At 35.3% G+C, this 132,358-nt stretch overlaps 8 protein-coding genes and 1 long non-coding RNA gene across 12 annotated transcripts in view; 6 read left to right on the top strand and 3 right to left on the bottom strand.

The window, feature by feature from the left end:
* The first annotated feature begins 9,850 nt into the window (after positions 1–9,850).
* On the top strand, positions 9,851–18,415 carry LOC139687262 (uncharacterized). The gene is made up of 3 exons (XR_011700628.1): positions 9,851–10,001; positions 10,855–10,989; positions 18,354–18,415. It is a non-coding gene; the product is annotated as an uncharacterized lncRNA (long non-coding RNA).
* Positions 18,416–18,493: 78 nt separating this feature from the next.
* On the top strand, positions 18,494–26,349 carry LOC139687261 (uncharacterized). The gene is made up of 3 exons (XM_071584398.1): positions 18,494–18,742; positions 23,880–24,110; positions 24,759–26,349. Exons 1-3 carry the CDS (start codon positions 18,523–18,525, stop codon positions 24,887–24,889), a joined length of 582 nt encoding a protein of 193 aa, XP_071440499.1. The 5' UTR covers positions 18,494–18,522; the 3' UTR covers positions 24,890–26,349.
* Positions 26,350–38,159: 11,810 nt separating this feature from the next.
* Positions 38,160–52,144, top strand: LOC139687303 (beta-catenin-like protein 1). The gene is made up of 11 exons (XM_071584444.1): positions 38,160–38,208; positions 38,334–38,558; positions 38,654–38,760; positions 41,779–41,950; positions 43,229–43,388; positions 47,707–47,930; positions 49,041–49,189; positions 50,103–50,284; positions 51,148–51,326; positions 51,411–51,624; positions 52,007–52,144. Exons 1-11 carry the CDS (start codon positions 38,179–38,181, stop codon positions 52,093–52,095), a joined length of 1,731 nt encoding a protein of 576 aa, XP_071440545.1. The 5' UTR covers positions 38,160–38,178; the 3' UTR covers positions 52,096–52,144.
* A 1,800-nt stretch (positions 52,145–53,944) lies between these two features.
* On the top strand, positions 53,945–71,868 carry LOC139687304 (mitochondrial potassium channel ATP-binding subunit). Of its 2 annotated transcripts, XM_071584445.1 has the most exons (14): positions 53,946–54,088; positions 54,185–54,530; positions 54,675–54,836; positions 58,292–58,437; positions 60,463–60,538; positions 63,892–64,032; positions 66,353–66,511; positions 66,612–66,815; positions 67,729–67,848; positions 68,185–68,288; positions 69,158–69,332; positions 69,763–69,941; positions 70,140–70,287; positions 71,721–71,868. In XM_071584445.1, exons 1-14 carry the CDS (start codon positions 54,039–54,041, stop codon positions 71,820–71,822), a joined length of 2,112 nt encoding a protein of 703 aa, XP_071440546.1. In that variant the 5' UTR covers positions 53,946–54,038; the 3' UTR covers positions 71,823–71,868. The 2 variants fall into 2 exon arrangements, with proteins under 2 accessions (XP_071440548.1, XP_071440546.1); XM_071584447.1 differs by lacking the exon at positions 54,675–54,836 and having other exon boundaries at positions 53,945–54,088.
* Positions 71,869–74,524: 2,656 nt separating this feature from the next.
* Ns2 (nucleostemin 2) lies at positions 74,525–85,125 on the bottom strand. Of its 2 annotated transcripts, none has more exons than XM_071584449.1 (6): positions 85,013–85,125; positions 84,556–84,907; positions 83,611–83,922; positions 80,385–80,516; positions 77,868–78,230; positions 74,525–75,921 (listed from the first exon to the last, which is right to left on the bottom strand). In XM_071584449.1, exons 2-6 carry the CDS (start codon positions 84,898–84,900, stop codon positions 74,575–74,577), a joined length of 2,499 nt encoding a protein of 832 aa, XP_071440550.1. In that variant the 5' UTR covers positions 84,901–84,907; positions 85,013–85,125; the 3' UTR covers positions 74,525–74,574. The 2 variants fall into 2 exon arrangements, with proteins under 2 accessions (XP_071440550.1, XP_071440549.1); XM_071584448.1 differs by having other exon boundaries at positions 85,009–85,125.
* Positions 85,126–85,203: 78 nt separating this feature from the next.
* On the top strand, positions 85,204–108,047 carry LOC139687306 (uncharacterized). The gene is made up of 13 exons (XM_071584450.1): positions 85,204–85,447; positions 85,527–85,574; positions 85,658–85,845; positions 89,465–89,582; positions 90,603–90,856; positions 93,398–93,511; positions 93,611–93,771; positions 94,098–94,303; positions 94,452–94,568; positions 95,881–96,001; positions 97,882–98,159; positions 99,637–99,772; positions 102,638–108,047. Exons 1-13 carry the CDS (start codon positions 85,299–85,301, stop codon positions 102,752–102,754), a joined length of 2,007 nt encoding a protein of 668 aa, XP_071440551.1. The 5' UTR covers positions 85,204–85,298; the 3' UTR covers positions 102,755–108,047.
* Positions 108,048–115,134: 7,087 nt separating this feature from the next.
* LOC139687263 (tRNA-uridine aminocarboxypropyltransferase 1) lies at positions 115,135–121,403 on the bottom strand. 2 transcript variants are annotated; one of them, XM_071584401.1, is made up of 5 exons: positions 121,073–121,403; positions 119,375–119,515; positions 119,234–119,295; positions 116,753–116,859; positions 115,135–116,346 (listed from the first exon to the last, which is right to left on the bottom strand). In XM_071584401.1, exons 1-5 carry the CDS (start codon positions 121,247–121,249, stop codon positions 116,030–116,032), a joined length of 804 nt encoding a protein of 267 aa, XP_071440502.1. In that variant the 5' UTR covers positions 121,250–121,403; the 3' UTR covers positions 115,135–116,029. The 2 variants fall into 2 exon arrangements, with proteins under 2 accessions (XP_071440502.1, XP_071440501.1); XM_071584400.1 differs by having other exon boundaries at positions 116,726–116,859.
* A 4,449-nt stretch (positions 121,404–125,852) lies between these two features.
* Positions 125,853–130,296, bottom strand: LOC139687264 (H/ACA ribonucleoprotein complex subunit 1-like). The gene is made up of 4 exons (XM_071584402.1): positions 130,187–130,296; positions 129,880–130,044; positions 129,560–129,775; positions 125,853–126,294 (listed from the first exon to the last, which is right to left on the bottom strand). The coding sequence occupies exons 2-4, from the start codon at positions 130,039–130,041 to the stop codon at positions 126,019–126,021; spliced, it is 654 nt and encodes a 217-aa protein (XP_071440503.1). The 5' UTR covers positions 130,042–130,044; positions 130,187–130,296; the 3' UTR covers positions 125,853–126,018.
* Positions 130,297–130,407: 111 nt separating this feature from the next.
* Positions 130,408–132,358, top strand: part of LOC139687265 (uncharacterized) — a 3,438-nt gene continuing 1,487 nt past the window's right edge. Inside the window, exons 1-2 of the mRNA XM_071584403.1 lie at positions 130,408–130,638; positions 130,818–130,893. Of these exons, the coding sequence (XP_071440504.1) occupies positions 130,821–130,893 (73 nt within the window). The 5' untranslated portion in view covers positions 130,408–130,638; positions 130,818–130,820. The remainder of the gene's footprint in view (positions 130,639–130,817; positions 130,894–132,358) is intronic.

Below are 132,358 nucleotides of genomic sequence, written 5' to 3' on the forward strand. Positions count from 1 at the left end.
ATCGAAGAAAAATGGGAAAGTATCAAGAAAGGGTTGTCTAAAGCCGCAAAAGACACAATTGGAACCGTTAACACTAAGAGGACTAGGAAACCATGGATCACGGATGAGATGATTACAAAGATGGATGAGCAGAGAAAATGGAAGAATCTAAATACAGAATTATGCAAAATGAAGTACAAAGCATTAAACAATAAATTGAGGTGGGCAACAAATAAAGCAAAAGAAGCATGGTGGAAGACCCAGAGTGAGGATTTGGAAAGTTTGCAGAGGAAGGGTGAAATTGGTGTGCTGTACAGCAAGGTTGAATCTTTATCGGGAAGTAAGAAAGGGAGATCCATGCTAACAGTTAGAGATCAGGCGGGTAAGATAATAGTTGACACAGGAAAAATTCAAGAGAGATGGCGGGAATATATAGAAGAACTGACGAGTAAAGAACTTCGACCAACAAAATTAGACATTAAAAAGGAATATGACGTAGAGGAAGATAGCTTAGGTCCAGGCATACTAGACGATGAGATAGAAAGGGCATTAGGGGGGATGAAACTAAATAAGACCTTGGGGTGGATATTATTCCCGCGGAACTATTGAAATGTTTAGGAAAATGCGGGAGGAAGAGTCTATATGGGCTGATTTGTAGTATCTATGAGGAAGGAATCTGGCTGGAAGACTTAGTGAGATCATTGTTAGTTCCTATTCTGAAAAAGGTAAAGGCTATATCATGTGAGGAGTACAAGGCAATAAGTTTGATATCCCATGCAGCTAAAATTGTTCTCAGGATCATCAACAAAAGCATAGAGAGTAGGGCAAATGATTACTTAGGGGATGATCAGTTTGGGTTTAGGAAGGGGAGAGGTACGCGTGATGCCATTGCAGTAATGAGATTATTAATCGAGAGGAATATAGAATACAACCAGGAGGTATTTGCCTGTTTCGTTGATTACGAAAAATCGTTCGATAGAGTGAATTGGGAAAAACTAATGAGTATATTGCAGAAAATAGGAATAGATTAGATGGATAGGAGGCTAATCCGCAACCTGTACATGTCTCCGAGGTGTGAGTGGGGAACGAGGAGTCCGGTTGGGCAGTGTGAGGAAGAGGTGTAAGGCAGGGTTGCCCATTATCACCGTTGCTGTTCAACCTGTATGCAGAGGAAATGATTGAAGAGGCATGGGAAGAACTGGAGGTAGGAATGAACGTGGGCGGGGAATTCGTAAAATCAGTTAGGTTTGCTGATGACCAAGCTTTAGTATGTCATTCAACCAAGGGGTTGCAAGCATTGCTGAGTTAATTGGAAATTCAGTGCCACAGATATGGGATGAAAATCAATATTAATAAAAAAAAGGTAATGCGATTTTCTAGAAAGAAAAAGTCTAAGCTAAACATTAAAATAGGAGGACAAAAACTAGAGCAGGTAGAAAAGTTTACGTATCTCGGAAGCGTTTTGGACCAACACGGTCCAAGGAGTAGGGATGTAAGGAGAAGAATCGCACTAGGCAAAGAGGCTTTCACAAGGAGGAGGGAGTTGATGACAGGGAAAGTGTGTTGTCTATTTCTCCTTTGGTGAGTGAAATAGCCTCCTGACACCATCTCTTTGCCAAAGAATCCGGGCACTTGGCAAAATATTAGACCCACGGATCTCAGGGTGAATTACGTTTCCTTAATAGCTCAAGCGGTAAGAGTATCCGCCTGGAAAATGGAAATATTCAGTATTTGAGTCCAAGGAAATATTTTTACTTATGTGATCTGTTCGATTCTGCCTTCCCCACCCCACCTCTTCTGTGTTCATCCTTTATGTGTGTTCCTATCCGTTTTCCTTACATATATGTATAAATATATAAATAAATGTATACATATATATATATATATATATATATATATATATATATATATATATATATATATATATATATATATATATATATATATACATACATATATATATATATACATTCAAACACGAAATCCCGCCAAACGGCGAATAAATACTCATATATACAGAAACAGATATAAGGAAAAGGGATAGGAACACACATAAAGGACGAACACAATAGAGGTGGGGAAGGCGGAATCGAACGGATCACAAGAGTAAAAATATTTCCTTGACCGGGATTCGAACACCGGATCTTTCCACTTGCCGGGCGGATGCTCTTCAAGTGGTTAAGAGCATCCGCCCGGCAAGTGGAAAGATCCGGTGTTCGAATCCCGGTCAAGGAAATATTTTTACTCTTGTGATCCGTTCGATTCCGCCTTCCCCACCTCTATTGTGTTCGTCCTTTATGTGTGTTCCTATCCCTTTTCCTTATATCTGTTTCTGTATATATGAGTATATATATATATATATATATATATATATATATATATATATATATATATATATATATATATATATCTTGATGATATTGAAGCATTCACGAGAGCAATACAGTGGTGCAATAGAACACATAATAAAACAGGTAACACATAGAGTACACTCACATTGTAGATTTTTTGAGCTTTCGACCTTCTCAGAGGCCTTCTTCAGTCTTACTTCAATATAAAGTTGAAATTTGTGAGAGAAATGTATAATACCATGGACTCTCTAGAACCATGTACTCATGTTGTTTTCAAGAACATTACTTTCTAGGTTCTTCCATAGCCCACAATAAAATGTGGAAAATTATTGAACTGATACTGAAAACCAATAAAAAGGGCAGGAATGATTCAGACTGTGACACATAATGAAGGGGGAATCTTTAATGTTTGTATAGCTTTAAAATTATTCATTCCCTGAACCATAAAGCCTTGAGGATCTTTTATTATACATTCATTCATAGTATACCTACGAATGCTGCATATAATTCATAGAATTTGAAGTGGGGTTTATGTTCTCTTACTCAACTAGATTCTTTCCATTACACTTGTACAGGCCACTTTCTTGTCTTGATCCCTGTCTTAGCTTACTCCTAATTGTGCAGTAATAGATATTGTAGTTGTACATTAAGGTTTTGAAATCAAATGTTGAACCATTATGGTATTTGCATGATACTTAATAAAACCCCCATTTTTCTGAGATCTATAGCCATTGAAAACAGATTTCATTACTCCCATCTTTTAGGTCCAGCGGTTTATGACTGAATTGACAACAGACTTTGTTGCACTTTCCGGCCTTAATCTATTTAACATTACAAGGAACTTCCTTCTTGGGGTAAGCATTAACTTGATACATTTTTTTATTAACTACAAAGTCGCAGAGGTATAAATGCTGGCCAGATTTGTTATAAGGGTAACATGATTGCCTGCAAATCTAAAAGTCAGGGGTTCAAGTCTCACCTCGGGCACTTAAGTTGAGGTTACTTAGGTAATTCAGCCCAGTGAAACCTGATGTGAGGCAAAACTTCATCAGGAGACCAAAGGGAAAACAGACCCCACGAGAGACGCCCAGAAATAAAGAAAAACACCATGTTGAAACACCACAATAGATAAAACCATTCATAGAAAATATCAGGGATACAGGAGGATATCAGATTATATTGTATTTGGTTTAGACGTAGGAATAGAGTGATCAACTCACGCAGTTCTCTGGGAGTTAAATTGGATTCAAATTGAAATTACTGCTCATGAACGGAACAAGGAGGGGAAGGAGTACAAGAAAAGGGAAGGTAGGAGACTGAAATGGGGTGAAAAGGATGGAGTTGATAAAATTCTGAGGGAGGATAAAGAATGAGTCCAGCAGAATATATATTGTAATATTTCAATCAAAACATAAATAAAGTGGCAAAAAAATAATCGGAAGGTTAAATATAAAAAGAAATAGGAAGCCATTGATTACAGAAGATATGATTCGGTAGATGGTTGAAAGAAGAAAATGAAGCATATTAACACAGAATGCGGGCGAAGAAAATACAAAGAGATAAACAATGTGCCAAGGCAAGAACTAATATAGCAAGGGAAATATGGTGGGAATACCAGTTCAAGAATAAGTAAAGTTTACACAGACAAGGCAAAATTGCCACTATACAGAAAGATGAAGGTAATGACAGGTTTTAAGAAAGGCAAATCAATGAACACTATTAGAGATTTAAATGGTAAAATATTAAAAGAAGCGGAAGAGGTTCTGACAAAGTGGAAGGAATACATAGATGAATTAATGATACAGATAACAGGCCTGTGAGTTATGATTGGATAAAGAAAGGTAATATGATGTCAATAAGGAAACCTAAGGACCAGGAATACTTGACTGCGAGATTAAAAAAGCAATGAAGGAAATGAAATTGAGGATTTCATTTCCGTCAATGCTTTTTCATGTGGGAATAGATAAATTCTTTGTATGTTCACTCAAGGTGAGCTTAAAAGCCCGGGATTGGAATTATGTGGTGGCTAATGTATAGGCTTACCACAGAGAGTGCCCAGAAAACCCAGGAGGCAGATTTTTTTCAGTGGTATCCCAATCCTTACGTGAGGTGCTTTGTGGTGATCACTTTGAGTGAGTACGGCATCAATTGGATGGGACGTTCAACTGCAGACCCCTTGGCACCTTTCGACGAGAGTAGGCTAATGCCAATGCCAAGTTTATCTCCATCCTTCCTTTCATATCCATCCCTAATGGTGCAAATGACCTTAGCTGTTGGTCGCCTTCCCTTAAACTACTACTACTCAAAAGTCAGAGAGGCCAGATTCATAACATTTCAGGGGTAGAGCAATAGGTGACAGGTGAAAATGTCTTGGAGACAATTTATAAAATGAGACAATTTATACAATGAGACAATTTATACAATGAGACAATTTACAAAATGAGACAATTTATAGTTCAGGATATACCATTCAGTTGATTATTTCAAGCATGCCAGTTTCAAAATTAAAAAATAGCCTATTTTCCTTCCGGAATTCATCATTTGCTGGTCTCACATGGTATAGCTGGAAGGATAGCAGCATCCATTCCTTCTTCCTCCGGTTAAAGTCAATAACACATGTACCTTTTAAAAGCAGCCTAATGGGGAGCAACAAAAAGAATTCTTAAAATCTTAACTGTCTCAAAATTCACCATGTGGAAATTCTCCATCAAGGAGAACTGATACAAAATCCATACATTCCTCTCAACAATTTTATTACCACGGTCCAGAATTGATACCTTGCATCGTGATAACTATATCTCCAAGTATAACTTACAAAGTTTGCATCATCTCTTCCTTTATTTCTTATAATCTTAATTATGCTGTCCACCAACTGTATAAGTTTAAACCAAAGAAATGTCAAAACAATTATGAAGGAGAAGGGGGAGTTATGATAGAATAGGGAAAATAAATCTCATGCTAGGGTTCAAAATGCAAGGGGTCACAACACCCATATTTTCCCTGGCTTTTCACGAAAATTTTTTTTTTCCAGAAACAGGTATGGGATGTAGTAAGCATAACTAAATATTAGTTTTCTCTAATCAGTAAATTTTTAGTGACCTGGTAAAGCCTTTGGCCCTCATAGGTCCCTGGGAAACATAGAAGTTTGAGAAATAATTAATCCCATAATATTTACTCAAATAAAACACCATGACCAAAATTCAAGAATATATCATTCACACATCACAAAGTGAAGGAATCGTGATGGTAAGAGAATGTGTAAAGAAAATAAGAAATCACAGTGATAGACATTGGCACTTATACAGTCAGGTGGAAGAACAGTCAGGAACTAAGAAAGGGAAATCCGTAAATACTTCCAGAGATGCATCAGGAAAATTAATGAAACCAGAAGATGATGAGAAAGGATGATGAAAAAGTACAAAAACTTTATATTTATCTTTATGTTAGGTCCGGGAATGTCAGATAGAGAGATGAAAAAAGCACCAGCAGTAAGGGAAATCAATGGGAGTATTAAAGATACAACAGGTAGCACCCATACATAATCACTCACGGGTGAAGGGAATTTGTAAGAAAAATGTACTCAAAATGGTTTTGATGGGCTCTTTTTGGGCATCAGAGGGAGGAGTTTAGCTAGTAGATAGTCAGATTGGTATTGATTCCCATCCTAAAAAGCAAAAGTCAGCAGATGGTGAGCTAGAAAATGCATTGATGGAAATGAAATCAAAGATTATAGGAATAGAAAATCTCTGCAAAACTGTTCAAGAATTAAGGAAACTGAAAATGAAAGAGTTTTAACGGAAAAATTTGCATGATTTGTGAGGATGGTATTTTGTTGTAAAACTTAAGGCCTTAGATCAGTAGTACTACCACCCCAAAAAATGGAAAAGCAGCAGTAAGAGAGGATTGCAGATCTATAAGCTTGATATTATATGCAGCAAAGGTATTAATTAGGATCATAAACTAAAGGATTAAGAAGAAAGCAAATGATTTCACAAGGGTAGATCAGTTTGGGTTTAGAAAGTAGATGGGTATGCATGATGCTATAGGTTACTAGTAGAAAGATTCATAGAATATAACCAGGATGCAATTTGTATACTCCATGGATTTTGATAAGGTTTTCAATAAAGTAAGCAGGACACATTTAAGGAACTTTTTGCAGAAGATAGGAGTAGACATGAGGGATGAACAACTTGTCTGGAACCTGAAAATATTTCAAGAAAGAGAGGGACATAAACTAGAACAAATAGAACATTTCACCAATTTAGGAAGTGTTTTGGGGGACAGTGGGCAGAATAGTTGAGGCATTAAAAGATGAATTGTGTGGGTAATGAAGCTTTTATGAAGATGTAGGTGTTGATGGCAAGTACCATAAGTAAAAATGTAAAAAAAGACTGGTGAAAACTTTTAAATGGGGTGTATTTTTGTATGTCAGGGAAACTTGGTCATTGAGGCAAGAGCAAATTGAGGCAAGCAAACTTAAATTGGAGGCTTTTGAGATGTGGCTTTGGAGTAGAATAGAAAAAATGAAGTGGATGGAAAGGAAAAAACAATGCAATTTTGGGCATGGTGGGAGTAGAGAGATGGCTGTTAGGAGAAATTTGAAGGAAGGAGAATGGATGCAGAACATACTGAGCAGAAATAGGAAGCTTAAAATGATCATTGAGAGGTGAATGCTGGTAACAAGTCACTATATTCACAGTTGAAAGTGAATTTGCTATTAAAGTGGTATGTAATTCCCTTCTCTTATTACAGGTTGCAGGGGCAGTTGTCACTTATGAATTTGTTCTCCTGCAGCTAGACACTGGCAGCACTGGATAACCCTTTTGTTTCCAAGCATGAGCTTTTGTAAATTATAGAAAAGAGATGGTTGTTGAAATAATTTGGTGCATTGATAATTGTGGAACCACTTGGGACTCAGAGAGATAAATTCTATGGTATATTAGTGGTGACAATAACGTATGGTATATTAGTGGTGGAAGATGAAGCATTAATTTCCAGGAATATTTAAAACATATTGAGAATTATATAGGGCGTCATACGTATGAAATATCTTGAGAAATATTTAATCAAATATGTGGTGTGGTTCTTAAGTTTCCATTTCAACATACGCATTCTCCTTCAACTTCACAACTATAAAGTGTGGCAAGACTGTCAAATAAGTCACCTGTACTGAAATTATCTCGTAAAAGTGCTTAACATCTTACATAGTCTATAGAATAGCAAAGCAAAAGTTTAGAGCTTGTTTAAGAATTATAAAGTGGCTACCTACGAATAGATACACACTGATGTACAAACTGTGTTAATTGCATGATGTTTTTTATAATGACTGCATGGTTTCCTGAATTCTGAGTTTTAAATAATATAAAGATGATGGTACTATGTGATACTTATTTATTTGAAAAAAACCTAAATAATATGGTGGACACAAAGGCAAATAAAATTCTCTATTCTCAGGTGGCTCAACAGAATATGGGAAAATAAAGTTTATATTATACCAGTTTCATAGACAGGGCCACAGAAAACTAGACAATAATAATATCAATAGCAGAGGGCATTGAGTGTGTTATCTGAGAATCCCTTTCTTAGACTTGTTACTCTTGGCTAAAAAATTGACATGGTTAACTATTAGACCTGGGTAGAATTTAAGTCTATTGACTGAGAGATCTCAGATTCAATTCCTGGTCAATGTATTTGGAAAACCCTATCTAAAACCCAATCATTACAATTTTCTGGACATCAGGAATTCATGGAAACATGAGTCTGAAGTAGCATATATTCTGATATGAGGCAACTTGGTTAATTACCAGTACAAGATTACTGCAGGCCTTCAGATATGCTTGATAGATCCTCAACATAAAAGTTAATCACTAAGTAATGTGGGCTTAAAAGCCAAAAATTAGAAGAACGAGACATTATTGAACAATAAAACTTGTAGGACTTTATTTTTGTCATAAATAAAAACAGGTTGCCAATAAATAAATGATTAAAAATGGTGACATTAAGTAATGAGCCCAGATGATTGATAGACTGAGGAAGAAAAATAAAAAAAATGATTCAAGGCAGCACAAGGAGAATACTATAAAAAAATGGCAAGAGTCTGCTAATGCATTGAATGAAGATGGTGATGGCATACCAACGTACTCCAAGAGTAGTGCTTAAAGGGGTGAACCCTTCTTCAACCTTCATGGTAAACTGGAGGCATTACCACACAATAATAAGACTCTTAATAGATATTTTGGGAGACTATGGATGCATAAGATGTACCTATAATAGGCAGTAACTTTTAGCTAACATTAAGTCAGACCGGTAAGACAATAAAAACGACAGAAAATTGTTCCACGACTTATCTATCATAGTGGCAAACCAATAAGTGATTCACAGTGAAGGACAACATGAGGTTGAGGCTCCTAGGCTGGTAACATGAAGGTTGCTTTGATACGATTACATAGAGCTTACCTTGTGGCAAGTCATACATTGTGTGAAATGAACTTTTGGTGGAGGGAGTTCCTTTCACAGTACTAGCTGAGCTTTCCAAAATTTTCTTGCTTTAAAAAATTAGAGACATTGTAACTTAGCTGCCATTCTTAAGGTATGAATTAAAAATCATATTGACAGTGGCACCAATGTCAAAACACTCAATGTGATATCTCATCACTGGAAGCTACAGAGGAGACAATATTGAATGGGAAATTCCAATGCCAAAGTCCCCTTAGAGGCTTCCACAACTGGGAAACAGTAGCTAATACAGGCCTAATGCTCTCAGCTAAGTTAGAACCCAACAACCTCTGGTAAATTTTGAACTATTGCACATTATATTACCATATACCATCTACCCTTGAGGTTTAATGCCATAATTAAGCAACCTAACAGTGTGATAAAGGTTTGGAATAAGTCTGACAAATTATAAAACAACATTATAAAGCATTTCGAGACAACAAAAGTATGTTTTATCTCTGAGAAATTGATTTTTCTACTCCTTCACACAACCTATGTCCACTGGACAAAAATTTGTAGATTACCTATTTTTATCCATTATATAGTGTGAATAATTTCCCTCTAATGCCCAATATTACCACCACAGTAGTAGTTTCTTCATTTGCATAATACAAGTACTTCTCAAATTGATAACTTTACATCAGCTAATATTGAACTAACTTGATAGTACCTCTTCGGCATCTCAGAAACATCTTCTAAAGATTGTCCAAGAACATCACTAGAATCTAGGAACTGATGAAACTGTGCTACTGAAAAAAAGAGTTCTACGGAAAAATATCTTTCATTTATTTTTTAAATGGCAGCGGTGGCAGACCTTAAAGAGCTCCGCACTTGACCTAAATAGTCCGGCAATCTCTTTCATAATTATTTTTACTTCAACAAAGGGCCTAATAAATTTAATACCAGGTATATGATGAGCACCATCCGCCTTTTGTCTATGTAATACAAATAATCTGCTTACATAACTGGCGCCTTAATTTAACACGCTAGTTTGACTTCCGTTATTTCGCTGTTATATGGGAAGGTGATGGGGTTTTGTCAGACGTCTGTCCGAGGACTGTTCCTCTAAGCAGCCGACGAAGTTCGTGTTGATGTGTTTTTACTACTAGGCACCAATAGAGGTCAAATTATTATCAAGAGAGGGAAAATTTCGATCAAGTAAAACTCCTATGCGTGGTAAGTAAATTACAACTTTGCGTAACCTGTAATGAACGATCATATTTCATGACAATATTGTAATAATTGATACTCATGCTTTTTAATAGCCAATTGTCAGTGTATACATTTACCAGCATATGCGGAATTTTGACAATAGGAAAAATAATTTTTACGCGTATTCTCAGCTTTCGTATGTGCTGAGCATAACACACAGCCAATGCCATTTGTCGTGTACCTGTAAGTATAATATTATAGTTTTGTGTTGGCATGACATAACGTAAACAATTTTTTTATTGACAGCATAGAAATGAGATCTTAAATTGAAACGTGAATTTATTCAATTACCATTGGTACTTAATCTCTCCACATAAGCCGTACTATAGGCATTATAGGTAATATATAAGAGGCTAATGCAAAACATTGCTGAACATCTGCTATTATTACCAAATGTAAAATATAGACTTTTTTCTTATGAAGTCCATTTTGTTCAGACTGCCTATGCCATGGCTACTTAAAAATATGCAGCCATAGTAATGTTATCTCTTCAAATTAGACTAGGCAGCTGGGGAGTGTTTTGCCATGACCCAATGTAGGTACCAGAGTAGCTCACTACGAGATACATCATGTATCTGTGGTAGAAATGATGGTATTGAATAACAGCTGGTCGTCGAATATTCTATTCGTATTTGTCTTCTGCACTTTAAATTTGATAGACTATGTCGAGAATGTTGAAATTTAAGTTGATTATAATTGGTGACAAAAATTGATATTAATTCTTTGGTGCTTTAGCGTTCGTCTAAAGTGATGAGTGAATGTCACGTTGAATATAACAAATATTATTTAATTTGAATGTATATATATATACTTATAGGTTCATCAAGATTTCATCTTAGTAGACGGCTTAGGTGTTACAGGACTCAAATAACAAAAATGAAATCACTTTTGTGACTGGATCATGATGGCAAAAGTTATTTTGGAAATATATGGCCTATCACTGTGCTAGCTCGTAAGTAAATAATTATATCACCTTTCCGGTCATGGAAACAAATGTTTCAGTTTATGACATTTTTGCACCTAAATATTAATTAATATCCCTCAGGGATATTGTCATCTTTTCTTGTTTGGCCGAAAATTACCTTTTTTTATTTTTAAAGCTTAATTTTGCATTAACTAATTAATACAGTAGTATTGGTAAATGTCTTTTTTCCACTTAGCTCTGAATTCAAACAACAGATGTTCTTGATCATGTTAAATATCTTATATTTTTAGTTCATATGAGTGTTAAATGTTATCTGTATTTTATGAAGAGTAGTATAAAGGGGGAGAGTGATATTTTTTGTTGTCAGTATTTAGGCATAGATACATCAATAGTCTTAGATTATAGAAATAACATTTTTGTAAGGTGTTAGAAGTTGATTTCATCCTTGCTTGCAGTAGCTATTGTTTTTATCATATTTTTATTTTGAAACATTGATGATTTAATTATTTTTGTGTAACCACCCATTCATTACCTTTTTTTATTTAACGAAGTAGGTAAATGGAATTCATTGAGTAATGCTTAAAATATTGATATAATTTTAATGTAGACACACTTTATGTAGTTAAATGTTATTCTTCAGCGATGGAATTTCAACAGCTTTGTTATTTTTGGGGGTGGTTACCTCAATTGATTCAATAAGCTTGGTTTCAAATCAAGGATGTGGGAGAATTTTTCCATAGTATCCTGATCCCTACTTGAAGTACTAAGAGCAAAGCACTTGAAGCAGAGTATGCCATCCGGTTTCTCTCCACCCTTCCTCCATTCCTCGAAGATCCTATCCCAACCAAATTACCCACCCCTTCCTGTTGGTGCACATGGCCTTTGCTGTTGGCCACCTCTTTACACTCTGAAATTGTTGCATTGAACTGCGCATTAGCGGATGACTCCGTTAAAAGTTTCTGTTGCAGCATCTCCCACAGTTTCTTTGGAACCTCCCCTAATGACAACTGCTACTTCAATAAGAATTTTTTTGATACTACAACTGGAAACATTGTATTACATGGCAGCACTGAACATACTCATTAACTTGTGTTCCGAGTTAGAATAACAAGGAAAGGAAATAATATTCTATTTCTCATGGTGACAAACCACCCAAAAATGATGTTCCCGACATTCAAGAATGACGTCCAAGACCTTAAAATGATACACAAAGAAATTCAAAATGAGGGTTTAAGATATAAATACAGTGAAAGGAATTCATAGGAATCAGAACAATACCTTTAGAGTGATATTTATGTCAAAATATTTCATGTCCCTTCTGTTTCCTTGTCAAAAACTGAAAGTAGTTATTGATACATATGGAAGTTATGAAACCATCGAAAATCATATGTGAGCATGTGGCCACACAAAGTAATGAACCATGGTAAAGTCAGAAGAACCTAGGACTGGATAGGTGATACAAAATTGAAAGTCTGCTTAAGGTACAAGGTAAAGGTGAAATACGGAAAAAACATTTCAAACATATGTAATCAATGAAAATCAATGAAAAGAATAGGGCAAATACTTTGGTAAACATAAATTTTGAATATTTCAAAGACCGCAGTTGCATTATAGTCAGGACAGCATGCAAAAAGTGAATGCTTTATGCATATTCCTATACCATGTGTAATACTTACCTAGTTAACCAAGTAAAAAGTTGTACAGAATGTATGAATTAATGACGGTTATATCTTTATTTATTTATTTATCCTTAGTCCAAAACCAGCAATTTTTGGCCTTTACATCAGACTATTAACATCAAAAACAATGGAGACGATTACAAACACCCAAATCCTAGGTGAAGGAAAATCAATTCAGGCAGGAATCGAACCCGCGACCCTTGGATTGGCTGATGAGGATGTTACCTAGCCACCACAGAGGCCAGCTCTCTTCTTAATTTAATTGTTTATTAGAGCAAGTGCTGCTATTTACCCCTTAAATTTACGAATATACATTAACCAAAATTACTATGCTAAAATATTGGCAATGAAGATTAAATGTCTTCTTGGATGTTCTATTATGTCAGGTATTTCCCTAGGTCAGAGGCAGTCTTTATCGTTGGACTTCACCTCTAATTTTGTGTACTGCAGTGATGGTTATTTCATTATGATTTATAAAAAAGAAACATTCTTAGCTTTAACAATGAGATCATGCCAAGAAAAATAAATAATCAAGTTATCAAAGTTTGATTTGAGGATTTCCCTGTCAGCCACAGCTAGAGAATGATCATTTGATTATGTTTTGATATTTTATCTGCAATTATCAGAATATATATTTAGTTAAAGACAGTGCTTGCATAATTACTAAAAATTAGGAACAGATGGGGCCCATTAGGAACATACTTGGCCCTTGGGTGTGTTATAAATTCCTCAGGCAAGAAATAAGTTCACCTTTGTGCAAAGTATCCTACTATTAAGGTAATTGGATATCATTATTTCACATTTCCAGATTAATAAGGTCAATGTGAAGTCTGAATTCAAAAAATTACCATATTGGCACTTAAGTAAAAAGCAATGAAATTTAAAATAAGTACGATATATTGAATTTTCTTTTGTCAGTACTTATAAAAGTACTAATTTTATATATATATATATATATATACATACACATATATACATATACATGTATATATATATATAATATATATACATATATATATATATATATATATATATATATATATACATATATATATATATATATATATATATATATATATATATATATACATATATATATATATACATATATATATATATATATATATATATATATATATATATATATATATATATATATATATATATATATATATATATATATATGCATAGTATCTCAGTGATTTAAATTCACTTTCATAATATTTGAACGGAACCTGGCATAAAAAACTGTTAAAAATGCATGCCCAGATTGATCAACATAGTCCTACCTCCTAGTTTTTAGTCGGATCTTTGAACAATGAATTTCCTCTAATTATTCGTCAGTATTTTATGATGTACAAGGAACTTAGTTTTTTAAGCTCTTTCAATATGTTTTTGAATGATTCTGCCTTAGGACATTTATTATATGAAATTTTTTTAAGCATATGTAATGTGCCTTTTAAATTCCTTAATTTCAGTATTTAGGTACAGTATTGCCAATGTTTACTTATGCAAGATGATGATTGGGAAACATTCGCTGGTAGGGAAACATATAGTATTGCTAGTCTAGGGACTAGAAATCTAGAACTAACTTTTGATTTTGAAGCTTGAATGATTGTATGAATAACATTCCAGTTGTTGCATTTGTTGATAGTGTTTGAAGTTAAAAATAAGTATCACATTTGAAAGTGTCCTTAAGAAAGGATAGAAAGGGTCCTTATTTCAAATAAGAATCACATCCCATATCTCTAAGATTGTTTTTAAATTCAGGTGTTCTGGATGCAAATCAAGTAGAGTTGATATCATTCACATTCACCCATCTAAATAATTTCTAATTGATTAACGTGTACAATTCTGAAGCATTACATCATTATTTATTAGTTTCACTAAGGTAGGTTTTGGATGAACTCAAACGTAACTCCCCTACATTTCTTTGCCCAGCTTCACAAGATGACCTGACATACTTCTGCGAAGCCTTCTCCATTTCCTCCTACACATCACCTTTCATTCCTTCTAACCTACCAATTCTTTGCCTCCCTCTACCTTGCCTGCCTGATGTCGTTCCCTCTGTCCCAGTCTTTAATATTCCATCACCGATCAAAATTATATTCAACCACTTTTCATTATTCCTTTGGATTTCTCCAAAAAAAAAACCCTCTCTACTCCCCCACCATGATATGCCTATTTCTTTGTTTATTTTGTCTCTGTCCATTTTACTTTTTCTATCTTTCTCCACACCCACATTTCAATAACCTCCACAAAATGTCTATTATCTTTCTTAAATAACCAAAATGCCCCACCATAGAAACTATAGATCAAGGTTTTTTATAGTCTGTTCATTAGATCTTTGATTAAGAAGCTTTTCATCAATGTAGCTCTTCTTTTTGTGTCTGTACTGCTTTGACCATCTAAAATACTAGCAAGATAAGTCAAATGTTATACATGCCTAGTTTTTGCTCTGATGCGATAAGGCTTTCGATATACAATATTAGTTAGTTCAATAGTTTCAGCCTCAACTTTGTGGAAGTTCATTTTAATAAATGAAAAAGAAACACTTTGTTCCAATCCACCACTTTATTACAGGTACGACTAGTTTCGACGCTACGGCGTCATCCTCAGGTACCTGAGGATGACGCCATAGCGTCGAAACTAGTCTTACCTGTAATAAAGTGGTGGATTGGAACAAAGTGTTTCTTTTTCATTTATTACAATATTAGTCTTTTATTGAGGGAGTTTATTTGTCTAAAATTGCAAAGAATTGTTTATACTCCCTTTCAAAAACTTTTTTGTCTTAAAGTTAGTGACTTCTAGGGAATTGGTCGATGAAAAAGGCTACACTTGTTGATATTGCACTGGGCAAGGTCATGCCATTCAGACAAGAGGCTAGTCTCTTGATTCATTCTTTAACATCTTTGGTGGAAGTATGACCTCTTAAAAGTGAAATTACACCTCCTTCATTTTATATTGCTATATGTTTTTTAAAATATCAACATTGCTAGCTTACAAATTTTCAATTACCTAGTCCAACAACATCAACATTACAAGCCTCATCTTGAATTGATGGTTCACTATTTGGTATTTAATAACTAAAATATCACTTTCTATTAAGGATAGTGTTCATTTGCATCCTTCATTATTTAAACAATTTTCAATATTATTGCTGTAATTAGCTGAACTTTTACTCTTCAGAATTATATTTCTTCCATCCTCTGTACTTGGTACCACTTTTGATCTTGGCTGTAGTTACTTAACACTCCCAGTAAGATAAGCCTCACATGTATCTGTTTCACAGTCCATGAAGGTAGGTCAGATATGGTTTAAATTAATTGTTAATAATAATATTTTTACAAGTACCAACGCTCCTCATCACTTCAAAAAAACATTCGTATAGCTTTATTTTTCCATGAAAATTGCCAGAGACTTGCCATATGGGCTAAACTTTTAGACATGAATGCATAAATTCTCTTAAATATAAGATAGATTCAGTGAGAATGATGTGCATCACCTTCACCTCTCATTAAAACCCCTTTTGTTAATGAATTATTTCTCATAATTAATTTTAGGGGAAGACAGGTTGGGATCAACATACAGAAATTCTTAGTTTGCTTTATTGCTAGTCATCTCAATTTTACAAAGTTTAATATGCCTGAGAATTGAGGATTTGTATAGTAACTGGTTCAAGGTTACTTCTGAAATAGTTGTAGTCTTTTTTTGTATTTTCTTCATATTAAATATATATTGTTTATATATGTTGGTTAGTATCATTCAGTGGAAATGATCAATAAAGGTATAAACAGAAGGAATACAAGGTAGTTTAAGGCCATAGAGGGAATAAAATCTATGACATTATGCATTAAGAAAATAAGTTCATGTAAAAACAGCAATGGTAGTGTCCTCTCTGCTTGGCTATTTATTAAGTTGCAATTGAATTAGGAGGTTAACTGAAGGGCTTCATACAATAGTAAGAGTAGCCTAACTAATATATATATATATGTATATATGTATATATATACATATATATACATATATTTTATATATATATATATATATATATATATATATATATACACATTCAAACACGAAATCCCACCAAACGGCGAATAAATACTCATATATACAGAAACATATATAAGGAAAAGGGATAGGAACACGTATAAAGGACGAACACAATAGAGGTGGGGAAGGCGGAATCGAACGGATCACAAGAGTAAAAATATTTCCTCAACCGGGACTCGAACACCGGATCTTTCCACTTGCCGGGCGGATGCTCTTTACCTCTTGAGCTATCGAGGATATGTAATTTACCCTGAGAGGGAAATATTTTTACTCTTGTGATCCGTTCGATTCCGCCTTCCCCACCTCTATTGTGTTCGTCCTTTATACGTGTTCCTATCCCTTTTCCTTATATATGTTTCTGTATATATGAGTATATATATATATATATATATATATATATATATATATATATATATATATACACACACACACATATATAATATATATATATATATATATGTAATAACTAATACACAGTACTTAATCTTCCATGTAGTCCTTCAGTTACTTTCAAGATACATTGTTCACTAGGTACATATGTTCTTATGAGAAAATAATTTTCTGTGGTTCAGTACATCACCAAAAATTTATGTAAAGAGCCTCACTCCAACCTCAATGATTAAATGAAATGATGTCTCCCAAATTAGTTCCCTTAAAAAATAGAAAGTATGTTACCAGGTTTTTACATAAAAATATAAATTTACCTGAGGTAACAAGAGTAAATGTTACTACAAGAGAAAAATAAAACATCACTAAACCCTAATGAAGTTTTGCACAACCACAAGAGTGTACTTATGTTGCTACATGGTGAACTTATAATGTTAATATAGATCATCAGTGATTCTTTGTTACATCTTCTGCATATGTTACTGTAGAAAAAGTAACCCATACTCATGGTATACTTCTGATTGGTATTAATTCGAGTATTATTTAGAATTAGATTTTCATGGTTAAAAGAAGCCATAAAAACTGTCTATGCTTTTTTTTGTTAAATTTTATGAACCTACTCTACTTCTAATGGTACCTTAAAATCATCTCCACATGGTGTCATACATTCAGATCATTTTTTCCTTGCGCTCACTCTGTTAATGAAGAGTAGCCATTTTGATTTGCAGATAAATAATAATTGCAGTAATTTCAAGAACTGAACTAATTTTTTGAAAGAATTGACCTTGCCTATTTTGTGAATGCTGACATCACTGGAGTCTATGTTTATGTTGAGAATTTCTTCCAGCCAGTGTCTCTATCTTTCACTCATTGACTTTCTACCACATACAGCCTTAACACTAAGTACTGTCTTGTATGTTAATACGGTGCTACACTGTCGTAAAATTGATGTAATTTTTATATTTTCAAAAAATTCAAATGAGCTACCTAACTGGGTGTATTTTCATCAGTAACTCATTCTTGGGGAAAAATATACTATGCCTATTCATATAGCATTTTTTTCTTTAAAAATGTCCTCAAAATCATTGTTACTCATCCTCCATTACTTTCAGCCACATAAACTTTCCTAGAAGTAGGAGTACCTCTAATTTCCCTTTTTTAGTTAAAATTATTTCTCTTCCATTCAAACTCATGTTCATACATTCAGCTTACTTCATGTTGTGTTGTGCCTCATGTTTATGTTTGTGTTTATGTGTTTCTATTTACAAGCTGCAGATGCAGGGCAGGGTGCTCTCTAGAGAGAGGGGTTATTTGTAAGAGAGAGGAGGGAGCATTGGGGAGGGATTATTGTGTGTGTGCGCGGGGGTCAGGGGAAGGGGGGAAGAGAACAAGAGGGTGGAAGGCCCGAGTGTGAGAGAGGAAGAGGGGTACAGTCACGATGAACAAGCACAAGGGGTCAGTCATCACTGGTCGGATCAGCCGACCCACCCGTGAATATCGAGCTCCTTCCTCGGCCATCTTCTCACGCCGTTCCTCCTCTCTGACCCACCCTCCTCACCCCCGGCACCGCCCTTCCTCCGCCTCTCCTCATGCTCCTCCGATGGTCTTGGCTTGTCGCTCCCCCTCTTCTTCAGTCTCCACCCTCAGTCGCAGAGCAGGTATTGTGCAATCTTTTGAGAAATCTTTCTTACTTGCTTCTCCACTCATTGCTCCTATTTAACAAATTGTTTGTATTGTAACTCCTGTGGTTCCATGCCTCATTAAGCTGCTTAATTATGTTGTTTTGTTTGGCTTTTACACTTGTTATTAACCTAATGGTGTAGGAATAATGCATAATTATTTCATCTGATAATTCCTTGTGTTAATCAATTGTGGCAGTATGTGGCGTGTGAGTTAGTTTGCTAGTGCAATTTTCCCACAGCAGAAAAGGGCATACTTTCTCAATATTTCAGTTTTCAATGGAAGATTGCAATTATTAATCGAAAGTAGCTAATAACATGACCATGATACGCTGGTTGAGTCAGGTGAAAGTGATTAATAGTCAGAATTGTGTGAAGGCTAATTCAACTTGCCTCCTTGGGTATATTTATATTCATTTAATTTAAATATATTTTTACATTCAAAATACAAAGTATATGATCTTTCTTTGGTTTTTTAAAACATTTTCACTTAAAAGTAAGCTTAAGAATTATTCCTTTCCCCCAAATGATTGTCGATGATGTTGAAATTTGAGCTGTAATATTACACAGTGTTATCATTTTTGTACAAATCCGTGTAATACATTCAACAATGTTGTCTTATAGGAAAATATTGAAATAGCATAAAAAGATAATGCATCTTAATGTGTAAATTGTCAGTTTTCAATTTAGACTGTAAATATCCCATATGTTTTGTAATTATTCCTTAAAATTGGAAAGAACCATATAATCACTCTGAAGATTAGAGCTTATTGTAAGCTTGTAATGTAGTTGATTTCATTGAAAGAGTGTAGTTGATTGTTAAAAAAGTGAGTGTTCAAATGTTTCATATGAGGGCTGTTCAATAAAGAGGGATCATACATTTTGGTTTGCATTGTTTATTGTGCAAAAATTCAGTTGTGTGTTTTTGTTAGCTTAATGTGCAATGCATATGTGGCACAATTTCCATTGATTTGACTCCAGTATTACATCAGTGGCAGCTGTTGCTAGTTGAAAATGTTCAGGTTGCATATGGAAACAAAAGAGGTAACATGCAACACAATTTTTGAAATTTTGCTTTCATCAGAACAAATAACGAACTGAGACTTATCTTATGCTATGCAAGGCTTATGGGGAGTCTGTTCTTCCATAGGGCACAGCTATAGGATGGTAAAAACTGTATAAAGAGGTGAGAAAATCAATTTTAAAGGAAGGTGGACCTGGAGCTCTAGTCGCTATTCTTATAGAGGTAAACAATAGCATTGCTGCTGCTGTTGGGAGAGAAGATTGTTGAGTGAACCTAAGAGAAATATTAGTTTCTAATATCCACTATCAGAAATAGTACTAGTTTCCACTATCAGAAATATTGAAAATTTCATTGTGTCATGCTTATGTTGGTTACAGAAAAATCACATGGAAAGCATCGTTGTTCAGAGTGGGTCCATCGCCACAAAATTGTGATTATCTCATAAAAGTTAATATGAATTGTGTTCCTTATCTCATCAATAGTCCTATCTTAACTTCATGTCATATTTCCCAATGTGAAGGAACACCTTTTTGGAATAAGTTTTTCATAATCAGAAGTAGGCATAGGTGAACTAAATATGCTTCAACTTAACACAACTGCCACCAATACAATCCTGAAGACAAATCAATGAAACCTGGACCCCATATACATTACACAAATATAACATAAAATTAAATTTTATGTTATGTTAATTGCTATGTAAATTGTGTGATTAAAAATGTATGATCGCTATTTACTGAATATCCCTAATAAATCTTCATTATATTTCCTCAGCACTGCTTCTAAAATATTTTAAAAAATATCCAGAGTTAATCGTAATTGTCATATCATTGAAGCAAAGTTTATTGGTGAAACTTTTTTTATTTTTTATTTTCTCCCTTCTTCAAATTTGGCACCCCTCTTTGCCACATTTTTTTGCACAATTTTTCAATAGCTACATTCTTGCACTTTTTTAAAGTCTTTTGGTTGCCAAGCATGTATCTGATGAATTTACTATCCCTAATAGGCATCATTGGTTTATATGAGAGGAAAATTTCAGCTTATCTCATTGTGCATAACTATCCCAGGTGAAAGAATTTATGCATGCTCAGTTTCATGTTGGGGGGAGCTGCTATAAGCTTTTATGCTCTTGGTTTTCTACTTTTTAGTCTTTCTAGCCTTGGCTAGTAAGCATCCTTATGCCACGAGAAACTCTGATTAATTAGTTAGAGCTCAGCTGTGGAATTCCTATAGTTTGAAGAAGTCTTAATCAACTCTGAATAAAAAAATGAAATTACTAAATTTTCATTGAATTGAAATTGTTATTCATTTGTATTTTTATGTGCGTGCCTTTATTTTTGCATATATAATTAATTGTCGCTTGTTTATATTAATACAGCAGTACCGAAATGGAAATTTTGTTTGCTTTTATATCAGAATATTTTAGAAAGTGCGGTAATGGAGCCACAAACTGATTTTAATTACTGAAGTTGCTTGCATTATAATTTTTTCGAACACTTAACAATATCTGGCCTGCACAAGGGTTGTTGTCTCAAGGACTAGTTTTTTGATTGCTTTAGAAGCAAAGTTATTTATATTGATAGTGTGCTCTTATTTAATTTGAAAGATGTTGAATGAAATAATCTTTCCCTCTATCTGTATCATGTAAAACATTAAAACTAAGAATGATATTTTACATTTGATAATTGTGATGAGCAGCTTAATGGCTCTTTTTTAATGTAAAATATTTAAAAATTCTATGGGAGTACTTCATATTTTTTAAGAGAGTTGTTGTTGATCAGTAGGGAAATTGGAAAGAGTGATCATTGATACTAATAGTGATTTCATTATTTATGAGGATGTAGTGAAAAAGTGATTTGTATATTTGGGCTTATGTACATACTTATAAATATCAATTATTGAATAATTAATTAATTAGAAACCCAATAAGGCTTTTGTACTGTCTATCATTTCATTTTGGTAGAATTCATTTTTTTCCATTTTCATGTAGTGAAATCCTTAATGTTAATATTATTTGTTTCACCTGTGTACTTGGTACACTTTTCAAAAAAAACTTTTGCTGCTGAAGTTCAGTTGAAATGTGAAACAATTTTTGGATTTGAATGAAATGACCAATTTATGTTCTTTGACCCCAATTTTTTCATCTTTATGCTGTATAAATCACCATTTTGTATATTTCACATAGAGTTCCGGCATAAATCAACTTGTGGTACTTATACTTGAGGATTGAATCTTAAATTGAGGAAATAGTATCAGTACATGTATTAATGATTTCAATAGAGTTTGCAATTAATGCCCAGATGAATATGGAAAATACGTATATTTACATTTATAGATCATATCTCTAAAATATTCAAAGGAAAAATTACTTAGTTTCCAATCCTTGAGACATTTTAACAGGTGGTTGCATGAAGCATGTTCAAAACTAACCATGTCAGTTTGGGCATTTTCTTTCCAGGTTTTGATACTAAAAAGAATTAGTAATGTCTCTTTTGTAATGACTAATCAGTTTTAATAACTCAAGTATGACTGTGAGGTACCTAACATCAGTTTTGTTGAGTTGTAGTTATTCTTTTTCTAAATAAGCAATTTGTTGATTCTCTATAATTCTTAATGTAAATGGATTTCATGCACATTACTATTTTACTTTCCATAAGCTTTATTCAGGTGATACACACTTTTATACTTAGAGATATGCTTCTAAGTTCCTAGCACAGGTAAAACAAAGTTGTGTTCAGTGAGCCCTTTCTAATTGGGATGACATGGGAGTAAGATAATCCAAATTATCTGTGTTCAGACAGTCAAATTTGTTGAGTTCAATGTGATCAATATGAAGTGGCCAAGTATTATGGTGATACTGAATGTATTATCAATGCTTACCTTGTTGGGATATGACATCCAATGTACATTGTGTTCTAATTGAAATAATGGTTTTTCTGTGTAAATGGGAAAATGTTGTCTATTTATGTTCTCTTCCCTACTACATATTTAATAGGGCTTACTTAAATGTCACTCCTTGAAACATGTAAATAGGTGGTTGCATATTAAAAATTTAAAAGTTCAAATGTTGTGCTATTAGGACATAAGCAAAACTATGGAAACAAGATTTAAAATATGATTGCCATTAGAACCATTGATATTTATGAGTCAGTTGAGGTTTTTTTGGCTCCAGTTCCACTAGTTCTCGGGACTAAGCCTGGAATCCCAACAAAAACATAAATTCCATGCTTTATAATTATAATTAGGTTGTTTTCACACTTACCTAATACCTTATATAAGATTGAAATATCCACCATAAAGAAATGAAGATTCCATAAAACGTTTTAAGATATATTTAACCATGGTGGCCCCTAATGGTGTCTACTCCTGAAAAACATGATTTCTTTGTAGTTGACAGCAGACACCGTGAAATAGTTCTTTTTGTCATTTTATTTGTTCCAAATAGTAAGTTGATCCTTATCATGGAATTTCATTCATTGATAAAATTACAGTGTTTAGGGAAAGCATCAAAAAGAGAGAATCAGTATTTTGTTACAGAATATGAAATTTTTTATTTTGAAAAAATCCAAAAGCTGCATAAAAGGATTAAGACTCAACAAATGTTTATTATGAAATAGCCACTATGTTGGTTCAGATGAAAATATGCACTGTTACTAAGAAAAACTTTGTAGTGCAAGAGTGGTGTTCCAGTATAAAATTTACGGATATCTCATTTGGTTAACAAAGTCACATAAACTGCCGAGTATGAAAAAAAACTATCTCAGAATAATAGAGTTTGGATTTGGCATTTCAGTATTATTTGAATTACACAGATATATGGATTACTGAAACCAGATTAGCTAGAGTCCATTTTTTAAGTTCTGCCATAAATAGATGAAGTATTGTAAACATTCAATGTTTTTAAATTTATTGAATTTGTAAAAAATAGCATCTCTTAACTGAACAAAGAAGGTTTTATATTAATTTCATTCCTTCTCCAAAATTATTGTTGAAAAAATATTTGTTAATGTTTTCAACGGAGAATATTTAGATACTCTTGACTTACTGACATAAATTTTATTCCTGCAATGGCATAACGTATCTCTCTCTCAGTGATGAAGATGCTAGCAGTGATGGAGTCTTCCTCTCGAGGCAGCTGTCAGAGTGGGACTAATGATAATGATGACTTAGCACAAGACTTCTTGACTTCTGGTCGTGCAGGACGTCGAAATGCCTTGCCTGACATTCTTGGTGAGACTGCAACAGTAACTGTCTCATCAGCATCTCCCATTGGTTCTGCTGCGGCTGATCTTCCTTCACAACTTCAGAAACTAACTTTTCAAGGTGAGATTGTTAGATGATATCATCTTTAATTTCATCAAGAGGTTATACACATCATATTCACCCAGTAACCCATATAGCTTGATCAGCGGGCAGTAATTCACGAGATTTTAATTTGGTTCCCTCTTAACAAATTAAATGGCACGCTTACTTATCCCATATTGTTTCCTCATGATTATTTTAAGACTTCAATATTCTTGCTTTTCTTAGAAAAAGGAAGCAAGACATTCGTGCGTAATTATTGATAAGGTTTTGCCAATTTTTCCCAGCAGCAAAATTCAGGTAATGAAGCTGCGGTGGCAAAAAAAATCATAGTTGCAACATAAACAGCATAAAAATTTCCAAAAACCTCATTCAATCTGGAAATTTCAGCTCTTTATTCAACAGAGTACTTGAACTTAGAAGTTTGAAAACAATCAGCTGATAACCAATGGTAAAGTTAGTATGAAATCTAATTTCAGTTTATTTCAGCTCAAAGTTGTTAATATTTATAAAATTTAAAAACTTTCTCATCTTGTTGTGAAATTTAATTTTTTGTTGGGGTGACATGAGTCTTGTTTTGGTGGTTTTTTTTTGTTGCAATCTCATGTTGAGGCATTTGCTGAGTTAGTACATGGGCATAAATTATTAACAGTGCTGTTTTTTCTTTAGATTCATCTAAAAAAGATGATGAATCAGAAGCAGGCAGTAAAACCATGCAAGAAACCAGTCTTAAGAGTGAAGAGGATCCAAAGAGGCCTGATGGGGTTAAAGCTGAAGATAGTGGTGGTGGCCGAAGTTAGTAGTACTCAGGGGTCTAAAACATTTTGTGCTTGTGATTTTAGTATCAGTGAGACTTCCATTGGGCTTGCTGATTAATATCCTCTGGCTATCTTAGGCCATAGGATCTATTTCCATGCTGTGACAAAATTTGTGAAAGTTTACAAATGCGCCATTTAATAAAACTTCATTTGGTGAGAAATGGACACCTGTAATAGTGGTCAGCTGTGGACAGTTAGTTTCTTTTAGGCGAAGGAGTCAGCTGAAGTGAATACGTTTCCACGTGAAGCATGTTTTATAGTATTTCGGTCTATATATGTGGAAGGTAAAATTTTGAACCTTTTTCTGGGAAACTTGAACAGCAGCTACTGTTTTGAGTGAAATGGCTATTTTATTATTCTAGTCTCTGGCAACTCGTGTGAGTTGCTTGAAATTGTTGATCGCGAGTCTCTACTAATGCTTTGGGGGAAAAAAACCATGACAATTTTATGTTATATTGAGTGATGTTTTTTCCATGAAATTTTTACTGTGTGTTTTTCATTTTGTGTAATCATTGTCTTCATTTAATCATTCACTCATCTGTCTTGCATTATCATTCAAAAGAGTTTCATTTCGTTAAAGACATACTTTAATGGGTGCACACGCTTCATTTTTATCACTATTTATTTTTTTGGCGCTTACGTATTCCGTTATCAGTATATTTTTCTTGGTATTCAATTGAATGTTGTAACATTCTGAAGATGGATTATCTCTTCCGTACATTAGATGACAGTAAGATTACTCCATGTTGCCTTTGTGTAGTCTGTTTACAAGGTAAAACATTTTTTTAAGGTTTTCTTAATGCTTTAAGGTAGATTTTTATTTGAATTTTTACAACTCAATTTTTTGTAGAAAAAATATATTTGAGGATAGTTGTTGGCATTGCATGATTTCATAATTATAATAACACATGCATTTGGTAAGGTCTTCATATTTTTTTAATTGTCTACCTCTATTCAGATGAATTATATATTTATTTGACTGTTATGATTTATAACTTATCAGTCTGCACATGACCACACTTAAGAGGTCATCTGTAATGCATTTTAGTGAAGGATAATACTAATAAAAAGCTAGTGGCATGGCATATGTGGTGTGAGTCATAGTATTGCCAGCCATATTTTTGTGTGTCACAGTTTGGAAAAAAATTTAAGAAGCTAATGATTTCATACTGCATAAAATGAAATTTTTATGTGAATTTTTTAAGAACCTATCTGAATTCAGTGTTTATAATATCCAACAGAATAGTATTTCTACTAGGTATGATATATAAATAATAGCCCTGCTGTTAATTAGCCTCCGAAATTAATGGACAGTTATATACTGTGACTCATCTCATATTCAGTATTACATACTTCTGTATTATTATGATCATTGACCTCTTTTCATTCTTTTGTTGAGTAAATAATCTCAGTGAATGAAAATCATGATTATTATAGTTCTCCATTACATCCTTTTTTGTCTTAGCTTTAATAACACTAAGCTGCTGCTTTAATTTTTTTATCTTATATATATATATATATATATATATATATATATATATATACATATATATATATATATACACATATATATATATATATATATATATATATATGTATTTATAATTTTGAGAAAATCAAAATACTGCTTTTTTGCAGTATATTTATTTTTGGTGCTCAAATGTAATTATATAATGGCATAATTGCCATTAAACTATAATTCAATGTAATTAACATATTGCTGTTAAATTGCAACTATGAAATAAGCAGGTGTTGACAACTTGAATATTTTGAAAATATGTCCTGTGTGATTTTTTTTTATTTCTGCACCGTTAATGATACATACATAATTTTTACACATGTATTACCATAGATGAATTATGCTAGATCTATATATTTTGTACAGCTAGGTTTCAATATTAATCAAAATTGGAATACTATCAATGGGACCTCTGTGTGCAAATCTGTGAGGTCATTATTTCGTACATTTTGCCATTCTGTGCCATTCACAGAGGGACTCTTTTCAAAGGATCTTACAAATGAGTTAATCATGCATTAAGTGATTATTTTTAATGTAGAATGACTTTCTGTTCAAAATATCAATGGTATTACCTTCATTCCTCTTTATAGGTGCTATACAGATATTGTTATAGCACATAATTGAGTGAAATGATGAACGTCAATTGTTGGGCAAATTCTTAAATGTATTTTAGAGACTTTTCATGACTACCTTAGAATTTTGCATTTCACCACCACCTTTTCTTATGGCAGTAGTTTCATGCATACCAAAAGCAGGCCAATGCAGTTGAACAAACAAAAAACTGACATCAAATGGCATACATGTGAATGAAAAATAAGAAAATAAAATATCATTGAGATTAAAAAAGTTACCTAAGTGCATATATCTCTTTAACACTCATCAATCATTCATGAATGCTAAAGTATGATCTTATCTCTCTGCCTCAAATAATGAGCAATTTTGTCATACTAGCTTGTGAATGCTGATAAGGTTATAAAATTTAAGTTACTAGGTAGAACAACAATTATACCATTTTGCCCTTGTGGTCTCCCCTTCTGTTCCTTAAAATATAGTGCTTTTTTTACATTTTCATAATCTGCCATTCAGTCCTCAGGTTGGTTTACTGTGGAAATTCCATAGTGAATTGAAATTTTCACACAGACTGCACTCCTGCTTTCTTGTCTAGTCCATACCAGTCCTCCCATGCTTCTTCTGTTTTACATTCTTCTGTTTGGGTTACATATATGTGCCTTGAGCTTCCTTGTCGGTCCTTTCATGATATTTTCCTTACTGCCTTTTCCAACTAATCAGTATTACCTCAAGGTATGACACTCTTATACTTACTCAAGCTGTAGTTCTAAGTCAGAATATTCCCCGGTAATCTCGGTATTATTATTAACAATATGCTCATGGGGACTGGTCATGTTGCAACCAGTGCTGTTGAGATAAATAAGGTTGTCAGTTTTTTCCAGCTCTATTTTAACGTGGTGAAAGTAATGTTTAAGCTTGTGATTTACCTTAAACAACACATGAATTTTGCCATTTGCTTTGCATATCTAAATCTCCAACCACTTGAAGATTGCTAGAACGACAAAAAAATAGTACATCCCGGGTTCTTTATTTCTGTTTATGATTTTGCATTTTCTCAATAAATTAAGTTCATATTCTGACACCATATCAATCCAGAAGTGGTATCTTGGAACAGACATGGTATCGTAAGTCCTCATTACTAAACAATGTCACGTCATCTTTTTTGTCTTCAGAATAAATTTCCACAATGGCTGTGTTGAATCCAAAACCAGGAAATTAACTCCTTTAAATCGCATTAAACCCCAATTTGTAACTAATCCAATAAGATTTTTTCCCATCACTTGAAAATGATTTATATTTATTTTACCCAATTGAGGTGATAAAGTTTCATTGCTTTTCAATTTTCACTTGAGTGCATGGCTCAGAAACTGACTTTTTGAGGTCACGTATTAGAAAGACAGTATCTGTTTTGGTGAGTACTTCAGTGAACCAATTCCCTGCAAAGACATTGGTTATTAATCTCTCTGTATTTTCCCATTTTTTTAAAGTTACGGACCAGAGTATGCGACAGTCTTAACTACTGCCATTTCCTTCTCTGACGAATCTACAATACACTTGTTGATCAATCTTGATTTCATTTTTCAGTCTTGTCTCCCAGTTCTCAAACTAATTCTCTGTTTTATGGCCACAAGTCTATTATCCAGCAGCATATAATGAGCACCATCTTTTTACTTTTATGCAAATTGACCGCAGTATGAAAATGTCTGAAACGAAAGTATTCACTACAACATTATCTGAGGAACTGTAAAATAAGAAGAGTTTATATAATACATCAGTCATAACTCATTTTGTTCAGTATTTTTCCATATCTTACTTTTTTGCTACAGTAAGCCAAGCCATTGTTCATTTTTTTATTGTTGTTACCTTTGCAGATGCTGATTTGCCTAATACATGTTATCATTACTTTTAGTTCCTCGTGTATTAGGACTATGGATGCTTTCCATTGCCACATATTCAGGTCTAATTCTGGAGAACTTATAAATATCCCAGTCATGAAATAATGAACAATTGGAGGAAAATAATCTTCTTATTGTACCCTTTAAACCCACAAACAGTGCCACTAGTTGAGAATTCTACCTTGTACATTTGGTAAACAACTTTTTTAAACTAAGGCCCATTTTATTTTTCCTCTGGTCTGTATCTGCATTTTTTGCATCAATGTATCATATTCTTCTTCAAAAGCTCTCTGTCTATCTTTTTGCTACTCTTTATTCATTGTCTCATAAAATGTTAAGAGGATATTTTATTTACTATTCTTTGTTGGAGCAAATATTGGAGGTGGATTTAAGGGACTCTACTCAAATCTTTTTTCTCCTCTCTTTTGGTCTCAGGTTATTCCTCTACTATTAATAATCATCTGTATTTGTTTGTAATATTTCTGTATACTTCATTTTCCCAATTTTTTTAGATCGCTGTAGTACATACTTGAGATTATCTTCCAAATCTCAAATGATTATCTTTGTTTACTGTTCCAGGTAAACTACATCAAATGATTTGGTGATCTTTTAGGATTCTCTGAATCAAAAATTCTGTATTAAACATCTGGGGTCAGGCTCAACGTTTAGGGAATGTCATGTTAGGAAGAATTAAGTGCAAATCGTTGTCAGTTCTGCCGAGATTTTATTTAAGTATAGCCACTTTTGTGGTATAGTGAACACCATTAGGTCAACTCATAATATTCATGTTGCATCTTTTGTTTTTGCTGGTTACTCTGAGCATCCATCTTCTATATTGTTATTCAAGGTTCATTCATATGCTTTACAACGGATCACTTTCAAATGAAGAAGTTTCCTCTGTCTGTGACCAAATTGCTTTGTGTTTAATTGCCTTAACTTCTCAATTAGATGCTCTTGTAAATTGTTTTAGATATATTAGTACATATTATATTCTCTCCTTGGTTCCATGTCTTTTCAATGCTGGCATTCTCCTACATGCTTCTGATTTTCTTAATGACATTGCTGTTTGCTCTTCTTTCCTGGGCCCCATTTTGTGTTTAAGAGGTGTGAAAATCTAATCAAAGCATGCTTGAAACTGGTGTGCTTTGAGATTCCACTGTATGTTGAGTGTCTAGCTGCTTAATCTAGAGAGTATTAGGCAGGCAGGTGTAAGAGTAAAACTGGTCTGCCAATTGGTGAGTTAATCAACTGAAAATGAGCAATCACACCATGGCTCACTCTTTTAGGCTCTGAATTGTTACACCCCTCTGATCTTTACACTGGATTGATCTACAGTCCATGAACTTTATGAACTCCAACATATTTTTGGGTAATTCTGTTGCAGATTAACATAATTTTTCTCCATGTAATAGCCAAGGCATTTCTCCTTTTTAAAATACATTTAAAAATTTTGAATTCCTCCATTATCTATTCTTCTCCTGTGCTGTCTGATGGGCCATATTATTAATATTGTCTGTTACGTCATCCAGTCTGAGACAATTCGTGAATTACTTGATTGAGTAAAGATATTTCAATAATTTGATAAAGAAGTGAAAATAATTTAATGTTAAGATTGCATCAAAAAGTCTTAATGGAAGTTTAGCCTTCCATTGGTTGAGAATCTGCATTGAATGCCTTATGATTCATTTTTCTTGGTGGCATTCAATTCTCATTTCCAGTGAATAGAGAAGCCCCTATATTTGGTGTAGTCTGGTAAATAATAGTCTTCATTTGAATGAACATTTTCATCTGATCTGTGCAATTTTTATGATGCACAATACCTGAAGAGCTTTTGTTTTTGAAGAGTATACTTTCTCCCTCTTCTCCACTCCCTATTATTCTTCGACTACCTTTATTACTCCTTTTGCGGCATGTAAATGTGTAAGGAACTACGAACTAGAAAAATGATCCAAAACACAAGAGCTTCCTCCCATATTGTCTATAGCACAGATTCTTATCAAATTCAAGCAGCTTGTGGTTTAAACGCTACAGACATCTTGAATGCTATCCTCAATTGACTGTCTTTGGTTTGTCAGCGTTTGTATCCAAAAAATCAAACGCATTAGGCTTTGCCATATTGTAAGCTCTTTGCTAAAGGAATTCTCCTTTACTACCGCCCTATAGTTTTTTTTCTGCTACCTGGCCAAGCATGAAAATTCCAATATTTTTCAGTCCTGTGAATAGAACACTGCCCTTGACATAACTAAAGTAAATTTTTTATACTTTGTGATAATAACATGACTTATGCAATATATATTAACTAACAAAACTGTGCATTTAAAAATAGGGCATATATGACCTTAACTGTCCTACGTGACCCACTCATTATTTTTTTTCATCAACACATTCCTACTACCACACTATCTATATCTTAAGTGTTTACATTTGGAACTTTCTCTGCAGCATATTCTCAATAGTCTGAAAACCATCATATTTCATCCAGACATTCACTCTGTGACCTCAAGAGTTGATGAACTAGCCAAGACAGATACTACTGGGAAAATTAAAAAATATTAATTTTGCAAAGATTCTCTTCAAAATTTGTCTCTTAATTGGCACTCCTCATAATTATCTGAAACCTCTCCTTGGTATTCTAGATTGCTCTTCAGACTTATATCCTCTAGAAATCACCATTAGCCATCTTCTTGATGTCAATCAGTTTCTGTCACACATTATGATAATTATCTTTATTGGTTCCTATAAGACATGTTTATATCACGTATGGAACACGCTCATATTCTTTGCAGACATCACAGTGTGGATAATACAGAATCAGCGTATTCTCAAAATAAAAACGTAAATTTACATAGTAAAAACCCAAACAAGAACCTGAAGCTGTAACAGGAGTATCTTCAGAGCTGTAACATCACTGCATATGATTCCATTGATAGTTATTGTTCTAATGGTTCTGACATGTTTGTTATCCTTATTTAATGGGATGACCCTTGTTTTCATAGGAGAGCATATCTTTGGCTTGTTCTTTGGCATCTATCTCTTCATCACCTGGTTTGTGATGATCATGTCATGTATATCTTCATTGTGAATTCCAGAGTACATGTAATAATTTTCCCTTTTTATATGTTCACTAATATAAGGCCTGCTCCCAACGAATAATGTAATTTTAATGGGATGTCACCAAATGCAATTTCATTTCCAATTTCTTAGGACCATGAGATTGTGTGATATATTGTTTTTATTGCATCAACAAAATATTCTGGGTCCATAATCATGTGTAGAGATCACATCAGTAGTAATTTGAGATTTAAATGTAGCTCCACTAACTACTTTGATGGTGATTGTGAAGTATGTTTTCTTTAAGAATACTTCATGCATAACTGTAATTCCCTTGTCAATTGAATTAGTCCTGCCATTAGTCTTTCAGTGTTAATGTGATATAGTAATGGATGTGATCGTTAAATTTTAATTGAGACTATGCACATTTGACCTTTTTTTTACTGTTTTATCAAGACAGCGACAAAATATGGGTTCAATGGAACTGTTGCAACAGGTACAAAATTCTAAGAGAGGCCAAGATTTTTGCAGTGACATCCATCATATGTGCAGTTACGATATAGTAAACCACTCATTAGGAATTCAAATCACATGAATCACTGTGTCCAAACTTAGGGATACATTCCTTTGGCACTAATTGTTCAAAATGCCATTGTTGCATATACTTTTTAAGCACAGTAGTGTGAAAGGGAAGAAATAAATTGAATTGGAGTGTTAGCTGAAGATTATATGTAAATGAAAAATAGCATATGAAAGTATTCTCTTGATGCATATTTGGTTCCTATTATGTGAACATTCAGATGTTTTTAATGGATCAACATTTATTGAAAAAATTCTATCCATCACTGACGCATGCCAAAATTGAACCTTCCCTCAACTGCAATGCCTCGAAGGAATTGAGTTGGTGCCCATTTGCTTTTTTGTTAATTTATTCACTAGTATTTGAGAACTAACCTTTTTTGACACTTATAATTGTTAATGATGATGGAGGCCATCATTTAATCCATGTAGAACCAAGTGTTGTGACTTATGTAAATGGCTATATATTTACTTTTGAAAAAACATGCATATGGGGAATACTTTTCTGCAATGAATTGTTCTTATATTAATCAAAGTAAAAATTTAATGGAATTTTTATTATTAAAACAAGACTCATTATTTGCATGTTTTTTACTGTGTAGTAGTCACCGAAGTGAAAAATTGGTTCAATATGGTTGCTATTAAATTCTCAGATGGTTACAAAAGAAATTTGTATCTATATGTGATTACTGTTGCCCGTGGAAATTGGGGCTTTACCATTGAAAATCCCCTGGAGTCCAAATGCTCATTTATTGAAGATGTACGAGCATTTGGAAGCAAGTTTTCGTGAATATAAATTTTTTATAATAAGCCATTGTGGCTTTATGTGATAGCTTTTTTGAATCTTGATGATTTTTTTATCTTGTATTGGAAAGTTAATTTAATCATGAAGCCCCTTAATCATTCTGTAGTCTAACATGATTGTAGGCCAAAAAGGCCTTTCTAGAATGAAAAATATTTAAAATTCCTTTATGGTTGCAGGTACTCCTATTTTATATATTTATATTGCAGATTTTCATTTGAATATTTATATTTTCAAGTACATTCATACAAAATTAAAATCAATATTCTTGGATGTGTGATGAAGAGTAGTATTTCAGTTCTTTGTAGCACAAATGATCTTGCCATATTTATGTATATATTTAACGTAATCAATGTGATGGGAATGTGTTGCATTCCTTTACTAACTCAACCCATTCAGTGTCTTTCTTTTCTGAGACTATATTACCTAATGATGGAATGTAACATCCTAAGTCTTCCTGTATTATTGAATGAATGTCAAGTGAATATAGTTTTGGCCTCTACGCCATGTATTTATGGAGGTCAATGTTCTCTATGAAACAAACTACTCACACCTTCCGCATTGTTGGGTGGCTAAGAAGCATGTTCTAACAGTACCAAGTCAGTAAATCCTCGTGCTATCCTGAGTAAAATGTTTTGTGTGCTTTTTTAGAATAGGCTGATGCTGGCATCAGGTTTTACCTTTCGTTATCTATTCTTCTCTTATCCTAATATTTAGGCACTAACCTTGCAAGCTGTCAATAAATGAACCATACAATGAAAGTATTTCAATGAAGCTGTAATTGTGACATTTTCGAGGAAGTTAATTCAATCAGAAAGCCAAAGTGATGGACTGTCTTTCATTGTATCTGTTCTCATTATGTACTGTGGCACTGAAGAGAAGTAATGTGTTAGCATATGAATATATTCAGCTGAAAATATAGGAACCTGAATTTTCATTGTGTTTCATTTGTTGACCCTACCAAAAGAAGGTCAGTGGATGTGGTATAATCTAGTCTATAATCTTCTTTTGCTGAATTTTGTGTAATGGATACTCGTGTACCTATTATTTTTGAAAGATTAATTTCTTGCTTCAGTGAATATTTTAGTTTAAAAATACATGTATATTAATATGTATTGGAAACTAAAATAATTATTACAGTGCAAATTTCAATAAATAAAAAGTTATTTTAAGTATTTGTATGCTGAAAGATATGAAACTTAATAGGTTTACTTTTATACTGTTATTTTTATGGGTTTAAAATACTACAATTTCATTCAGGAGCCAATATTCTTAATCTTTTTAATTATTAAAGAATCAAATCTCAAAACCTTAGCTTGAAAAAATATATGGTATGCTTATAAATTTTAAGCAGTACCTGAAGTATAATAGTTCAGGGGTTCTGTCTAGGAAAATCATGATAGGTATAGTGCAGTGAAAAAGAGGTACGGTAGCCATGGCTGATAAAATATTTGAGAGAAGTTGGAGAAAGAGGGCAATTAATGTGAGAGAGTAAGCCATTTTAAAACAAGAAACCAAGCAAAATCATGGAAGAGTATACTAAAGCAATTGAAAAGAAGGCAATGAAAAATAAAAGAAAACTGCATACAATTTAATGAAGAAGTGTTAAGAAGGAAAAAAGAGGAAGAAGAACCACATATACTGTTAGGTGATGATGTTAGAATCAAGGGATGGATACTTGATGAAGTCTCTAAGATGGCTAAATGATGAGGAGGGGAAAACATTCTCAACAGGGGTGGGCCCAGGGCTTACTTTTGGCTTGGGGTTACTTTCCCTGAGGACAATGTAGAATAGGTGATGGAGAGAAGACTAAACTCAATTAGAATCAAATCTATTTGAGTTCTTGGTAATTTTTAATGATAGGCACCAAACAAAAAATATTCTTCTGTCATGGAAAGCGTCTTCTCAGGGGGAGGCCATGTCACCCAATTGATCCACCACTGTAATCTAGATGCATGCATATAAATCTGGGCTCTTGAAATAAAGATACTTGGAAGATGAAATTTCATGAAATATTGCCAAAGTAGGTGGTATACCAGCATATAGAATTAAAGTTAAACACAGGATTCTTGAAATTGAAAGAATATATTCCTTCCTATAGGCAATGGTGTAAGTTAATGCCTAAAAACTCAAGAGAAAGATTATTATTGAGAGACTACATAAAACTAGGACAGAGTTTTTTCAAATCCTCAATATTTATTAATCGCACTACTTATTGATTTAGGCCAGTTTTGGATTGACACACTAGACTAGCCACAGTTTAATTTTTAAATCTACCCAGTGCCACAATAAAACATTCCATTCCACATGCATCATGCCTCCTTTCATACTTCTCAACATGCGTATTCTTTTCCTTCTCCACCACTTCCTTATTTGTCCAATGATTTCCCCATATTCATGGTCTTGAATATTCTGTAGCTATATGCAATGCTTCGCATCGAGCCTTTTTCTCATCTTTAGATTTATCCAAACCATCCCTCCTCCCATGCTATTCCTAGTACTTTTTTTTGTTTTCCTTTCCATCCATTTCGATTCTTCTACACACCCATATCTCATCGGCCTCCTCATTATATCTATCATCTTGCCTCAATCACTAAATTTCTGTTACATAAAACTACCGTCAGTATCAAAGTTTTCACTAATCTTTTCTTAGCATCCGTACTCAAATTGCCAGTCATCAACTCCTCTTTGCATGAGTTTCTTTACCTAATATAGTTTTTCTTCTCATTTCCCAAACACTGATGTCTCAACACTTTCAATGTAGGTAAAATGATTCTCTAGTTTATGCCCTCCAATTTTAATGGCTAACTTATCCTTCCTATTTCACTAAAACCTCATTACTATATTATTACTATAGTATTATTTACATTGATTCTCCTCTCTGATATACCTATCATGCTGATTTTCTAATGTGATCCACAATGTGTTGTGATCTTCTTGCTGACTGACTAATTAAAGTTTGATCTTCTGGAAATCTCATTTGAAGAATTCCCTATCTACTTTCATTCCTACCTACACCTCTTCTCATGCCTCGTTTACCATTTTTTCTACATATTCATGGAGAAGCATGGATGATACTGGACTGACCTCTTGCCTAATGCTGCTGCTTAATCGCCATTCATCACATGCACCAGTGCAGTGTATTACACATAGAGATTTTGAATAATCAGCTGAATGAGAGAAGGAAAATTTGAGGACAATTCAATCAAAAAGTATTAGGGGTTCAAAGCAAGAAACAAGGCAGTTCATTTTAGGCCTCAAAACACTGACAGAAATGCACTCACAAACCAGTTCTTGTATTGATAAATTTAGTGAATTATGACAATTTGCTGACTATATTTGGAACGGTTTTTTAGAAAATAAGACAATTAGATCTAGTAAAGATGTTCTTGGTTCCTAAAATATATGTTGGGAGCATGCGTGGGACATGGCACATTGATTGCAGACAAACACAATACATGTATTGCAGTTTGAGTTTGAATACTAATTACAAATAAAAAAAACAGTAAACCAGAGAAGTAATGGTAAATATGAAAATAAAGTTATTTACATACAGTGAGAGACATGAATTCCTTCAATGTATAGGATTGATGTTTGCACAGTAACTGATAAAGTTTGGCATAAATGATAACAAAATGTCTATTTCCCATAGTTTTATAGGTTATGATTTTAGAAATTTCACTCGAGCATAACAAGGGTTCTGAGCAGACAAAGCTGAGTTATGGGCTGTTATCCTTAAGTCATTACAACCTCTTGTGCTTTGCCTATGTACATCAGCATTGGTTATCAAATGATAATGATGTTTATTGGTTCCTAAAAGACATGTATTGAATGCATCACATTGATTACTAATTAAATATGATTTTTTTGCTATATACATATATATATATATATATATATATTTTCCATGCTATTATGAATGAATGATAAATGGAGAGCCATAACATCATCAATCAGGGTCAATTTTTCTCTGGAGGTAATGCCCCATGGAAATTGTAGATATTTTTTTATCAGCATGAGTTTCCCTAGGTTTCTCTTAAATATGCATCCCTTAGAATTTTGTCAAAAGTAGAAAACTAATAAACCAAGCATATGTTACAGTAGATACAAGTGTACTCATGAACTCGGCATATCCGAGTTGGAAGAAAAATCGAAAAGGAAAGAGAAAAATTGAAGTAACCTCTCACTAGTATTGTTCCATTCTTAGAAGAGAGAAAAAACAAGCACGAGATAAATATGTAGAATTTGCCGAAGGATTAACAAACAAGTTGACAATAAATAAATCATTCAATGAGTGAAAATATACGAAAGAGAATAAAACCTGTTTCATTAGTTGTGAATTAATCTATTTTCTATTCCTTCCTTCAGCTCTTTAAGCAAATAACAGGTGGATAATTTTTGGTAAAGGTTTCTTTTTCACCAGGCCTGGATGTTCTACTTTCTCACCTGCATTATAGTGATTTCGCGTAATATTAATCTCTAAGAAAAATCTGATGTTCTAGGTGATTGTAATCGATAATCCCTAATAACCATTCCTTCAATGGTAACTTTGTGAATTAATTGCAAGTATCAGCATCTCATTAAATTGTGTATTATAAAATTTCCCGAATAATTTAATCATTGCAATTTTTAATTACTTATTTAGACGATAATAACTACAACACGAGTAAATATTTTGGGTTTCATTCCACTTTGAAACGTCTTTTGGCGTTATCCGAATTACGCAACTCACCGCCAAGCACTTCGAAGTGTAAGAAGTATTTTTATGTTGGCACTATTGTATGCCTGAGCAGATCTGTATTTTGAAAGTTTTTGTATTGGGCTAGTCTCACGTTGGATTTCGAGTTATTTAGATATGGACATTGGGGAGTTGTTATCCTACAAGGTAAAAGAATTGACAGGTTTTTGCTGGCAGAGGCTTCATTTTTCGTTAGAGAGTAGAAGTGAAAATGCATTTAATTGGCGTGTGTCATGATTAGCAATTTTACCTAAGTATTTTTTCGTGTTTAGCCACCAAATGCACCAAAGCGGCCACAGGATGAAGGGGACGACGACGAAGATGTTCGCGGTGAATATGAGAAGCAAAGGAAATATCGAAAACTTGGTATTTCTAGCGCCGCTGAATTAGATAAAAAGAAAAGGCAACAAAAAGAATTTACGGATGAACCAATTTCACAAGTTTCTGAGGAAGTGAAGGACAAAATTCTTGAATTGGTGGAAAATGAGGAGACTGATGTAAGTTAGTTTCTTCGTGTTTAAAGAATGTACTTGAAATGTTTGGGACCTCTCCCATCACACTGAAAATATGATTAATCACAGTTTTTTCTTAGGTGGACATTTTGGACGAGTCTACATTGAAAAGAATGGTTCTTCTATTTGAAAAGCGGGCCTTAAAAAACCAGGAGATGAGAATTAAATTCCCTGATTTACCGGAAAAGTATGATTTTCTGTTCTTCTTTTGAAGTTTTATCTGAGCTATCTGAAATATGTCAAGACGGCATTACAGTTGATAATATATTAAACGCTTAACAATGTACTGATCTTATTCCCGACTCCATTCTGCAACCGATTTCCATTTCTATAAAACACATGCATAAGTAGCATTTTAGGATACCCTTCAAGATCATATTTATTATTTCCATCACTCCTCATCGTACCATGCGTTATTATGTGGATCTTGGAAGTTGATGACATTCTGCAATTAATTCATTTAACGTGTTACCAAATAGAGATTGTTTTTCTTATTTCTTATCAATAATCTACCAGGTTAGGTTTTTTGATGAACATTGGCACTACATGTCTATACTCATTGGTCTTTACTTGTTTGACACAATTTGTCCTTAATGCACGTACCACCAATTTCAATGAGTCATTCTATATCTGTATATTTTCTACCTACTTAATACTCTTCCAAAATGTCTATTATAATCCTCTCTCAACCCCGATTTTCCAGCCTTCATTCCTCTATTATCATCTTCAGCATTCATTGCATCATGGTATGTGCTGCATTTATTTTCCTGCCTTCTCCAAATTCAAATTTCTCCCATCAATCTTCTGCATTTCACTGCTACTCAATATCTTCTGCATCTGCTTTTCCCCTATTATTCTAAATTCTCTAAAAAGCCTTCTGTCATACCTAGCACCTCTTTGATTGTTTTCCTTCCAATCTATGCTTAGGTTTTTTTCTTTAATGACTCAAGTTATACGTCAATAAAATTCTACACCTAAGAGTTTTCCCTATTCTTTTCTTAATGTATTTAGTTAAGGTTTTTGTTATCAACTCCTTTCTCTAAGTAAATATTTCTTTGTCCAATTCATTTCTTAATTTTAATGCTTTTACTGTATTGTCCATTATCTTTGGAAAAACTTCCCTAATCAGTAATATGTTCCACCTATTCTAATTTATCTTTTCTTGTGTTAATTTATGACTTGGCCATCCTACTTCTTGAGAATCTCGGTACTTATTATCATTTTCCTGTGATTGATTCTCATCTCATATCTCTCAATTTTGTACGTTTCTCAATTAAAATACTTATCTCTTAGCTGTCCACCTGACTAAAACTTAGTGATCTGCAATTATAACTAACTCCCTTCCAACTTTTATTCCTATTTCTAAACCATCTCATTTATATCCTTCCATTTCTCCTCATGTTGGTTGAAAGTTACACGTAGTAATGGATTACCTTGTCTGACTCACCTGTAATCACTGTCCATCCTAATTATCCATTTCAGAACCTTGTGTGTGCTCCATTCCTTGAGCAGTTACCTGCCCTCTTTTCCATGCTCTCGTTAGTGGTTCCTGATAATGTCTCTGTTCCCTGTCAAATTAAACTGACAGTCCTATATTCCTCACATATTCACATTAGTCAGCTGCACTGTAATTTTTAGGAAACAGGTGGTTATATTTATTTTTATTGGGAATTAGGGATGTTCTGTACAATCGTCAATTTGAGGGGTAAAAGGTCCAAATTGGTGTGCAAAGAAGTCCTTTTCCATTTAGTATATTCATTTGTTACAAGATAAGTACTTAAATTACAAATATCTTCAAACAAGTTTGTAATCAGGTCCCTTTCCTCTCAAGCAGAGAACAACATTGTAAAAACCATTTTCCTTAACTGTTCTCTCTCAAAATTCAAAGCAGCACCACCATTTTAACAGAACTTTCATCCTGTGCCATGACACAATTAAATGATGAAATTACTTTGTTGTGATACTGGTTGTGCATTGTATCCAATGAAGGTTGATAAATATAGTCTGGATTAAACATCATAAGAAAGTAATTTGGTTTTATCTTTACAAAATTGAAACAATTTCTCAGCAGACAAAGAGTTCTGCACAACAATCAACAGTCCTGTAATAATTTTCAAATTTTGAGCAAAAAATGAAAACACTCCAATATATCACCCTAAAACATAGGAAAAACTAAGAGCAAAAATATGTTTAAAATTCTCCAAAATGCTCCCTACTTATGTCATCTTTGCTCTTTGTAGTCCATCCCCAGCTGTTCAGCATATAACGGGTAAAGTTCAAATAAAGAGAGGATAAATGCTACTGAAGTAATCAATCTCAAAATATCTAAATTATTCTGATGCAAAGCTTCTTTTGTGGTAGCTAAGTACAATAGGACATGACCAATAGGCAAGCTTTACCATTTAAATATTCATTCTTTTAAAAATCAGGAGTATTTTTACCATTAAAAATCATTAATGTCACTTATTTTTCTGAGTATCTGTGCTCTGCTAACTACAAATATTGGATCAACATTTAACATTCACTTTACATTAAATGGAAACATATTAACCATCATAGTTTTGATGCTTACCTTGAAATGGCCACAGCAATAGTTATGTAAAGGTGTGCATCAGTATGCATATCACAATAGAAATGAATTTCATTTTACTGGAACACGTAGAAATTCTTAGTCAAACAGAAATTTTTATTGGAAAACGTTGCTGGCCCCAGTGGTGGCAGAATAACATCCTCTCCTGCCAAACCAGAGGTTGAGCGTTCCATTCCTACTGTTTAAGTGGGTTTTTCTCTGTCTGGGGCTGGAGTATTTGTAATTGCTTTATTGTTTTATATAATTTTTAAAAGGCTTTACGGATTGATGGGAAATAGAAAATATCAAAAGTTTATCATTCATTTTGTTTTAAAATATAAATTGTGTTTGATGTACTCAGTCATTGATAAAGTGTAAGTACCAGGAATTAAATTTTTAATGTACTTAATTGTTTTTTGGTATACTGAATCTGTAGGTATTGATGTGAGTGTGATATCTTCTGGCACAATAGGCAGCTAAGCTTTTATACATATATACTGATTATGTGTTACAGACATGATCATAGAAGTAAAATGAGAATTAAATTATTATGTGTGAGCTAAGTTTAAATAAAATTCACCTGGAGTCTACAACATGGCCAAAGAACAAATTTTATTAATTTTTCTCTCAATCCAGGTTTATGGAATCAGAATTGGAACTTCATGAAATTCTACAAGAGCTTCATGCCATCACTACAGTTCCTGATCTATATCCTCTCTTGGTGGAACTTCAAGCAATTCCATCTCTTCTAGAGCTTCTTGCTCATGAAAATACTGATATAGCTGTCAGTGTTGTGGACTTACTCCAGGTAACTAGAAGTAGGTTTTTGAGAACCCTAATTATACTCTGCTCTGCCCCAATCAAGGATATCACACTTTTGCTGCTCCTATTGCTGACAGCTCTTACTACCGGTCTGGAACAGCACACTTGGAGCACTGCCATCTCAGAATGTTCTTACACACACATGAATGCAGGCAAAGGCTGGTGCATTGAAATTAAAATGAATTTATGAAAGGAGTCTATCTTCTTTATCTGTAATGATGAAGACAGGAAAGATTTAGATGTACACAGTGCAGCTACTTAGTCACAATTTGTCTAATGGAAATTGTGACATTTAATATTCAACTAACCACCAATGCTATCTCTGGTACCAGCTCTTCTGGAGTACATAAAGGCCAATGTAAATTTGGTCCCTTATTGCTTCATCTATTCCTCTTAGTGTCTTTCGTTGGGTCAAGATTTTCCATCTCTTTCAACTTATCGATGGCCGATTTGGTCTTACTTCCAAGCTTTTAATCAGTCAAAAGAATAATTTAATATTTGTCATAGTCATGGTGTAATACTCAACTGCCCTGTGGTGCAGCCACTAATGTATGGTACATCATCCTAAACATCTTGAAGACAATGAAGTTGGCCATTGAAATTTGGCAGTGATGAATAACCTGTCTCAGTGGAAGACAAGTGGGGATTCACTCAAAAGATATCAGGAGAACCTCCAGATGTTTAATTATTGTTGGTGCTTTCCAGAATGGTATCTGTTTTTAACTATAAGGAAATCTAGAGATGTTCTTTGGTGATTCTGAACTGTGACTAAACAATATTTCAAGATTAATGGTGTTATATGATAAACCACAGACATCAGTGCTATGCAATTAATGTTGACAGTAAGGCTTGTAGAGCATATCCATAATATTAGAATCTATTCCCTCTCATGCATTGACAAGTGCAGTGAATCATTTGTTGCCTCACTATATTTGCTGTCATTTCTATAAATATCATGAATTCATATATCTTTTATAAGTGGAGTCTGTCTTTTCTGTGACTTGCTGGAAAAGGAATCACATTATCCCATTCCCATGGTTGCTGGTTGACACAAATATTACCATCTCCTCCCCTTGTCCAACCTTGCTGTTTGCTCTTCCTTTCAATATTAATGCAAGCATTAGTTTATTAATATTTCATGAATAATATTCAACTTAAATTTTGTCATATTATATGCATATTATGATGATATTAATTAAAGGTTTTTTGGTGTTATATCATATGATTGCACTGATGGCTTATGAATGATATTTTATATTATTAGGAACTAACTGATGTGGACATATTGCATGAGAGTAAGGAAGGAGCTGATGCCCTGATGGATGCCTTGTTGCAATATCAAGCATGTGCTCTTTTGGTGCAGAATATGGAAAGGCTGGACGAGAGTGTGAAGGAAGAAGCTGAGGGGGTCCACAACACATTGTGTAAGCAAGAGCCACTGTCATTTTGTAAAGGAAGTGAAAACTGCAGCCACTGCTTTTCAGGGTGATGTTTCAGTGGTTGGTTCTGTGTATCCTCAGGATTTATTGTTATTAGGTAATCTACCGGTTGAGGTAGGTTTTTGATGGACACAACCACCAAATACATATCTTATTTCTCCTAACAAAACACAACCCAACAACTTACGCTACAGAAAGCCCCTTTTCATATCGGCATATTTCCTTAGTCCCATTCAACATCCATATCCTAATTCTTGTCCTTCCTTGTTTGCCCAATATTCTCCCCTCTATTACAGTCTTCTACATCCCACTACTGATCAATATGCCCTTCATCCAATTTTCCTGCCTCCTTTTGATTTCTCCCAACAATCCCCTCTCCTGATCTATCATACCTAGCAGCACATCCTCATTTGCTTTCCTTTCGGTCTATTTCACATTCTCTATCCTTCTTTACTACCCACATTTCAAAATCCTCCTATCTACTCCTGTCATCCTGCTTCAGTGACCAATTTTCCATGCCGTACATAACAACAATCCACATCAAAGATTTGATGAGCCTTTTCTTAACATCTCTGTCATCAATTCCATCCTCTTCGTGAAAGCCTTTTTGCCTAGTTAAATTCTTCTCCTTACATCTCTAATACTTGGACCATTTTGCCCCAAAACACTTCTGAGATGCGTAAACTGTTCTACCTACTCTAGTATTTCCCTCCTATTTTAATGTTAATTTTTCTTTTTGTAAAATCGCATCACCTTTGTTTTATTTATATTGATTCTCATTCCATATCTACCGCACTAAATTTCCAATTCACTCAATAATGCAAAAGGGGGTTGCCCTTGGCTGACTGACAAACTACAGTTTGGTCATTAGCAAACCTACCAAACTGATTTTACGACTTCTCCGCCCACTTTCATTCCTACCTCCAGTTCTTCCCATGCCTCTAATCATTTCCTCCACATATACGTTGAACAGCAACGGTGATAATGGGCAACTCTGCCTTGCACCACCTCCTAACGCTGCCCATCTGAACTCTCCATTCCCCACTTGCACCTAAGCAGTCTGAGACATGTAAAGATTGCGGATTAGCCTCCTGTCCCTCCAATCTATTCCTATTTTCTGCAATATACTCATTATTTTTTCCCAATTCACTCAATCGAATGCCTTCTCGAAACTTACGAAACAGGCAAATACATCCTGATTGTATCCTATATTCCTCTCTATTAGTGATCTCATTGCTGCAATGGCATCGCGCATGCCTCTCCCCTTCCTGAACCCAGACTGTTCATCCTCTTAAGTAATCATTTGCCCTGCTCTCCATCCTTCTGTTGAGGCTTTCGATATCCCTTTCTTGATACATTTCCATTTTTCTTCCATAGTACTCTGCTCTTTTCCCTCACTCATGATTTTCTCTACGGCTTTCTAATACTTCTTCCTTGTCAATCCAGTTAATCCTTCTACATTTCATTTCCTAACCTGCATCCCCAGCCTGATCTTTTGAAATTTGACACTTAACTTCAGGAGCGCTAAATTGTGATCACAGTCTGCATCCGCTCCTGGGAAACTGTGCAAATTGATCACGCTGTTCCTAAATCTATGCCTAACATTAATACAATCTAACTGAAACCTTACTCAGTCACCTGGCATTTTCCATATGTACTGCACCTTTTGGGGTTTATAAACCAAGTTTTGGTGATGACTTACCCCTGTCTCCTACAGGATTCAATTGCTTTCTCCCAATGGTCATACCTCGTTCCGAAATCGTAATCCCCCCCCTCATCACCATCTATTCCTTCACCTATCATCACATTACAATCGCGCATCACTATCAAATGTTTCCGTGTAGGAACTAGATTATGTATTGTATATCCTATCTACTTCTTCCCCCTTATGATTGCTTGGTAGCATGTATACCTGGACAGTGACCAAGTTTGTTGGTTCTACTTTTACCTCTAATATTAGTAATATTCTATCCATTGCTTTTTTTATGTTGACTATGCTTCTTCCTATCTCTTTATTCAATATTATGGCAACCCCTTGTTGGCTCTCGTCCCCACCGCTGTATTTATTCTATAACTATCACTCCAGTAATTCCTGCTATCCTTCCATCTCACCTCACATAAACCTAAAATATCTATGTTTCCACTTTCCATCTCTTGCTTTATATTCTCTCATTTTCTTGTCCTCAACATTGTCCTAACATTCGAATTTCCTATTCTAACTAATTCTATCTTTTTGTTCTCTGTCTTCTGTGCTGCTGCTGTTGGTTTTTCTTTGCTAAGGTTTTGTGAGATGACGACCGTGTCTCTCCCACTGCCAGGTGCAACAAATGGCCGATTAGGCCGAGTCCCACAATTGCCAGGACTCAATTTCTCTATCCTGTCCATCATTAAAATCTTGGAAATAATAATTGAGGTGGTTTCCTGTTGCCTTCCTCAATGGTGTTTTTAGTGTGACACCATCACTCAAAGCCACCCCACTGGGGTCAGATGCCTTTGCAGCCGCCTCACTAAGGAGCAGATGCTCTGTGGACTACTTTTCATCTGGATCCTATCCTTTGACTTATCTGGCATGGGTGACCCTGCCAGGAACAACTATCATTGTTCCCACCAGCATAGCTCTAAGGCTCATCGGAATGCACCAGCCCTTCCACCACATCAAGGTTGTAGTTCATGGGAGGGCCTCACGATTTAGACCATCTTAAATAATCAAATAGCCACTAATTGCTGTGAAAATTTTGTCCACTGAATAATCATGCAAAAAATCAATTGAAATAGATCTATAATTCCATTAGAGAAAAATTTGAAAGGATGTGATTACCTTTCCATGCTTATGCCAACTGATTTGTACCCGTCAGGTAATGATTTTCATCCTTTGATTAAAACATGATAATTTGTACTTTCAAAGGGTAAAACAATAATAATAGTACATTTCATTTGCCCAAAGATCATATTACAATAATACCAGGTGGATGGTTTATGTACATGATATAAGGCACGTTAAAAAGGAGTAAATGCACCAAGTTAATTGTTCATTTTGTGCCAAAAATCTGAAAAATCTGAATGAATTAAAAAAAGCCATCCATAAAAAGAACACTAATTGGTATCCTTTGAAAGAATATCATTTCTACTTCATACCGCATCTAATTCCATGTAGGTATTTTTCCATTTCAATATTTCCAAAAATAACAGATGAATTGACATGTTATGACTGTCTGATTTACTATAATGTTGGCATTGATATTTTGAATGGATACAATGAAAAATATGTATTAAATGAAGGTCCTAATGATTTTTTGATTAATTTTCAACTGATATGCCCAATCGATATTCAGCCACATAGTTAGCATAGAATCCATTAAGAAATAGTCTTGAAGCTCCTTGTCAATTAGCTTTTTACCTTTGGCATGCATCACAAAGATAGAGGTTCAGTACCTATGGTCATATTAAATGTACAAAGCATGTTTAGCAGCCAACTCTATCACTAATAAATACATTAGAAAAAAAGGACTAAATTAATACAATGATCAAGGGAAATTAATTTTCCAAACAATAATGGACATTTTTTACCTTACAAATGTGCTTTTTCTGCCATATAAGAATAGTCTAAGAAATCTCAATGTTGTGCATCTTTCCTTCATCAGGACGTTTCTCTTTTCACTTTGAGTCTAAATTCTTGGACATGATGTATGTTATGCACTGGAGATGTGTGTGGTAAAAAACCTGTGTATGACATGTGGTATGGTAGAAATGTATATATGGTAGAAAAAGACTGGAGATGTGAAGATTTAGTGTTATTAGATTAGATACAGGATGAAATGGATTTGTTGTACGAGAAAGTGAAAGAGCTATCAGGAAGTAAGAAAGGAAAATCTTTTCACACTGTCAGAGATATGACTGAAAAAAGTATTAATGAAACCTGAAAAGATTCACACAAGATAGAATGAAAACAAAGAACTCTATGGTAGTTATTAGGCCAACAAGTTTAAGACATAGAAATGGAATATGGTGTTGAGGTATATATGAGGTTGAGGGAGTATAGTGCAGCCATGTTGTTTCACCTTGACCAGGATGTATCCAGGTCTCAGTGAATGATTTTTGCATCATAAAATTCTCACATTAATATGCAACCCAAAAGATGACTGCCCTAAAATTATTGTTTTACTGTTGTGGCATTTCAATTTATACTGAAGACATTCAATGGTAATAATGGTATTTTTGTATGCATACTATTTTTTACTGTAAAATTCTCATATTTGAGCTGTATAAATGTTGAGTTTAATGGCTGATACTTGAAAATTTTCAGCCATTTTTGAGAACCTTTCTGAATGTCGACCAGAAGTGTGTCCTGAGGCAGCCAAACAAGGATTGCTGGCATGGGTTCTGAGACGCCTGCGTGTAAAAGGACCTTTTGATGCTAATAAGTTGTATGCTAGTGAGGTTTTGGCCATTCTTCTTCAGTCGCATCCAGAAAACAGGCAGTTGCTTGGGGACCTTGATGGAATAGATGTCCTTCTTCAGCAGTTAGCTGTAAGTAATAAACGAATTTTCATCACTGTCATCATTCTTTTCATGCAAGCTTATTAATCAGGACAATGTGGCTGACAATATCAGGAAAACTGAAACTTCTGAAATAATTTCACCTCCGTTTTGCCTCCTGTCAAAGATATCATAGACAATTAATTCTATTATGGTATATTATGGACTAATGGTTAAATGGCCCTAAAAAAATTCTCCAATTGGTATATTTCATTAATCTTTATTCGAGTAGCATCATCGGTACAGCTATGTAGAAAAGGTGAATTTTATGCAAGAGAAAGGCTATTTCAAAATTAAAGGTACTTCAAAAATTAGATTTTGAAATGAGTGAACTTTAAAAACGTACTTCTAATTCCTTAATTAGCCTGTAGAGTTCCAATGCTATTTCACCTGTGTGTCAAAATAAAGCACAAAATGGACTAGCAAGTGGGTGGTTTGATTTTTTGTTCTATATTTAGGGAAGGAGCTCTTCTTCCAATAGTATTAAGTAAATGCATATGAAAATGAATGCCTAGAAAAGTGGTACCTTTACTATGTGCCCAAAAAAGTATAACTGTCATGAATTTTATTATCAATAGTAGCATCCTGTTGATTCAAAAATATATGTAACTCTTCAATTTTTAATGATATCATTTTCATTGTGCATGATATAACTAAAGCACTGTCTAGTGGTTTGTCACTATTATTCATCATGCTGTCAATACTCTATTCTATTTTTGAATTGGTAATTCATGATAGGAGTTCTGTGTATATTTGAGTGTACCCTTCTTGAGCCCATGTCCTAAGACCATTATGGTTTTTTACGGTTCCCAGAATCTAGTTTATCAATAGTTTTCTCGTGAAAGGGGTAAAAATACTGTATCTAATATTTGTGATAATGTCCATAATCAAATAGCATGGCGAAGAACAGCTTGGTATATCAGCCAAGATGTTTTGGCATTAAGCCACCAAAGAATTGTGTTGGCCGGCCAATTGTGTTTATTTTCAGTAAGTTAAATCAACCGCATAGCAACGTTTTTTGTCTGTGGGAGTAGTAAAAGAAGGCATTTTCCCTTGTTTATGTAAGTGTATTAATATTTGTACTTTTTTCCTTTTTAAAAGTTCTACAAACGTCACGACCCTACATCAAATGAGGAAAATGAAATGATGGAGAATTTATTTAACTGTCTGTGCTCTAGTCTAATGTGTGCTCCGAATAGAGAGAGATTCCTTCGGGGAGAAGGATTACAACTAATGAATTTGATGCTCAGGTAACATTCTATTGTATTTTTGTTGTTTTATATGATGTTGAGTTAAGTCGCCGAAATTTACCAGGAAATGATATTTGCTTGTATATTTTGGCTTTAATTAAGTTCAGATTGTTCCCGTGCAATAATAATGTGTTGTTATAGGGACCCAGGACATCACACACTTTTATTCCCTTCTTATTTACTCATGTTGCGATGAGTACAAGGAGATTTAAAAGTTTGAATGCTGTTATAATTGGAAATTTTAGATAGAATAATGAGCATATAGAAAGATTGGTGCAGACACAATCATATTTACTCAAGATACTTAAGATAGTATAGATAAAGTGCTATTATCGGAAAAAACATTGACGTCTGTTAAAAGTCCCTTCCCTTATCCCAATAAATCCATTGTAGTCCAAGGCAATTTCAATCTGTCTACTTATTTTTCCCTTTTAGTGCTCCATATGGTTCTTTCTCTTTGACTTCGTATGTCCCCTTGATCATTAGCATTTGCTTCCAGTTCAAAGTTTTCAAAAAGTCCTAGCATGCACCTATTGATCCAAAAATAGATGCATTTGTAAATAAGGCTAAACATTCAGATGTCAAAAAATGCTGTATTTTGTAATTAATAGGTAATATTGTAATCATAAAATGTAAAGTGTCACAGCAAAAGTGGAACCTAGAGACAGCCATATCATTTACATCTATTGTGTACATCCAGTGTGTTACTCTAGACACATATTTTGATAATTGTTTGAATTGTTTAGTGAATGTTAAAAATTTTAATTTGTATGTTAGCAATTTTATGTGTATGTAAACATGTTAGCTATTTTGGCATTCTAAAGATGGATTCCGAGTGTACAAGGAGATAACAAAAAACATCTTACATCAAAACTAACAGAGTTTGGTTTTAATTTAAATTTATTTATTTCAGAGAAAAGAAGTTATCAAGAAATGGCTCTTTAAAAGTGCTTGACCATGCTATGTCTGGTCCAGATGGCAAAGAAAATTGCAATAAATTTGTCGATATTTTGGGACTAAGGACCATATTTCCACTTTTTATGAAAACGCCCAAGAAAAGTCGGAGAAGAACGTTAACTACTGAAGAGCATGAAGGTAATACTGAATGTTAAATTATTTTTTCTGCCAAATAATTTACAGTTAAAACAGTTTGGTAATTATTTTTTGTGTGGTTGATATTTAATGTTAACTATTCTAATAAATAGATATCCTTGGCATGAAAAAACCATGTGGGAATTGTTGGGTAAGGTTTATTTATGCAACTGTCTCAGTCAAGTTTTTCATAAACGATTCCTTCAGCTAATGAAAAACTCAAAGAGGCCATTTTATGAATTGCTATACCCTTGTAGTTATGGGCATCGGCATATGGTTCTGGTTGATGGTTTATTTGTGGGTTTGATTCCTGGTCAAGAAAAATATTTTAACATAATGAATGATTTTTGAAAGGGAAGTTAGTATAAACTCAGTTTCTGGGGACCTTTTCTTTATTGGCCAAAGTTTGCTTCAAAGGCATTGGCCCCTGGAAATCTTCAAACTAGGCTGCGAAATCATCATCTAGATAATATTCTTTTAAGTTTCAGGTGTCACTTCACAGTTGTATTTGTAATTAAGGCTTCTGTGGTGATTTATGGATGATACCAGGATGTTTGAGTCACTCTCATATTGTTCCATCTGGCAAACTTCGGACCTGAAGATGCTGAGTGCAATGCCAGTGAAACTGTCATTCCAGATGGAACAATGTGGGTGTAACATGAAATCACTGGGGTCAGCCATAGAGTATGTTATTAGTGATGGTTTTAATGCATCTCATTGCATTTAGTGGATTAAAAACCAAAGGTCCTTGTATTTTCTCCTCAAACATCAAATGTTAGAAATGTTATCTTTGATAGTATTGATATTTGTTAGCACATACAGAAGTACATAAATATGTAACTTTATTAATGTTTCTACTTCTACAGAGCATGTGGTTTCCATTATATCATCAATGCTTCGAAATTGTCGTGGACCCCAGAGACAACGTTTACTTAGCAAATTCACTGAAAATGACCATGAAAAAGTAGATAGATTGCTTGAGTTACACTTCAAGTACCTTGAAAAGGTGGAGCAAGTAGATAATCAAATAGAAATGATGAGGAAGGTAAGTAATTTCAATTTACGAGATAAAATTGTTGTTGAAATATGCTATCATAAGTATATGATGACGCTTTATCTTTTCTTTTAGGACAGAGGTGAAAGTGATGATGAAGAAGATGATAGAGATGAAGCTAACTACCTTCAGCGATTAGAAAGTGGTCTCTTCAGTTTGCAGTTGGTCGATTATATAATTCTAGAAGTGTGCTCGGGTGGTGGTGGACCTCCATCATTGAAGCAGAGAGTCACTCAGATATTGAATTTGAGAGGTGGATCTTTGAAAACGATACGTCATGTGATGAGGGGTTAGTGTCATTTTGAGTTAAGATATGTATAATTTGGTCTCATTTACTAGTTCTGATTTCCTGCTGATACATATATTGCTAGGATTTTTGATTTTTCATAATCTAAACAAATTTGATAAAAATGTATTCAAACAAAGTTGACAGAAAAAAATGTAATGGGTTTCTTAACCACTTGATGGCTGGTTGATTGGAAGAACATTCATGTGGTGGATGATGGAAAAAATAAAATGCTTAAAAATTGAAGCAAATGTGTTTTAAATGAAATTTAGCTATTACGCAAGAAATGTTTTTAATTGCAAGTGTTTGCCCCGCGAGAAAATTAATATGAATTCACATTTTCCTGAAAAAGAGAATAACATTTTGTCTCTGAATACCCTTTCAGAATATGCTGGCAATTTGGGAGATGCTGGGGACTCAGATTGGAAAGAGCAAGAGCAGCAACATATTTTACAATTAATTGACAAATTTTGACTAAACATAATTGTAATGCTATACCATTCTTTTGGAATCTTTTATAATAAACAACATTAAAAACCATACCCTTATCCTTATTTATTGTTCCTTCATCTTTCATAGAGATTGCAAATAAATTGCTTTTATGTATACCGATGACCTAATCCTAATCCTAATTATCAATGGTATTCGTCCAATGAAGGTAGATGTTCTTGATGGACCCAGGGAGTGCACAGAAGCCCTGCAGTCCTTCTAAGCCTCATTTACACAACACTAAACACCCTGAGACCACACTTAGCATTAATGACCCAATATGTATGTTTATAATAATCATATTTTTTAAATTGTAATATTTACTGTGTAAACTCTTTGTCACTTCCCATATACGTCATGTAGGTATGTAACAGTGTTTCAAGCAAAAGCTTTCTGATATAGCCTTGGGTTATGCAGCTTCCTTTATGTGTGGCATTTTATTTGATAAACCAATCTGTATCTCTTCAAGAGAGTGAAAGCAGAGCTTTTTCCAGTGTATTAATCATGTCGTGACTATAATCAGATGGGTAGGTAAAGGAATTTAGAAAGTTTTTATCATGCTAACCAGACAACTGTCTTCCTGGATTATACAGAAGTTATTGGATTCAAGGAAATGGAAAGGATGTTACAATAATCCATTTTCCCATCCATCACTTTTGCAAGAGGTAAGTCCTGCGTGAAGAAAACTTGCTCATTTCATCTTTAATTTCTAGGCATGTGCATATAGTCTCTTTTATTCCATTGCCAATGCTGTACAAGCATGTAAAATGTAGGATGGCTTTAGAACTTTAAAGAGTATAGAAAGTAGTAACTGTCCATGTTAACTGACACTATTTGGGATTGCAATGGATGGTACAGGTTTTGGAGCAAGATGTTCCCAATTATAGGTCAAGCTTTGTGTTTAGCAAGGAACGTTTCACAATGAGGACAGGGACGTTGAGTAAGGATGTTCAGAAAAGATTAGTTAAAACTTTGATTCGATGCTTCATTTTGTATGGCGTGGAAACGCTGCTGAAGCAGGTTGATAGGCGTAGTAGGAGGCTTTTGATACGCTTGTGAGTGCGGAGGATGGAAAAGGTAAAAATAAACAGGAAGGAAAGCAAGCGAAATGCTAGGAATAGGGGAAGTGGAATTTTTCGGAGAAATATAGAGGAGGGAGGAAAGACCGATGCATTTTGATTACTGATGAAATGCTAAATATTGTGGTGGAGGGGAAGGCGTTAGTCAAGTGAGATAGAGCAAGGTATATTCAGGTACGCGTATATAGGTCGGAATCAAGGGTGGACGAAAGTATATGGAAATGAAAAACGGTTAATTATAGTGAGAGATTGTTTTTATTTTAGGGGACTTAGAGGCGTAGTGATATCTGTGACCGTCCAAATCCTACATTAACAGGTAGACATTCAATAAATTGAATAAATATACAGTAAGTAATTAAATGAAGAATACAATGTATCTTTCCACTGTCCTCTATTCACGTACAACTAGTACTAGGACGCTTGAGCGTTGAAACTAGTTGTACCTGAATAAAGGACAGTGGAAAGATACATTGTATTCTTCATTTCATTAACATGAATTTCCACAAAGTTGAGCCGGGAACAATTGAATATACAGTAAGTACTTCAGAATTAACATCAGAAACCTAATATTCGCCGTAACCTCTTAATTTAGAAAAAAATTCGTTTTCTGGGAAATATTTCAACGATTGATTATAAAATTAGGAACTGTTTATGACTCGTAAGGGAAACGAGTTCATGAAAATATCCGCCCACCGTGTTCAAATTGCTGCTCAGTTTCGTAATGAAAATGAATGAGTCGCTATACGCCTTGCCTTTGTTGACGACATCGTCAGCTGTTCGTAATGGATTAGCGTGTTTTATATGTTTTGATCCAGTATTTTTTCCTGGCACGCATCTTCTGGTCGAAATATGTTGTTATTAGCGAGGTTTTGTCAGCGTTGCTGTAGCACCACTAACAGGTATTATTAAAAATGTCATTCAATAGTGAAGTAATTTTGTGAAGTGCTATTAATGCTGATTTCATTTATTAATTATTTGATATCATCACATTCTAGGACACACATTTGGAATGTAGTTAGTCCCAAAGTCAATTTATGGTCTGGAAGAAAAGGACAGTTCTTAGGAGAGAAAATATTTAAATGCAGAAATGACCCAGTTCGGCATATGAGTAGAAACGGGACCAAAAGATTGACTTTATTTGAAAAAATTAGCATTGGAATTTCTCTTGGTTGTGGTTTTAGTTGGTTTACTGTCCGCAATGTAGTTCTTTGTCAGTCCCAAGGATCCTCAAGAGTGGTATCGTTCAAAATAGATTCGGGGAAAGAGGAAGTTAAGTTCGATTGGAAAGGTTTCGGTCGACTTCTTCTTCCAGATGTTTGGCGTCTTCTAATTGCTGTTTTGGTAAGTTATTTGCTATATTTTCTGTTCGATACTCAGCAAAAATCATTTAGTTACGTTGAAAAATGCCCTTTTACAAAAATATACAAGTGAATGCAAATGAATGTATTTATTCTTGTGTTTAATGGTCAATGTTTATGTTGACAGGCAGCATTTGTGGTAGCTCTGTTGAACATCGAAATACCACGACTTCTTGGAACTGTGGTAAATATTGTAGCAAAATTCGTGAATAATGCGTCTTCCGATTCCTCCTTTTCATCAGAAGTGAGAGATCCTGTCATGGTTCTTGTAAATTTATATATTGCCCAGGTATGATATGGTATTGTTTATTTTTATTTAATAAAATTTGGCATTTAAAAATATGGAAATTGAAAAGTTGAATCATTTAAAAATTTCACAAAGCAACTTTCGTTCTCACCTGTCTCCACAGTTGTTGCACAGTCATAACAGTCAGGTTCAGTGTGACTGCCGAAGGCTGTTTTATTCAGAGATTGGCCTTGTAGTAATGAATGGAGGGGAACTATGTTACTTGCATGTGTATGGGATTCAGAGACGATTATTAAATACTACTAACGGTTGGTTAGTAGTGTTTCTAGTTCTCTTGCCTTTTACTCCTTGCAGTGTCTACCTCATTTCCATTCTTAACACTACCGCCAAGAAATATAATTCGCACTGTGTAATAATAGTATCTTGTTCTTTAAATTTAATAGTGAATTCTTCGGAAATAGCTAATAACATAAGCACTAATTTATTTCAATTAATAATAATAAGTAGTGCAGTAACCTAGTGGGTAGTAGTATACTACTTATTGTAGATCTCTGGTTCAAATCCTGAGTGATGCCTTTGAAGAACCTCCTCAGAAAGCTATCAGTGTGGATTTCTTGTTTTACAGAACATTTTGGGGGAACCACAAATGTTTCAGGGAATAGAATTGGTCCCTTTATTCTGAATGTGAATATTTCACATTGCATAAAGCTTAGTCTGGGTTGGGCCTATCAACTATCGAAACCCATGGTCACCAGAAATTTGGGCCTGACAGGCCACTAAATTCTTAATTTTGAATTAAGCAGAAACTAATGTGAATTTTTTTATTAAGGTACAAGCATCGGTAAAATAATGTTTATAAGTCCTGTTTTATTAATAGCAAATACGTACTTTGATTTTAACAAAAAAATGATAAAATTCTGTTTGATTGTAACAAAATTATTTGTGTGTTATTTGTTGTTATGCATTTGAAATTTTCTCATGAACCAATTACTAATCGAACCAATAGGTTCATTATTGTGATAATGGTCGTGGTGTAATACAAGTGTCCATTATTGAAATAGAAAGAAAGACTCATACTTTTCCACAGATTTTATTATACGGCACGATGCGTTTCACCGACTTGCGGCATCATCAGGTACAAATTTGCAAAACAGACAGAGCAAGCATATATACCCTCAGGACAGAGTGGGGGCGGGGAGGGCTGGAAGGATTTGAGGGGGGTGGGGGCTCGCAGGTGCGTTGATGGATTGTTTTGACCATTTCCAGGCTAATTTCTCGGAGAGGAGTGGGGAGGGGTATGGGAATAATTGCTCATTACAAAGTGTCGTGTTGGGGTTCACCAAGTGCCTTCTAATCTCTAATTGCTCGAGAGCGTCCATTTTTAATCCTTTTGGGAGTGTGTGTAATATCTCTGGGACAAAGTCACTGCTGTGGTTGAATTCTAGTAAATGCTTGGCGAAGAGAGAGTTGTTATTCTGATTTTTGTCAAAATTGAACTCGTGAATATCACTAATATAGCTACCAACAATGGTTTCAACCCCAAACTAGTTGACACATTACTACGGAAAAAACAAAAAGCAATGGCCATAAAAAGCATTTTCGTATCTCAGCCCGCAGTATCTAAAGATTTTAAGTGGTGCTCGATCCCGTTTCTGGGAGATCTTTCATATAGGATTTCCAACTGCCTACCCACCTCACTCAAAGCAGCCTTCTACTCACCCATAACCCTCTCCAAACTTCTAGCCAATGGAAAAGACACCCAGGATAGCCTTCTCAAATCAGGCATTTATAAACTGAAATGCGAGGATTGCAACAGCGTTTATGTCGGTCAGACCGGCAGGAATATCAAGTTACGAGTCAAGGAACACGCTAGGTGTCACAAAAATCAGAATAACAACTCTCTCTTCGCCAAGCATTTACTAGAATTCAACCACAGCAGTGACTTTGTCCCAGAGATATTACACAAACTCCCAAAAGGATTAAAAATGGACGCTCTCGAGCAATTAGAGATTAGAAGGCACTTGGTGAACCCCAACACGACACTTTGTAATGAGCAATTATTCCCATACCCCTCCCCACTCCTCTCCGAGAAAGTAGCCTGGAAATGGTCAAAACAATCCATCAACGCACCTGCGAGCCCCCACCCCCCTCAAATCCTTCCAACCCTCCCCGCCCCCACTCTGTCCTGAGGGTATATATGCTTGCTCTGTCTGTTTTGCAAATTTTTACCTGATGATGCCGCAAGTCGGTGAAACGCGTCGTGCCGTATAATAAAATCTGTGGAAAAGTAAGAGTCTTTCTTTCTATTTCAATAATGGATATCAATTACTTCCACGAAGTGAAGCCTGAAACAATAGAATATATAATACAAGTGTGTTCAGGTGCCCATGGAAAAGTGTACTACATTTATGATATTATTGACATCAATGACAGATCATGATAAGTAAAGCTAAATTTTAAATTCTCTTGGACAAGTGAAGTCTTAGGTCATCTGGTATGAAAGCATACAATGATTGTTATTTGGGATTGATTGGAGAATCCCTTCACTGCTATTTGAGGAGAGTTTTTACATCAGAAATTTCCATACAAGATAATAATAATGCTTCCACGGACAAAGGTTAAACGTGGGGTCAGTTCCTTTGCCGGTGCCGGTTATAGTTTCCAAGGAAGATCTGGTACCCCAAAAAAACACATCACAGGGTGCGTTCCGAAAGTAATGCAATTGAATTTCCCGCGCCGCTCCTATTGATCGGAGTGGGATTTAACCACTTGGAGTAGGTGGGGGAGGGACGCTAAGCTTTGCCGCAAAACCGGTCTCAGTGCTCTGCAAGTTGTGGAAGCGGCAGGACGTCAGTTAATGTGAACCTCTGTGTGCCGACCGTGTCACGAAAAAAATGGAATCGACGATCGAGCAACGTTACGCGATGAAGTTTTGTGCTAAACTGAAAAAAATCTCTTCAGGATACTAACAAAATGATTCGTGAGGCTTGCGGGGACTCGTTTCTGTCGTACTCACAAGTTTCGAAGTGGTTAAAGGCTTTTAAGGATGGCCGGGAAGAGGTTCACGACGAACAATGCTCTGGGCGGCCGTCCACCAGCAAAATCGACAACAATGTGGCTCGTGTTCGACTCGTACAATTCAGTAACAATGTATATAGATATATGTATACCAAAACATTTATAGCTACATTTCCTGCAGAATTTTTAGGGGCCATAGCTTTTTACCTACTTCAGATATTGTACAGTGTATGTATGGGAAAGTAGAAAAGAAATATAACCATTTGGATTTTTAAGAGAGATCCAATTTTTTGGAGTATCAAACAAAATCTGGAATCTTAGAGGATTGTCTATGGCTAGAGGTAATTATATAAGGAATTACATGTTAAGGCATTACCGTCCTAGTTTGAGTACAGTTCTAAATGTTTGTCTTTGTGAGTGAATAATATGGCTGAATTATTCTGCTTCTGATTGTTTATTGTGATATCCTTGTTTTGCAGTCTGTTTTCACCTTCCTGTATATATGTTTGCTGTCATCGGTTGGAGAAAGAGTTGCGGCACAAATGAGGAAGGATCTTTTTGCATCACTCGTCAAGCAGGACATGGCTTTTTTTGATACCCATAGAACAGGGGAATTAGTGGACAGGTAGCATATCATGACTTAAATATAAATGTATTTTAATTTAACTTTGATTTTACAATGAAAACCCAAATCAATTGAATTGAAGTGAATAATGAAACATTCCTCTAGCAGTATATGGGGTGATATTCTTTAGTCATAAATGGCATTAATTGGTAAAGAGCTCACTTTTTTGTACTAACAAAAGATCTCTGATGCGGCTACAGGGGACATGTTGACTACCCCTTTTCTCATAAGTCCATCCGATGTAATTGACCCCTCTGAGAACTGATGACTTCGGGCATTAATGTTGGGTGAGGTTAAGGCAAGTTAAATGTATTGGCTTAGTCATTGTGTAGAGAATGATTACAATGCCTCTCTAACGTCATTATTTTACCAAGAACAAGAATTCTAGGTTAGAAAATTTTGGAACTGCAAACCACCATGGGGTGCAAAGCCTTTATCTTCAGTGGTATACTATACTGATCTCTCATGTATTACTGTAAAAGGATATTAATACCTCCCTCAAAAACTGCTCTACTCTCATCTGATACCTTTACTTCACCCAAAACCTCCCTCCCAAGCATCATTTAATACATCCCTCTAATGAACATCCCTTGATTCTCATAAAGGCATGCTAATATAAGATTTTATGTAATGCAAACTGGCAATTTGAGTATCATGCCAAAGTATTAGTGCCTTCACCGAGACATTGGCATGCTTGCATGTGAAACAGATAAAATATTATGTATTACTATCCCAAAAACCAATTAGTATATTTTGATTAAATTGACGTCTTAAATATTTTAAATTTCATGTAATAAATAATGGACTTCTCGGCATGTTTTTGCATGCACCAATTCTTTGTCCTGCAATTCTTCAGGAAAAAATGTGAATGAATGCGAGCCTTAATCAAGAAATGTGAAATATTTATTTTCATATTGACGTTTTACTGATTTTTACTGCCATTTTTTCATTATATAATTGCTTTGCATTGACTACTTTCATTCTAAAAATATTGTCACGACGATTTTTAAAATTTAATGATTTTTCAGTTGAATGACAGGCCCCTTTCTTAACCTATTGGAATATTATGGAACAACCCCCTTAAAAAAGTGTCCTAAGTTTAATGAACAATTCTGAGTTGCCAGTGAAAATTTTTAACAATGTATTGTTGGTGCATATTTTTGATGACAGAATACTGGTGTCAAGGGATGCATAAAATCATTCTGACTTGTCTCCCAAATCCTATTAGCTTGACTATGCCACCTTAAAAGATATATTTATGTGGTAACATCTGGCAAAAAACAAAGTATATAAAAATGTATAACTTGCCCATGCAACTGTAAATCACTTACTAGCTCAGAAAATGATAGGTATTTTGTGAGAGATCACATAATAGGCATATTTATAACTAATTGAAGTATAGAATTTCTACATATATGGCTAAATGTAGCTAATGAAATTATAAATTTTGATGTATTTGTCTAAAGGTTCAGTAATTAAAATGTCATTTTTTTTACTGTGGAGACCATGCTCCCCATATTGGCCAGTTTAAATTATTCATTCTTTCTAGTCCATACAGAAATCAATGAACCTTGCCCAGTTTTTTCAAATTGAAAGGGACATTTTCTAATGCAAACTTTTACATAATGAATAAATTATGGTGCTTTGGATTTAATAATTCTGTTATGTTATCCAATAAATGAATAATTGAAACAGTTCCTGGGCAATCATTTGTAGGGTAATTGTGAATGAGAGGGTTTGATTAACTCTTTGGCATAGGTAGTTTTTCCTCTAATTCAAGAAGAACAGAACATTTAGCAGCATTATAAATCACACAATTTAGTTAGTTCTTGCCGTACTTTTTGTAACATATGGATGAGTTGACCTTATCTTATCTGCCTTCCTAAGTACTGGTCTGCTACAAATTTTCCCTGCATCTTCAGTTTGAGATGTCAATCTCACAGTCATTTGAAGCAGAGTTCCTTTTACTTTAGATACAAATTTTTATGTGCTTTTTTATTTGAATGTAATTTTCTTAATTTGCAGATTAACTTCTGATGTCCAGGAATTCAAGAGCTCTTTCAAAATGGTAATTTCTCAAGGGCTAAGAAGTTCCACCCAGGTGTGTACTGTTTTTGTTTTTTATTGTGTAAATATTGCATTAATCATTTGTCTCAAACTTCTTGGTGAAAGTCAGTTTTGAAATCTTTTGACTCCTTTTCCTTTTGTTCTCAAATGTGAAAGAGGGACATGAATTTTTCTGACATGAGTATTTGAGGGTGATTTGCTTTATTGTGCTCATGCTTGCTTGAAAGAACTCACTGGTGTCAAAATTTTCAGAGCTATGTTGCCATTTATATTTAATTGGTGGCAATGTGGGTGTTATTCAAATAACATATTTCAGCAAAACTTTAACCTTCATAAATAATTTTTATGACAGTATAATGTAATTTCCAGTATTGTTGCGCGGTGCTCTGCAATTGGGGGAAAGGAAGTTGGGGTACTTGGCCTGAATAATTTGAACCAGGTACAGAAGTGGGCTTAAATACTCATTTAATTAATTGCATTTATATGTGTACACTTTAATGTTAGACGGCAGGATGTTTGCTTTGCGTATTCGGTGGGTCAAGTTAAGTTAAGTTTCATGTCCTAAGTGTTGAATATTTCAGCATATTTTAAAACTCTAATTTGCTCATGAATGCCCAGTCAATGCCTTCAACACATAACATTTCACTTCTGCATGGTTCTATTATATATTTTATCTAGAAAAGATATATATTCATTGTTAGAACCCTATACTACCTTGATCAAAAAGTTCCCGGAATAACCACCGTGTGGCGCTCCCATCGTTCCGATTTGAGTTCTGTTTTTTTTGTTAAATTGGTACATCTGTTGTTGATATTCCCTTTAAATCTTAGTGTCATAACTTGACATTTGCAAAAGTTACGTAGCCAAGAGTACATCTATCTCTGTGTGTGTTGGCGATTTTTTACAATTTCAGAAATGGATTTAAATTTGCAACAACGAACTTGTATTAAATTTTGCGTAAAAAACGGATTTAGTGGCGCACGGACGTTGGAAATGTTGGAAAAGTGTTTCGGCAACGATTCTCTAAAAAAAACGGTCGTTTACCAGTGGCACGAGCGGTTCAGAAGTGGTCGTGAGTCAATCGAAGATGATGAACGCAGTGGCAGACCATCGACATCGAAAGTCGGTGAAAAAATTGATAAAGTAAAAGAAATGTTGGTCAATAACCGCAAATTAACCATCAGAGAAATAGCGGAGGACTTGAACATTGCCTATGGATCCGCCCAAGACATTGTGGTTAATGATTTGGGTTTCCGTCGTGTAGCAGCAAAGTTGGTGCCAAAAGACCTCAATTTCATGCAAAAAAGAGACCGTGTTGACGTCGCAAAAGACATGATTTGCGAGGCTGAATCCGATCCCACATTCATCAAAAGGATCATTACTGGAGACGAGACGTGGGTTTATGAGTACGACACGCAATCCAGACATCAGGCAAGTGAATGGCGTTCACCAAATGAGCCGAGACCAAAAAAACCACGTCGTTTTCAGTCAAAAAAGAAGGCAATGCTGACGGTTTTCATGGATTACAACGGTGTAGTGCATCATGAATTTTTGCCAGAAGGCCAGACAGTAAACAAAGAGTATTATTTGGGCGTTATGAGACGTTTGCGTGAAGCAATTCGCCGAAAGAGACCAGAAATGTGGGCAGAAAACTCGTGGATTTTGCACCATGATAACGCACCGTCGCACAGTGCTATCATTATTCGTAATTTTTTGACGAAAAATGCAACAAATACCATCCAACAGCCACCGAATTCACCTGATTTGGCTCCCTGTGACTTCTTTCTGTTCAATCGAGTTAAAAAACCATTACAGGGAACGCGTTTTAGCAGCCGAGAGGAAGTAATGGAAAAATCGCAGGAAGCACTGATGGACATACCGAAAACCGAAAAAAAAAATGTTTCGAGGATTGGATCAAGCGCTGGCATAAGTGTGTTGCAGTCGATGGGGATTACTTTGAAGGGGACAATATAGATTTAGATGAATAAACTTGTATTTTTTGTATCTTGAATAAATTCCGGGAACTTTTTGATCAAGGTAGTAAGTACACCCAGCAAAAAGATACATGCTGAGTATTGATTATTCAAATTTAAGTATCAAGAGAGGTTTAATTTTTGACATTCTCAAAATAAATAATTATTAGTCTTTATGAACACATCTCATGCAATCATTATATCTTAGGTTAGTTAAGAGTTAATTGGTGGCTTAATTATTTTGAGGTTCTTGGTGGATGAAAAGAGTGTCTAGAACACCCAGCTTTATCAAAGTAGTCTAATAGTCTTTTCTCTGAAAACACCTCATATTGTATCCCTTTTTGGTGTTTTTGAATAGGTTTTATTAATAGCTCTTGAGAATCAGGAGAGTGCCCAGCTATATGGCAGAAAATAAAGACAATGTTGTGATTGTTCTGCGGTATTAATATGAAAAGAAAAATAATTAAATGAATATGAAAGTCATTAGAAATGGAGGTATGTAATGGATTTGTTTGATCAAAATTTTTCCATAAAACTTATGAAATTAACTTAAAAAAATATCTAAACAGGACATAGGATAGAGGACATGTAGGCACACTTATGCCTTTTCCAAACGAAATTCATAATGTACATTTTGTTAAATCTTGTTGGGCTATCCAGCAAAGGAAAATTTGTTAAATGAATTTTATTTAATGTTAAATGTATTTTTTTATAGCATCAAAAATTGTATTTGACTAAAGTTGGCCCAGTGTGACATGATATCATGAAAACACATGCTGCAGCAGGGCCTAAAAGATGTCATTTTCTTAATTTAACTTAGTCACTTAAAAACCTGATTGTGAAAATATGGTTACACTCTGCTTCACTTATACCATCTTCTGAATTTTGTTGTGACTGAAAACATCACAATAGACTCATCACTGATTATTGTTTCCCTAGCCAAAATTGAAGGAACATTCTAGTGAGCAAACAGACACCAAATGCAGCCAGCAAAATCATTACTGTCCTAATGTCCCATTCTTAACTCTCACTACTGCATTGTCTCAAAGGAATTGGCCTCATAACCTTTGTGTGTGAAGTTTGCCATTGCATGAGCTCTACCATCACCTAAGTAACCTCCAGCTGCATTACTATGATTTTAAAAGTTGTAATTGTCATTTTCAACAAACCTTGGAAAAAAGGTTTGATGAAAGCTTTTTTGTCAGGGTAATTTATTTCCAGCTGGACACCAAAACAGTATCATGAAAACCAAAAAGTTTAACTTGGGAGATCCTTTATAAATATTAGGCCAGGAGGGGGAATCCCCTCCTGGGCCATTTCCATAGGGCCTGCTGCAGCAATAAAAAATATAGGGTAAAAACACTTTGTGAATTTCTCAACTTTATGAAATACATAGTTAAGATTTCTTTTTCAGATAGCTGGCTGTGGTGTGTCCCTGTACCTGATTTCTCCTCATATGGCTGGTGGGATGCTGGTTGTCATTCCACTTGTTATATTAACTGGGACATTAATAGGATCTATTCTGAGGAAAATTTCCAGGCAAGCACAGATTCAGGTCAGTTTTGAAACTGAAGGATAGAAAAGAATTTTTTTGTCTTTGAAGCTTTTTTCCCATTTATCATAAATAAGATATGTTTGGTCTTACAAACTTGTTGTGAATTACTTCACTTGATGATAAAAAGAGGGGACTATAAAACTATGTAAAAGTTATTGGGATATTATCCAGCTAGCATGTGGGCACATCACCTTCATCATTGAAACTTTCATACACTATTAGTTTGTTTATTTGTTTGCACCAGGAGCCATGCAGCATGAATCGAATTCATGTTTGAGCACCTAGTAAGTTTTTACAATATTTTAGAAAGCAATTTACAAAAAATTTTGCCTAAATTTTCCAGATTTTAAATGTATAGACACCTTTTAACGAATTCAATCTCTTAGACACTTTTGCAGTATTTTGGTAAATATTGCAAGGATGAAAAGATATTTGAAAGCTGATGATTATTCATTTAAACTATTCTCCTTCCTCAAGCTATTGGGATTCTATGGATCCACTTTAAAAAAAAGTATATATAGTTTAATGAAAGGTTAAGTTACGAATTTTTAGCAGGGAATAGTTCTAGCTCACTGTTGAGGACAGAATTTGGGTGATTTGGGCTTCATTAAATCATTTTGATCTGCAACCTTATCACCCTGGCTATACCACTGATGAGTGCTCGAAACTCCTGCATACACATTTTTATGTCATTTGTATATGTCTAGTCATTGGAGCTATTATACCAAAGTGATAGGGATAAAAAATAAGAAGTCTAAGCTTTCTGTGATGACTAACTGAATGGAACCTAATGTCTAAATTAATAAGTATGACAGTGGTATGTCATTATCATAAAAAAACAATCCAAGCAAATATACTTAACTCTTTCGGGCTTCACTTCGTGGAATTGTTTGATGTCCATATTAAGAGAGTTTGTGATAGGTATAACTGACACCCACAGCTTCTGAATATACTTATACCCATTGGACAGAGGAAAGTTGAAGGGGGGGGGGGGGAGTTTCCTGGGACTTCAAAGTCGAATTTCTCCCTCTTAGCACTCCACTTCTAAAGACTACAAGTGGTGTTCGATCCCTTTCCTAGGAGATATCTCCGATGAAATCTCAAATCGCCTAGCAACTACAGTCAAAGTGGACTTTTACACACCCCTTACTCGGTCCAAACTCTTTGCTAATGGCAAGGACAAACAGGATGTATTTAATAAATCAGGCATTTGCAAACTCAAATGCGAGAAAAAAGTTTTGGACTCTGACAAGCGTTTAACCATCCCCCTTATCAGTGAGGAGACCGGCCTTTCAGTCGAAACCATCCACATCATTGTAACAGAGGATCTTGTGATGAGGAACGTGTGCGCGAAGCTGGTGCTGAAAGTCTTGAGCAAGGAACAAAAACTGATCGAGTGGAAATTTTGCAAGAAATTTTGGACTGCGTCTAGAAAGATGAAGATTTTCTCGACAACATCATTACCGGTGATGAAATGTGGGTGTTCCGGTTCGACCCAGAAACAAAACGTCAAAGTTCAGAATGGCACACGCAGGGGTCCTCACGTCTGAAAAAAGCTCGGATGTCAAAATCCAAAATCAAAACCATGCTGTTTGCTTTTTTCGACCGACGTGGTATTGTTCACAAGGAGTTTGTGCCTACTGGAATGACCGTAAATGCTGCATTTTATGTGCAAGTACTGACACACCTGTGAAATCACATAACGCGCGTGCGACCAGCCATTGCAAAGAATTGGAAACTTCACCATGACTACGCGCCGTGCCACGGTGCGATTGTTGTGCAGCAGCTGCAGACAAAATTCGGCATGGCAACATTGCCTCACCCACCCTACAGCCCCGACCTGGCGCCACCTGACTTTTTCTTGTTTCCGTGAATAAAAAGGGAGCTCAAAGGATATCGGTTCGACTCCATCCAGGCGTTTCGAGCAGCGACGAAAAAGGGTCTCAGTATTCTGGAAACCGACTTCCAGCGGGCTTTTGACGAGTGGCAGGCGCGCCAAACTACAGGTGTATCGATGCAGGAGGAATGTATTTTGAAGATTATTAAGTAATTGTAATGATAACTGCAATAAATTTTGATTTTTGGAACCAGTCCCGATACTTATTGTACGGACCCTGTATATTCAACAGCTGTGTGTGTCACTTGTACCTGATGATGCCCCACATCGATGAAATGCATTGTACTGTAAAATAAAGTCTGGAAAATTACAAACACTTTTAATTTGGAGAATTCAAGCAAAGGTTGTCTTAATTATTATTTTTTTTGGGCAACAAATATTTGCAGAAAATGTACTTTCATGGTATTAATTAACCTTCAACAGGCAGCCAGAGCCACTGTGGTAGGCGAAGAGGCAATTTCTAACATTCGAACGGTTAGGTCATTTGCATCTGAAGGCAAGGAGATTGAGTTGTACAATAAAGAAGTTGAGAATTCAAACAGGATCAATGAAATCCTTGGTTTTGGAGTTGGGCTATTCCAGGTATGTAATTGTGACTAATAGTTGTTGTTACACAGTTTCAATCTCGTAAAAATGAGAAAAAACTCTTTGAATATTGTTTGGTATTTCTTTTACTCCATAGGGGGGAACTAATTTGTTTCTCAATGGACTGGTTCTTGCAACCTTGTATGTCGGAGGCTACCTGGTATCTAAAAATTCTGTTTCGCCTGGTGATCTGATGTCATTTTTAGTGGCCACGCAAACTATACAGAGGTCGTTGGCACAGTTATCACTTCTTTTCGGTCACTGTGTGCGTGGAATAAGTGCTGGCAGTCGTGTTTTTGAGGTAAGGACAAGACACTTGGCTTTGTTCTACTCAATGTCAATTGAACAAATATTTTTTTTACTTCAGCTTTCCTAAGTTTTGTATGGGGAGTTTATTTCTCAATATGAAACTCTTTCATAATCTGTAATGATATAGAGAAATGAATATGCTTGAGTGATTCGTATGGCTAATAAGATTCCATAAAAAATTGTTGCTCAAGCCATGAAACACATAGCCTTTACCAATAGAGGAAAGGATTTGATTTATGGATCACTGTAGGGCATTTGCTAAGACATCAAAATCAGCAGTAGTTTTATGTCAGTATAAACATTGGGTCTACTCAAGTGCACTGAAGGCTGTTAAACCTTATGTAATATTGGCCCATTTGATCATGAATTGTTAACTTATGCTTAAAAATTAATCCCATATGAAAATACAGTAAGACCAATCATATGGTTTGACTGACTTATCACTTGACCATGGGCAATGCTTCATTACTGTTGTCTGGCCTGGTGTCAAAATCTCACTTCTGTTAATGGCCACCTAGTTGATAGATATATCGGTATATAGTTCTTCAAAAAATCAATACTGACTATAGGATTTTCACCTTACAAAATCATGTATATAATGTTTGAGGTGAGCCACAATCCATTGATCAATTTTGAGCGAGATGGGCCAGAAAAATTTTGGAAATAAAATTTGATGAAATGAGGTAGAATGACCCCTTTGAGAGTTAAACTATATTTAAATATAGAAAAGGTTTGCACATTACTGTTGCATCTGTTTGTTCACTATTTGGCAACTTCTTGGCTTTTCGTTCATTTTTATCAATGGAAGTAGCAATAAAAATTAATTTGAACTTTTGTTTCAATAAATGAGCCACTTCTCAAGCAAAATATTTTTTAAAAGTGTGTTCTGTCTATTTTCATTACAGTATATCAATCAGGAGCCATCCATGCCTCTAAATGGTGGAAAAATTATTCCATACCATTCTTTGATTGGGGACATATCCTTTGAAAACATTCACTTCACTTATCCAACAAGGCCAAATCAGGTTAGTAAGCATTCTTTTTTGGCACATTTTAATCATAAAAAGTTCTTAGCTATGTAAAAGTCTGAATCATGGCTCATAAAGTGTTATATCTACTGATTTTTGGTGAATCCATTTAGAATCTAATGGTGGGCAAGCTATGGAGGTAGAATGAGAATAGTTCTGATTTTGTTTGTAACGAATATGCCTAATTTTTACTGCCAAATGTTCCATGAGTGCTCATTGCCTTACTATTTTGTCTTGGTTTTTTATATATTTATTTAATATTTATTGGCTTTGCTCTATGTATGACTCTGGATGTTTTACATTTCCTATGCTTTGAATTACTTTCAAAAATAGGCTGTACTTAAAAACTTCAGTTTAAATGTGCCATCTGGTCGAATGGTGGCAATCGTCGGCTCATCTGGTTCTGGAAAGTCAACAGTTGTGGCACTCCTTGAAAGGTAAGATTCTTTGAATGAAGCAAACGGTAACTACGGCCATATGAATATTATAGGAAGAATCAACCCCGGACGTACTCTTAGTAAGAGTAAGACGGGTTGATTCTTCCCATAATGTAAGATTCTTTTTTTATCAATACTATATATTCTACAAAAATCAAGTCCACTGGCCCCCAATGGTATTTCAGGATGTTATATCAGTTATTCGGCTATTAAATGGAAAATGCATTATATTTTTAATGGATTGGTGGGGAAGTTAAAATAAAAATATCTCAGAATCTTTGAGAGTTCGTGGCTAAGCTATTGTCTTCACCTTTCATTTTTTTATTACTCACATGCCTGTGATTTTGTATATCATACTGATCTTGATTAGAGGATTGCACACGAACTATAGAGGCATGCGTATAACCTCCTCAATGAGTAGGCTGAATGGATATATGTTAAAAAACAGGCTGGAAAAGGAAATAATAAAAATAGAAAAACAGTAGATTTCATGTGACTTACCCTGAATTGGTAATAACTTCTGTTTAAACTAATTAATGAAAAAAGCAGCATTCGCAAGAGAATAGCATGCCATAGTGGTGGATTTGAAGGAGCCATATGATATAATCAATTTTCTTTGTAATTGAGCACCAATTATGGCACCAAAATCTAAATAACTGCCTGCATCTCCTTCTACTGATTTTTTTATGGTATATCTTATGAATATTTCAATTTCCCCAATGATATTAAAATGATAGTCCAATGTCCAAATTCAGTAAAACAATGCATAAGGTTATTTAAACATAATATAATCTTGATTTGTAAGGGTAAATTGTTTTTTTCACAATTTCCTTAAATTAGACACTGAAATAGTCTCTGTTCCTTGGCAGGTTTTATGATGTTGATAAAGGATCTGTGAAAATTGATGGTGAAGATATAAGGAATTTAAATCCTTCCTGGCTGCGTGGGCGAGCCATTGGATACATTGGTCAAGAGCCGATTCTCTTTGCCACAACTATCCGAGAAAACATCAGATATGGGCATCCAAATGCAACTGATGAGCAGGTTTGAATGTTAAATTAATGTAATGCTCTTGAAATGTTGTTAGTTTATAAAAAGATAGACATCAGAAGATCCCTTCTCCTGTGGTGTTTATTATTTGAATGACTTGGAAATGTCATGAAGATCTTCTGACTTATTCGGAGTGGTTCTTGGAATTGGTTGCATGTGGAGCATTTTTGAACACAAAATTTCAAGAACCCAGATTGACCATTGAACCAAGCAATCAAAAATAGGAATGAAAAACTGAGAGTATGCAAAGACAGAGGAAAGAACTTTGGAAGACACTCGCTACAGTGCGAAAAGAAACGTTGAGCCTGAAAATGCTCCACGCACAGTCATTCCTAAGAATCACTCCTGCATCATTGAATCGCCATAAAAACCAATAATATATTATCGTCAGTGGTACTTTCATATTGAATAATTTCAATTTTAGGTGGTAGAAGCTGCAAAAATGGCAAATGCTCATGAGTTCATTCAAAGTTTTCCAAATGGATATGACACCATTGTTGGAGAAAGAGGAGTGACAGTTTCTGGGGGACAGAAACAAAGAATAGCTATTGCAAGAGCACTTATTAAAAACCCCACAATTTTAATATTGGATGAAGCTACTAGGTAAGAAAGTTGTTTTATCAACAATTCCTTGCCATTACCGTAAGGTCTCCTCAGCATTTTGTTAGAACTGTATGCATTTAAGTTTAAATGTGATATTTACCAGCCATTATATTGCTTAAAATTGGTAATCATTACTAGTCATGGTATGCTCAAGGGATGCATATCTACTGTTCTGAATTCCTTCTGTTGTATTTCCAGTGCTTTGGATGCAAAGTCAGAAAATGCTGTCCAGGAAACGCTTGATCACGTGATAAAAGGGAAGACAGTTCTTGTTATTGCACATAGACTAAGCACTATCCGGGATGCAGATATAATTGCTGTACTTCATAAAGGGCAAATTGTTGAGGTAAGTCCATTTTTGAACAATTAATTGTTTGCTTACTCCATTAAAAAGCCTTTGTGTCATCGAAGAAAAAGTTTTAATTCGTGTAGTTGCGTATGCCAATATGTGATATGCATTGGTGCACACAATACAATTTTTGGCACTTAAGTGATGCATTTCTACTTTCTATTATGAAGTTCCTATTAATTTCAAATGGTTCCCAAAGGCTACTATCTTCTAAGTATCATGAGAACTTCCTCATTCTTCACCCAGCAGTATTTCCTTCTTCAGTTCTTCATAAAATCTTCATACCTTCAAGCTGCCTAAAAAGTCTATTCTCTTCATGCTTGTATTCCACTTACAAAACATTCTTCCTTCTGTTATTGCCTTTAAACTCTCAAATTTTTCTCCACCTTATTTAAAATTTAATGGTTTATCTTCCTCTCTCTCCAACTTATCATCTCAATGTCCACATCTCACAAGGAACTAATCTATTCTCATCCCCTTACCTTAAGTGCCAGGTTTCAGGCCCATCTATCACCATGTTAAATTTTTATGTGCTAATATTTACTTTACACCTATATTCAGTTCACTTCATCAACCCTCTTCTTTTACAAATTTCTGGATAACTTTATTCATTACTTTGAATATAACTTAATTACTTAAAATATTGTAAAAAGTTGATTTTATCAGAAGATATATCCTCATGTTGTAGTGATATTGAAAAAGCATAATTAGCAATTAAAGCAAAAATGGCAGTTGGATAAGATAATATCACTGAAAAATTATTAAGACTTGGGAATAAATGGAAATGAAATTTTTATTTTGGCATTTAAATCACTTCTGAGAAAATGAGAATCTGTCCCAAAGGGTTCATCTGGCTAGTTTCTATCCAAAGAAGATCAAAGCATTTGGTTGCAGTGTTTATGAGATCACAAGCCTCCAGTCTGCCTGTATAAAAGTTAGCCCTTAGGATCAATAACAGTATATGCATTTGTGAAAAAAGCAGGTAGGTTCATGAAAAACAATTAGCGTTCAAGGAGAAAGTGAGTGAAAATGTACCTAAGGAATTGGTATTGAGAAAAAATTCTTTTTTCTGTTTTGTGGATTTGATGAAGGTTTTGCTATAAGTGTTGGGGTTTAGTTTAAATTCATTTAAGGTTTCAAAAGAAGTCTAATGGGAAGGTTTTCCAATATTTGCACATGCAGTCCATTGGATTACATCAAGGGAAAAATGATTGTTTTGTCTTTGAAAACCTAAAAAAAACAGGAATCGGAAAGTATCTAATCACTGGTCACCTGGTACACAGTATATATGGGATTAGGTCACCAGGGGAAATTGAACTTATCTCAAATGATTCAGGTTGAGGACTCTGAATATACCTATTGTAACTTAATCATCGATTCCTTTTAGTTGAATTTCTGCTGTTCAATATACTTTTTGTGCCTTGTTACAGATGGGACGCCATGAAATGCTGGTTAAAATGGGAGGTTACTACTGGAACCTTATCAAACAACAGCACAGTGAGACCAATGATGATGTCCGATCATCTGGTTAAAGTCTATTGTTATTTTTTAAAGTTGTTAAATATATTGTTATTTTTACACAGTGTTTTATTTCACAATAAGAAATCCCAAAGTATTCACATTCAGCATGGCCACTTGATTGATGATTTAAAATTCATTGTTATTTTACAGTGCTTTTAAACTAAGGTTTCTAATATCATGATTCTTAATTAAATGGTAATAGTTATCAGGTAAGTCATTTACATCCCAGAATTAATATTCTTAGAAAATAATACTTAGGTGTTCCCCTTTAAAGACATTTAAATAGCATATTTCAATAAAATAAATCATTTTCAGGTGTTACACAAGGGTAGTTGTTCTCGGAATCACCACCAGTTGTCAGCAATAGCACAAATTCCCCGCGTATTAATAGGTAATCCTTAATGAGTTACAATAATGCTTCAGTGCTCTGGTAGAGACCTGTGGTGCGGACCCCTCTCTGTTGTTGTTCCAGTGTAGTGATTTGGGAAGAAACATATGAAAGCAAGGTAAATTCATACATTCCAGAACACTCTGGGAGGGACTGCTCCTTCATACTCAACTGTTGCCAAGTGGACAAACGAGTTTGAGTTTGGTCAGACAGCTTAGATGATGCTCCAGGTAGTGGTCGGCAAAAAATGTGCCATTACCCCAGAAATTGCTGCTAGAGTGCATAAAATGGTCATGGAAGATCACAGACTGGAAGTGCAAGAAATCACTTAAGCTGTAGGGATATCATTTGAATGGACATATCACATTTTAACTGTGGTATTGGATGTGATAAAATTATCTACTAGATGGGTGCCGAGACTCTTTCTGCAGGATCAAAAATGCATCAGAATGGATATTTGTGAACAATGTTAGACTGGTACCAAGAGCAACCAAGGCTTTCTGTGCTGGTTTGTGACCACATACATGGTGGTCTGAAAAGTTTCTGACCTGAAAAATTTCAGAAAAAATGTCTTGTATCTTTGTTAGGTTGGAAACTTTTCAGACCACCCTCATATGCATGTATGACCATATATGTTCATGCATGAAACTTGCGTCCACTACTATACTCCAGAGACAAAGTAGTGAGACATGTTGATTCACCACCACCAAAGAGAGCAAAGGCAATACTGTCAGCCAGAAAGGTAATGGCTTCAATTTTCTGGGATGCAAAAGGGATTCTGCTAATAGATTATCTTCCCACTGATCAAACAACTACTGCTACACAATGAAAAGCTATACAATGCATGCATACACACGGGTCAGTGCTATGGCAAAAATACGTGAACTAAGATATGCATTGTTGCCAAACCCAAGGTGGGTTTTGCAACAATTCATATCTTAGTTCAAGTATTCATCTGATTTGGCTCCATCAGATTTCCTTCTCTTCCCCAAGCTCAAAATTTTTCATGGTTTATGGAGATTCTCTTCAAACATAAGTCAGGAAACACATTACTTGAACCTGGGAAGATTCAAGAGGGATGGAAGGAATACATAGAGAAACAATGTAATAAAGACATTAAGCGGATATGATATGGATGAGGATAGCTTAGATTCAGACATCGTTAACTCAAAGATTGAGAGGGGAGTTGAAATCTAATAAGCCCTTGAGTATAGATAAAATTCCTTCATTTCTACCTATGGGTGTAGCAAAAGGTGGGAGAGAGAGTTTCCATGGACTAATTCAGAGTATTCATGAAAGAGGAACTAGGCTTGAAGATATCATTAGGTCAGCATTGCTTCTGATCCAAAAAAGGAAAAGGCAATTGAATTTGGAGAAAAAAGAACAATTTTAAACTACTTAGGACAATTACTTGTAATTTTAGGAAATATCCACCACAGCCACTAACTTGAAAGTTAGTTTCCACACTTCAAGATTTTGTGCTTTTCCACAGACTTTGATGATATTTCGATAGTAGCAACAAGCCAGTCAAAGAGAGAGATTCCATTGAGGGATCCGGGTTCGAATCCCAGTCAAGGCAAATGATTTTTGCACTCTGAAATTGTTGCATCCAAGACACAAGCCAAAGAATACCATATAAGTCACAAAAATCAGAATTCCAACTCCCCTCTATGCAAAATACCACATTGAATACAATCAAATTGGTGATATTTTCATCACAATACTGCACATCTCCCCTTAAGGATTAAAAATAGATGCTCTAATGCAAATTAAGATAAGAAGGCACTTGCCAGACCACAAAATGACCCTTTGTAAAGATGGATTCACCAACTACCCATCTCAATATGAACCTGATGCAAGTGGATGAAACCTTTTTCTTAAGCCAGTGGAAAAGTACAAAATCTTTAAATGTGGATACTCGATATTTTCACATAGTGAAACCTGAAACCATAGAGTATATGAAGAATGATTGATGGGTGAGGGCAGAGCTCACCTGATAGTACGTACAACAGTGGGTGAAACACACATCAGGGTAGGGGGCAGTTCTTTTCCCTGCGCCACCTGGGGTTTACCAGGAATATCTGGCACCTGAAAAGTCACACAACTGATGTGAAACTGTTGGTCCCTCGAAGTTTCACCTGGAATAGAACCTGGGCCCTCTGGTCAGCAGTCCAGCTCTCCAGTCACTGTACTACCACAATCACCATTCACAAATAAATATATGCCTAATTAAATTGACACATGGTAATATCATTGGATAAGAGAAAAAGAGTATTCTTTCAGGTTTGATGGTTCCAGCATGATTCATACACAAAAAAATGAAAATAATTAAAAAAAATTTAATATATTTTCGCATAAATACATGAATATGTACATTAATGCCCTTTCCGATTTCGGTTCCTATTTTTGACATTAGTTACTTCATAGAAATTACTTCCAATCTTCTTCCTCTTTTGAGCCCTTTCAAGCCTGCGCCTCATTTTACTCGTAAGCTTTGGTATGACAGGCTCCTCCTCACTTATGTGTTTGATTTCATGTCCATTTTGTTTCTTCACTTGATTATTAGCTGATGAGTTAGTTGTCACTTCAAATGTACCACTACTAGATATCTTGAGTGATGGGTATGGACCATCATCATCATCTGAGGACGAGTCATCTGATTCTTCAGCAGCTACCGCTGAAACTTCAACACTTCCCATTTGCTCTTTTCTGTTTTCTTTTCCCTGTACGTCATTAGTGTGTATATCTTTTATCTGAGTGGTCTTCCTACCTCTCTTTTTCAAGTCTGCGCTTACTTTGGCCTGTACCTCTGGCTTCTGAATTTCTTTCATGCGATCTTCATTTTGATAAAATGGAATGACAACTCTAATTTTTTGAAATTCTTGCTTGACACAAATTGGCATTCTTTTGGACTGACTGCTACTTGCTTCAGAGTAGACAGTAGTGCACTGGCTCCCAACGACAGATATGGAATCATTTTCAATTTCAGGCCTAAGGCCAAGAACATCAGGGATTCCGGAATCATCAGGAAGTACGAGTTTCTCTGACGATACCTTACCTTCTTCCTGAACAATTGAGCCCACATTTTCATCTTTCTGTCCACCATCACCTATGCCATCTGGATGCTCTTCACCATTTTCACTCAATTTTGTTTCACTAACACTCAAGTTTTCTGTGCAAGATGATTTCTCAGTTTCTTCAGATGATTTGCCAATGTCACCCTCTACTTTGGGTGAAAATGGTTCTTCTACAATGCCATTAACTTGTAATTCTGTCTTCTTTTCCTCTTCTGTCTGTTCACCAGGGGCTACCTCTATTTTCTCACTGTCTACTATGGCACTTGATTTATCTTTACTTCCACAACTTTCACTGCCCTTGACCTTGGAAGGTTCGACAGACTGACCAGCACGCTTCGCAACAGCTTCTGGATCGGGCACTTCAAAGCCAGGAGGAGGAACATAGAATGGAAGTTTCCCTCTCTGCCAGTCATTCAACACAATTTTTGCTGTTGTTCTAACATCCGGCTCACCACCTTTTAATAATTTCCCAAATCTTCTGCCAAGGGCTTCGAGGAATTCTTCGGCAGATCCATTCTTCCAGTCCACATCCTCAGGAAGGCCGTACGTTCGGGCCAAGTGCAAAGAGTTGAGGCGGGAAAGGGCAGCTTGGACATGGTCTTCAGGATCAGGAACAAGCTCCACACGAACTACACCTCTCAACACCTGAGAAGATTGAAATTGTATGATTTTAAGATGATATGTCATTCTCATTTACTACAAAAAGTGGCTCATGATACAGCTTTCATATAATTGGACATTTAGTTTTAATTTATTTCTATCTAATCCTTCTACTAAAGGTTAAATGATTGATGATGAAGGCTTTTTACTTAAAATTTAGGCATTAGAATCAACCTACATGCACAATAACAAGATTGTTAGCCATACCTTTAAAAAACATAAGTAAACTAGCCCATTTTCTTAAAATTATTTTCAGCGAATACAATTGCATATGAAATTAGGTGAATAATAGCAATTGGAGACTGTCTTGTACTCCTGTGTCAAGGTGCACTAAAGTTAAGTTGGAAGGATTAAAATAAAAAACAATGCAACCCCTTCGCATTAAGGGTGGGTTTCAAATACCTTTTTGATGTAATGTTTAGTTTGCAAGGAATGCTTTTTGCATGTGAAGACACTGGTCTTATAGCCAGATGTGGCATTAGAACTACCATTATAATAGCAGGCATAATGCATAGCCATTTGCTAAAAGTCTATATCATTACACAGTTATATCAGATAATATAGTCATCGAGAGGGATGATAAAGGTGGCACTTGACTGTCTCAATACGTATACAGGTACAGCAACTGGATTAAAAAATTTAAGCTTGAAAAAAACTTCAATGACAATTTTGGACAAAGAATCTTACAAGAGATACATATTAGACCAAGAGCCAAGAGGTTACAATAATCCAAACTGTTTTAATGTACATTATGCTTTATATCTCTATGTACATATTACAGAGATACTGCATTTTTAACTAATTTTTGCTTTGACAAAACCCTTGTTTGAACTATGATGGTATGTATAGGTTACTTCTCTGAGGATGTTAAGGACATGATACAGGCCCCCACTTACTATGATAGACCAGATCACCAACGTAAAATCAAGGATATGTATTGTAGAATAGATTTAAACTGTTGTTTATTCCTTGAACCATTAGAGGTCATAATACACTTGACAGAAATCACGTAGGAGATAATTAGGATTGGTGGTGTATATATTTGTCGATATCTTGCATGTTATTCTTGTTACTAAATGGACCCATCTTTTTTACTGTTTTACAGCATAATTTGAACACACATATCCTGTTATCGAATATAGTGTTGCAAATAAATACTGTGTTTGTATCATTAAAATTTATTGAGTGCACGATCAAACTAATATTTGTGTAGAGGTAACATGATTTGGTCTTGCACATCATTTTATTCTAGTTTACAGGTGGTGACCTAACCTCTGCCGATACACGCCCTATCGATGTCTTGAGGGGTATTGCATGGATGTAGATGAGATACTTCATTTTATGGTTCCTCAACTTAAAATTTTTTTCCAAATTTACACTGAATTATTTGAAACTTTATGGCAATATTTCAAATTCAAAGAAACCACAGGAAATACCGTAAAAGGTTATTTTAGAGGAGTCACCTGTTGATGTGCACATATATGTAGAAATTTCACAATGCAAAAATCATCGCATTGACAGGAATTCAAAACCTTAACCCCCAAATAACTGGCTATATAGGATTCACACAAGGAATGAAATGCCATGACTAAGAGCCGTACATATAATAGCACCAAACAATCATAGTCATAAATACTGCTCCATAGTCCACCTTTAGTAGTCAAAGACACCCACTGATATGTCCTCAAGTGCACAAAATACACAGCATAAAAGTCATTAGGCTTGAATGGGATTAGATCCTGGATCCCCTACTTCATGGCCAGAAATCAACAAGTTCTCACATCAAGATAAATTGAGACATTGGGTATAGTATTGTAAAAATTTCTTCTTGAGGTAAAACCAAAAACATATATAGTACCAGTATATACAGATTTTGTTTTATCTGTAACAAATGTACATATAAATAGCTAATGATATCTAGATTTACTCACCTTGTCAGTATCTGTTTCATCTGGAGAAGGGGGAACAACTCCTGGACAATCAATTAAGTATATTCTGCGCATCAGAGTCACATACTGCCACACTTTCGTCTCTCCTGCAATGGGTGCAACATTGCATACTTTCTTGGAACGTAGGGTGTTGACCACAGAACTCTTTCCTGTGTTCGGGTATCCCACTAACCCCACACTGATCTGTTTCTTGTCAGCATGGAGGCGTGCAAATTGGCGTAGAAGGTCAATAAGAGCACCTTTGCCAAAAGGATGGGTCAGTGATGCATGAAATGCAACAGTGGGATATTCTGCACTTAAAATTGCAACCCATCGCTGTGTTACCCAATTTGGCACAAGGTCCACCTGGAGATATGAAAAAATACAGATATATTTGCAACTGTGCATGAATTAGATTTAAAGGGTCAACATCAATATCTGGAATTAAAGTAATTGAGCTTAATGGCCTTGTAAATTGATAAAATAAAATGAAAACTCCTTTAGCCAATTCACAGGGTTAAAGGGACTCCGTTATGGATACCTGGGTTAATGAACAGATGTACACTATCCGTGACTATTGACTGAAATTAATTCCATGCCAATGACAAACAATGAGCTGACACAGTCATGAAAACAATCACTCACACATTCAAAAAGGGCCTCCGTACTGGGAGAATATCACTCAAACTAAGCTAAGTTAGCAAAAACCAGGGAAAGATGAGAGTGTGCATTGGATATGCATATTTCAGCTACAATCAGCCTGTACCATTAGGTGCAGGCTGATTTTAGAGCACATTTTGGGGTAAAAATAGTGCATCTAATGAGCTGAGAAATATGGCATGTAGAAAAGTGAAGTATGCTTGTAGGAATCTAAAACTGCCAATAAAAACTTTTCCTAACTAATATATTTTTGTTATGACCAAATAGATTTTACTTAAAAAACAACCATCATAGACAGAGGTTCATTGCCTAATGTTTGAGAACAGTATAAGTGGGTGACCATGATTCATCACCTCTGGGCACAGAGTTGCAGTAGAAAATATTATGGGAAGTGACTCTGGGGACCTTGGACAAGCCATCACACAGATGACCATATATCACTGTCCTTCGAAACAATAGGATCATGTTTTTTCCTCTCACACCCCCTTGTGATTAACTTCTTTTGGGAGGGATACTGGAGGAAAGAATCATTACTTAAATATTGTATACCACACTATAATTTGTCTGAGTAAAAAGTCCTAATCACGGAGGCTCTATATTCCTATTTCAAGTTTTTTAATTTTTTTGTATTGATGGGGACATCAGCTAACTAACAGCATGATGAACAGTTCATAGTATTTAATTATTGACAGCTACCATCATCAAAAATTAAATGGAAAACAATGAATCACCTCCACTACCCTTTCCCTACCTTACTACTAGGACACCTCAACACAAGGTGACTGCCATATATTGCTAGGACAAAAATCACAGCAGGTGACTGCCATATATTGCTAGGACAAAAATCACAGCCTCTGCAGAGCAGCAATCAAGCAAATTAACACAGAGTAATGGCCACAAAATTTATAATGAACAATATGAAACAATTACTACCAAACTGATATGAAACATAAGTATAGGGCCTTGATGAAATGTTTTGATTGGGGATATTATATGCATATAAACCTCCACTGTCGAATTTCCTGCAGGATGATGTTCCACAAGAGTTACAAATATTTAATAGGGAGTACTTTTAACTAGTTGGAATTTTTAGGAAGGCTAAAGAGAAGGAATGAGTGGATCAAGACAGAGACAAGGTGAGATAGAAACCACCAGGGATTGAGATGGTGCGGTGGCTATTGTACTGGCATCCCATCCAGAGGGCCTGGGCAGCGTCGAATATTTTTCAATGGTATCCCGATCGCTACTTGAGGTGCTTTGTGGAGAGTTGCGGACTCCTTTTGCTAATAGTAGGCTAATGCCGACGCCAGGTTTCTCTCCACCCTTCATCCTTTCCTGTCCATCCCTAATGACGCAAATGACCTTAGCTGTCGGTCGCCTCCCCTAAATACTACTACTAGAAATCACCAAATAACTTACTAAAAGTCACCTACCAGACAAAAATATAAGATGCCACGAGAATTATGGTCTTAATATCATAGAAATTAATCCTATTCTAATATATATGTATTTTATTATGCATTATTTTCAACTATCTGCTTCCTCTTCAATTACCAAAATTGATGCTCCAATGCACGCTGAATTTCACATAAATTTGCAAGCTTAGAAAAATGTGTACCCATGCACATAATAGAAAATGAAATGATAAGCCAATAAATAATTACAAGTAATATTTTAACACACGCCACCCTACTTAGAAGCATAGATTATGCCAGCATTGCCACATTAAGCCTGACAAAAAATCTAATTCACCATCAACCTTGTATTAAGAAAAATATGGATCTGATCAATCTTAAAATCAAATTGCCATGGTGAATGGAAAAATGCACATATATATTAATATATTAAAGAAATAGATACCTTGTTGAGGATCAGCACTAAATGCTTATGAGGTTTTTCCTCGCGCAGAAATTTCTCAAGATGACCAGACCTGGTACCCAGGGGATCCCTAGCATCTAACACCTGAAGTACCACATCTGAGGAGTCTATCACCTGAAAAGAAAGCAAAATATACAAATATATTTCAAATAGACTGGGATCACAAATTTCTGAAATTTCCTACTGAAAGGTCCTACTCCCTTCATGATTTTCTTATCACAGGTTTATGCTTCTGCAAAAGTGAACCCTAATAAGAGAAAGATACCCTTATTAGAGGTTGCACAGCAACTCTCAATTTAAGATAAGGGTCAAAAATTGGATCATCATCTCCAGCAAGCCCTTGGGGCAGCAGGCACCCTCGATTGTGACTCAGTTGACCCCCATGCTCATGAGTGAAAGTTTTATGCTACCATGATTAATGAAAATTTTTGGAATTCAACCCATAGGTAAACAACGGATAGGGACTATTGCAATCGGGCCTATCTCATCTCTTATACACTATAATTAAAAAGAACATATAGAATAACACATTGCCTTGCATGAATGCTTGTCTACATTTATAGGCCATACTAATGTATTTTAAAATGTTTTTGAACGGCGGCACCATTGGTTTTTGCAGTGACTCATCAGCCTACATCCCCTTCAATTAGGCAATATCTTTAACTATTACTTACCGAGTAAAACTATGGTACCAAAGTGTAAAACTCAATTTATATGTTTGTGCAAAACATGAGAGAAAAGAAAACAAGAAAAAGCTTTGAACGGATATTTCTCCCTTGATAATGCATTTAGCATGGACTACTTTGACTTTAATTATATCCAACAGCAAAGTAAAATCAGCCATTAGACACTGATCACCCATGGAACATTGCATACTCTTATATTAACAGAACTTCACCAGAAACACACTTAAAAACCAGGAAATATGTAGCATATACGTAATGCAAAAGGTATTCATAAGATAAATTTTAAAAAACTATGGGAAATAATACAACTGTAACTTAAGCTGAGTCATCCACTCATGTACACCAAAATACAGGAATTTCACAGTGTAAATAACATTTTATTCATAAAATACATTTATACCTAGTGCTATTGATAAATAGATATCTTTTTGGGTAGCCTTTTTGTTACATGCATATGGGTGCCATTAATGATTCTATGATTGACATTAACATATCACACACATAAATATGTGCCATGCTTTTAGATTTTTATTAAAAAGTGAGACTACTTTCCATCATACACCACATCTGAGGCAAGAGGTCCTACTTAAGGCTCCAGAGATGGGGCTAACCAGTTGACCATAATCAATGATTTGATTGCATAACCTCTGATTAATATGGGTTATAGATTATATGCATTTAGCAGTAACAGGATTACTAATTCCAAGTGGGTTCCAACTAATTTCAAATTTCCTTAAACTGCAGGAGCCAGACTTGCGATGGGCTTAAAACTTGTGAGTTGCCCAATACTCTGCTGTGGCATGCCCTTCAGTTAACCAGCAACATTTACTTCCCATTGGCCGCCTCGGATGTGTGCAATTTACCAGGCTGGAAGTGCACAAGATTTTTTTTTAACACTTTCGGGGGCAAAAACACATTAGTCTGTTGTCTTTAAGCAGCCATATCCTTGAAATGAAATTACCATCACATGATCAGATGATTGAGCCAGTAAACTCTAGCCAAAAATCTGAAATCTAAAATTGGCAAGATTATTCGGGTCTCCCACCGGGTCCACGTTCGTAGGGTTGCCGACGTTTCGATGGCCGAGTCGTCCATCGTCTTCAGGGCATGTCGGTACTCAGGTTTGGCCGCCTTATATAGTCACCCCGAGACCCGAATAATCTTGGAAAACATTATTCGCCGGGAAAGTACCAGATCATTCTTCCTAAAATTGGCACTTTTCTAAACAATCATCATTTTTTTTGTAAATTTAAAATTGTCTCCAACTTCTTCAGTCTTAAAGAATCCTTGGACTTTTCCAGGACAGCAACCACTCTGTGAGAGGATCAGCCAACCATGGTAGTCAGCCATAAATTTAGTTTGATAGAAGATAGAGAAGGTTGGTAAGAAGACCATTGTGAAAAGTACCCAAGGGGTGACATATTCTTCAATCAGCACATGACTTTTTCAAGAGCACACACGGCAGACAAATTTTGCGACAAATATCTTTACTCCCAGGGTACAGCCACTCATCCACCTCCCCTCCTATTCACCAAGCAGCCTATTGCTGGGTGACACACCAGGCTCACAGAACACACAATGAGTGTGTATGACTTCCCTTCAACCTCCACCATTCGCTCTAAGTCCAGCATCAGCCATTGGTGTGCTTAGGTTGGATTTTCTGTGGCTACCAGGACACTTTCGTTTAAGGCCATCATATGTTATTATAGTGCCCACTGGCACTACATGCCCCGCAGAAAAGGGGTTCAAAACAGCAAGGCACACATTAGAAATTTCAAAGGGATATTAATTAATAAATTCTAAAATAAACATCAATGAATTCCTAAGCAACTTTTCATTTGGATGGAATTGTAAGAATAAATGAAATTTTTATGTGCATTTCATATATTTCTTGAACTAATAATTTCAATACTCATTAATTCGCATAGAAAAGAGCCACCCGTATCACTTCTGTTCAATCTGCTCCTCTAAATCCAACCCAGATGTGCTAAATAGACCTTAGCACACCCCATGCAGTGACAACCCATTATCTGCCCTCACTTTCATAAACAAACCTCTTCCCTGTCCTAGCCCTACCCCCTCCTTCCCTCATTTGCACATCGAGTGCTCTGAGATCCATGAAAAATTTGTTAAAACTACCAGATATAATGTATCAACATCGCATTAAAATTTATATTTGCCTAGCATGGCAGGGATCTTTTACTATGCATCATGAAGGAATTTCAAAAAGTTTCTCTATTTGCCATTGCAAGCCTTATTAATTGGATTAAATATTTAGGAGGTCAAGGCTGGGAAAATCAAAGTTGTAGGCAAATGAGGAACAAAAAATAAATTGCGATAAATCTTCAAATTATAAGAAATTAACTGTAGAGACAATCCATATGGTTTTTGTGCAAGTATAACATCCTGTGATTCCAACCCTTGCGCAATGTTAAAAGTGATGATTTGAAAGTCATTGCTGCATTTGCTTGCCAGTGTAATAAAAAACAATTTACATGCTTCAACTTGAAGCAAATGATTACCTTATGTAACTCATTCCATATTCGCCGACTCTGACCAGCACCCATGATCCAGTCCCTTGGGCCATTCCACATATCAGGTGCTTCAGCCACACGATCCCTGTCTTTCTCCCCTTCCCCATAAGCCTGTTCTGCAGCTTCAGCAGCCAATTTCAATTCTTCCATATCCCCAATCCCTTTCAATGCAGGTCTCTTTCTCTTCTTCTTTGGTCCAAACACACTATCAAAGCTCTCAGTGTCCAGGAGATGAACGCGGGCATGCTTAGCTCTTTCCTGAAGCAAGGTTACAGGCAACTTCGTTGGCTTCATAACAACCTATAGACACAAAAAAGGCGATGGCCAAGTTAAATAAAGATGGTTTCCAAACACACCTTACCGAAAATTTCATGGTGATAAAACAGAAGTATTGGAACACTTGAAGTCGACTGTAACGTTATACTTAACAAAATAAGAAAACTAAAATAATTCCTATCGTTGTCTGATGATTCAACTTGCAATTATTAAAGTGATTTATAGTTCAGATGCTAATACTTAACTTAATTTGTCGAGTTTATCTACTTAATGCGATCCTGTTCATTCTTACTTTAAATGACTGGGTGTACTGGAAGCTTACACAAAAATAATATTACATTAGATCCATAATAACCAGTTGTCATCAGGGACGAAGCTAAATTTACAACATTTATGAGCCGGTCAATGAAGGGCTAACCTAAGTAAATTTCCACGCATATTCTCCCAATATCTGATAAATTAGAGTGGCTAAAACTCATTCCATGCTACATTACTTGATAGCTACAAATATTTATCTGAAAGCAACGTTAGGCATTATTGACTTCATTGTAAAAAATTACATGACTTACATATAGCAGAGGTATAAATGGTCATTAATTTATACATTATGAGTCTCCGAAATGAGAAACGAGAAGATCAACGCATGCAATGCGTTACCTGATATGGGTTTTTGACGACTGCTCCCATTTCTTCTTGAAATCTTTGAAGAGCAGATTGTCCTATTACACGAGAATTTCCAAACCACCTAGGACTAGGCTCTACCCTGGCTACTGTTCCTGATGAGAGGCGCCCTTGGTAAGGTGCTTCTTTTACAATATGTCCAAATCTGTCTCTCTTAGCTTTGAAGTTTCTGTACATCTGCAGCCTCTTAATTGTCGATTTGGTACGAGGCTTGGCAACTCCTTTAAGTCCTTCTAAGGACCGTTCAGGATTCATGCTATGGCCAGACCTATTGAATCCTTCCTTTCGAGGTCCTTTGCCATTTTTCTTTGTGTTCCCCATTTTTATTCTGTGAAGCATACGGAATTAAGATAAATATGGACTTAATTCTAAATAAGTATTGGTAACATAACAAAGGAAAAGTGAATAAAAAGAACTAGCATTGCATACCGACTTTATGGACTTTTGACAACTATTAATAAACTGTCAAGCTTGGAATTTCAACTTCATACGATGTGTTTTCACACCATGCGAAAACGTGGACTTCCAGCTACGGCTGTCTCACGCTAAAAGTTTTCGTTCCTCGTCTGTTTCTCCGGGAGTGTCTGTTGTTTTTAAGCGCAATGGACATTCGTGGATGGAAGATTATTATTTGTATTCTATGATAATATACATGGCCATATGTATTTCCTGTGTGGCAGAAAATATGAAAATTTGATACCACAATTGTTGGGCATAAAATGACAGCAGTAGTCATTATGACGAAGTTGTTTCACATTAGGAGATTACTCTATGTTTTTATTTTGGCTTGCTTTTTGTATGGTATTTTTCAGCTGATGCGAGCCCAGTTTAGCTTAACTGACTCAGAATTAGAGAGAAACACCATATTGTAAGTAAGATTTTCCAGAGCAGCATTTTGTGCGCTAATTCACGCTTTCTAATTTATAATTTTCCACTTTGGCTCATAGGAGGGGCGTTGCCTTAAGAATAAACTCTTCTCACTCAGCATACTATCCGTGAGTACATAGATGATTTGATACGGTATTTAAGGACACTTTTCGTGAGAAACTATGGCGACATATTGCTTTATATTGTATAGATCCAGTGGTCAAGCGTGCCGCCATCCGAATCTTGATGTCAGAAATAAGGATATCATGAAATATATGAAGGACGTTCCCCCAATAGATTGTGGGGATTCACCAAACTGGGTGGAAATAATTGGAAATGTCGCTCGAGTAAAAGAAAGTTCCAAAAAGGCGCTTGGAGAAATTGAATGTTCATTTACAGGTAAAGCGATTGTTTACCTCAGTTTGTATTGCAGCGATTGTTTACTTATGTTGACATATCCGCCTTATCTCAGAAATTATTCACATTTTGGATGAGTTATAATTGCGATCTTAAAAGTCAACAGCGCTTTCATCGTTTTCTTTTTTCCCATGAATTATAATTGAACGGCTGTGAACAGTTGCCCTAAATGTAGTGTGGTAACCCGCTGTAAGCCCTTGGTGATCCAACACTTATAAAAGGGTCACTTCAACCGGCGTGTTCTTTTTCAAAGTATAAATGGCGAGTATGGGGCAAAATACGCCCAAGTCACATCTAAGCTAATTTGTTTTCAGGGATGTAATTAATTACTTAGGGAAGCCATAACTTAGGAGGCTTACTCTGCACGGACGACGTAGACTTATCTCTTGGTAATTCAAGTTCTCTCTTTTTTTTTAAGAGTGTACATACTATAGTGTCTCATCCTTTTTGAAATGATTTAATGTACAATTCAACTTGAGAAACGATTCTCTTTCTTTCCATTATATCGAAACAATGTTATAATGGAATACCCAAATTTGGTTAAACATTGTATAATTGAAACATTCCGCTCCTTATCGATATTCCTGGTTTGTATTTACCACTTGGAAATCACAATATATTTAAATCGTACCAATTCCCTCATGTCTCCAGTGTGGATGTCTTTATTATCTTATTCAAGTTGGGCCAGGGAAATTATTATTATTTTGATGGTCTACTGTTTAAGGTAGTCTTTGAATGGAGTGAACATTAACACCCCTTCATTTCTTATCCTAATAACCCAGAAATAACCTGACATCTCACACTAAAGAAAACTTTCTTCAATTCTGCATAGCTCTCCTTCCTCCCTTCAATATCCCCATCCTCTCTCCCTTGTTTGCCAATTGTTCTCTCCTTTATCTTTGTCTTCAACATTCCGTCGCCTATCAAAATTCTCTGCATCCATTTTTCCATCCTACTTTGTATTTTTCCCTACTATCCTCTCCCACCATGCCCAATACTTCATTTGTTTTCCATTCGGTCTATGTCAGCTTTTCAATCTGTCTTCACTCCCACATCTCAAATCCTCCAATCTATGCATATAATCTTGCTTCAGTTACCAAGTTCCACGCCGGGCAAAACCACACTCCACCCCACAGTTTTCACTACTTAATCTTACTCAATGTACCTGCCATCAACTCCCTCCTTGTGAAGGCTTCACCTAATGCAAATCTTCTTTTGATATCGTTATCGCTTTTACTATCTTGATCCAAGGCCCTTCCAAAATTGGTAAACTGTTCTACTTGCTCTTGTGTTTGCCTTCCAGTTTTATTGTTTTAAATAGCCTTCTTCCTTCTGGAAAACCTCATAACCTGCGTTTTGTTTACCTATAGTAGTCCACCATGTTGAGAAAATGATCTTTGCCTAACAATGGACCAAGGAAGATAATACTGATAACTTCCCTTGTGGTCTGTAGCCATTCAGTCCTTTCGATAGACTGGTGGGCTGAAACCCCTAGTTAACATCTGTGGCATGATATGGCTCAAATTTTGACTTCCTTCTCTATATCCATCCAAAAAATTTAGAAGACAGGGACTCCATGTTATGCATTCATATGTGACCTTCATGGACTAAATGAAGGGTATGCTGATACAATTTCTTCAGAGCTTTTCTGCTGTATCTGAGAAAGACACTCTTTGCCTCAAATAATTTAAACTGAATCGCCTCAAAGGCTTGTGGGTGTCTTCTTCCAGATTCTAGTATGCTGTCAGCTAAAACACTTCTTATCATTCATCACAGTTTTTAGTTACTATGGGAACTATGCATGTGAAGAATCATTACTTTTGGGATTGCAAACTTGGTAATTCTCATAAGTGGTACTCGGCTGAAGATCTATTACTCTTAGGTTGGTCTGTATTTTGGAATGTTGACCTTGAGTCCGCAGATTTCATGCTACCTGATTTTTAAACGATTTCAAAGTCAAAGTATTTTAATGTCATGGCCCAACAGTCAATTCTGGCATGTTAACAAGACTCTAGATAGTATTTAAAGGGCCTTTTTAACAGTTATTAAGGTGAAATGTTTACCACGGAGGTGTATTTAAATATTTTCACTGGCCCAGACTTAGGCCAGAGCTTCTCTTTCTGGCTAAGAATATCTGCACTACATATCCGTGAAAGAATTGCTAGCAAACCTGATTGCTTGCGGTCCCAATTTTTTTTCTTGAATAAGGACAGCTCCCAGTCTTGCTGGAGACGTCTGGCCTAAAATTGAAGCTATAGGTGGTCGTCGGTCCTACAGATAAAATCCGAGAACTGCAGGGGATGCCATTAGTTCCTTCAAATTCTGGAACAAGGCCTCTGGTTTGGTACTCCATTCGAAAAAATGTGTGGTAGTTATTAGTGGATGCGACCAACAGCTAAGGTCGTTTGTGTCATAAGGGATATGTGGATGATTTGGTTGGGCTAGGATCTTCAGGGAATGGAGAAAAGTTAGAGGGAACCCTGCCCCAGTATTAGCTTACTTTTAAGATAGGCACCATAGGATCCACATGTCTCATCTGATGGATGGCTAACTCCACTTTCAAGTAGCTCCCCAAGTAGGGATCGATATGCCACTGGAAAATCCTTCCATCTTTGGCATTTTCAATTGTTCTAGAGTGTCAAGTCCCAATCCATTTGATATTTGTTGTGCAAATAGCCATTATCATTTGGTTACCCATGAGTTAAATTTCATTTTCACCTTGTATACCTCTACTTTACCCCTATACATGGGGTAAAAAGTTCACACGTTTTATAAAAGTAAACTTTGCCCCGTTGATGCATCATAATATGTGGCTCTTCTATTTATTTATTTAGTCCCCACAACAATTTCAATTTATGAAGCTGAAATACCATAGTCATGGCTAAGCTGTTCCTAGGTTTGAGTAGTATGTTTAAAATTAAACATTCTTTAAGACTCCTAATAAAATATATCATCAATCAGTAGACCCTGTAATGGACTCCTATCTGTCACCTCTACTGATTGATCTATTATGGAAAATTTTGAATGTGGTTGATTTTTCCATGATGGCTTTTTGAAGTGTCATGAGATGTTTGATGTTAAAAAAATAAATCAAATTTGCAAATTGCAAATTTGCAAATTTGCAATTTGCAATTTTATGGAAAAATATCTTACACGGACCAAATAGTGCAGCTCAAAATCTTAAGGCCCCACCCATATTTCTATACTAATATTGCTGCTTCAGTTGATACTTCCTAGACTCCCGATGATCTAATGTGCCAATGGAAAAGCAGCAAGTCCTAACATTCTTTACATAAAAGCTGCCTATTTTCAATAACCTATGTTCCCTATCTTATAATAAATATTAATGCATGCAATATCATTATGGAATCAATGTAAAGGATTTCTATATATATAAGTGAAGTCATGGAGGATTATGCACGAGTGCACGGTTTTTGGTTGAAAGGGATGACATAAATGGATTTCAGGAATCCATAAGAACTTGTGCTTGTTCCATTAATTGTGTATACCATTCAGATTGTCTAATAAGGATTTTTGTGTATTGTGTTATTTTTTTCAATAACCTCTGTTATATGTCATTAAAAACCCTTGTGTTTAACAGATATAGTGCGTGAGTCTGATAACCTTGTCAGCTATGGCCTTACAACGACCACTCACACTGACTACACATTGGAAGGTAGTGACTTTGTCAAAGTTCGTTGTCATGCCAATGGGAAGAAGTAAGTAGATTTTTGAAAATTGCTATTAGTGACAGTTGAACATGATGATTGTAGAGCTGTGCAAATTCTTCTAGGTAAAATTATATTGATTCAAATCAGACTTAATTTGATCCAATTCACTAGCAAATGGTGAATTGGATAAAAGTGTTCCTCTTATAACTCTGTAACAATTTCCTTTATCATAAAATTTTTAGGTAACAAGTCTTGTGGACCTTATACCTTCAAAATCCAAAATTATTATTTTGTTTGGGTCCCAAATGTCTAGATGTGGCCTATCTCATATGAACTGATGCATCTCCTTTATTTTTTCTATGCATGCATCAAATGAAGTCAAGTTTAATTGGGTTGATTAGAAACTAGAAATTCATAAATTCAATACTCTAAGATTTAAGGTGCATATACCTATGCGAAAGTAACTAATTATTTTTAGAATAAAAATGTATTTTCTTTGTTCACCAATTAAAAAAAAATTTTATTAACTGACCCAAGTTTTGACACTTAACCATACCTCTCCACCCACTGTCATTGTCGGCATGGGGAAGGGAAGCATAGTAGTCCGTTGTACAGGGTGCAGCAGCATAACTTCCTTTTTTGAAAGCATTTTGTGTTTGAAATAAGAAAGTTATGTTGTCGCACCATGTATATGTGGATGGCAGTAAGAGGAGAAGAGAGAGGAGGCTACTGTTGGAACTTTGTCATTGGTTGGTAGCAGGATCAGGATTTCTCATTGTTATTCCCTCCTCCCATTTTGCTGCAATTCCAACAATATCCTCCTCCTTCTTCTTCAATCTGCTATCCACTTAAATGATTGCAACTCCTTACCTCTCAACCTTGAAAATAACAGTGTAAGAGTCAAAACCTTGGTCAGTTGAAGAAAAATGGTGGACAACACAAACATTTTTATTGTAAAAATGCATAGAGTTATTTGCACTTAGATCTCTGAACATGGTTCATATAGTTTCATATATGACATGTGCGATGCTTTGATTCTACTTAATTACTGATGCATCTACTTTTCAGGTGGAGAAATATCATGTCTGGTGTAAGGCGTGATGATATTGCAGCTGCCAGGAGTGGTTGGAGCAACCTCCATCCCGACGCTTTGGGTCTTAATGTCCTAATCTGGGGCCATGATTCCCTCTCACGGAACACGTTCTTGAGGAAATTACCTTTGACTTCTCAGTATCTTCAAAATAATTTGAATGCTTTGACTCTCGAAGGTTATAACATTGTTGGAGATGGAACCCCTCAGGCTTTAATACCTATTCTCACTGGTAATGCCTAGTGTTTTGTGAGATATAAATTTTTTTATATTTTTATTGACTTTTTTATGATAACCTAACATTGCATGGGAATGCTGTGACCATCCCTTATGTAACTTATATTCCATTATTCTTTTGTCTTTGCAATCTTAGCACTTATTCAATTTCCTACATGCGTTGAGCTTACATGTTACAAATATCATTTTTCTGTTACGAATGCAATTAAAGTAGAATTTTCTCATTAAGAAAAGTTCTGCATCTTAATCACTTGACTCTCTAGCTACACAATGTATTTACATAAAAAGAGCCTTAAAAACTGTAATCAGCCTGAAGGTTGATTTTCCTGAAAAATCACACAGCTTGGGTAGAGCTGAGGGTGCCCAGAGTGGCATGCCCGGGAATCAAACCTGGGCTCTCTGGTCAGTAGTCCAAGCCTCTACTCCTGGTCTACCGTGGCTCTAATGTATGTACATAGTTGTGAAAATACCAGCCTTTGATACTTAAATTATTTCTATATGATTCTGTTTGGAGTTTTAAATGTTAAAACAAATTCTTTCCTAATCCCTTTTTATCCACCTTCTATGCCACCAAACCCCTCAAATCATCACTCATAATACTTCCTCTCATATAATAAAGAGAAAACTGGCTTTGTGAATACAAGAAATCTTTTATTTACATGAAAAATATGCCAAAAATTACATAAATATTACTAATGAACTATAACCTTCCCCGGTGTATTACATTTACATACTGCCAAACATCCATTTCTGCTGCATCTATTCTCTTTTCTCATTTTTAACAACACAATAAACCACATTCACAGCATTTTTAACAAAGCCAATCTTCCAATAATTATTCTGTTGTGTTAAAGTGTGATATTTTACAAAAACAGTTTAAAAAATATGGTCAAAAATGGAGAATTGAACATATTCTTAAAATCTTTTACAACATGTGATGTTTTCATTTCTCTATTAAATTTAATGTTTCTTGTCTTGAGTATTATTTTATTGCTCAAAATATTCCTTTGTATACAGCTGTGGGAAGTTTGGAAAAACGGAGCACATAAGCCTTAAATCTTTTATAACTGGTCTTGAGGTACATGCACAGCATTGGCTATAAGGTCAGTTTTTTACTTCTTGTGCTCTGTATTTGCACAAGTTGATATGGGCTCTTGGTTCTTTAGATGAGACTAGCAACATTTTTACTAATCATCTTCATGAAAGCAATACTGTACCTTAGCATTCATTTTCGTCAACTCTTCATTATTAAATCTTTTAACCAAATGCAATCACCTCTAGCATTTTCATGAACAAAAAATCCATTCAAAAGCATTCTTAAAGCTAGATGTATGGCAAATATTTTAAATGGAGTTAAACATTTTGGTGTTGGATTGTATGGCTATGAATATTTGTCGGTTTTATCTACAGATTCCATCAGTTAATTATATTTCTTAATATGAAGCGGCTTACACAAAATGCATGACTTTTTATGCGAAACAACTCAACTGCCAGCATGTTGTAGTTTATCATAGATATCAGCTACGAAACAAGTATTAAAGACAAACACATCCCTCTTGTCTTTTGCACCAGCAATTTATTCTTATTTCGGAAATATACAGATAAATCCCCTCACCAAATCATCTTCAACAAGGTGTTTAGTAACTCTGCAATTCTACTTTATCGTGCCAGTAGTATGACCACCATGTTCCAGCCAGAACTGAGCCGCCGGGTAGACAGGCACTAATTGCCTAGAAAAAGTGCCTTCCTTCATCTGAATAAATTCTGAGTCAAATAAACAATAACTTACTCAGGGACAAATTAGTGCATTCTGGTTGTAATGGGATTTAATGTCTTTTTACACATGCAAAGAAAAGCTCTGGGTATATATCTTTGAAATTTTGAATTGCTGAGACACATGCAAATGATTTTCTGTCCAAATTTGAATATTTCATCTTTGTTATTTATTACCAAATGTGAGCACCCTCAAACAGTATCAAACATTCTGATTTTCAACTCTGAAGAAGACTTAAGTCTTCACTAGTATTGTGTGAAGGCTCAATATTTTTATATTAAATCTTCCATCCATCTAAATTACATCCATTCCATGAATGGGTCCATGTCATTGTTTGGTTAAAATTGTAGAGCAGAACCTGTCACAGCTTCCTAAATTCTGATTAAAATCCTATACTCCATTCCTTGAACCAAGCTTCTAACTAGCATTGGTCCTGTTCAAGTTATAATACACATTTCTAATAATGAAAATTGCTACTGAAAAAGAATCAAATTGGTAGCTCTTTATTTAAAAAATCCATTATATTGAAGTCTTAAGATGAAATACTCTGATTTTCCAAAGAATAACTTGAGATATTTTATTGAAATCCAGTTGAAGCTTCACTAGAACACAGATCTGTTAGCGAAATCTGGTTTACAGCAAATGCTTCCTATTTGGTGAAACAATTATTTTGTGCCTTAGCTCAAATTTATATATAGTGTTCAATGCTTTTGTTGCAATGCAATGTATATTATCCTCTAAATTGTTGCTTTTTCATTCAAGGCAAAACGGAGCTTGAACTTCCTGAAGCAAGAAAAAGGATGGGAGAAAAAGCTAACTTTGTTAATGTTTATCCTTTTGTATGGAATGAATTCAGGAAAAATGGCTATGTGACTGGTAAGGGAAATAATTTTAAATGAAATTATTCAGGGAAATTTTGAGGGCTTTGAGGAAGTTGTATGTTTCTTGGTTTATGCAAAAATTCTTTGTTTTCAGCTTATGCTGAAGATTGTCCAAGTATTGGAACATTTACATACCGGCTGAAAGGGTTTTCTGAGCCTCCAACTGACCATTACATGCGACCCTTTTTTGTGGCAGCTTCTCCAGATTATGGTGGTTATAAGAAATATTGTCTGGGATCATTACCAAGGCATAAGGTTGGATTACTTTAATTAAAAGAAATTGATTATAAATTTACCTTTTGGCATGAATAATTTATAGCCCATTAAGCCAAGTATTGTGTTTTACAAGTCTAATTTCATATAAATATTAATAATCCAATAAAATATATAAATATTGTAATTAAGCCTTTGGGCTGATGTTCTTGAATAAGGATGGATGCAAGTGCCTTATGCACAGTGTTGAGGCATGTTATTAGGCTGTACTTATTTTAGTCTTAATTGGTTTGGTGTATTAATTTTTCATGGTTACAATTTTTTTATTCTCACCCAGCTTTTCACTGTTCATTTTTATTTTATTCTAGATTATGATCAACTATGCCAGAGATTTTTTTGACGTTTATAGAGACAAGCCTAAATTTATGTTCAGCTTTCACTCAGAGCTGTCTCATGACTCTTACAACATGATTGGGGCTATAGACAAAGATATAAAGGGCTTCTTTGAAGGTCTCCACTCTTCTGGTCATCTAAATAATACATTACTCATTGTTATGAGTGATCATGGGCACAGGTAACTAGTAACCATGTCTTCTTGATACCATTTCAGAATATTTACTTTTATTTTTTCATTTTACTGCTATTGAATTATAGCGTATTGCTTAAGTTACAATCATTGTGGTTTAGTTTGTCTATTGAATAGCATAATTATTTTCCCAAAGGTTTGCTCAAATTCGTGACACACAGCAGGGAAAACAAGAGGAGCGACTGCCAATGTTCAGTTTTGTATTTCCTCCTTGGTTTGAAAATAAATATCCTGAAGCAATGGCAAACTTTAGGTGAGTTCATTTTATTGATGGGTATCTTAATATTTTAGATGAAACCAGTGTTCAGCCATGGGTGGAGGTTGTAAATGAATGGAAAATATAGGCAAAGTTATCATTATTTGGCAGCAGCTACCTGTTGAAAATTCAGAGTGTCAAACTAAAATGAAATCAGAGAAAGATGCATAAATACATGCACACAGGAATTCCATCACAGGTAGAGTTGAGAATTGAAGCAAATATGGTGGTTGGTTTGAGTATGAGCATGAAAATAAACTGGGAGTATGATGGGTGAGGCAATAGAAGGGAAGGAAGATACATGTTTATTGTATTTAATGGAAAAAATTGAGAACTGAGAAAAGGAAAGGCTTTAAGGCCCATGAAATTGCCAATTTTAGAGTAGGACTTCCAATTAGATTATGAGAAATTGAGTATCTGCCTATGACTGATGGAAAGTTTTAAGACTGTGGTCATGAGTCAAGGCCCTTTTCACCTGCTGCCAAGTGCTCCCATTTTCATAGCCTCATTGTCAGGGTACAGTTTTTGGCTAGATATAGAATGTCTGAAACAACTCCAAAATAGGTTCTCAGAACCTTTTTATGCAATTTTCTCTCCTTTAGCTAGAAAAGAAAGTTTTTGTGTGACTGGGTAAAGGTTAAGGACAAAATGAATAATCCAAAGGCTGTAATACATATTTTGTCTATCTATGTCTGTATCTCTTGAAGGACTTTATATTTATTTATACTCAAGAATTGAGAGTATTTTTATAGCTTCCATTGTTAACCATGACATTTTTTCAGCTTGAATACATATGTTTCTGAAGTATGGTTGCTGAAAGTTGGCCAAATGAGCATTCCCCAACTTGTTTTTTGGTCCCTTTGCATGGTTCTTGTTAAAAACCATAAAGTGAAATTAGAATCAATGATTTCGTGCCACTTATTTGGCAGATGTATGAAGCTTTCTGAGTTTGTATAACACTTTTCTCTACTGCTGATGTGACAAAAGTAACACTTTCAAAGCCCAAATGTCTATAATTTTATTCCAAAAACATATAGTTATTTTACTGTGCTAAAATTGTGTATGTAGAAATTAAATTTTAATTAACTGAAATGGAAAATTTCCATGTTAAATTATATATAACTGTGTGCATGTATATTTTATTAAGATTTCACCCACTCCATTATCATTTTCGTAATATTTGTGTTTATGATTAACTTAATTTTATATGCACATTGGTAAATTTTGTATTTTAAAATTGATCTGATTTTATATATACCTAACCACTCATTAACATTTCAACGACATTTGTAACATTCACTTCTTTTAGGGTGAATACACGTCGTCTAACTACACCATTTGACATTAACCCAACACTTAAGGATGTCCTTCACTTCCGAGGAGCTGGAAAGGGAAGTTTGCGAAATCGATCCATCAGTTTATTTAAAGAGGTAGGATTATTCATATAAGTAATTATTTGTCACATATTAATAAGCCCTTGTGCATTGAAAAATCTAGAAAAAAATAAGTATTTAGTTTATACATACACCTTAATAAGTGCTTAATTATGGTAGTCCTTATGGTACTGTTGTAATTTTACATATTTTAATGAAAGTTTTCGTAAAAAAGATGTCCCAATTAATTAATTGATCTTTAAGTAGTCTTCAGTGTCCCAAGATTAATTAATGTATCCAAATTTTAAGTATGAATTGTATTCTTGTGAAGTAATGCATTTTTCCTGTCACAGTCATTTTAGTCTGAATTACTCCAACACGCCTTGTGATTTAATGTTTTGGTCCCAGGCAAATGATCGTGATGTTTAAGTCACTGAATGTTCCTTATCTTCATTCTTATATTGTTGCATGAATATTTATTTAAATACTACATTCATAATTTTGTGGCTACTTAGATATTCAATTTTGATGAACTTCTATTGTTTTTGCCATTCTTTTCATTTTTGATTCCAAGCCAGAGTTGGTGTCTCATATCTTAACCAAAAATTCTTTGCATGTAATTCAACTGGATAATAATCTTTATTTTTCATGACCTAGGTTTTGTTGTGGTGCGACATCATCAGGGGCAACCTCAACATTTTGTCCGGATATATATAGGGGTTGGTTAGCGGAGGAGTTAATAGAGAGGGGTAGTTAGAGAATGGGAAGGTGCAAGAGGGTATTGAGGAGGAGAGATGGTGGACACAGGGTTATGTATGATACATCATAAGGTCAGGGGCTGAGAGTGCATAGGACTCGAGGTAGGAACAGTGGGATGCCCCTTGTTCAATAAGCCCTTGGGAGAGGGGAAGGTCTTGTGTCACTGGGAACTATACAGGCCTTAATGAGGTGGTGTAGGGAGAGGGCAGGGGAAGCAAAGTGTTGGATTTTTGTGAAAATGGAAGCACAGTTTCATATTGTTTACACTGCAGTAGTACCTTTTTTGTTATTCATAAATGTATAAAATTCCACCGAAGCATCATTTTTTTTCAATTTAAAGACACCTCTCAATTTTTCCCTAATTTCTTGGGTCATTCTGTGGTGGTATTATCTATGCTGAATGACTTCTTTTTCTTCATTTCCCATTGCCTTTTTTATCTCACATTCTTATGCAAAATCTGTAGTTATCCATTTCTCATTCCCTGGGCACATTCAACCTGGCTTTATCTCTTTACCGTAAAGTAGTTCTTAGTACTCTCTACCTTTATTATTAATCTTCAGGAGCCATTGATAAATGTAACTGTACGCTCTGTTATAGGCAGTTTTTTTATCTCCATTTTAATCCTCTGACCATTCTGACACCTTAATATATTTTCCATTCCCTTTCATTGAAATGGATTTACTTTACCATATTATTATCATTATTTAGTGTATGCTGTATTTTTATTCTTCTCTGTAATCACATTCCTACCTTTCACTGGGATATTTGGACAGTAGGCAACATATCCTGTAGCTAAAGATCTGTTGTTTTTTCTCAGGTGCTTGTGAACTGTTATCAATTTCAGTCAGATTTGCCATGAATAGAAATGTTTAACGATACAGATATTCTCTGTATGCTTAACACATTGTGATAGAAATTATTTAACCTTGTGGGCCAGTGGCTATTTTGTAGTCCAGAACTCTAATTACTGACCATCACTGATATTCTATGCTTGACATGTTGTTCCTTAGTTCCTTTACATCCACTTAATTCCTCCTGAAAGTGGAATCCTGGATCTTGCAGTTGTCAGCACATGGCCTTGCAATTGAAACTGTCTTTGTTTGTTTCTTGATGTAGATGTATTTTTTCCATGTCATATATCCTTGTATTTAATTCTGTTTCTTTGATTTTACAATAGGTTCCCAGTGAGAGAACATGCTCTGATGCTTCCATAGAAGCACATTGGTGTGCATGCCTTTCATGGGAAGAGTTACCTGCAGCCTCTCTCTCTCTGGTGGCCAATCCTTTGTCGACTGCTGCCCTAGCTGCCAACGCTCTTGTGGATTACATTAACAAGTTGACCGAAGGCCACCGCACAAGATGCCATCCACTGAAAACGGGAAAGCTTGTTTGGGCTGCAAAGCTTTTACCAGGAGGAGGCCTATTACATTTTAGGAAAAATGCTGATACTGATGGGTTTGTTTGGCTCTTAAGTACAAAATTACTTGCTCATATTAATAATCAGATTAAAAAGTTACTACATAACTTGGATATATTTTTGTTGGCTCCAGTTACATCCTGAGTCAACTATGAGGGTGAGGGAAAACTGATCAGAAAGGGTAGAAGTTCAGATCCACAATTTATCTGAATAAATTTAAATTAAAGGGTAGGGGCTCAGTAAAAGATATATTTTAGGCATATTAAATTTTGTATGCCCACAATTGGTGTCCAAGAGTTAGTTCTATTATAGCAGTAATTTAGATAATCACATTACAGTACGGCATGTGATATTATCTTGGAATCAGAAAATAGGTAATCATAAGCATTTTATTATGCATGAATGAATGATTATAATTTTATATACTCTTGCCCAATACACTTTTTCCAATTGTGATACCAACCATTATCTGAATGTAGAAAAGTTCTAATATGCATTAGCGGTGTACAAATTAATTCTATGTTGGAAAGCAAATGCCAAACCTTGTAGAGAGATAATGTAATTCATTTGCTTCACCATTAATTGTTAGTTCAAAGGCATTCCTAAATTATCAGATATCTTTTATATCTTGCTGAGGTCCTGTAAATTTGATTTCTAACTATTGCTTGTTAAAATGCAACTAGATCTTTACAAAATTTGCCAGATCTCTTGAACATTGGAAAGGCATTACGAGATATTGCATAAATCATAATTTTTTTTCTCAACTTTTCTCACTCTGGTTAAGATCCTTGTAAAAGTTCAACAGACATATTTATTATATTTTGTATGGTCTTAGAATCACACTACCATATGTAATGGTTGTGAGATCATGTACCTAGTATGAACTGAAGCTATAATCTTAAAAGGTTACCATAACATGGAAAGTGAGAGAAATTCATAGAGAAAGAATTTTGTTACTTGAGCAATAATGAATAATTAAGATTCTTTATGACATTAGTATAGGTCTTGTTGTTAATGTGATGTTAGCTCTAGTCTCACCTATGTGACACCTGAAGTTTGCCAAAAACTGGGGCTATTTTCAAGAATGAAATCAGTGAAATGTATTGTTTTTACATGTTATTCATTTAGGTGCTAGAATTTCAAATGTTATCTGCATATTTTTCCATGAGTGATTACTTGCATGGACTTGGATTTTTCCAATGCAAGTTAAAATTCCTAAATTTAATATGAAAATTGTGGCCTCAATTTTTATCCCATCATGTTGCTTGAAATCACAACCTAACCAAGGTTCAAAATAAACTTGAAATGATGCATGGATCTGGTTTGTCATTAACCTTCCCCTTTTGTGAACATCATGTAAAATATATTCCTTGTACTTCCATGTTTAATTTTAAAGAAAGGCACGAAAAAACATGACTTTTACTTTGTAAAACCCAGAAAATTTGGAGAGTGATGAAATCAGAAATGCAGCAACCCTGACAGCATTATAATTTCCTGTTTTATTCAATGCAACAGGTTTGTGCCTGACTTGTCTGCCCAGACTGAAGTAACGCAAGAAATTTATCAGGTGAAAGTGGAAACTCAGCCAGGAGCAGGTAGATTTGAAGCATCACTTCAGTACGACGTGCGAGACAACTCATTCACAATTAAAGTATGCTGTTTTCATGTTTCAATTTGTAAAATTCTAAAAATAATTATTTGCATTATTTGTAGATGTAGAATGTCCTCAAATATGTTGAAAGCATGCTTTTGCATTAGTCATGAACTTAATATATATTTTAAACATAAATATTTACTAGTAGGTTAAGAAATGCAAGGGTGTTAAGTTTGTACCCATCCAAAACATAATAAATGTGGACAATGTTGATACCATTTTAATGTATTAAAAGGCAAAATTAAGATTGCATGTATTTGCCATAATTTTTGAAGCATCATTAATTGTGTCTACTGGTTAAGGCAGGTTCTTGATGGGCACAGAGGCTAACCAATGCTACACTTATAAGCCGCACCTAAGACACTCACTACCCTGACACCCTTACTTCTGTAAACCATTCTTCAACTCCACTCACAGTAAACCCTAGATCATCCATGTGCGGAAAGTCCATTTTGTGGATTATCCATGCTACTCTCTTCCCAGCACCTTGAAATTTTAATAAAATTAAAATCAGAAAGATAATTGAATGATTTGAAACTTTGATATACCTCATGAAAAAAAGAATTTTGAAATTCCACTGCTTTCATAAAAGCTTTTAATTTCTCGTAGTCAAAAGTTGTCAATAGTATTTTATGCTTTAATTTAAACATTTTTGAACTATCTGTCCTTTCCCATTATTATTTCCCTTGCATTCATTAACCCCAAGAATTCCATTCTCCTTCAAGGCCAGCAAATACATAGTTTTACTATAAAACAGATTAGTCCTTAACTATCTACTATGAATTATTTTAATCGGTATCATATGGTAATACATTCATACATACCTGTATGAATTCGCATTAGCAATCCTTTTTAAACTTTGTCCTTTGACAGGTTTTTTTCATGGCTACATGAATGGTTTAGCTTGGAATAACAAAATGAAAAAAAAGGTGTTTATGTATATATCCATTTAATGCACGACCATATTTTCCACATATTTAGATTATCTGTGCATTATCATGCATCCATAGCACAGATAATCAAGAGTTACTGTCCTTTCTACCTTCTTTCATTTTGTCTGTCATGCCTAATATTTTCCTCCATCTACCTCACCTACTCAGCATCATTCCTTAGTCACAGTCTTTGATATTCCATTCCCACTGAGTATGCCATGCATCCATTTGTCCTGCCTTGCATTAATTTCTCCAACAACCTCCTCTCCTTGCCTTTCATGACTTGTACTTCTTCTATTCATTTCACTTTCTCCATTTTTATCCATAGCCATATTTCAACAGCCTCCAATCTATAGCCTCAACACCCACTTTTCATTGCCATGCTTGACCCAAAAATCTTCACTAGTCCCTTTACATCTTTAATCAAGGTTCTGTTCATTAACTCCCTCCTCTTTTTAAGAACTTATTTCCCCAATGTAATGATTATTTTAATGCCCATATCACTTTGCCTGCCTTCTGGTAAAATATTTACCAATACTAGAACTGCTTTACTTTCTTAGTAACCTTAATGTTTATCTATGTCTTCCTTTGAGAGAATCTCATTACATTTTTTTCCTTTCATTGATCCTCATCCTCTTACCTACCTACCACTCTGGTTCTGTAATGTGCTCCACAATTATTGCAATCCCCTGGGTAACCCCTTACTACTTGATGTGCAAATCTGACTTGATCATTTCTCCATCTGCTTTCATTTATTCCTCCATTCCTTCCAATGCGTCCTGCCATTTTCTCTGCAAATTCGTTGAAGATTACACGGTAGATAATGGACACTCCAGGCTTATCCCATTCCTGACACTGACCATCTAGACTCTCTCTCAGCTACTACCTGTACATGTACAGTCTGAGACATGTTTCAGATAAGTCACATATCCCTTAAGTCTGCTCATATATGTATGCTGCATTATGTATATGTGTGTTCATTTATTTGGCTCAATTCACTATGTCAAATGCTGTCTCAAAACCCATTAAGAAAACAAAGATGTCATGGCCATATTCTATGCAAGAAAACCTCTTTGTCTTATAAAAATCTCTCTGCAACAAACTCCTCTGTTGAATGGACTCATGTCCCAGCTCCATAGCATATAAAGTGAATGAAAAAACTTCCCTACACTGAACCTCTTTTAACCAAAAAGCATGTTGTTGTAGAAGTCCAGACGTCAACTGCCAATATGAAATTCACCCCCTTGTGATGAGGTTTATGCGAAAAGAATGTTGAATATTCACTTTTGTGTGATCACATTGTTGCAATTTTGTCAATTGTGCAACACTTAGTGTAGTGAATGAATGCATCACAACTGAATCTTCTCCCTTTCTCCAAATCACCAAGCCTGTGAGCTCACAAAAAAAGCGAAGCCTTTTTCATGGCCATGGTTAATCTCTATACTTCATTTTAGTAAGAAAATTTAATAGTACAACATCATTAATCAAAATTTGAGTGTTTATTTACTTATTTTCACCATTTTTCCTTTGCTGTTTAAATTGTGAACAATGTTTGATGAAGAGTGAATATTTCACACCTAATAGATTCATTGGTACTCCTATTCAGGGGTACGCCTGGGTGAAGAATGAGGTTTAATTCTACCAAAGGCAATGCAAAATTGAAGCAGAAATACAATTTTAATTGCCAACCTAGTAGGAGGGAAGTGGAAAAGAGAGAGAGGAAGATTTTACATCCACTGTAGCAAAGAGTGGGTACTCTGCTGAGCATTAATATAATAGTTCTCTCACTGAGCTCTTGTATCCATGTTTTGCCCATTTTGCACTGTTTCATTATGGAGACACTTTTGCATTGCATTATTTTTCACATCATTTCTTTGTATAGTTGTATATGCTGAGTAACCAGTGTAATTGGAAATGTGGCTCATTTAAGGTGGAAGACATCAGCCGCATAAATAAATATGGTCGAGCTGCCCATTGCATCGAAGCGGATGCTGAGAATCTACGGAAGTTCTGTTACTGCCGGGCTCCCCCACCTGTGGCTGCTTAGAAGCAATATTACCATATGGAGCCACCTCTAATGGCCCTCATGCAGCAGGGATAACCTCCAAAAGTAGTGGAGTTAATTCATTTTTTTATGAACGCCAATTTGACCAAGAGGTAGCTGTGCTGAAGAAGAATAAAAATATTTTTCAGTGTCATGTAAGTAAGTGTATAAAAAGATTACAAAGCCCTGATTTAATATCCTTCAGAGTTTGTAAAAGAGTTCAAGGAAGGGAAGGAAGATGGGAAGCTTATGTAACGCTATGAAAATATCATAACTCTCAGACCTTGTATGAATCAATTAGCAGTTATTTTGACTTGTTACATCTTTTACAAAGCATTGACTGAAATTCTCTAATTCAAGGAGGAATGCATGCATTTAAGATATGAACCGATGAGGATTTATTTATTAACTTAATCTCATGGTTCATATTTATGATACCTTCGGCAACTTTAATAAATAAAAATATGTGCAGTATTGGAATACATAAACATCACATTTGAGTGAGTGGGGGTTGTCTTTTGGAATGCCATTCAACACTTGGAGGTTTAATGGTGTGATATGGTAGTCTACAATTGTTTCAGTTGTTTAAAGTTTTTTCTATTAATTTGTGTGAAAAATTTTCTTGCAGTTTCCTTGTGTAGGTAGCGTATTAAACATTTTCATAATAGCTAAACTAAACCAAAAAATCATCTCTGGTTTCATCACTTTTTAAACCAACATATTACCCCTGTATCTGCAGGTGATAGTGCAATGGTATAATTTTTACTACATTGGTATAATGTAACCACAATGCAATGCCTTAGAAACTGAAATGAAATGAGGTGATAGAGTGGGCACAGTAGTATGGCACTTGGTCATTGACCTTATAATGGAAAGTTGTGGGGAATGTTAGGATGGTGTGGATTATCTAGGTTATCCTGACATCTAATGGTAAGAGCGGAGAAGTCGTATTGGTGGTGAAATCAGTGTTTGGGCATTAGGAGCAGATGATGTTGATGGTTGGAGATAGTTTATATTGGGATTAATATTTGTTAATATTTTGGAAAAATATTGTTGCTTGGAAGTTAATGTTCTTTGTAACTGATCCAACAATTGCTGGCAAAGCCTAAATGATTTGGAGATTATGCATTTGGATGACTACAATGCTGATATCTGTAATAGAATTTACCACATTTATAATTGCTGTAGTCTGTGAAATCTGATCAAATTTTTGCTATGTCATAAAATTTATGGCTGGTTCTGTTTCACAGTCTTCCTCGTCTTTCTCTATATATATCTCAACAAATCTTACAAGTCTTCATTCTTTTAGATATCTATTTCAGCCAGGCGGTCCACTTCCCCTTTGATCAGTGTAATGGCATCAATGGTAGTGAATTTCTTGCATCTTTTCCACATTTGGTTGAGTTTAAACATGCATTGGTCCCTTAAAATTTGAAGTAATTGTATGTGGCTTTAAAACACTGCTTGATTCTCTGATCCAAAGGCCAAAACAGTACGTACATGTATGTTTGATCACAGAAGCACAACCCTTTCATTTTTATTTGCTGAGGTGATAGATTTCAGACAACCAAATGCGTTGTCTCCTATTAATAAGACATTGAATAGTATCCCTGCTTTTTCCAATATTTTTCTCCCTCGGGCAGGGTTGAACTATTGGTGTAACTATTTGGTAAAATGTATGATCATCACTCACTCTTCAATAATATGATTTCAATGGTGGACCTGTGTTTTTATCCCTGAGAGTGTGACGATTCTTTGCTTTTTAATTCCTGGGTAGCTAATGTAGCTTCTGTCATAGTTGTGCTGTTTTTTTTTAATAAGTTAAGTTACCTCCTCTCCAATTTTCTCCCCATTATTTTTTGATTCATTTTTGTCTTGCTCTGTGCTGCAAAGCAGTAAGTTGTTCTTTAAATCCATTCTTTTCATCTGCCAGCAATCTTGATACTGCAGTGAGGGAAACAGGTCATCATTTTTTAATGCTTAATGCTCAATTGGCTCCATGTCAATTTTGTCAATTATTTTTCCACAGTAAATACTGGGCATGCCTAGTTTGAGTATGATGAGGCAGTAGTACTTAATTTATTCTCCTTTCGACCACTGGAGATAGGGATGATTTTACTATTTTTATCAAAATGGTGTACATTTTGTAGTTTCAGAAAATTTGATATCTGGATTTTCATATAACATTTTCATCCAGTGCTAAACTACAGTAAACTGTAATCATAACCTGAAACTACAGATACAGGGGTAATACTGTAATCTCTAAGAACAGCAAATGGCTAATTTATTGGGAAATCAATAAATTCCACATAAGTTAAGAATTAAATAAATTGAGAAAGAATGTTCATAAGACTGCATTTGTGAGTCAGATTTGTATCATAATACTTGTATATGCTCAGTGTGAGCAAGCAATTTAGCATAGCATGCACTGATTGCATGAATGTGTAGTTTTGAGGCAAAAGGTTTTTCAGTTTTATCTATGAAAATGTTTAATTGTAAGAATTATATATCATTATTATTCCAGTGACTTGAAATTTCCGTATGGGTAGAGGCTAGACATATAATTATTTAGCTTTTCAAAATCATTTCCTGATTCAAAGAAGCAAAATTTCTCATCTATGTACCACTCATGGTGTATGTGATTATTCATAGTTGCTCCTCTAAGAGCAGATGTGTCAATGCTTATTATTCCTAATAAGCAATTGGTAATGTGGTGCCAACCTTTTCTAAATCTGACAGTAATTTTTATAAATAATTTATTTTTTAGAAAATTGGTTTGGGAATAGTGGCATAGTTTCAATCTATATTTTTCCTGACGCAAACTAAGTGTTTGAAAATGTGTGAGAGTTGTTTCTTTGTGCTTAGTACTACTTTCAGAGTTATGACATTTTTGATGCTTTTCGATCAGTAGTCCATTTTATAAGAATCTGGCGAGTCAAAATAAGTGTCTTCTTTCTTTTGATGTGCTTGAAATTCCATGGGAATTTTACATGAACTGATTTAAAATATCTTCTTCCACCAGCTGTTTTTGTGAGTTTTTCAGTGTTGTATTAATAGGGAGCAATCCTTCAAATTAATCATGCCTGTTGAAATAACTTTGTGCAATTATGTACCTAATCTTCAAACTTTATCCGAGTGCTGTGTATGTATGAATATTTGATTTGGAATGGTAAAGTGGTTAGAAGTGGTGCACAAAGCAGACATGGTACAGAATTTGACCAGAATATTACAAGCACAATTAAGGTGTTATTAAGTGGGTTAAGTCATTGTAAATGTCTGTAATTTAGGCATTATATTTTTCTGTATTTCATGTTTCAATTGAAGCCAGTATTGTTTATATTTTTGTTTTTATATTGTTTATTGTAATTACATGATTGTTATTATGTTTTTCAAACAGATTAGGTATTCTGCTTGGGCCAGTATTAATTGTAATTATTATATTATTTTAAAACAGGAGCAATTTATTTTAAAGGACAATTACCCTAAGATTGTTTACTATAGGAAGCATATCTTGGATAAATGCAAGGAGAGTTTTTTACCCTCAAGCAGTTGGATTTTGAAAGCATTTGTTACATAAATCAGCAAGGTTGATGTCATGTAAATTGATTGTTTTCATTTCTAGAGGTTCTAAACTACCTCCTGCACTCAACCAATGAATTCTTCCGACTACTATTTTTTTGGTTCTGTCCTTGCCATATAATTTTTCTATATGATTTATTTTTGCTGAAAAAATAATATTACTACGCCATTCCTTTTGTAGTCATACATTCCTAAAGAAGTATTTTAGCCGTGATAGAATACTATTACAGTGGTATTTGCTATTTATGCATAATGCTATCAGAATATTTGGTTGCTAATATATCTACATCACTAATAACTAAATATTTATTTCATTGGTTATTATATTGTAGACGTCCATTTCCATTTACTTTGTTGTTGATACTGTCTGTTACTGTTCATTATATTTGCTGTACTTTGTGTTTAACTCAGTTTTTATCCTCTATATGCATCAGCTGGAGGGTTTTAAAGTTATGTGTATGGGCGTATGGGCTTTTAAGCAGGTGAAGTGCTGGGGTGAATACTTAAGGGATCCATATTGGTTATACTCTAGTCATGTACCTCAATATGTTATTCAAAATTGTCTTGGGCCAGTAATGTTTATATTTTTGATGACTAAAAAGTTCATTTACATTTATTAAAATAGCATTTGCCACTCAACAATTTACAAAGAACTCAGTTCAATTGGAATATAGCGTTCATGTATATTTAAGTCAAATTGAAAAATAGGCTGAAAAATGTATTATGTACTTAATTATACTTATACTAGTCACCTGAACAATCATTGATGTATGTGATGGACTACTTAGCATATTATTATTTTGAACTTGTTATCATCCTATTGTATATTTTATTTGTGATCGATCAGCAGCAGAAGAATTGAGACTGCAAATTATTTTGTTATGATTGTACATCATCTACAGTCTTAATGTATTTAGTGCTTGCTTCCTACTTTGAAAATTGTACTGTTAAAGCCCCATATTGCCAATTAAGTATAAGATGGAAATGAAGTATTTTATGATCAGATGTTATTAGTACTTAAAAGGGTTACCTTTTCCCTATAATTGCATTAATAAAATCAGTTATTTCTCTCTTTGTGAACATATTTTAATGTTTAGTGCCAATTCATTGAAAATCAGTGAAACTTTTGGAAATTTGTGATTCACATGAAAGTACCTGATTATTCTTCTACAAAAAGCATTGAATATCTTTCATGAGTGTTTTTTAATTGCAGAGAAATTTTTATATTGGTAGAAATAGTCGAGGGGAGCAAATTAAATTTGGTTTGATTGTAAACAGTGGTAGATGTACCGGTTTGCCAGTATTCATTATTGAATGGGCTGTTGCTGATGTTTCTGCTACTTCATTTTCCATCAGCTGTCTGAATTGATGATCTATTACCTGTTAGCTAATATGGTGGTGACATGCAATTCAGTGATCTATGTGAGTGCATCTCAGGGGAGGAGAAAGCATTCAAACACATCACTTAATCCATCCACTCACAGCAATGTTTTAAATTGTTGTCTGGGATGTTGTTAGATTCATTGTCTGAGAGAATAGAATGACCTTTCTTTTCATCTGTTTTCTCTAGTACTTAACATGTTACAAAAACTGATGATTAAGATTCTTAATAAATAATGTGCATTTTGGAAGTTTGTATTAGCTAAATAGTGGAAGATTTTTGTGCAAGCTGTTTGTCAAAATTATAAATACCTTAATATATGGTTTAAATAAAAAAATCAAGATCATAAGCTTCTTCATTTAGCCCATGTCAACTCTTGCAGTAGCCTTTTAAGAGTTAATAAAATGAATGGTATGCCTGAAATGGTAATGGTGATCAGGTATTCAAATGATATTTGGAATGCATTTCTGTACTTAAATTAGGCTAGTGAAATATTTTATCTTGACAGGTAATCTACCTAATACTCAAGTCCTTCAATAACTTCCTTAGAGAATCCAAGAGGTGGCACTTGTAGTATAACTACCTTTTCCTCAAAGGAAAATAAACTTATTATCTTATAGCTCTCACATACTTACACTATATTCATTTACTATAATTATTACACGATACTTATCTCAGAATGGGAATCAAAATCGGTGTAAGCTATTGCTCTGATCATTTTTCTTCTTAAATACTACTTATAAATTCAGAGACTCATTCACTCCATTTTTTCTTAACTCTTTATTAATTTTACATGGACATTATGAATTCCTACTGCCTTGTTTGACTGCTATCTCCCTTAGCACTTTTCCTATCTCACTATCTAGTATTTACAAGGACACAAGTTATAGTCATCTATATCATATTCACTTTCTAATTATAAACTGTTAGGCCTAGTGTCTTTATCATAAAGCTCTTCCATCCATTCTTTCCACCTTCCCTGGATCTCTTCTGGCTTCATTTATAACTTTTCTTTCTTATCTCTCATGATCAGTAAAGTCTTTCCTTAGCTATAGCCCGAGAATTCTCTTACAATCTCATGCACGAAGGTAATCCCAGAAGTACCCGACCCTACAGAGAAAACACAAAAATTTTGGAAAAAATGCATTTATTTTTCAACACAATCTCTTTTCAGCTCTAAACACTTTTCCTAGTGATGCTCACTAAGCTTGATAACCTTTTTATAATAAGAACTGTCTTGCTCCTCAAAATAGCCGTTAACTGCTGACATCACTTCTTCACCGTTGGAAAATCTTTGACCACCGAGCCATTTTTTCAAGTTTGCGAACAGAAAATAATTCAAGGGGGCTAAATCGGGCGAAAAGGGTGCCTGAGGTAGCAATTCAAACTTAAATTCTTGAATTTAGGCCATTGCAATAACAGATTTGTGAGGTGGTGCATTGTCTTGATGAAACAACACTTTCTTTGCAGCCAAATGCGGCCACTTTTGCTTGATTTCAATGCTCAACTGTTGCAATAAGTTCGCATAATACTCATCGTTGATAGTTTTTCCTTTTTCAAGATAGTCAATGAAAATAATCCCATGCGCATCCCAAAAAACCGAAGCTTGCAGATGAAACGGTCTTGACTTGCAATAGACAAGACCATAACTGGGCTTCAATGGGGTTTTCCAAACTGTCATACTGACTACTTCCTCCCTGCTTTTATCTCTACCATTAATATTCTATCAATCACCTGCTTCATATTTACCTTCTCCCTAGGTTCCATTTAGTATTATGACCACTCCACATTAGTTCTCTCCTCCCCAACTGTAAATTAATGGATAACTATCACTCCAGTAGTCACCATCTCAACTCATACTAACCTAACATACCTATTCCTACTTTATATGCTCCTTTAACCTAGCCCCTACCCTTTGACCTATAGGGCATGGATGACCCTGAGGGGAGCAAATATTATATAGGTGCCAACACAGCTCTAGGGGTCTGCAGCGCATGCAAATCCTTCCGCCAGGTTAAGGTTTCATTCCATGAGAGGATAATATCTATATATCTCCTTTAAATTCTCTAACTTAAGTCTCTTTTTGTGTATGTCCCTTTGTGTACTGGGCAATTTACATGACAAAGAGTATCTAATTAAAATAAATTTGACATATTGTGTTATGAATTCATTTTCATTGAATTTTTAAAATCTGAAAAGAAACTACTCTTCCAATTGAAAACCCAAAGTATAAAAAATATAACTCAATGAGAGCTGAAAATGTTAACTGCATTTTTAAATAAGGCCTTAGTTCCAATTTGAGGCATTTCAATGGTGCAGCATTAAGACAGAGAATTGTATTTAAAATACATGACATTTTTCAACTATGCTAACTCCACCTCACTTACACTGTGATAATGCTAATTTATTGGAATATTTCTGTAGTATTAAATATTTCCTTTCAGATAAATAACATTCAATCATGAAAAAGAAGTACTTGCATATATTTCATATAGTATTGTTCAGTAATAAATGGAAGTGGCAAGGAGTAACCAGAAAAATCTCATCACCGTGAATTTAAAGCAGCATTTCTTATGCATTAATAATAGTTAGCCTACTGAAGCAGTTAGATTACCTTTTGCAAAAAATTTATTAAGATTTTTAAAAACCTAGAGCCTTGGTCGTAATCCAAGTAGATTTTTCCACGTTACTCTGATTCATAATAAGGATGAACTCACAATTGTGGTCAGCCAATCTGCATTACAGATTAGGTTTTGTGATCCGAGGAGACATGGGTAGAGTAGACTCAATTATTCAGAATGAATAGGAAATAATTTGCATTTGGAAAATGAAAATCCATTTTAACCACTCTCTAAATGAAAAACAGTCATAACAAATCCCATTTCAACAATCTTCTCAGTCTACTATAGAATGTAATTTTTTCATTATATTTAAAGGTAAGGCACTGTTTACTGACGCAATTTGTCAGTTACTTATCAATTGAACATTCTTCAGGTTAACTTTGATCTACCGAGATACGTAAATTGTTCTACCTGCTCTAGTTTTTGCCCTCCTATTTTAATGTTAAGCTTGGCCTTTTTCTTTCTAGAAAATTGCATAACCTTTGTTTTATTAATATTGATTCTCATCCCATACCTGTCGCACTGAATTTCCAATTCACTCAGCAATGCTTGCAGCCCCTTGGCTGACTGACAAACTAAAGCTTGGTCATCAGCTTGGTCCTAACTGATTTTAGGAATTCCCCGCCCACTTTCATTCCTACCTCGAGTTTTTCCCATGCCTCTTTGATCATTTCCTCTGCATACAGGTTGAACAGCAACGGTGATAATGGGCAACCCTGCCTTACACCCCTTCCTAACACTGCCCATCCCGACTCCCCGCTTCCCACCCGCACCTGAGCAGTCTGAGACATGTACAGGTTGCGGATTAGCCTCCTTTCCTTCCAATCTATTCCTATTTTCTGCAATATACTCATTAGTTTTTCCCAATTCACTCTATCAAACTTTCGAAATCTACGAAACAGGCAAATACCTCCTGGTTGTGTTCTATATTCCTCTCGATTAATAATCTCATTACTGCAATGGCATCACGCGTACCTCTGCCCTTCCTAAACCCAAACTGATCATCCCCTAAGTAATCATTTGCCCTTCTCTCTATCCTTTTGTTTATGATCCTGAGAACAACTTTAGCTGCGTGGGATATCAAACTTATCGTCCTGTAGTCCTCACATGATGTAGCCTTTACCTTTTTCGGAATAGGAACTAAAACTGATCTCACAAAGTCTTCCGGCCAGATTTCCCCGTCATAAATACTACGGATCAGCCCATATAGCCTCTTCCTCCCACATTTTCCTAAGCATTTTAAAAGTCCCACGGGAATGTTATCTACCCCCACGGCCTTATTTAGTTTCATCTCCCTTAATGCCCTTTCTATCTCATTGTCTAGTATGCCTGGACCTAAGCTGTCTTCCTCTACGTCATTTTCTTTTTCAATGTCTAACTTTGTTGGTCTGAGTTCTTTACTATACAGTTCTTCTATATACTCCTTCCATCTCTCTTGGATCTTTCCTGCATCAACTATTACCTTACCCGCCTTATCTCTAACTGTTAGCATAGATCTTCCTTTCTTACTTCCCGATAACGATTTCACTTTGCTGTACAGCGCACCGATTTCACCCTTCCTCTGCAGACTTTCCATATCCTCGCACTGCGTCTTCCACCATGCTTCTTATGCTTTATTTGTTGCCCGCCTCAATGTATTGTTCAATTCTTTGTACTTCATCTTGCCTAATTCTGTATTTATATTCTTCCATTTTTGCCACTCATCCAGCTTTGTAATCATCTCATCCATGGTTTCCTAGTTCTTTTAGTGTTAACGGTTCCGATAGTGTCTTTTGCGGCTTTAGACAACCCTTTCTTGATCATTTCCCATTTTTCTTCGATAGTACTAAGCCCTTTACCATCCTCCATGATTTTCTCTACCGCCTGTTTGTATTCCTTCCTTTTCAACCCATTTAATGCTTCTACATTCCATTTTCTAACTCGCCGCCCCTGCCTTATCTTTTTGAAACGTACGCTACATTTCATGACAACTAAATTGTGGTCCGAGTCCGCATCTGCCCCCGGGAAGCTGTGGGAATTTATCACACTGTTCCTAAACCTGTGTCTAACCAGGATATAATCTAGTTGATACCTTTCTGAGTCACCTGGCATTTTCCATGTATACCTGCGTCTTTTGTGGTGTCTAAACCAAGTGTTGGTGATGACTAACCCCTGTCTCCTGCAGAACTCAACTGCTTTCTCCCCGCGGTCATTCCTCCTGCCTAAACCGTAGTCCCCGACCTTCTCTCTTCCTTCGCCTACCGTTGCATTCCAATCCCCCATCACTATCAAATGTTTCCCTGCAGGAACACACGCGATCATGTCCTCTAACTGATCGTATATCCTATCGACCTCTTCTTCCTTATGGTTGCTCGGTGGCATGTATACCTGAATAATAACTAAGTTCGTCGGTTCTGCTTTTATCTCCGTTACCTGCTCTATGTTGACTACGCTTCTTCCTACCTCTTCATTTAACACTATGGCAACCCCTTGTTGGCTCTCGTCCCCGCCGCTGTATATTATTCTATGCTTATCACTCCAGTAATCCCCGCTATCTTTCCATCGCACCTCGCATAGACCTAAAATATCTATATTTCCCCTTTCCATCTCTCGCTTAACATTCTCCTATTTCCCTGTCCTCATCATTGTCCTAACATTCCACGTTCCTATTCTAACTAATTTGGTCTTCTTCTCCTGCGTCTTCTGTCCTGCTGCTGCTGGTTTTCCCTTGCAAGGGTTTCGTGGGATGACGACCTCGGAAGCCTTGCCTCCCCCGCTGCCGGGCACGACACACGGCCGATTGGGTCGAGCCCCGTAGTTGCCAGGACTCAAAATATCTGTATAGTCCATCATATTTTTCTTGGGAATGATAATTGAGGTGGTTTCCCGTTGCCTTCCTCAATAGTGTTTTTAACGTGACACCATCACTTACTGGCCGCCCCACTGGGGTCATCGCCATTGCAGCCGCCTCACTGAGGAACAGACGCTGCGTGGACTACCTTTCGTCTGGCTCTTAACCTTCGACCTATCTGGCATGTGTGACCCTACCAGGAGCAATAATTATTACTCCCGCCAGTACAGCTCTAGGGGTCATCGGAACGCACAAGCCCTTCCACCACGTCAAGGTTGTAGTCCGGGGAGGGAGGCTATTGGATAATGACATGACAGGCTTTTCAAATGTGGGTGTGGAGAAGGATGGAAGAGGTGAAATGGACCGAAAGGAAAACAAATGAGGAAGTGCTAGGTATGGTGGGTGAGAAGAGCGGTTTGTTGGTAGAAATCCTTAGGAGGCAGGAAAAATGGATGAAGGGCATATTGGTCGGCAGTGGGATGTTGAAGACTGTAATAGAGGGGAGAATGTTAGGCAAACGAGGAAAGGGTAGGAACAGGAAAGGGATGTTGGACGGGATGAAGGGAGGAAGTACACAGAGATGAAGGAGGGCTTGCTGTAGTTTGCTGGGTTATGTTTTGTTAGGAGTCACAAAATATTTATTTGTTAGTTGTGTACATCCAAAAACTACCTTAACCGGTACATTACTTTTAAAAAAAATGACATGACATTAATTTATTTGAAGTTTTAACTTATTTACCCCCACACCACCTATCAATTTCTATTGATTGAAGGTCAGATAATTGCTATACATGTAGTCATGAATAAATTAATTAACCTGAATATGGAGTACATGAAACTATACACGCATGATCAGACTTCGCTCAATGTTTTTCAACGGTCTTCTAACATGATACCAAAATACTCCCGCAATCTATGAGATGTTTTGATGAATGAAGCATAGTATGATCACAATCGTATACAACTTTACTGCACACATGCCTAAAGTAACTCGTACAGGGTGACGCATTTAAATCCTGACAAATTTCAATTTGAATTTCCCGTCATTTTGTAGTTCCACTGGATGTAACGTTTGGCATTCTTGAAAGCCATAGGCATCTAGTAAGCAGTCTTAACATCAAAATGTCCAAGATGTTATGTACAAATACGGAGTACAACTGAAGAGCCGCTATTGTCGAAAGTTTTCACACTGGGCATTCCCCCAGTGAAATTGTTCGATTCTTCGGTTACCCCAGATCAACTGTTCACGATATCGTGGCTAAGTGTAATGCTTCGGAGAAGTCTGGGGAAGGTTTCTCTAACCTGGCGAGGAGATCTCAATCGAGGTACTGCGTGCTTGCCTGGATTCAAGCGCCGCACCCTATATATATGTATCAGGGGATTTTGTGAATCATTTTCCAGGGGCTGCCTTCTCTGGCTATCATGCAGTTTTGCAAGATAAACTTTTTGGAGAATTTTGGTTCATTAAATCTCTTGTATTAATAAAGGGCAATCTCGTATGATATTTTTTATCTCAAAATGTTTTAAAGGATAATTTTTACTCTTCAGAGGATATGATTAATATGACACTATAGTGCGTGAAGAGAATGTTACGATGGATATAATAATCTGAGGTAAATACCAGTAGCTAGATATCGAGAAATATCTAAGATTCTTACCCAAGGTGCCAATCCCAGCTCTTAAACAATCATATTTCAAACTCAAAATTTTACCCATTCTCATAATATTCTTGATGACCTTACTCTGAATATTGGTACAAATTCAAATTTAATCAAACTTGTGGAATTAGCTACATCCTAGAGAGTAAGAAACAACAAAAAATTAATATACCAGGAAGTTAATCTTAGAAGTAAATATCATATTCCTAATTAATGATTATGTAACATCTATTCATGTATTTCATTTGCAACCATTAGTTTAATAGGAAGAAATAAATAATTTTATTTTAGCATTTTATTAAAAAATACAGGGATAATAAAAAACTTGAGTTCCAACATCAGTTATTCATAATATATTATCAGGTAACTTCTGATGATTCTTGTCCACTATTATGGTCTCAGTACCTAATTTTCTTGACCTATGTATCAACCCTTGGTAATCATATAGGTCTCAGAAGTGATACTTTTTGTTTTGATTCCAGTTCCAGCCTCAAGAACTGGTGGAAAAGAGTACCAATGCAATCCATCATTTGTATGCATGTAAGATGTTAACACAAATTTATTTCCCAACTGCAACCTGGCCCAAAAATTTAAAGAATAGTGGTGGACATGGTGGCAGTTGTCATGCCATGCATCATCATGTGCTAGGAGAAGAGAGGAAGTTGTTAGAAGAAAATCAAAGGCACAGGAAAAGTGGATCTAGGGTATCTCAAGTGGTTATGCAATGTTGAAGCCTGCGGTAGCTGGGAGAATGTCAAGTAAGCAAGGCAGACATTATTTCCATTGCTTCCACCCAGTTATAAAAACCAAGACTTTATGTTGACTGCCAATGAGAGGACAATTCTTCTCTTCCAGGATTCAAAATATATACTTTGAAGTATATATTCGTATATCAATTTTACAGTAATGTATTAAATGCCCAGATGTGTCTTTCTAAAATCATGTGTGGTTGATAGTCTCTGATTGGTATTTTTAAACTTATGAAAAGCCATTAAAAAATCAAGCAGCATCCTATAGATGCCAGTGAATCATACACAGAAAACCAAGAAATATTATCAAACAGAGGAGGCCACTTGCATGGTCGAAGGGAATAAATAATGACTATAGGAATAACGATTGTATTGAAATGCCTGTCCAACAACATCACAAAGGCAAATGATGACAATGAAAAGAAGTAAAATGATATACTTTGTTCATGATAAAAACATTTTAATCACTAGAATAACCACTTTGTTGAATTGACTCTTTTACTTTTTTCTTTTTACCTACATTATCAACATGTAAAGGACGCTTATATGCTCGCAGGGACGATGAGTCATACAATTCATGAATCTTGCTGTACATGAAGCGGAAGAAAAAGAGAAGATTGTCAAACTGTCCATCATATTCAACAGTATTTGTTGCTTGAAAGACTTCCACGAGGAACTCGTGAACTGCTTCAACGGTAGCTAGGTACCAACGTGGGCTACCTTCTTGGTGTCGCCAAAATTGAGACAGTCGATTCTCTAGAACAACGCATTGAAGACCTAAAATTATAAAAAAAAAAAATTCTAAAGACCAAAATTTACAACTCTATCTAAAAATCATACACATAAAAAATTAATTTGCATAATTTTGGGGCAGAATATTAAATTAATCCACCAATATCTCAACTTCTGGTCTCTCTTAATTCAATGTTTGAATAAACATGCCAGTGCAAACCTAAGTATATATTTTAAGTGTAGTTATCATTTTACGGCCATTTTAAAATTGTAGGAATTTTGTATCAGCTTTGGTGTTGTGTGGGTGGTTTTATATACATTTTACACATCAGCAAATCACTGAATTCCATCAGAAATAATTGCATGAACTACAAAACTATTCATTTGACACTTATGTAAAATCATATTAAAAATGGAAGCCAACCTCTAAGTCGCTGGTCCTTGAATATACCTTTACTCTGATTCCAAGTGCTATCAATGAACACAGCTCGATGGATTAAAGGAGAGTGGCCAGCAGTAGTCTGCCATTTCTTTTTTGTGTCATCATTCTGCTTCTCACTGTAAATTATAAAGATTTCCAGTTTATGAAATTGACAACAAGAGCCGAGAGTTGATAAGTCAACTCTAAATTCTGACAAAAGTAGTTAGCTTTAATTTAATGCTAAAATTTTCAATATGATGGAGCTGAGCAAACAATTTATGATCAAGAACTTAGGTAGGGATATCTGAAAACAACTCAGCCCCTTCTAGATAATCATTTGTGGTAGGAATAGTATATCCTCCTCTCAGCAATGGGTAAACCATGCTCTCGGACATAATTATAAAAATTGATCTGTAATGGAGGGCCTGAGGTCCCTTAGGTTCCAATGAAGTAATTACTCCCTGCATCAGGAGTTTGGACACTCAGTGATAACAAAAATTTGTGTACTGGAAATTATGTAGTCTAATTGGCATGATGAAGAGCGGCAAGACAGGACATGAATAAATCCATCACACATACAATATTAATGCAATTTGTATTATTGTCACCAAATAAATTTTTTACTCATAAAACACTATTCCCTGTCTGGCAGAGTCACATCCAGTGTTGACAATTCAAGGAGCGAAGGTGCACAAATCAGATCTAATCAAAATCAGCACCAGCCATCCATACCCTGTAATACTTTTCACCCAAATCATCAAACAATACTGCTAGGCCATTGGCTGAGACATAAGTGCCTCAGACCTTCAATTTAAGGTACCGTCCACTTGCCAGAGGCTGTCAGTTGACTCACCAACCACAGTACTTCACATCACCAAATGTGATATTTACCCCTCTCTTCCAATTCCTCTTTCAATATCTTTGTAATTTGTTTGGATTAAATAAATATTAATACGTTCTTTAAAGGTCAACAAACTGATTCAACCATAAATACTCATTTTTAATTCTGGTCTCCACCTCGAGGTTCTCCACTCCCACTCACTAAGCTCCCACTCTATAAGAACAAAGGATTACAACAGAAAACTACCACAGCAAAAACCGTTGAAAACTAAAATAGATAGATAGATAGATAGTGGCCTTTATTTGGGCAAAATTGAGACCAAATGGTCCCTTCTTCCATTTAACCCATCGTCATATACATATTATATTAGCCATTTAAACTTACAGTTACAACTAAGGGGGGAGCTTGAAAAACAATATTCTTAATATCCTGTCTAGTCAGAAACTATATATGCAATGGCATGCAGTGACTAAACATTGAAGCAAAGGACATTGCCTTGTTTGTGAGCTACTATATTTTGGCTTATTTTTGTAAAACGGAAGTAAGTATATCTAGAATCTTTATCAGTGACATCTTAGAAAAATCAATCACATATCACAGCATATGGCCATTATAGAATTTTAAAGTACAATCTTCTGGCTCTCTGGAGCTTACACTATTCACCAGATGAACCAGAGGCTAATTTCTTAATGCTAAAACTCAATATCAAATTCTTCCGGCAAATGAAACATATTTATAAAACTCTAACACATATACTTGGAAAAGTAAAAGTGATGCTTGGAACCGAATGAATTAAAAGATTCTGCATAAGCAAACTACAATTGTCTTGTATCTTCGAAAAAAGTGCCTTACTTATTAGGAAGTTCAGGGCACTAGATGGATAGTTTGGAGCATATATCTGTCAACTGGAGAGTTTCACATTTAAATCTGGATTTAAATATGAAACTCAGGACAATTGTGATTGTATTCAATTTGTGTGATTTAATAGGTACCATACATATCTTAGGAAAGGAAGAAATGTAACGAGTCTGTTGATAGAATCCTGGATGAGGGCCACGAATGGGTAGAGTAGAAGAAAGATGGAAATATCACAAAAAAGATTAAACAAAAGCTGCAAATGAAGCAAAAGGAAAAGTAAATGATTAGGTAGACATGTATTACAGAAGAGATGATTGGGAATATTGCTGAGAGAAGGAAATCTAAGAACATAAGTAAGAATGAGTAAGATAAAATTACAAAGGGATAAATAAATCAAGGCAAGAAAGTAGTAGGGTAAAAAGTAGCAGCAATATTTTAAGATCAGTCAGTCATTAGATTTGATACAATTAGACAACACTTGGGAAACTGAAATATATTAAATTATGGGATGCAAATATAAGTTAATGGAGTAATGGTAATTACATTGAGGAGTATAACAAATACATGGTTATAAAAAACCACCAACCACAATAAGACTTTCCACTAAAGGTATTGCTGCATGGGCCAGATTAGGTCGACATCAGTTTCTTCTCCATTCCAGGAAGCATCTCCAGGCTGAACCACGCCGGAAGTGATGCCTCCAGGAATGGAGGAGAAAATGTCGTCCACTTAAGCTAGCCAACAAAGCTAAATCTGAACTGGAACACATTACTTCAAGATGTTGATGAAGCTTCTATTCTAATTTCACCCACCGTAATAACTTAACCAACTCGGCAACAGGGACTGCATTTTTTCCAGGATACAGTAAGACTATCTGAAGCGAATAAAAGAGTATAAGAATATTATTGAGAGATTCTTACAATTTAATTCAAAGAAATATTTAACCATCTTACATTTTCCTCTGGGCTATAGTCTGGAATGCATGGGTATGTGTATATGCTGACATCTTCTGGGGCTAGCACAGCAACATGAGATGATGTACTTTTGCCATCTATTTCACGTGAATGTTTTATAATGTCAATCTTTAAAGGCAACTGAAATAAAATTCATTACCAATTAACTTCGATATGTTTTAAGTTCCAAAAAATCCTGTTTAAAAATCACACTCTTTTCAGCTATAATTTGTATTCCAATTTGACCACAACTAGTATATTAATTAAGCATATTTTTAATATCTCATAGTTATGATGGCAGTTAAACTGAGATGTGAATAAAGCTGGAATGCTCCTTGGTTTTATACAATGTCAAAATTTCTTGAAGAAAATACTGAAATGAACACCTAACCCAAAGGTCAATCTGTTATTGGTAGTGAGTGGGTATTTTATCTGTCTTAAATCTCTATTCCCATCGATGTTAACCCTTTGTTTATGTGCATGATGACCTTGCACCACATCTTGATAATGAATTAAAAAAGAGAAACCTGGACAGAGGTAATTATTTCTTTGTATGATCTATTTCAAGTACACTAAAACCTCATAACAGGTATTTTGACAGGTTTTGAAAAATCAGTTCGCTGTTTTCAGAACTGTACCCATCACATTATGTCTTAATTTAGTGACTTATGTATTTAGGAAGAAGACTAAGGTATCCTAGGGTGAGCCATTTAGCTATTATCATCAATGAGCAGTGTGCATTACTTTTTTGAACCCCTAACTGGCGACTTTGATCAATAAGCCTTTCTACAAATACATGAACAATGTGGGTGGTGATTTAGTTCACTGTAGCATTGCAGTGTGACTTCTTGTGAACTGTAAATGAGTAGTGAATTGTTGGATTTCCTTCACTTCAGTTAGTTTAATACCAGCCATTTCACAGATATGAATATTAAAGAATTCAAACATTAAGAAGTCACCTAATCTATAGCTTGAAAACTATGACACTGGAGAATCATTTTCACAATGAGTGGCTGATCATATACCATAGAGGTCTGTGGAGTGGTTGGTGGCTTTTTGCCCCTTCCTTTTCTCCTCCTTCCTTCATGGGCAAAGCCTATTACTTCCTGCTCACCAAACATCATTCCACTCTCGAATGTCATTCTGTCCTGGCTCCACTCTGTTAACATGTTTAGACGTTGCACTACCTTGTGTAATACATTTATTTTTAATGACATTCGGGATTCTGACACGAAGAACAGTCTGACATGGAGATGAGTCTGACATGATATGGGCATAGTATCGTTATCGAATCGTGATCAATATCCTCTTCTCATTTTGATTTAAGTGACCTCAACTAATATCATCACCACAAATATGTTCTGCATACCAGACTCAATGCAAAATTTTAAGAATGCACCAGAATTCTGTTCACATTGCGACTCATTTCAACATTTTTATTTGAAAATGAGTTTGAACATTGCTACTGGACACTTTTCTTCACTCAATTAATGACATTTCATGTAAAACTCTGAATCCTTTTCCGAGGCCACACCAATTACTGAAATGTCTAGCTAAATAGGGTACTTTCCTTAACTAATGGCTAATCGAGGACATGGGTTCTATGGTAAATAATATAGTCCCTCCAAGAACAAAATTACCTTCACAATAACATTTCAGCACTAAGAAATGAATACCTAGGTTTCATTAAACTCTCACCTTTACTCTGGGTAAACGCCCTTCTATACTTTTGACTGGAATGTAACACGTATAGCAATAATATTTTCTTGATTTATTACAGCTGGGACATGGACTTCGATCACCCAGTTCTTCCAAAAAGTCATGATTGGCAATTTTATACGACTGAAATGGGTCGTTATCACAAAGGCTCTCCATCGACCCGAAAACACTCGTGGATCTATCAAAGTACCAAATATCCGTGGTATACTTAAGATAATGATTTTAATATTGAGCTAACAAATTCGTATGATTTATTGATGAAAAGTACTGACGCTATTAAAACGACGACACACGTTTTCTGAGATTTTCCGGTGATACGGTTGAACACTTTCTTTTGTTTATCGGTTTGTACTACCCGCCGCAAGAATCAACCGTACCAATCACAAGCGGAGGACGAGACGTGAAGTAATGTGTAGCAAAACAAAAAAATAAAGAAGAATAAGAAAAGGAGAAATGGGAACACTCATCTTTCTGCGCAGGTGACAACACATTTTCTTGTGCTGCACGGATTCAGTGGAAGCGCCTTCAGCATCGCTGGTTCTGAAGGCACCCAGTGCCAATGGTCTCAGCATTGAGCGAACGAAACCCTATGAGTTACCATTATCCTTTGTAATCCCAGCCTTTCCGTTATCCTACTCCTCGCCTTCTACAGATTAAGAAAAAGGACATTTACATCACGCCTATATAATATTATTTTTATTTGGGCAGCATCTTAAGTCCCTTTTACATTAGTAAAATATTTCAAAATACACAGTAAAGACAATGTTGCTACCTTTCTTGGATAAAAAATGCACTTCTGCAATGAATCACAGAACATGATTCTACTGAATGAATGAAAATAGTACAGCTATTACAGAGAGTGCGTAAATAAACAGCATATTGAAATGGAGTGAGAATATTAATCATCACATGTGTTTACTGATAGTATTAATACTTCCTCCTTTTTGACTATTAATATAGTTTCTCCATTTATTTTCTAACCAATATTTTGAGCAAAATGGGGAAGATGTGTTCAGGGAATTTGGGTAATATATGACAATCATTTAAGAAGATTAATGAAATGTAAACTGAAGGTCACCTCATGGGGGCTACCGAGATGAAAATTGTTGTTTATTAATACAACTCATCTTATTAAAAATTAAGAAAAAATGTATATGTTTATAAATACTTGTACTGATGTGTGAGAGAATTGACATGGAAGGAGAAGAAAGGGGGAGATATGAACAAGGGAACAACAGAGATTGCAACTAGAGAAACCCTTTCTGGGCGATTATTTTCTGACTCCTGGGACTCCCTTCCTTGCTGCATCCTCACAATGGTCAGTTCTCTCATAGGGATGAGCAAAATTTTCAAGCTGGTTATAGATAATACTTTTTCATCCTACTTCTTAAGATACTTGCTTATTCCCAATTTTCTTCTGCCATACTCAACCTATTGTTATAAGTAAGAATTATGTAAAATACCTTCAGGCATTACCTTCTATTGGTCCTGATAAAGGCTTCTTCATTCCCTTACCTATCTTCCCTTTTTCATCCTTTTGAATTTTACATTAATTGCTATAAACAAAAGTTAGGATAGTAACACATACCTAAGTGCTCCTGGAAAACTGAGGGATTTGATGCTGTTCCTTAATCTATGCTATAAAATAAAATACTCCAATTAATATATCCATCTCCTGACACTACCAAGTGCACCCAAGTCTAGTGTGATGGTTGAGCTACATACAGTTATGTATGAGCCTTTTTTTCTCACACTGGTTAATTTTCTTCCAATGATCATCACTTGTTCCTAAACAGTACTCTGATACCTGATCCCGAATTTATTTTGCACACTCTACCACCAAGTGTTTTTCTGGCAGGAACAATCATTTTCTCCAGTTGATATTGGATATATCCATCTCCAGTTGATGTGTTCTTCACTTCTTTCTTCCTTTGCCTGCTTGTCAGACATAAAACTGCTGGATCTGTTTTTATGTCTACTAATAACGTTTTATCACTAATTTCTCTATGTGTACTGCTCTCCATTCCACCCCATTAATACCACTTCTACCCCACATTGGTTCTCTACCCTTCTGTTTAACTAACACTCAGAATAATCCCTTGCATCTTTCCATCCTATCTAACACAGACCCATCTTAACCCCTCTGCATGGTTCTCAGTACGGGGTACATTGCGGTTGGCAGGCCTCATTTGCGGATCGATGTACGCCTTACGTCCTGCTCCGCTCTTGGTTTTGAATATTTTTCTGCAGCACCATCGAATATTTTTTAAATCTATGGTTGCCCTTGGCCACTTAGATAATGTGTTTTCCTAATTGTTCTGTTTGGACTTCATGAAAAGGTACAAAGGAAGATAAATCTAGCAAGTCCATCCTTATGAGATAAGCGATTTCTTTGAATTTATGCTTTGTCCTTAGAGACTGTTTTTACCTTATTGCTTGTTATGATCACCCTATCAAATTTCTCTGGAACCATTCCTGCATCATCGTTTGTTTCGTCATAACAGTTGTGAGGGCAAAAGGCCTCACCACCGTCTAGTCTCAGTTGTTAGATTTCTTTCTTGAGAAAGAGAAGTAAAAAAGCCTTGTGTATAACAAAGGATTCCAAGAGGGAAAAGCTCTTTTTGAGTGAAGATGAAATAGAGAGTTTAGTTGAAGATTTGGATGGAGAAAACGAAGTGAGCATTGAATCTGATAGAGCAAAGTTCAAGTGAGGAGTTTTGGTCGAGAGGCACTTAGTTGAAAAGATACCGCTGACCGGGAAGAAGTCCTGGCCTCAAAGCAGATGTCAGGTGTGCTCCGCATGAGGTAAAAAGGAGGGATACAGTGTATCCCTCCTTTTACCTCATGCGGAGCAGTGCATCCCTCAGTGGTGCCCCTACTGCAATGCAGGCCTATGTTTACAGGATTGTTTCAAATTGTCTCATGCAAAACCGAACTTCAAGAACGGAGGTTCAAAACTTAAGGGCAAATAAAGAAGTGAAAATATGAAATATTACATAATTATAATTTTGACTACATAGAATAAGCATTTTAACATAAGGCTAATTTTTTTAAATTTAGAATAAATATTTTAAAAGATATAAATTATTTTCAGCGAAGCTGCAGAAAGAGATTTTAAAAAATTAAATACCATGAGTAGGGCCCAACAATTTAAATTCCTTTACCGGTTTGGAGGGTTAACAGTAGTTTCCCTTTCTCTCTCTTGCTTGATGAGTTCTAACTTTTCAGTCATAACACTGCCATAATGTCCTTAATCATTCCAATCATACTTGTCCTTGTCTTCTGTTCTGCTTCCAAGTGGCAACAGTGCAGACCTCACCTATCAGACTGTCCAACATGATATGATCATGTTCCACTCCTTTAGTTGCCAAGACTAATCATTTTTGCATCTACAATAGATTGGGAGGAATATTTGAAGGAGGTTTCAATGTCTTACTTCGGGGTGATTCAACTTACCATTTCAATTGTCACCTCACTGAGGAACAGACGCTGCTTGCTTTCGTTCATCTGCTTCTCTCCCATTCATGTATCTGGCAAGGGTGACCTATCAGGAGTAATTCATATGCCTCATTGCTGCAACCAGCCCATACAATGAGACAGCATTAAAAAAGTGGTCAATTGATTGGAATATGTAAGCCTCCCACCAACTCCATTGGAAGGGCCTTGTGTAGTAAGGGTGAGTGGGCAATTTGTTTTACTCAAAGCTGGGAGGTACTTTGTAACTTTCTTGTTATAAACAAAATATGCTGACTTTAAATACTACTATTAAGGAGATTAAATGAAAAATGAACATGTAGAGGGGGTGAAACTGGGTACCACTGTTATAGCATACATAGCATTACTTGTGAAACTTTTCACAATAGCAACCTTGGGTGAGGAAGGCTTGTGTAGCAGCATATAGTGTAGGTGACACCCTAAAACTACTGGCACCCCAATGCAAATAATCATTTAGGCAAATGGTTTCTATTAATAACAACTGTAGTTCACTAGTATTCACATAGCAACTTGATTCATATAATTTGGCATGCCTGTGAACTTCAACGTGTTTTAATGAATCACCAATTTGAAATGGGATATTTCATGACAAAATGAGAAATGTACCCAAAAACGTTGTATTAATTAATAATTGAAATCAAGAACTTCCTTGAAGCTTTTTGAAACATATTATTTGGCATTTCATATCTGGTACTTCTATCAAGATATTAATGCCAACCAATGTGTCAGCGGCTGTATTGCTTACGTCTCTACTAATTATATTCTATCAATTTGACTACTAATGAGCATTTATCAATTTCATTCTCAAAGGAAATGGTGGGAGAATGACAGAAGTGTTTGGTTGAAGAAATAAATCATTCAGCATGCTAGATATAATAAACGATCTTTATACGATAAATGATTTAAATGGTGTTTTACTTTTAATATAAGAAAAGGTATTTAATTATAAAATTAATTTTTCATGATCATATCATATATAAATTAAGGTTTGCTGAGACGTTCATATTTTAAATCTTTCAAGGCGCAACACAGTAAAATCATGTGCAATTAAGCTGACGTCATTTCTGGACGTTTAAAATCCACATCACTCTCTCAAAATTTTGCTTCACATGAAAAGTTCTGAAAAATGAATGCATACCATGTTTCTTTTTGCAAGATGAACCTTCAACAATTATTTTTACATTCATGCATTTGTACTGCTAATTTGAGTGTGAATGTTTACATATAAAAACCAAGGACTTTGCCTTTAAATAAAAGAAACTCATCAAGTATTTAAACATATTTTGTGGGTTGTTAATATTTTTTCAAAAAACCACTTGATTTTATTCTCAAATCTTGTCACAATATACAATAAAAGTTCGTCATGAATGACACAAAATGAAGTAGACATAATGTATCTCACACTATGCTTCACTGAAATGTCCTTGTGTCTACCATCGTCCTCTCCCACCTCCCCTCCCTCCCCCAAATCCTCTTCCCCCACCCCCACGACCTCCACCACCCCTTCCTCCTCCTCTTCCACCAAATCCACCACCACCACCAAATCCACCCCCACCACCCCTACCCCCTCGCCCTCTGAACCCACCCCCACCACCCCTTCCCCCCCTTCCACCACGTCCTCCACGGCCACCCCTGCCCCTGCCACCACCACCTGCACTGGGGAGAAATCGCTGAAGGGGCAACAACTTGGCTGGATCAATGAATATCTGCAACATTCAGAGGAGCACAATTATTAGTTCCTGATTACAGGACTCCATTAAAAGGTTCACATAATCTTTCAACTAAAACAAGAATATCTTTTGAGCTATATGTAGCTCGAAATGTAAGTAGGATGGATTTATATTCTTCTTGAGTTCTTCACATTTTTACAAGTCCTAAATCCTCACTAAAAACCTATTCTCTCCCTCATATACCCTGCTTCCCTAAGGCTCTCCATCCTACAGGTATGTACGAGGGTCATCCGGAAAGTAGTACCCGTTCGTGCCGCATGAAGTGCTGACGACGCGAGTAGCCGCTGGACGAGGTCAGATAGCTTCAGTGGCTTGTCTGCCTTCTCTGAGCCAAGTTGCGTGACGCTAGCATTGCCTGTGTTGTTTCTGTGATTGTTTACAATGTTTAAAAAAATTGAGAACGCCGCCAGTTGTGAAGTGAGGGCAGTGATTAAATTCCTCAATGCAAGAAACGTTCGCCCATGTGATATTCATCGCCAATTAAAGGAGGTGTATGGAGACAATGTAATGGACGAGTCGTCTGTTCGGCGGTGGTGTCGCAACTTCAACATGGGGAGGGGGAACACACACGACGATGAGCGTTCGGAGAGACCGTCTGTCATTACAGACCAACTGGTGAGCTCAGTTGACGAATTCGTGAGGAACGATCGGCGCGTCACAATTGATGACATCTGTGAGCATTTTCCCAATGTTTCTCGAACAATTGTTCATGAAATTGTTAAACACCATCTGCATTATGCAAAAATTTGTGCAAGATGGGTCCCTCGCGTATCTCAATGAGCTGGCGGCGAAGGACTATGCAGCAGGAATACAGAAACTTGTCACACGTTATGACAAATGCCTTAATTTGCTTGGAGATTATGTTGAGAAGTAGTTTAAAGTATCCTCTTTCAAATAAAATTTTTTATGTTTGTTAATATTTACTTTTGTGTCTTTATTTCACGAACGGGTACTACTTTCCGGATGACCCTCGTATTTCACAAAATCTCTATAGCTCAAAATATCACCAATAACAACTAGTTTCCTTTCAATTACATCTAGCTAACTCCTCTCTCCTCCCACCAACTCTGGCCTTTGCCCTCCTCTATATCTAAATTATTTTCTCAATGCCTCTACAGACCCACATTTAAAAGCTCTAGGAGGCTAATGCACTTACATTTTTGCTTCATAAGACAGGTGACAATTAATAAAAAGAACATTATTTACCAAGCAGACAAAGTGGATAACCTATGACTTACTTTCCAATTTGAAAGAAAAAAAAATATTTAAATGCTTGGAATAATCCAGGAAATGATTGAGTATTCTACTACAGAGGAATGCTATCACTTTAATTACATTGCAACTTGAAATGATTTATCATGACTGCCTTTTCCATATGTGCAGAAGCGGAAAATATATTAGAAGTGAAACAGTGGCAATAATTGGAAATTATAGCATGGAATGATACCATAATTACTTCAAGTCTGTGAAACAACACCAGAATAACTTTTTCCAACAGATGGTAAGATACATGCAATACTTCATTCAAGGGTTGATTTGTACACAATGTTCAAGAAGTAAGATAGAAGTATTTACGGCACATTAGAAAGTTAAAAGGATCATACTACCTAAGGTAAAGGATGTTAATTGTATTAAGTATTTTGAGATCTTACTTTTTCAAAATTACGAAGCTCGCTCTTCAATTAGGTTGATGGAAAGCAAACATAGGTAAAAGATTCGCTCATTAGTAGATATCATGTACAGTGAAACCAAACTGGCCACTTTTTCCAAAATAATGTATTTCTCAAGCTATCAATGTAAATTTCCCTATTATTTCAGAGATTGCTTTCATCAGAAGCCAATAAACACTGGTGACTAGAGAGGTGAAGTTGCTGGGAACTTTGAACTTGCAAGTTTGAATCTTTATCAGACCAGGATATCTCTTGCCAAATGAGTTTCTTATGCAAAGGACTCACACCTTGAACCATTTTCTTTCCCGGCTGCTTCATTGAGTAGAAAAAAGTTGTAACTACTGAGAATATCTGCTTCAATACTCTAATAACCCCAGTTAGATCGAAACAACCTAGAGGCAAAAATTCAGAATCACAAAAGAAGCTGCCTCAGCATCCTCCAAGGTGGTGTTCTTATTATTGAAAGCCTACCATTTAATACAGGAGTTGGATGGACACACTGGAAACATGGTAGAAGTGGACATCAAAATATCATAAGGCCCATTCCCATGTATCTACATAATGAATGAGATATCTAACAGAATTTATTATAATTTTGAGTGATTCAAGGATAGGGTCCCAAAAAAATAAAATAAATGTGACCAAAAAGTGTCAGTTCCTTAAGTTCACCATCATTTCTGAGTTTAAGATATCCTTTTGATAATCTTAGAAGGATTTAGAATGAAAATATTTTGCTCTATTTTGTCAATTAACATATGATTAATACAAAAACTTAGATTCTAAAATATTTTGAAATGAAACATTAAATGCTATTCGGTATAGATCATATGGCTTTCACATGAATTTGGATTCACTTACAAAGCCTGAAGAATGGTGCTTGCCTTTGAATACTTCCGAATTACCTGAAAGATATACTATTGCTAAATGTGAATAACTGACCACCTATTCCCTAGGTACAGGCTGTAGGATTAAAAGAAACTAATGATATATTGGCTACATGCCATACATCAATTACAAGGACAATAAGTTGAATTTTTGCTGGGATTTTTGTTTAAGTTGTGGCTCTATTTTATTAGCCTCAAGAGAGGTTATAAGAAGCACTATTATTTCCCATGAACCCTGTATGAGAGACAGCCAGAAATAATGTTATGGAGTAGCATGAGCAGAACAGTCTCTACGTCTAGAGGGCAAATTGAAAGCGAAACACCAACCTCAACACATTACAATCACAATAGAAAACCACAACAACAGAATCATGTTAAAACATACAATGAAGATAGCTACATATTAACTACTTTATAAAAGCGTCTTCCATCTTCCCATTCAATGACGAGTATTTACAAACTTGAACTCTTAACAATGATTTCTAGATACATGCATTACTTATGGACCTCAACTTTAATAATACCCATAATTCAAATTTTGAATGCCATCGAGGTTAAAAGTGAAACCTTCATTGAGACTGCCAACATGGATTCTACTTCGTCTGTGGCGTCACAGAGAAGCAATCATGTACAAATATGAGAACAATTAGCATTCAAACAAATATAAACTTAAAGAAACCTGCATACCTTTTGCTCTGATTTGAATGATTTTGCTTTTATTGATTCCGAGAGTTTCACTGATATATAATAGTCTCGAAGGTTCCCAAATATTTCATCTACTTTTCCTATTTGCTCTTTATTTTCTAGATAGATCGGGGCATTGAAATAGGGCACATCTTCAATTTCAGCTTTGCAAACCAAATCCTCTTGGCAGGGAAACATAAAATGGCCAAATGGTAGGACCTACAAAAGATAATAATTTAGAATAACGACACACTGATGGTTTTCATAGTGGAAACTGGCTAAAATTACATAATACTTCAGCAGAGAGATTAAAACAATATTACCTCTTCTGGTGGACCCTGCTCATAATAGGAATTTCTGCCAAAACCTCCTCCACCACCTCTGCCTCCTCTAAAATTTCCTCCTCCCCCTCTTCCGCCACCTCGAAAGCCACCGCCACCGCCTCCTCTAAAACCTCCACCTCCACCACGGCCTCGGTAAGACATAATCTAAATCATATAAAAAGTAATTTCACACCTTATCTGCACATCTAACCAGCGCAAACAATATCGCATCCATGCCTTATACAAATTACTAATAAATGCTAAGAGTTTCACAGGTTTGTCTCTCTTAATATATTATATATCTTACGTTTTTTATAGGATGAATATTATTCAGTTGACCAGTAGAAGTTTAAAGAATTATCGCATCTGGCTTCAAAATACTACGTAAACACTTCCCACATGGCTTCGTTCACTACCGCTTGGTTCGCTTCCAAATGACTTTCATGTGTCAATTGTTTCAAATTGACTAATGAAAATAAATGAGTCGGGGAAATATCAAATTATTTTAATGTATTTGTTTAAATTTAATTTTTATAAAAATACTCCTGGAAATTATCTTAATTAACCTATCCTTTTTATAATAATAACATTATTTCAAGAGGGCAATGTTTTAAATATAAATTCTGTCAGCGGCTCCTAAGCAGCAATTGTCAACATTGGCGCTAGTCTTTGACCGTATTCGTCGTGGTCACCTTGTTATTGAAAGCATGTATCTGTCTTGTTTGTTTTGAGATATTGAGCAATAATCTAAAATTTTTGGTATGTATTGATTTTTTAAATCATAATGCTTTTTCAATTGGCAGAAATAATGATGACTTCTATGGTTTACTTTTACTCAAATAAAAGTTCTGTGCTTACAATTTTAAGACATACCATTAACTAGTACTAAATTTTGCTTTGTATTAATTCTGGTGTTTTTGTTGCCTACGCAAATGCAGAGCATGGATTCGGGTACTAGCCAGAATGGCGAACAATCGGAAATTGAAGATGACAATCAACGAACAACTTCCATAGGTTTGTCAGATATTATTTAAGGATGAAATTTTATTATCTATGGCAGATTTTTAATAGAATTTATTTCACCCCTCCTTAAGTAACACCCATTGCATTCCTTCGCTCTCGAAGGCCATTTTAATTAATGATATAGACCAGGACTGTATCAATATTTTTGTTATGTATTACTGCGATAAATTGAATATGAAATAGCTAAAGAAATGATGGAGAATTTATAGATTTTCAAAGATCTTTCAAATAAATTCGTAAAAAAGCATACAGTAACTACATTATTGAGAAAGAAACGAAGTACTACTGTTGGATAGATAGTATCTGTAAATGATGTTGAAAAATGGTGGCAATCTTTTTAGCGATATTCAAAATTAGTGGTAAAAACTAATCCGAAGTTGAAATGAATCTACTTTATGAAACTGGAGAATCATATATGTCGTTGCATTTATTTTTTTTGGAGATATGGCTTGTACTGTTTAAAGACTAATTTAAGCGATCGATTCACTTACATTATTATTTAAAATAGACTGTTAATTTTATGTTTGCGATTACGTGAACAAGTAAGTGGCATTCATGACTCTGGCAATGATTCGAGGACACTGAAGGCTACATCCACATGATACCCTCCAAACCACCACTAGGGTGTGTGACCTGCCGTGATTACACACCAAGCATGCCACATCAAAAAATTAGTGGGTCTTTTTCTTATTTACTATTAAAAAAACATATAGTAAATTAACATCCATTTTTAAATGTGCTTTGGAGGACCCTATTGGGAGAGCAAAACATATTATCATAAAAGTTTTGACATGCTCGCATATTACCAAGGCTCTTGGTGTTTGTATCCTTTGAAATGTAGAATTCACAGAAGTTGCCATGAAATTATTCTAGCTCACATCCACTTGTATGAAGGTTGCTGAAGCTATTTTGTGGGATTGATTAAAATACTTGCCGGTAGAAAGTGAGCTGGACACTTGTTCCATGAAGCCTACTGTAGTACCTAATTGTTTCTCAAAATATAGTCCCCATGGATTACCAAATGATGTTCATTTATGTATATTGCATAAGTTATGAAGACAGATTTGACATTATCTCTCGGTAATGCATATATTTAGTGATGATTTTCAATCTCTTAGTCGTTCTTGGAGAAGCTACTGCATTCTTGTCTGAGATGTTTATTAAATGTCATTTAAACAACGAATAATTGCTTCAATACTCGTCAGCAACTATCCCAATCATATATCAATTAATGAAGAAGCTCATTTATTTTTCATTAAGTTCCTATTAACTTATTCAGCTGGTTATGGATAAATTAAGAAATTATGGTGAAAGGAGGAGAGGGATTTTTGAAAAAGGAGGTAGAGGAGAAGTATAAGCAATTTAAAAGAATAGTTAACTGGGAGAGAACAGGAAGAGCTAAAAAGTTACTGTTTCTGGTTCCATTCTCCTTAGCATAATCAAACACAGTATAAAT

Source organism: Hetaerina americana, unplaced genomic scaffold (assembly GCF_022747635.1).
Source record: "Hetaerina americana unplaced genomic scaffold, ioHetAmer1.1.p SCAF_19, whole genome shotgun sequence".
NCBI classification, from domain to species: domain Eukaryota; kingdom Metazoa; phylum Arthropoda; class Insecta; order Odonata; family Calopterygidae; genus Hetaerina; species Hetaerina americana.

Excerpts from the sequence above, each read along its gene's own strand:
- LOC139687261 (XM_071584398.1), top strand. The coding sequence starts at position 18,523 with ATGAACAAGCACAAGGGGTCAGTCATCACTGGTCGGATCAGCCGACCC. Across the intron at positions 18,743-23,879 it reads CACCCTCAGTCGCAGAGCAG|TGATGAAGATGCTAGCAGTG; the intron begins GTATTGTGCAAT and ends TCTCTCTCTCAG. Across the intron at positions 24,111-24,758 it reads TCAGAAACTAACTTTTCAAG|ATTCATCTAAAAAAGATGAT; the intron begins GTGAGATTGTTA and ends TTTTTTCTTTAG.
- LOC139687303 (XM_071584444.1), top strand. The coding sequence starts at position 38,179 with ATGGACATTGGGGAGTTGTTATCCTACAAG. Across the intron at positions 38,761-41,778 it reads TTCCCTGATTTACCGGAAAA|GTTTATGGAATCAGAATTGG; the intron begins GTATGATTTTCT and ends CTCTCAATCCAG. Across the intron at positions 51,327-51,410 it reads AAATAGAAATGATGAGGAAG|GACAGAGGTGAAAGTGATGA; the intron begins GTAAGTAATTTC and ends CTTTTCTTTTAG.
- LOC139687304 (XM_071584445.1), top strand. The coding sequence starts at position 54,039 with ATGTTGTTATTAGCGAGGTTTTGTCAGCGTTGCTGTAGCACCACTAAC. Across the intron at positions 54,089-54,184 it reads TGCTGTAGCACCACTAACAG|GACACACATTTGGAATGTAG; the intron begins GTATTATTAAAA and ends ATCACATTCTAG. Across the intron at positions 68,289-69,157 it reads GTTGTGGCACTCCTTGAAAG|GTTTTATGATGTTGATAAAG; the intron begins GTAAGATTCTTT and ends GTTCCTTGGCAG.
- Ns2 (XM_071584449.1), bottom strand. The coding sequence starts at position 84,900 with ATGGGGAACACAAAGAAAAATGGCAAAGGACCTCGAAAGGAAGGATTC. Across the intron at positions 78,231-80,384 it reads TAGTGCTGATCCTCAACAAG|GTGGACCTTGTGCCAAATTG; the intron begins GTATCTATTTCT and ends TCATATCTCCAG. Across the intron at positions 75,922-77,867 it reads ATGAAACAGATACTGACAAG|GTGTTGAGAGGTGTAGTTCG; the intron begins GTGAGTAAATCT and ends CAATCTTCTCAG.
- LOC139687306 (XM_071584450.1), top strand. The coding sequence starts at position 85,299 with ATGACAGCAGTAGTCATTATGACGAAGTTGTTTCACATTAGGAGATTA. Across the intron at positions 85,448-85,526 it reads TTAGAGAGAAACACCATATT|GAGGGGCGTTGCCTTAAGAA; the intron begins GTAAGTAAGATT and ends TTTGGCTCATAG. Across the intron at positions 93,512-93,610 it reads GAAAAATGGCTATGTGACTG|CTTATGCTGAAGATTGTCCA; the intron begins GTAAGGGAAATA and ends CTTTGTTTTCAG.
- LOC139687263 (XM_071584400.1), bottom strand. The coding sequence starts at position 121,249 with ATGGAGAGCCTTTGTGATAACGACCCATTTCAGTCGTATAAAATTGCC. Across the intron at positions 119,296-119,374 it reads ACTATAGCCCAGAGGAAAAT|ATAGTCTTACTGTATCCTGG; the intron begins GTAAGATGGTTA and ends TATTCGCTTCAG. Across the intron at positions 116,347-116,725 it reads CAAGGACCAGCGACTTAGAG|GTCTTCAATGCGTTGTTCTA; the intron begins GTTGGCTTCCAT and ends TTATAATTTTAG.
- LOC139687264 (XM_071584402.1), bottom strand. The coding sequence starts at position 130,041 with ATGTCTTACCGAGGCCGTGGTGGAGGTGGAGGTTTTAGAGGAGGCGGT. Across the intron at positions 129,776-129,879 it reads AGCAGGGTCCACCAGAAGAG|GTCCTACCATTTGGCCATTT; the intron begins GTAATATTGTTT and ends TATCTTTTGTAG. Across the intron at positions 126,295-129,559 it reads CATTCAAATCAGAGCAAAAG|ATATTCATTGATCCAGCCAA; the intron begins GTATGCAGGTTT and ends TGAATGTTGCAG.